This window comes from Phyllobates terribilis, unplaced genomic scaffold (assembly GCF_046119375.1).
Source record: "Phyllobates terribilis strain yellow unplaced genomic scaffold, ASM4611937v1 Scaffold_181__1_contigs__length_3860067, whole genome shotgun sequence".
Classification (NCBI taxonomy): Eukaryota; Metazoa; Chordata; class Amphibia; order Anura; family Dendrobatidae; genus Phyllobates; species Phyllobates terribilis.
This window is the reverse complement of record NW_027362941.1, coordinates 2,839,285-2,983,463: the sequence shown is the minus strand read 5'-3', so window position 1 is coordinate 2,983,463 and position 144,179 is coordinate 2,839,285. Positions and strand designations below refer to the sequence as shown.

At 45.4% G+C, this 144,179-nt stretch overlaps 1 protein-coding gene and 1 long non-coding RNA gene across 6 annotated transcripts; both read right to left on the bottom strand.

The window, feature by feature from the left end:
* Positions 1-9,603: 9,603 nt before the first annotated feature.
* Positions 9,604-18,447, bottom strand: LOC141212701 (uncharacterized). The gene is made up of 3 exons (XR_012282398.1): positions 18,326-18,447; positions 15,572-16,007; positions 9,604-10,119 (listed from the first exon to the last, which is right to left on the bottom strand). It is a non-coding gene; the product is annotated as an uncharacterized lncRNA (long non-coding RNA).
* A 20,757-nt stretch (positions 18,448-39,204) lies between these two features.
* Positions 39,205-138,016, bottom strand: XKR8 (XK related 8). 5 transcript variants are annotated; one of them, XM_073664977.1, is made up of 4 exons: positions 137,253-138,016; positions 130,352-130,545; positions 42,969-43,023; positions 40,125-40,219 (listed from the first exon to the last, which is right to left on the bottom strand). In XM_073664977.1, exons 1-3 carry the CDS (start codon positions 137,936-137,938, stop codon positions 42,980-42,982), a joined length of 924 nt encoding a protein of 307 aa, XP_073521078.1. In that variant the 5' UTR covers positions 137,939-138,016; the 3' UTR covers positions 40,125-40,219; positions 42,969-42,979. The 5 variants fall into 5 exon arrangements, with proteins under 5 accessions (XP_073521076.1, XP_073521078.1, XP_073521079.1 ...); XM_073664975.1 differs by lacking the exon at positions 42,969-43,023 and having other exon boundaries at positions 39,205-40,219; positions 137,253-138,012; XM_073664978.1 differs by lacking the exons at positions 40,125-40,219; positions 42,969-43,023 and adding an exon at positions 61,344-61,480 and having other exon boundaries at positions 137,253-138,015.
* Positions 138,017-144,179: the final 6,163 nt, after the last annotated feature.

Genomic DNA, 144,179 nt, shown 5'->3' with positions numbered 1-144,179 from the left:
CCCTCTAAAATAACAAAGCATGTATTCACCCTCCTGGGCCCAGCATCAGCTTCACGATGCTGCTGTGATCTGTGTTTTGACTATGGTGGGTACAACACGCATCTTAGCGGCAGCCAAGACTATAGCCACGGCTAAGTATCTGCTCTGTTTTTTATTTTGCAGCGTTTGGGGTTCACTTTCCTGAAAGGGGAAAACCATTTGATAATGTTGCCATTGCTGCCTAATATAATTGCTTTTATCAAGTGCTGGAATAAAATTTCTTGGTATTTGTCAGGAATTCACGCATTCCCGATTACTCACAGAGACCACCCACTGTTGCTGCCCCCTATCGTCCAGACAATTGCACGATTGGCCGACTATCAATATAGGAGGCTGCAGGCTGTTCTCACTAAGTAGTTATCGGCAAGCTAGCAGTGAGTGTACGGCATACACACTGTAAGAAAGTCATTAGTGAGAGCTGGAAGAGCCTGGAAAACAGTATAGATAATTCTTCAAAGCAGAGAATGAAGTTTATTCAGAGGTACGCGGCAGAACAGTTCAGAATGCAGGCAGGGAAAATACACTCGACACTTGCAGGTATCTAGATAACAAAACAGCACTGGGATATCTGGCGATGGTCTGGCCCTAGTCACCAGTATCAGTAGGTTTTTATACATGGTTAAACAAAGGAACTTCATTGCGGAAAAAGGCGTATACATAATAACCTCATACTGCGGGAAAATGTGCATTTTAACCCCTTTCTGACGTGTGACCTAATAGTACGTCATGGTGACCTGGGCCGATTGGACCAATGACGCACTATTAGGTCATATGGCAATCACGCCCGCACACAAGCAGTGCGGGGCGATCGCCGCCGGGTGTCACATCTGACACCCGGTGCTATGTGCAGGGAGCGGTCCTGCACCGCTCCTGGCACATTAACTCCCTCAATGCTGCGATCGAAGTCGATCGCAGCATTGCGGGGTCAAGGGGAGGTGATCGCAATACTTACCTCCTCTCCCGGCCTCCAGCGCTGTCTGCCGCGGCTTCCCGGATGTTGCCATGACGACCCGATATCGTCATGACAACATCCGGGTCACCAGACAGCAGGAAGATATTTTGGTCATGCGCAGTGCATCTGCAGCACTGACAGCCTGTATAGCACAGGGATGGTACTGCATTCCTGTGCTATACAGGCGATAAGAATAAAAAAAATGAAAGTCCCATAGTGGGACACAATAAAAGTCCAAAAAGTGTTAAAAAATGAAAAAAAAAAAAAAAAGTAATCCACCAAAAATAAAAATATAATGTACCCATTAATAAATATTATGAAAAAAAACAATAAAAGTACACATATTTGGTATCGCCGCATCCGAAATGACCTGACCTATAAAACTGTCGAACTAGTTTAGTGAATACGGTTAAAAAAAAAAAAAAACGAAGCAAAAAACAATTCTTTATCATCATACCGCCAAACAAAAAATGGAATAACACGCAATCAAAAAGATGAATATAAATAAAAATGGTACCGCTGAAAACGACATCTTGTCCCGCAAAAAACAAGCCACCATACTGCTCCATCAGCCGAAAAATAAAAAAGTTATAGCTCTCAGAATAAAGCGATGCAAAAAAATTTTGTTTTCTATAAAATCGCTTTTACTGTGTAAAAGCGCCAAAACATAGAAAACTATATAAATGTGGTACCGCTGCAAACATACTGACCCGAAGAATAACGCTGCCTTATCAATTTTACCACACGTGGAACGGCATAAAAGAAACCCATAAAAACAATTCTGGAATTGCTGGTTTTTGTTTATTCTGCCTCCCAAAAATCGGAATAGAAAGCGATCAAAATATGTCAAGTGCCTGAAAATGGTACCAATAAAAACGTCAAGTTATCCCGCAAATAACAAGCTGTCACATGACTCTGTCGGCCAAAATATGGAAAAATTATAGCTCTCAAAATATGGCACTGCAAAAACTAGATTTTACAAAAAAATGCATCTTTTAGTGTGTGACAGCTGTCAATCATAAAAACCCGATATGATTCTGGTATCACTGTAATCACACCGACCTGAAGAATAAAGTCATCTAATCATTTATACCACACGAGGAATGGCGTAAAAAATAAACTCTGGGGTTGGGGTTGGGTTGGGCTAGGGTTAGTTTTGGGCTAGGGATTTTTTTTAAAAGTAAAAAAAAAAAGATGACGATAAGGCGACTACTGTTGAGCGCAAGTACTCGCTACTTGAGTTTGCATCGGGTACTCTGATATGCACTGAGTATCGCGGGTGCTCAAGTGACATGCTCGAGTCTCCGCCTCATATGCTTCGTGGCCAAAAAAACCTTGCGGGGATTGCCTGCCATGCACGAGCGATCCCCGCATGGGTTTTTTTGGGTGTCTAATAACCATGAAACATGCGAGCGGGGACTCGAACATGTCACTCGAGCACCCGCGATACATGGTGCATACCCGTGTATCTGATGCAAACTCAAGTAGCGAGCACTTGCGCTCAAGACTAATGACAACTTGGTCAATATGATGACCTAATGTTATCAAATTCTGTGTCGTACCTCTGGGTTCAAAATGTTCGCTATACCCCTTGATAAAATCCTTGAGGGTGTAGTTTCCAAAATGGGGTCAATTGTGGGGGGTTTCCACTATTTAGGCACATCAGGGGCTCTCCAAACGCGACATGGCGTCTGCTCTCAATTCCAGCCAATTTTACGTTCAAAAAGTCAGTGTTTCTTCCCTTCTGAACTCTGCCGTGCGCCCAAACACTGTATTTTCCCCACATAGGGGGTATTGGCGTACTCAGGAGAAATTACACAACAGTTTTTGGGGTCCATTTTCTCCTCTTACCCTTGTGAAAATAAAAAATTGTGGAAAAAGTTTGATTTTTTTATTTTCCCGGCTCCATGTTCTAAACTTCTGTAAAGCACTTCAGTTCAGGGTGCTCACCACACATCTAGATAAGTTCCCTGAGGGGTCTAGTTTCCAAAATGGTGTCACTTGTGGAGTTTTTCCACTGTTTAGGCACATCCGCTAAGTATTCAAGCAAATTTTACATTCAAAAAGTCAAATGGCGCTCCTTCTCTTCCGAGCTCTGCCGTGCGCCCAAACAGTGGTTTTCCCCCACATATGGGGTATCTGCGTGCTCAGAAGGAATTGCACAACAAATTGCATGGTGCAATTTCTCCTGTTACCCTCATGAAAATGCAAAATTGGGGGCTGAACAACATTTTTGTTCCAAAAATGTGAAAATTTTATTTTTACAGCTCAATGTTCTCCACTCCACAAATTTACACATGCTCGCAGAAACCTCAAACACCTTGACCTACACTCACTCTCTGAATCCCTCCTCCCTCTTACAGACATTAATTCCTTACACAATGCAGATGTTGCTGCCGCTTTATATAACACAATAGCTGCAGCTCTCGACTCGATCGCCCCTCTCACACATACCAAAGCTCGCACAATCAACAGGCAACCATGGCACACCAAACTTACTAAAGAACTGCGACGGGCCTCCAGGGTTGCGGAGCGGAAATGGAATAGGTCTCACTCCATCGAGCACTTCATCGCATTCAAACAATCCCTCACTATTTTCAAGTCCACCCTCACTACAGCAAAATAAACCTACTTCTCATCTCTCATATCCTCCCTGTCTCACAACCCTAAACAGCTATTTAACACTTTCAATTCTCTCCTTCGTCCCCCAGCACCTCCTCCCTCTTCTCTCATCTCCGCTGAAGACTTTGCCTCATTCTTCAAGCAGAAGATTGACACCATCAGACAAAGCTTTTGCCTAAAGTCCGCACAACCCCTCCTCATATCTACTCAACCTTCCTCCTCCAAACCCCACTTCTCCACCATTACAGAAGGTCAAGTCTCCTTTCTACTCTCCAAATCACACCTCACCACCTGCGAACTTGACCCAATCCCATCCCACCTCATCCCTAACCTTACCACAGTCTTCATCCCAACCCTAACCCACCTCTTCAACCTGTCACTAACAACCGGTGTCTTCCCCTCATGTTTCAAACATGCCTCAATCACACCCATCCTCAAAAAGCCCTCCCTTGACCCATCCTCTCTGACTAGCTACCGCCCCATATCACTTCTCCCCTATGCCTCAAAACTACTAGAACAACATGTCCACCTTGAACTGTCCTCCCACCTCTCCTCCTGTTCCCTCTTCGACCGCCTACAATCTGGCTTCTGACCGCATCACTCGACTGAAACTGCCCTGACCAAAGTCACCAACGACCTACTAACCGCCAAATCCAAGCGACACTATTCCATCCTCCTCCTTCTGGACCTGTCATCTGCCTTCGACACAGTCAATCATTCCCTCTTACAACAGATTCTCTCATCTCTTGGCATCACGGACTTGGCCCTATCTTGGATCTCCTCATACTTAACAGAAAGGACATTCAGCGTCTCCCACTCACGCACCACCTCCTCATCTCGCCCCCTTATGTCAGTGTCCCCCAAGGTTCAGTTCTAGGACCTCTGCTCTTCTCCATCTACACCTTTGGCCTGGGACAGTTCATAGAGTCTCACGGCTTTCAGTATCACCTCTATGCTGATGACACACCGATCTACCTCCCTGGACCCGATATCTCCTCCCTAACTAACCAAAATCCCACAATGTCTGTCCGCCATCTCATCCTCCTTCTCTGCCAGATTTCTAAAACTCAACATGGATAAAGCAGAGTTCATCATCTTTCCACCCTCTCATTCATATCCCCCATCTGACCTATCCATCAACGTCAATGGTTGTTCACTCTCCCCAGTCCCACAAGCTCGCTGCTTTGGGGTAACCCTGGACTCTGATCTCTCCTTCAAACCACATATCCAAGCCCTTTCCACTTCCTGACGACTCCAGCTCAAAAATATCTCCCAGATCCGTGCATTCCTCAGCAAAAACTCTGCAAAAACAGTAGTGCATGCCCTCATAATCTCCAGCCTTGACTACTGCAACCTCCTGCTCTGTGGCCTCCCTTCCAACACTCTTGCGCCCCTCCAATCTATCCTAAACTCTGCTGCTCGACTAATCCACCTGTCCCCCCGCTATTCCCCAGCCTCTCCCCTCTGTCAATCCCTTCACTGGCTCCCCATTGCCCAGAGACTCAAGTTCAAAAGCCTAACCATGGCATACAAAGCCATCCACAACCTGTCTCCTCCATACATCTGTGATCTAGTCTCCCGGTACTTACCTGCACGCAACCACCGATCCTCACAAGATCTTCTCTACTCCCCTCTTATCTCCTCTTCCCACAATTGCATACAAGATTTCTCCCGCACATCCCCCCTACTCTGGAACTCTCTACCCCAACACATCAGACTCTCGCCTACCATGGAAGCCTTCAAAAGAAACCTGAAGACCTACCTCTTCCGACAAGCCTACAACCTGCAGTAACCACCGCCCCACCACATTACTGCATGACCTCCTCTACCCCCACCTACAGTATCCTCACCCATCCCTTGTAGACTGTGAGCCCTCGCGGGCAGGGTCCTCTCTCCTCCAGTACCAGTAGCTGACTCGTTTTGTTAAGATAATGTAAATGTTTTTGCTTTGTATATCCCAATCACATGTAAAGCGCCATGGATTAAATGGTGCTGTAATAATAAATAATAATAATGTTCTAAACTTCTGTGAAGCACCTGGGGGTTCAGGGTGCCCACCACACATCTAGATAAGTTCCCTGAGGGGTCTAGTTTCCAAAATGGTGTCACTTGTAGGGGGTTTCCACTGTTTAGACACATCAGGGGCTCTCCAAACACAACATGGCGTCTGCTAATTATTCAAGCAAATTTTACAATCAAAAAGTCAAATGGCGCTCCTTCCCTTCTAAACCCTGCCGTGCACCCAAACAGTGGTTTTCCCCCACATATGGGGTATCGGCTTACTCAGGAGAAATTGCACAACAAACTGCATGGTGCAATTTCTCCTGTTACCCTTATGAAAATGCAAAATTGTGGACTTAAAAATATTTTTGTGGGAAAAATGTGAACATTTTATTTTTACGGCTCAATGTTCTAAACTTCTGTGAAGCACCTTGGGGTTCAGGGTGCTCACCACACATCTAGATAAGTTCCCTGAGGGGTCTAGTTTCCAAAATGGTGTCACTTGTGCCTAAAAGTGGAAACCCCACACATCAGGGGCTCTCCAAACGCAACATGGCGTCCGCTAATTATTCAAGCAAATTTTACAATCAAAAAGTCAAATGGCGCTCCTTCCCTTCCGAGCCCTGTTGTGCGCCCAAACAGTGGTTTTTCCCCACGTATGGGGTATCTGCGTGCTCAGGGGAAATTGCACAACAAATTTTGAAGTCCATTTTTTCCTGTTAAATGTTAATTTTTTTCTTCCACATTCCAAAAATTCCTGTGAAGCACCTGAAGGGTTAATAATAAAGTTCTTGAATGTGGTTTTCAGCACCTTGAGGGGTGCAGTTTTTAGAATGGTGTCACTTTTGGGTATTTTCTGTCATAAAGACCCCTCAAAGTGACTTCAAATGTGATGTGGTCCCTAAAAAAATGGTTTTGTAAATCTTGTTGGAAAAATGAGAAATTGCTGGTCAACTTTTAACCCTTATAGCTCCCTAATAAAAAAATTATATATATATGGTTCCAAAATTGTGCTGATGTAAAGTAGACATGTGGGACATGTTATTTATTAACTATTTTGTGTGACATATCTCTCTGATTTAAGGGCATAAAAATTAAAATTTTGAAAATTGCAACATTTTCAAAATTTTCGCCAAATTTTCGTTTTTTTCACAAATAAACGCAAGTGATATCGAAGAAATTTTACCACAATTATGAAGTACAATATGTCACGAAAAAACAGTCTCAGAATCAGGGGGGTCCGTTGAAGCGTTCCAGAGTAATTGCCTCATAAAGTGACAGTGGTCAGAATTGTAAAAATTGGCCCGGTCATTAACGTGTAAACCACCTTGGGGGGGAAAGGGGTTAAAACAATCATGTAATAATGCAACATGACAATATTTATGATTTTTACCAAATTGCATTACAATCCATAAATCACTATGTCCTTCTGACCTGAATGACTGTTTTCTCATAATTCTAAACCCATTGACAACTATATTGTCCTAATTTCTATACCACAATTACAATAACATTATTTACTACCTTATAACACCACTTATTTACTTTCACAATGACCTGCAGCTGTTCCCATTAACCTTTGTGTATACTAACCATACTTGCTAATGGCACTGACATCATTTTATGGCTCCATTGTGACAAGGACATGCATCTCATTAGCTGCAAAACTCAGTTCTCAAACTTCTGAACAAGATGGCTGCTAGGTTTAACATGGCTGTTCAGAATATTAAGACTTTTTATTCTCTTACAAGTCCCCTTCTTGTACTCTATCCAGAGTACAACTTACACACTTGGGAGAGTTATGGTAGATAGGAATAATGGGAGGGTATATCGTATCATACTCCCGAGAACCAGTATTAGAAGAACTGTCTGAACTTGGTTCGGTGGTAGTGGGGGCAGATCTTGTAGAACTACGGACCCTGGGGGAAAAGGGTATACTATAACATTGCAAGAAAGGAGTATGATTATGAACTCGGGACTGAAGATGACACAACTCCTCGACACAGCCTAGATTCTTTTTAAAAAGTGTCTGCCTACAACACACACAAAGAAAACCAAATACAATTCCGCAAAGAATGAATGCCCAGAGTATGGGATGTGAGAAGAAGTGACTAGCTGCATTACAAAGTGGGGGGGTTTTACATGTGAAAAACTTGACAATCTCATCCCACCAAGAGATATTCTCTCCTCATACTGTTTGATCACCTTGTGAATTCTTTTCTTGTTGTGGGCTACAGTAACAAGGGCTCTCTGACCAGTTTGATTATACAATCGCTGGAAATGTTCCAAAACTTTCAAGTCTAGGACCATCTGATACAGACCCTTTCCCATAGATATGTGGGGAGAGTGCAATCTTGGGGTTTGGTACGTTGATTGTACTGTCTTTTTATCAAGATGACAGGCTGGTATATCCATTTTTGTTCATCAACTCTAATATCGATAATTGGTGTGACTGTACAGTACAGAGCAAGGTGGGCTAGACCTGTCGCCATACAGGTAGGAGTACGAAAGGTGACATACTCTTTAGTCGGGACATGGAAACGCAGCTCTCCATTGTTTAACTGCCAAAACAAGGGGCCTCTAAGTTCTTCGAGAATGAGAGGGCAGGTAGTTTCCTCATTCTCCCAGCAGGGGTGATACTGAATGTAGTTAGTAACTCCATAGGGACACACTAGATCAAGAGCGTTCTTGTCCACATAAGGCGGCAGAAATTTTGACGATGCCCTTTGGAGTCTGAATATATCTAACGGCATTGTCTGTCGGGGTCCTCTCCCACAGGTTCTGGTGGACTAACCCCATATCAATTTGGCTCAGGAGTGGGTGAACAGTACCTCAGATGGGTATTAGAGCCCCAAAGGTACAATCCTCCATATCAAGGTTAGTACATCCCATCCACCCAATTTTCCACCAATCCACATGTTTTTTTGCAAATTCAGTTATACCTGGCCATGTACGGTCCATTTCCCATGGCCAGTGACCATTAACAAAGGTTTGGAGGAGTATTTTGTCATTATTGTGCATGTCTCCTGGGAGAGCAATACAAGCAAGGGCATGTTGAGTTGCGTTACCAATTTCACGGGTGACCTGAAGCAAAGCTCTAATTTGATTTTTAAGGTAGTCCATTACACTGGCTTGATACTTTTGGTTAATAATCATTTTGGCACTTTGAACTAGGGCCACTTTTTCAGCATCAGCTCCAATAGCGGCTAGGAAAGACAATCTACTACTAAGAGTCTGAATATCTATGGTGTTAAGACCACCTGTCACTGTTCCTGCCCCCTCCCAAAAGGGTATCATACCATTCTCTTTTTTTTCTTTTCAAACCACTTTCAGGGCCAGAGATTATCTCTGTTTTGCAAATTATACTACTCCTTGAAGCCCTTGTATTTCAGGCTGACACAATCCTGGCTGTCAACCATCTTTGAAAATTCATGCTAAACCCGTCTAAGAAAGGGGCACATGCTGGGATATGGTCTGCTAAATCCAAGACTGACATATTGAGGTGCCATGTAAACAAACCATATTGGGTATTCAAAGAGATGAAATGACCAGTATTAATGATGCGGATAGGATTTGATATTCGATTGAAAATTCTCTGTTTCCTACAAACTGGACTAGTTCCCCAGGCTTTGGTCCAGTTGTGATACTGGCGTGTGAGTTCTAAAGGACATATCACACTGACCCACGCCGGATACAAGGGATCTGCGCGAGACCGTGTGTAATTGGTAGATAGTACAAAAAAAATCGAGGTAGTCTGTAGAACTATCTGGGGACAAGCTTTTGGGGTGTAAAGGATATACCGTAAAATCGGTGGCACAAGTCCACAACGTTTTTCTCCGTCCTAGCACTCCCATCCGGGGGTGTCTCTCCCCCAAAAGGGTCCCTCCACTCTTTACCAAGCATAATATGACAGTTACCCTGTACAGAATCATTTGTAAACTGAGTAAGCATCTGAACTTGCCATGGGGTTACAATGTCTACACTAGTAGAACACTTCTGTCTTCCTAGGCCTAGTTATGGTAGTGATATCTAAGGATGCTCCAATATTAATATTTAATGCCCTATTCACTACACAACACTCTTTGACACATAAAGATACTGTAGTAATAAAATCCCGTCTACATGAAAGAAAGTAAAGAAACACGGCCTCCTATTCCCTCTTGGAAATGCCCCGTCCTCAAAGAAGAGATCTCTTTCCATAACTTGCTTACTGAAGTAGAAGACTAAGTTGGGCTCTTGGGCATGTATAGGGAAGACAAACATCCCTAAAACAAAACACAAAAGTACAATAGAAGTCATCAAAGCATGAGCCCCAAAGTAATAAGGAGTCCCAAAACAGTCCTTGAATCATCTGATCCATGTTTCCTGCTGTTGTTCCTGTTCGCTAGTCTCTAGACTTTCCGAATCTTTTCCCTCTGTCACACTATCAGAGTCCCACTGTATCGTGTGAAGCTCTATCTCCAGATACTCCGGTGGATACATGGTCCAGAATACAAATCAGGGGTCTGCGAAAGAATAAAAAAAAGTAAAGTATCCATTCTTACCAGTGGCTTCAGTAGGGTGTTTAAGAAGCTTACATTGATCAATATGATCAATTTTAACACCTTTGTCCCTTGGTTTATTAACCCAGCACACTCCTAAAACCGTGGGGCCAATTACGCGAGTGACAACAAAGGGACCTTCCCAATTAGCTTCCCAGGGTCCTGTTTTTCTGAAATTCTTAATCATCACCTGAGCTTCTTCAACAAATTTAGACTCATAGGATTTTTCCGTAGGATCTACACAACTCTTTGCCATCTGAAAAGCAGCATACTGCTGAAGGTGCTTAATGTGCTGTTGTATCTGTTGTAACCACTGATCCCTCTGCACTACGGCTTGCTCAGGACTAGGAAGAACAATGTCACTTGGCAACTGAACAGGCATCTGTCTGCCAATCATTAATTCAAATGGGGAAATGCCGGTGGATTTGGATGCAGCACGGATGGCTAACAGAATGACCCAATCATTGCCTTTTTCCTGAATCATCTTGGACATTTTCAACTTTAGGGTTCTGTTCATGCACTCTACCATTCCTGCAGACTGTGGATGATAGGGGACATGAAACTGCTGCTGAATCCCCAGCAGAGCACAAAGGTGGGTCATAACCTGTCCCACAAAGTGAGGGCCATTATCACTTTCAATTATTTTAGGGAAACCCCAATGTGAAAAGACATTTTTCCACAAAAGTCTAGCTGTAGTCAGGGCAGTATTGTTTGTGGCTGGGAATGCCTCTACCCATTTAGAAAAGACTTTGACTAACACATATTTAAAACCTCCTTTTGCTGGAGGGAAGTGACCAATAAAATCAATCTGAATAGACTGCCAGGGACCCTCCGCTACTTGTATTCTCCAGAGATGGAGCTTGCCTTTTCCTTTGGGATTATTCTGTAAACAAATAAGACATTCATCATGTATCTCATAACACAAAGCTCTCAGGTGGGGATGCCACATTTTGTGTTGTACAAGCTCTAGTAAAGCCTCTGGTCCCAGGTGAGCAAAAACTGAATGATTAAATTTAATCAGGGGCTTGATCATTGTGGGGATGTAAGGTACGAGCTTGTTATTAACCCTTTTGTAGTAGAGACACTCCCTTTTTTCCATGGGCAGACTCGAGGGAATAAACAAGGATGAGTCTCCATCCTTCTCCTGCGCCTGTATAAGGTCTTGACAAAGAGAAAAAACAAGGGGGGGCTCTTGATGCTTCTTCGTGACCACAGCAATCACTTCATGAGGGTATTTTTCCTCACCTGTAAGGATGGCTTCCTTGGCTGCGTGATCTACATATGCATTGCCAAGGATATGGGGGTCGGGAGTTAGTTTTTGGTGACCTTTGATTTTACAAAAGGACCATAAATTTGGGAATTCTTTGCCCCGCTGCACAATTTGTCTGAGGATCTCCGCATGTTGCAAGGGCTTGTTCTGTGAATCAACCATCCCCCTCAGGGCCCCCACATTTATATACAAAGTGAGGGAGGAAACAACATAGGCACTGTCACTGAAAATATTCATAGGTTCGGTGAACGCTAGAATAACTTGTAGAGCTGCTTCTAATTCAGCTCTTTGGGCAGATAAGTGACCTGGAAGTCTATACTGCAGCAACAACTGTTTATCGGGAAACCATACAGCATAACCTGTGGCATAGCATCCATTATACCAGTATCGAGCTCCATCTATATAGGCACAAGGGACGCCCTCCTGAAAGTCTGCTCGGAAGGGGGAGGAAGTGACATTAGCCTGTTCAACTTGACAATCGTGACATTTTCCTGCGTACTGCATAATTTTTAACCCACTTCAACTTATAAACCTCTGGTCTCAAAATCAATGATCCATTGAGCCATTCTCTGTGAATTTACCCCCCAGGCTTTTCCTTTCAACAGAGTTTTTAGAGTAACATGTGGGGTTTGTAGAATTAACGGAGCAAATCCCACTATGTGTCTTAATTGATTCATTGTCCAGTGCACGCCCGTTAGGTTTTACTCCGTGCATGAAGCACTTTTCTCCACAGGGGTCCGCAACCTTGAGGTAGTAACCAAGGGCATATAATTGACTGGACACTTCAGGACTATTTTTGGGCCATTTTTGTAAAAGCACCGATGAGATAGATACATTTCCGTTGTGAGCTTGAATGTAAAAGGGCATGGGATGGGTCAGGACTGATTAATGCAGTGGCTGCTGTTAGGGCTTGCTTCAGATCTCCTGTAAGGCTTCTCCCTCCACAATGACAGGGGCATAATCATTGTCAACATCATTTAACGCATCATACCGTGGTTTAAGCCAAATGAGCAAAGTCCTCAATAAGTTCTCTGGAGAAGTTGACAAGTCCCAAAAATTTTCTGAGCTCCGTAATATTAGTTGGTATGGGAACAGCTAGAACAGCTTTAACCCTGTCAAGCACTGGTTTCTTTCCTTCTGCTGAAATTGACACACCTAGAAATTTAACCTCTGACTTCATCAATTGTACTTTGTCAAGCCTCATTTTAAATCCTGCTTCTTGCAGGGCCTGGCACACAATTTCAAGGGTTTCTTTGTGCTCACATTGATCAACAGTTTGAATTAACGGATCATCTACATATTGTAAGACTTTGTCTCCGTAACCAAGGGGTTCTAAAACCTGAGCCAATGCCTGATGGAAATACACAGGGGAACTATGGAATCCCATGGGCCACCGCGTGAACAAGTACTGTACATTCTCAAAGGTGAATGCAAAGCGGAGGGCAGATTCAGGTGTTAGGGGTACGGAGAACATAACATTTGCAATGTCCAAACAAGAAAACATACAATCACTCCTCAGCTGTGACATAACTTCAGGGACAGATGCAACAAGGTGAGATGCTGAAGGAGTGTACTTATTTACAAGTCTTAAGTCTACAACCATGCAAAAGCTACCATCTTCCTTTTTTACAGTTAAGATTGGACTATTACATGGGGAATTACCTTTTACAACAACACCTTGTTTTTCTATTTCACTGACCGCAGCCCTTATGTAGGGAATTGCGTCCTCAGGAATTCTATACGGACGCTGGAAAGGTGGTAGCTTTTCACCATTAATTTTAACTTGAGTTTGCATTAATCCACAATTGTTTTCTTTGAAATCCATAATTCAGGGAACCTTTGCTTCAACTCATTTTTCAGAACATCATTGTCATCATTTTCATCAGTACGTGAACCTAGACTGGCAATGGGTAATTTGTGACTCCTCTTCTACAGGTACAATTACGGAACAAATATTTGCTTCTTTGTTCTGCCACAGAACTTTGTTACACAAATCAACAACAATCCCCATTGCTCCCAAAACATTGGTTCCCAAAATAGTGGAATCTAACTGCGGATTCACCCAAAAAGTGCATTGAAGACCCCTTTTCTTCGATCCCCCTGTATCCTGAAATCTCAGATTCACTGGATGGCTTTTTACTGCTTGAATATAGGAGCCCTCAAATCCTACCTAAGTGGTAGTCTCAGGCAGTCCAGGTGGTGACTGCAATTTGTGTCCTGTTACTGAAACTGAGGCTCCTGTTTCGATGACGATGTCTTCCCATGGCAGCCCCTCTATTCTCTCTCTGACATAAGGTCTTCCGTCCTTGCCCAGGGAAAGAGGGGCAAGGGGAATAGGGGGAGCACCCCATCAATCGGAGTTACCTGCTGTGGGAAGCCCGAAAAATTCATCATCCACTTCTGGGTATGGCTTTCTTCCCACAGCCTCCCACCTCTGCCCCAAAGAGATCCTGAGTAACAGCCCGGTCCTGCAGCTACCTTATCAAAGGAGGAGGGGTTATTTTTCCCTGAATAGCATTTATTTCATGGCCTGAATGGATGGGAGCTAGGGGCGAGGGAGCAGGAGCAGAAGGCTCCTGAGAGACTGGGTTAACCATTTGAAGGCCGTTATACTGCTGATACTGCCTAGTGTCGTTCATAATTGGATATGAAGGTCTAACTCCTGGAGGGGGTCTAGAGAACTCCCGGGGCTGCTGGGGATTAAATGGCACCCGGGGTTCTTGGGGTTGTTGCTCGTTCCCTAGCACAATATGAGGACACATGCATCTAATGTGTAGAAGCTGTCCACGAAAGAAACACACAGGAGGACCCCTAATGGGATTCTGGGGGGCTCTGCCCACTGGGACCGGCCCATTCTCTGCAGTTGACCATACCCCCCAGGAATTCCTGGTCTCCTCGTATCAGCAGATGCAACCCAAGGTGAACGGTAAGCAAAAACATCACCCTTCGCCTCGGACTGCATCGTCCTAACATTGGTCAAAATGGCCTCCACTACATCTTCATCAGACATTTTGCAAAACTCCTGATTTGAAAACCCCTTCCAAGGGTACTTTTTTTTTTTACAAATTGTTATATCATAGCAAATGTATCACCCTGATCCATGGTATCCAAGGTCTTATCACACACAACACACCAAGCCGCAACCCACTTATCTGCTTCTATTCTGAGGTCATTCCTCTTCTTAATTTTAAAAGAATCCAACAATGCTGGAGAAGGCTTCTTACCCCCTAATTTCTGAGAGATCACAAACTTCATTCTCCCCGGGGCTTCTGTGAGATCATACTGAATCCCCTTTGCTTGTTGGGTTTTCAGATGGGAAATGAACTTGGGGCACAAAAGACAGAAAATAACAGGCAGCATCTTCCTTAGATTTAATCTGAAATTTATCTAACTATGATTCAAAACCAAGAACATTACGAAACACTCCTTTATCTTCCTCCCAATTAGGTAAATTTTTAACAAATTTAAGATGTACCAGGCACATTTGGCCGTGGGCTGTTCTAGGGGTAAAAGAGGCACAAATTTAAACTCTGCCTCAGATGAATCATCTGTCTTCACTATTTACAAACTCCCCTCTCGACTGTTCTTGCCTAAAGTGGAGCTGTTGTGACACTATCTTGTTTTTTTTGTATACTCCCTCATCCATTCTCCTATCTCTTTTTTCCATTCCTCCACTGCATCTTCATATATGTTATGTTTTGACACTACATTTTCCATCTGAGCCATAACTCCCTCCAGCTGCTGCATCTCACACCCCTCCCTCTGAGCTTCCTCCACTGCTTTCAGCATGTCAATCAACTTTTCCACTCTATCCCCATATGCTGTCCCTCCCCGGGTTACCACATTAACATATTTTACAGACGGTCTATCAATAGCCTGGCCAAAAGCAAAACTGTCTTTCACAGAGCCACGGTTCTACTTCTAGTTTTCCCTAACACCTTTTTTTTGTCTAGTTCCCTGCTTTCTTCTGTGAACCAACGTATACAATTTAACCACGTGGTTTCAACATTAACCCCCTCCAGCTGGGGTTCGAGAGTATGCTTATCTGCCTGCTTTCGTAACCACTCCATACTGGAGGACTACAAGAACGCGTTGTCTCTGTTCTGGTATTAACAAGTGCAATTTAAGCAAAAGTTAGATACTCACACCTCTCTGAAGACCCTTTGCCGGCAGAGTCGACCAAAGAAGTGTGGACGCGTTTCCAGCCTGTCTCATTACGCTTGCCAGGCGTCTCCCTCCATCTTTAAAAGCCTCTTGCTACCAGGCTCACAACGTCTTCTTCTCGTCCTTGTAGATAACTCACGTAAAGGTTTCTTCTTGGTTGCATATATATTTATATAGTCCTTAGCTTTTGTAGTTTTCTTATAAATTCTGGCAGACTTAAAGCGCTCAGGACAAGTGCTCTATCCGGCTGGTTTACTTTGAGCGATTTACACGTGGTTCAACACCTTTTCACCCTTCCAGTCTCTAGCTCCTCATCTACAATCTTCTCCTTTGGTTCTTCTGGAGGCCGCTCTCCTGAGCCGCTCCTCTTGGCTGGCTGCGCCAATTGTAAGAAGTCCTTACTGAGAGCTGGAAGAACCTGGAAAACAGTGTTGATAATTCTTCAAAGCAGAGAATGAAGTTTAGTCAGAGGTATGCGGCAGAACAGTTCAGAATGCAGGCAGTGAAAATACACTGATCCTCGACACTCGCAGGTGTCTAGATAAGCAAAACAGCATTGGGATATCTGGCGATGGTCTGGCTCCAGTCACCAGTATCAGTAGGTTTTTATACATGGTTAAACAAGGGAACTTCATTGCGGAAAAAGGCATATACAGTGGTGGCCAAAAGTATTGGCACCCCTGCAATTCTGTCAGATAATACTCAGTTTCTTCCTGAAAATGATTGCAATCACAAATTCTTTGGTATTATTATCTTCATTTAATTTGCTTGCAAGGAAAAAACACAAAAGAGAATGAAGCAAAAATCAAATCATTGATCATTTCACACAACTCCAAAAATGGGCCAGACAAAAGTATTGGCACCCTCAGCCTAATACTTGGTTGCACAACCTTTAGCCAAAATAACTGCGAACAACCGCTTCCGGTAACCATCAATGAGTTTCTTACAATGCTCTGCTGGAATTGTAGACCATTCTTCTTTGGCAAACTGCTCCAGGTCCCTGATATTTGAAGGGTGCCTTCTTCAAACTGCCATTTTGAGATCTCTCCACAGGTGTTCTATGGGATTCAGGTCTGGACTCATTGCTGGCCTCCTTAGAAGTCTCCAGTGCTTTCTCTCAAACCATTTTATAGTGCTTTTGGAAGTGTGTTTTGGGTCATTGTCCTGCTGGAAGATCCATGACCTCTGAGGGAGACCCAGCTTTCTCACACTGGGCCCTACATTATGCTGCAAAATTTGTTGGTAGTCTTCAGACTTCATAATGCCATGCACACTGTCAAGCAGTCCAGTGCCAGAGGCAGCAAAGCAACCCCAAAACATCAGGGAACCTCCGCCATGTTTGACTGTAGGGATTGTGTTCTTTTCTTTGAATGCCTCTTTTTTTTCCTGTACACTCTATGTTGATGCTTTTTCCCTAAAAGCTCTACTTTTGTCTCATCTGACCAGAGAACATTCTTCCAAAACATTTTAGGCTTTCTCAGGTAAGTTTTGGCAAACTCCAGCCTGGCTTTTTTATGTCTCGGGGTAAGAAGTGGGGTCTTCTTCGGTATCCTACCATACATTCCCTTTTCATTCAGACGCCGACAGATAGTACGGGTTGACACTGTTGTACCCTCGGACTGCAGGGCAGCTTGAACTTGTTTGGATGTTAGTCGAGGTTCTTTATCCACCATCCACACAATCTTGCGTTGAAATCTCTCGTCAATTTTTCTTTTCCGCCCACATCTAGGGAGGTTAGCCACAGTGCCATGGGCTTTAAACTTCTTGATGACACTGCGCAGGGAAGACACAAGAACATTCAGGTCTTTGGAGATGGACTTGTAGCCTTGAGATTGCTCATGCTTCCTCACAATTTGGTTTCTCAAGTCCTCAGACAGTTCTTTGGTCTTCTTTCTTTTATCCATGCTCAATATGGTACACACAAGGACACAGGACAGAGGTTGAGTCAACTTTAATCCATGTTAACTGGCTGCAAGTGTGATTTAGTTATTGCCAACACCTGTTAGGTGCCACAGGTAAGTTACAGGTGCTGTTAATTACACGAATTAGAGAAGCATCACATGATTTTTCAAACAGTGCCAATACTTTTGTCCACCCCCTTTTTTAGGTTTAGTGTGGAATAATATCCAATTTGGCTTTAGGACAATTCTTTTTGTGGTTTTTCATTGAAAACAATTAAATGAAGATAATAATACCAAAGAATTTGTGATTGCAATCATTTTCAGGAAGAAACTGAGTATTATCTGACAGAATTGCAGGGGTGCCAATACTTTTGGCCACTACTGAACATAAATAACCTCATACTGCAGGAATACATGCATTTTAGAACAATAATGTGATAATGCAACATGACAATATTTATGATTTTTACCAAATTGCATTACAATCCATAAATCCCTATGTCCTTCTGACCTAAATGACAGTTTTCTCATAATTCTAAACCTATTGACAACTATATTGTCCTAATTTCTGTGCCACAATTACAGTAACATTATTTACTACCTTATAACACCACTTATTTACTTTCACAATGACCTGCAGCTGTTCCCATTAACCTTTGTGTATACTAACCATACTTACTAATGGCACTGACGTCATTTTATGGCTTCGGGTGGAGGCACGATTACAGTGTGAGGCAGTGTTTATGAAAAATATACAAAAGATTTTACAAAGAGGGACAAAACAATACAGCATATACAGTTACAGAAAATAAAAAGGATTAACAGAAGAACTTACTATACCGATCGCAGAGACTATTCAGTTTAGCTGGAGGAGAGCACTCCAATTGACTGTTATGAAACGTGGTCCCTGCTTACACGAAAATATGTATCTCTCAGTACAAACTCAGATCAATATTCGGGTTGATCTTTCATGCCAGATTGGGCTCTGCCCACATACTCCCCCTGTGATGACCTCACGTGGGCTGGTCTCCGCCAGTCATTGTTCTAATAAATCTCTAATGTCTGCAATAACTCCTCGCTCGAACATCGCAGAAGTTAGCAAGTGATGCCATATTTTTTATTGGGATTTTACCTTTCCTTATAGATCAAACATGACATGATTGCTGTCAGTTATCTCTGCACTGTTGCGTTACAACTCATTGGGATTTTACCTTTCCTTATAGATGAAACATGACCTGATTACTGTCAGTTATCTCTGCACTGTTGCGTTACAACTCACCGGCAGGGTTCACAGATATGAAAAAATATGCGTATTGTTCCTTAATTAGCCCCGCCGCTAAAAATATATGTCCCATCAGAATTGGAATTATAGAAATTCCACTATTCCATATTTCCTTTCGGTGCGTCTGGGGATGAAAGGAATATGCAATTGGGAATGACCCAGCTATTCCAAGGAGTGTGATATATTCCCTTTGAGGCTTAACGAGATGTTTCCTAGCTTTTTTCAGGTGTCGTACTTTCGCATGGTAAATAACCTGGATAACCAAGTTTGTCACTTCTTGTGCACTGCCATTTTAAATAGAAGCAGCATTTTAGATTGCTATCTCTTCTTACTGCAAATGGGATAGGGGGGGCTGAAGAGTTTTGAGAGAGAGACTTCAGAGATTTTTAATATTTTCTATGACATCTCCCCTTTTTTGAGGTTGCATGGGATCCAATTTACAAATCGTTTCCCGAGCCTACCTCTTCGGCATCCCCTTGACGGGACAGCCCATCTTTGTTGCCATATTCACTACCCTTCTTGTGCTGAATGGTAAAATCGTACTGCTGTAGAGCCAGGCTCCACCGCAGTAGTTTACCATTGTCACCGGACACAAGGTGCAGCCAGCTGAGGAGGTTGTGATCAGTCACTATGGTGAAGTTGCACCCGTATAGATAGGGCTTCCGCAGGGCCCACACTATAGCGAGGCACTCCTCCACAATAGCGTATGCCACTTCCCGGGGTAAGAGCTTGCAGCTGAGGAACATTACAGGATGCTCCTCCCCCTGCCCGTTTACCTGGCTGAGCACAGCACCCAGGCCAAACGCACTGGCATCTGTTTTGACTACAAACCGCCGGGCAAAGTCCGGGGCCTGCGGAACAGGGGAACTGGCCAGGGCAGCTTTCAGCACCATGAAGGACCGCTCACAGTTTGCTGTCCAGTTGACTGTCAGCGGTAACTTCTCTTTTGTTAGAGGCTTAGCAAGAGCACTATAGTTAGGAACAAACTTCCTATAGTACTCTGCTGTACCCAAGAAGGATTTCACCTGCTTCTTGGCTTTGGGAGAAGGCCAGGAGATGATGGCATCAACCTTCCCAGGCTCTGGCTTCAGAGTCCCGCTACCCACTCAGTGACCGAGGTACTGCACCTCCGTCATGCCTACCTGACACTTTCCCGGATTTATAGTTAACCCAGCGCCCTGGACCCGCCTGAGCACCTGCTCCAGGTGTTCCTCCCAGGTGGGACTGGAGACGGAAATGTCGTCCAGGTAAGCAACAGCAAACCCCTTTACGCCCTCAAGCAGCTGGTTGACTAATCGCTGGAAAGTGGCAGGTGCGATTCATACAGCCCGAACGGTGTAATGAAGATGGACCTCTCCTGGGCCTCCTTGGACATAGGAATCTGCCAGTATATTTGACTCAAGTCCATGATTGTCAAGTACCGGGCCCCGACTAAGTGATCCATCGATGCGTGGCATTGGTTTCGCATCGGAAGCTGTGATGGCATTTAGCCTCCTGTAGTCCACGCAGAACGGGGTGGTCCAGTCCTTTTTCCGGACCAGGACTACAGGCGAGGCCCACGCATTTTTCGACCTTTGGATCACCCCCAGGCACACCATTTCATCTATCTCCGCCTTCATGTCTTTCTGCACTAGAGAGACACGGTAAGCGGATTGACGGACTGGGGGGTGATTCACTGTGTCCACCTGGTGGATAGCTAGCTGCATCCTCCCTGGTATACCCGTGAAGACTGTCAGGTAAGGCCAGAACACCTCCCGCCTCTTCCTGGCTTGGTCAATAGTGACCACATAATTCACATCATTGAGGCACTGGTATATGGGGTATGGGCCTGCCAAGGCCGCCTGAAGCTTCTTCTGGGTCATTGGGACTAAGGCCCACACCTTTCACTTCGTACACCCGCTCCCGGGCATTCCGGTCATATCACAGCTTCTGGCTGGCCTGGGCCTGCACCATATTCTCATGCACCAGCTGCACCATTGCCTGCATTTTGTCACGGAGCTGCATGACATACTCTGACGGACACTTCGGGTGAGTTCAGTTCCCCTTCCCAGGATTCTCTTAACAGACCAACCAAAGGGTCCCCGGACTCGTCTGCCATACAGGAGCTCGAAGTGGGAGAACCCAGTAGAGGCCTGTGGTACCTCTCTGTAAGCAAACAGCAGGGTGTGGTGTGTGGGTGGTACTGCTCCCAGTTGCGCCCATGGGACTCAACCACCATCTTAAGCATCTGCTTAAGGGTACCATTGAATCGTTAACAGAAACCGTTAGACTGTGGGTGATACGAACTTGATACCAGGTGCTGCACCTGCATTCTCTTAGAGAGGGTTTCCATTAACAGAGACATGAACTGAGTCCCTAAGCATCTCTCTGGGAAATCCTACTCTTGTAAAAATGCCCAGAAGGGCATCTGCCACCTTATCAGCCCGAATGGAGGACAGAGCTACTGCCTCCGGTTACGGGGTACCATAGTCTACCACATTAAGGATGAACTGTTTTCCAAAGCTGATGGGGATAGCCAGCAGCCCAATGAAGTCCACAGCATTCCTCTGGACTGGCTCCTCTATCACTGGCAAAGGGATCAGGGAAGACTTGGGTGCATGCCCCGACTTCTGCACTCTTTGACACGTGATACAGGAGCGGCAGTAGTTGGCAACATCTGTCCCCATTTGGGGCCAATAGAAGTGGTGCGGACCTTAGTTTTGTGGACCCCCAAGTGTCCAGCTAGTGGAATCTCATGGGCGACCCGCAACTCCTTCCCAAACTGGAAGGGCACGTCCAGCTGTCTTTCCCTCATCCACTCCTATTGGGAGTTACATTGGACCGTTTCCCGATACAACCTCCCCTGATCCCAGAATACCCTCTCCTTATTGGATTCAGAAATGGGCTTCTCTGCTTAACATCTCTAGACTGGCGTCTGTGCGCAGAGCTGCCTGGAACTCCTGGCTGGAGGTAGCCAGAAGCGATGTTAAGGCCCCAACCTCACTGGAACTGTCTGCGACCTGCTCTGGGTCCACAGCCAGTTCTGTTGTCCTACTAGGTGATGAGGGCCCAGAAGGCAGCGCATCACGTGCTTTCTGGGCACTCATGCTATGAGTGACAGCGGTTATGTAGACCGTCTCCCCGGAGGACAACAATCCTTTCCCATCAGCTGGACAGGCTGTGGGTACCACTTCCCCATCATCCCCCAATACCTCAGGAGCCATGCCAATCATGGGGCAGCTATAACCGGCCATGTCACAGTCTGACACTGGTCGGCGGCACGGGACCACGGCTTCAAAGTCTCTGTGCCTGCTCCCATCACCCTTGGCATTCACACTGGCTCCTTTTTGGGGATCCTCAGCAATATCACCCTGCAGTGTGACATGGCTCAGCACTCCTGTACCACAAGACATATTATCATGCATCATATTAATGTTCACATATATTCAGCATTTTCATCACAGGAATTACCAGATTTGGGAGAGTTGTCAGGAACGTTTTGGGCAATCAACCACCCCAGATCAGTCCCCAATAAAACATTTGTAGGGATTGTGATGAAATGGACCCCTTTTTATATACAACATAAGATGATTTCTTATTTATCCGGACAATTTGGTATTTTGTGGCGAACTCGTAATATACTCACCGTATAGTACGCAACCCAGGTGGGACATTTCGGTCACCTGGTTACAGACTTTGCCGTGCTGTCTCAGTTCCAAACTCCGGCATTATTTCTTTCTGGGTGGGTGCCTGCCAAAAGAAGGGGACCACTGGTTTGGAGTAAATAGTGTTGGAAGATCTGAGATATGAAGAATCTAAAGCCCTGGTGAGCCAGCGGAAGGGTGAGACTCTGTTGCCTGTTACAACTTGTGCTGTGCTGGTTATGTGTTATATGCTGTTAGTTGTTGGGGATCCAACAAAGCCTTAATATTGTGATTTCCTCACCCTGTGTTGTCTGAGTAGTGTTCCGCCCACGGTTGAGGAGTCTGGGCGTTCAGTTGGGGATGAGCCCTGGTCCACGTTGTCTTTCTAAAGGCGGCTGGGCCAGCGGACGAGAGCACCCACTGACCCCGTGTCTTTACAATTGGTGGCAGCGGTGGGACAATACTCAGCCTGGGTGTTCGTGGACACCATCCAGGGGCTCAACAACCAGGGAGGCATATAAGCATACCCAGCAAGCCATAGGTGAGGCATTCAGGTTTCGGACACTACCATGTCCAACCCCACCAGCTCAGCCATGGGACAAGGGTCGGAGAGGAGATACGACCTCAGCAGTAAATGGATGCTACAGGATATGTGCCAGAGACAAAATGTTGAATACCGGAGCGCTGACACTCGGGCAGCTTTGATCCTGAAATTGGTCCATTGGGAGATCCAGAATGAGATGGAGGACAATGAGGACGTTGTACCCGAGGATGTCCACCATGTGTCTCATCCTGGGTCCCGTGACAATCTGGAAACCACCCAATCCCCAACAGAACAAGCCAAGGAATGGTAGGCTGCCTTGGGGCCTGAAGCTTCAAGAGAAGAAAGGGCTGGTGTTTTACAAGCAGTGCTTGGAGCTCCAATTTCCTTACCACGAGTGCCCACCTCCACAATAGACCGCCACCAAGGAATTCATCTTCGCTACAGTGATGTACCAGTGATGAATGAATCCAGCACAGAGATTGATGAACACTTGCAAAACTTTGAGGTGATAATGAGTATGCACAGGGTGCCCACAGCTGAGTGTCCCAGATACCTGTGGACAAGTTTGCCTGGTCGGGCCCAAGAGGCTGTCCGATCACTTAGGTCTCAGGATTGCTTGGACTATGGAATTATTAAGGACAATCTGTTGACCCTTTTTGCCAAAACCCCTGAGAGATATCTCATTAAGTTCCGGACTATGCCTCGCCAGGGTGTCTCCTACGTCAAATTTGGCATTCAGCTCCAACGACACTGTAACCGCTGGCTCGATGGTCGGGCTACCCACTCTGCTGCTGCCCACCAATACATGATAGTACTCGAACAGCTTATGGAAAAGATGGACCCGGAAATACGAGAATGGGTGGCAGACCGGAAGCCCGACACCCCCTAGCAAGCAGCCTGATTGGCTGACGAATTTACAGCCAACCCACCCAGCTGGAGACCCAATAGACCCACCGATCCCAGGAGGTTCCTCAACCATGGATCCCAGCGACCTCCAGACTCCCGTGCTGGACTAACTCACTACACTGTGTTCCAAATTATTATGCAAATAATATTTTCTCAGATTTTCCCAAATTACCTATATGAATTTCAGTAATTGTAATTTTCCAGTCAAATAACTATTAGAGTACAATTGAAAGGTTTTTGTACAAACTGCCTATGATAACAGTATATTTTTAAAAAAATAAAAAACTCAAACTGCACTCAAAATGCATGTTCCAAATTATTATGCACAGCAGAGTTTTCAACCTTTTCATTTTAATAAAGAACAAAAAAATGGTCATTTTTGAAATTATAAGCATTAGCAGGTTATTACAAACTGAAATCAAACAGTTTTCAACTCAAAACTTTATTCTAGGTGATGTTACATTTGCACATAGGACCCCTTGTTCGAAAGGAGCTTCTGAACTCTCTCGTCCATTGAATTTGTCAGGTTTTGGATGGTTTCTGCTTCCAATTGTTTTGCATGAGGACAGAATACCCTCCCAGAGCTGTTGCTTAGATGTGAACTGCCTCCCGCCATCATAGACACTCCTTTTGATGATGCTCCAGAGGTTCTCAATGGGGTTGAGGTCAGGGGAGCATGGGTGCCACACCATAAGTTTGTCCCCTTTTATGCCCATAGCAGCCAGAGATGCAGATGTGTTATGTGCAGCATGAGACGGGGAATTATCATGAGACAGGGGTTCATGAGTGTACCTACCATGTTAACAGGCTAAAAGCTTATGAGGAAAGAGAGGTCACCAACTTAGCAGTTTGTTGTCCTGATTTAGATGACCCTGATATAGACCAGATCCCAGACCTATTAGTGGACTTCAAAAGGGACATGGGGGTAAAAGATGTATCACTGGGGGAACAGCTGTGTCCATAACAGAAGCAACAGTTATCAGACGTACTGAGCCCATATGAATCCCTGTTCACGAGCTTGCCTGGTCGAACACCTCTGGTCCAGCATCATGTCAACACAGGGGTATCCACTCCACTACGCCAACCCGCCTACAGAGTGACACCACCGGTGTTGGTAATGATGAGGGCCGAGGTGGATGACATGTTAAACATGGGAGTCATAGTCCTCTTCCAAAGCCCATGGGCTGCCAGTGTTGTGCTGGTGCCAAAGAAGGACAAGAGTACTCATTTCTGTGTGGACTATAGACGGCTCAATGAGATCACAGTTACGGATGCCTACCCCATGCCCCGGGTGGATGAACTACTAGATCGGTTGGGGAAATCTCGGTTTATATCCACCCTCGATCTGTGCAAGGGATACTGGCTGATCCCACTCACAAGAGAGGCTCAAGAGAAATCAGCTTTCATAACCCCTTTTGGCCTATATGAGTTCACCAGCATGCCTTTTGGGATGAAGAATGCCCCGGCTACCTTCCAAAGGATGGTGGACCATTTACTAGAGGGATGTCAGGGGTATGCCCAGGCCTATTTGGATGACAACGCTATCTTCAGCAACACCTGGGAAGAGCATCTTCATCACGTGTCCCAGGTGCTGCAAAGGGTAGCCAAAGCCCAGCTCACCATCCGACCTGACAAATGCCAAATGGGGATGGCCAAAGTGTTATACCTGGGACATTGGGTGGGAAGTGGATGCATTCGTCCAGAACCTGCAAAAGTAGAAGCAATTACCCAGTGGCCGCGCCCAGTCAACCAAAAACAGGTCCGGTGTTTTTGGGCACCGCAAACTATTATAGAAAATTTATCCCCAATTACAGCACCGTAGCAAAACCGCTCACCGACCTCACAACCAAAAAATATGCCCGCAACCTTATCTGGACCCCAGAATGTGAAGCTGCGTTCCTCCAGTTGAAAGACCGGCTATCCCAGAGCCCAGTACTGACTGCGCCTGACTTCCGACGTAAGTTCATTGTCCAAACCGATGCATCAGACACAGGACTAGGAGCGGTACTTAGCCAAGGGAGGGCTGACGATGAGGAATATCCAATAGCTTATCTCTCCCGGAAACTGGTGGACCGAGAGAAAAGGAATGACTGGCCATAGTCTGGGCCCTAAAAGAATTGCAGCCCTACCTCTATGGCAATGAATTTACAGTCCTCACTCACCACAATCCATTGAGTTGGCTAAACCGCACTGCTGAGGACAACAGGCGATTGCTTAGGTGGAGTCTGGCGTTACAATCCTAATATTTCTCCATCTCACATAAACAGGGCAAGAACCATGGAAATGCGGATGGACTGTCCCGACAGGTGGAGAAGGATGATCGGAAGCCTATCATGTCTGGCTAAATAAGAAGGGGGAGGAATGTGACGAAATGGACCCCTTTTATATACAACATAGGATGATTTCTTATTTATCCGGACAATTTGGTATTTTGTGGCGAACTCCTAATATGCCACTCATGGGTTAAGTTCTTACAATCTAGCTGGACACTATTTTGTATACCCATTGTTTCTAGAGTCTTGTAGATGTTGGTGATGTTAACCTAGGTAATGCAATTATCTCTTCTGTAAGGTCAGAGTAATTTAATCCTGTTAGAATGCCATTGTATTCCCATGTGGATTGTTGACTCTATGTAAATTGCCTCAGCCACCATTGTTCTAATGTCATAACTTGCAAACCGAATGTCTCCTACTAGCATTCCATTGTAAGTCTATATCAATCAGTATGTGGCTCTCCCTTGCCTGGACTGCAATACGACCAAAAATGGTTATATGGGACTTGAGATCCAGCCAATGAAAAGACAGTCTTATTCTACCAATTGTGAAGACCCCAATATCCTGCAATGAGGGCTGAGGGTATATCAGGAGGACAGTTCAGTTGACCTTGAGATTTTTGTCTACTACCCTCAGCCTAGGGATGTCGGTCCTGACTGCAGGTGCACTACAGTAGCTTGAAGACAGGCAGCTTATTTAGGATATTCGGATTCGAATGGGAGAACAACGACCGCATAGGATGCAACCCAGGTTGGGACATTTTGGTCACCTGGTTACAGACTTTGCCGTGCTGTCTCAGTTCCAAACTCCGGCATAATTTCTTTCTGGGTGGGTGCCTGCCAAAAGAAGGGGACCACTGGTTTGGAGTAAATAGTCCTGGAAGATCTGAGATACGAAGAATCTAAAGCCCTGGTGAGCCAGCAGAAGGGTGAGACTCTGTTGCCTGTTACAACTTGTGCTGTGCTGGTTATGTGTTATATGCTGTTAGTTGTTGGGGATCCAATAAAGCCTTAATATTGTGATTCCCTCACCCTGTGTTGTCTGAGTAGTGTTCCGCCCACGGTTGAGGAGTCCGGGCGTTCAGTTGGGGATGAGCCCTGGTCCACGTTGTCTTTCTAAAGGCGGCTGGGCCAGTGGTCGAGAGCACCCACTGACCCCGTGTCTTTACAGGGATGTTCTCAGACACCCCCACTTCCTGTAACCCCCTCCCCACTCCCTAGTCCAGGAAAACCCAGGCTATTGGCAAAGGGAGGTGAACACCCAAATCCCGGTGACAGTCAGGGTTTCCCCAGGAATAAGGTCTTCAGGGGGCACCAACTCAGGGCGGATGATGGTTCATTCGGCTTCGGTGTCCTTGAGTCCCATAGTGCCTTTACCGCCCACGGTGACTGATTGTAAGTTGTCACAGACCCCCCCAACTGCCCCACCCACAAAGAGAACCGCTGCAACAGGTCCCTGGGCGTTTTGTGGGGGTTTTTCTGCCTCTGTGGGCAGGTGAGACTGATGTGACCAGTACTGTCACAGATATAGCACCGGCGTGAGTCAGATGCAGGCCGGGTACTGTAAGATGGGGCAGGACCCCCTGAGGGCAGGCTGGCAGGGGCACTGAAGGTGGTTTTCTGCTTGCCCCCTTTCCAGCTGGCGACGGCTGACGTCCGCACCTCTAGTGTGCGGTTGGCCTCATAGGCATCTGCGATTTTGGTGGCCTCCTTTAGCTCCCGGTCCAGCACAGACTGTTGCACTTCCACAGGGCAAAGATGAAGAAACGGGTCCTTAACCATCAGATCCTTCAGGTCCTCGAAACTGGTGGTGACTGACAGTCCTTGGACCCACTGCTCAAAGTTGGTCCGGAGCCCATCTACCACATCACTCTAGCTGTCATGTGGTCCACATTGGAGGGCTTTGAACTTTTTCCGGTAAACCTCAGGAGTAAGCTGATACTTTTTTATTAGGGCCTGCTTGATTGCCTCATAGTCTCCATCTTGGAGAGAAGCAAATACTTCCAGGGCTTTTCCTCTAAGCCCTGGAGTTAAATATCTGGCCCACTGGTCCTCGGGAAGCTGGTACTGCCTACAGGCTTTTTCAAATCCTCACAGAAATATGTCCAAGTTCCCGTCCTTTTCCATTACAGGAAAATGGTCATGATGGGGTTTAAAACTGTTAGCATTATTGGACTCGCGGATCTGTGTGGTGGATGGCTCCTTCTGAATCCGGGCTAACTCCAGCTGTTACAAACGCTTGTCTTGCTGCTCTTGCTCAGAAGCCTCTCGGTCAGCTTGGGCCTGTCGCTCAGCTCGCTCCTGGAATCTCAGAATCAGCTGCAGTCGTCCCCCATGATAGTCTTCTCCAAGGCCATCTGCAGGTGGGGGTCCATACTACCCTGGCTGAGAATATGGCTGGCAATCACAAGAGGAACCCGTGCAGCAGCGCCATCCAGGCCTTGGCTGGCCTCCCCATCATCAGGGCTCTTCTGTCGGACGTGCTCTATGGCACCTTGCAACAGTTCAGCAATCATTTGGTGCCTGGTTTTGCCTGTGGGGTCAATCTATCTTAGCTCGTAGAGAGCAGTAAGAGCCTCCTTCTGAATTGTACTTTGCTGTATGTACATCAATAAAAAAGACATACATTAACTATTGATCTCAAGGCTATTGTTTTTGAGTGCCAGAACCTTATTCTGATCTATGTTTAATATTTTTTTGGATTCTTGGCACCGACCGTGTATGGTGAGCCCTGTCTTTCCATTTTGATTCCTTCTTCTGCTGGTCATACCAGAACCCTCCACACACAGCCATCATTGCCAAACAAAATATAGGATAGAAAAGCAAGAGAAAGTAGGGGTTCAACTGCTACATGTACAGTAATGTCCCAGATAAAAAAATATTAAAACACTGAGTCTGATTCCTTAAACTTTGCACAGAATTCTCGCAAGAACTATGCAAGTTTTCAGTGACTGGAATGATTGCTTAATCCAGCCACTGATGTTCTGTAATATCCCACCGCTGCCACCAATTTGTCAGGAATTCACAGGATCCCGATTACTCAGAGACCATCCACTATGATCTCTGGAACGAACAGCTCTCTGCTGCCCCCTATCGTCCAGACAATTGCATGATTGGCTGACGATCAATATAGGAGGCTGCAGGCTGTTCTCACTAAGTAGTTATCGGCAAGCTAGCAGTGAAGTTACGGCATACACACCACCTTTCAACACATGGAATATATGTATACACCCTCGTAAGATTGCTGCTACTTCACGATAACTCAAGATGATTATTCGCTGCCACCACCAATCAGTTTCGTTTTTAACTATTAAAATACAATACAGGCCTGATTGGACGCCTGCTTTCTAGTAGCGTATATGGCTTCGGTGGGAGACACGATTACACAGCAAAAAAAAACACTATTAAATTTTATATTTAATCCAAAGGGAGGCAGTGTTTATGAAAAAATATGCAAAATATTTTACAAAGGGTGACAAAACAATACAGCATATACAGTTACAGAAAATAAAAGGGATTAACAGAAGAATTTACTATACCGTTCGCAGAGACGATTTGGTTTAGCTGGAGGAGAGCACTCCAATTGACCGTTATGGAACGTGGTTCCTGCTTACACAAAAATATGTATCTCTCAACACAAACTCAGATCAATATTCTGCTTGATCTTTTATGCTGGATTGGGCCCTGCCCACACACTTCCCCTATGATGACCTCACGTGGGTTGGTCTCTGCCCTTCATGGTTTTATTGAATCTCTAATTTCTGCAATAACTCCTCGCTCAATGATCGCAGAAGTTAGCAAGTCATGCCATATTTTTTGGGGGGGGATTTTATCTTTCCTTAGAGATCAAACATGACATGATTGCTGTTAGTTATCTCTGCACTGTTGCATTACAGCTCACCGGCAGGGCTCACAGATATGAAAAAATATGCATACTGTTCCTTAATTAGCCCCGCCACTAAAAATATATGTCCCATCAGAATCGGAATTATAGAAATTCCGCTATTCCATATTTCCTTTCTGTGCGTCTGGGGATGAAAGGAATATGCAATTGGGAATGACCCAGCTATTCCAAGGAGTGTGATATATTCCCTTTGAGGCTTAACAAGATGTTTCCTAGCTTTTTTCATGTGTCGTACTTTTGCATGGTAAATAAACTGGATAAGGAAGTTTGTCACTTCTTGTGTACACTGCCATTTTACATAGAAGAAGCTTTTTAGATTGCTATCTCTTACTGCAAATAGGATGGGGGGTCTGAAGAGTTTGGAGAGAGAGACTTCAGAGATTTTTAATATTTTCTGTGACAGTATTAAACTATAAAAGGATCAATGTCTACATTGAATGCATTATTTCTGAAAATGTCATAAATATCCCAGATGTCAATAACACTATGATATATCTATCTATAAATAGATACATATCAATCTTCCATCCACAGGATAGGTGATAAATCTATAACTGCTGGGAGTCCAGCTAGTGGAGCCCCCATTAATCATCTGAGTTACAAAGTTTTTTTTTTACCAAAGAGATGAAAATTTCACAAAATATGTATAGATTTATTAATACTGTAATTTGTAAACTTGGATGAAAAACACACATTTATATAGCAGTTACATTATGCATACATAATATCCATAGCTATGTACATAATATTATTTTCCAGCATATGTGAAGCCACTTCGTTCACACATAAGCAGCAATGGTATAATATTGCTTACTCAAACCTTCCATACATATTGCCCTTTTAACAACATTCAAATTGCTACTCCATACCAGCTTCATTATAGCCATCTTGGTACAACTCGGTTCAAGTTTTTTGGCACTATTTTAAAATTACGTGGGTACCCCTGAATAGCTTAAGGCAGTGTTTGACAAAAAGTAATGTATGTTGGTTCCAGAATTCAGGAGTCCTCCAGCAGAAGTAAAAAGTAATGAAGATGGAATAGGCACACTTCAAAGGCATTTAGGGATACAATGTTCATAAGATAAAAAACAAATTAGTTGTTGTTGCTGGCCTGCCATTGTAATTGGTTCAACATCTATTTAAGGAGGCCACAAAACCAAAAGCATGTAATGCAGCTGAAGTTAAGAGATTCAAACATCACTGTCATAACAAGCCATGTTGGCAAGATGTTGTGTTAAAATGAGTATAAATGTCCTTTTCCCCAAACATAATTTGTGAACGTTAGGTTCCACTTGCTTGTGTTAACCACAGATCTTGCAGAGGAGAACAATTGCCAGAAAAGAGTACTGTAATTAAGTGCAACCAGAGTAACTTAAACCATCTTCCTTGAAAGGATGGGGTATTTTCTCTGATGCATACATTGCATAGATTTTTGCGTTTAATTTTTAATGAATGCGTGGGGTAGGTTACTTTATTCATCAGTTTCCAGGCTATGGGAAAACAACACACTTAGACCATGCGGTCTCCTCAAAACACACTGTAGTGTTTCATATTTTCTACTGAATTAAGCTAACATCTGACGTCAAAGTTTTAACGTTTGTTTTTTTGCTGCCTCAAAAAGGAAAAAACAGCCCACAACATTTGTACAGCACCATCAGCATACATGTAAAGACACGGGCATCCGAAACATGTCACACAAGTTCTTTCAGCTTGTTTAATCTGTAGAAGCAGTGTATCCAAGACACCCAGAAATGTCTGTGTGCCAAATCTGCATGCAGTTTTGATTGCGTGTTTAAAAATTAAGTGTTGTTTAATTTTTTATTTCATAAATCAATAGTACACATGAAATAAACAACTGTAATATTAATATATTGTAATATAAATGTGCTTCTTTTCTCTTCCTGGATTAAATCTTTCACTCTCAATTCAGTGAAGAGATATGAGATGACAGTTGGTGCTTCTAAAATTCTATGGAGAGTGAAGAGGAGAGGCAGACAAACATTGTAATGCAGGTTCAATAGAACCATAGGAGCACCAACCGTCATCTCCTATCTATGTCATGGCAAAATCTGTTTTCACTGAATTTACCTGAGAATTGAGAATTTTGAGACACTTGAGGAGAAGCACATTTTTCTAAGATATATTACAAAGTTTTTGTTTTTTTATTTTCATGTTTACTCCTGAAATCTATGGATATATTCCTAGCATAGATGCTGTGACTTTCATCTGCAGGCCTGGTCAATTTTTATGACTTTTTTCAGTAGCATGTAAATAAGATTTTAGGGTGTTTACCACAATGATGCTACTGCAATGTACAGATCTGGCAAAAATTAAGAGACCACTGCAAAATTTTCAGTTTCTCTGATTCTTCTCTTTATAGGTATATTTTTGAGTAAAATGTACATTGTTGCTTTAGTCTATAAACTACTAACAACATGTCTCCGAAATTCAAAGCTAAAAATTTTTGTATTTATTTGCAGCAAATGATAAAGCGTCAAAATACTAAAAAAGAGACAGAGCTTTCAGACCTCAAATTACTCATGTTTTATCTCAGGAACAGTTCAGAAATAGTGTTGAGCGAGTATGTTCTGTCCGAGTATGCTCGGGCCGAGCTTCGAGTATTTACAGCTGCTCAGTGATATGGTTGAATCGCTCCCGTGTGCATGATTTGTGACTGACAGTTTTATTACATGTGAGGAATGTCTATTTCTTACACATTCCCCACTTGTAATAAAACTGTCAAACAGTTGCAAATCATGCACACGGGAGCGATTCAACCATATCACCGAGCAGCTATAAATACTCGGAGCTCGGCCCGAGCATACTCGGACAGAACATACTCGCTCAACACTATTCAGAAATCAATATTTGGTGGACCAACCATGATTTTTAATCACAGCTTTCATGCGTGGTGGCATGCTTTCCAATAGAAAACTGTTCAGTGGTCTCTTAATTTTTGCCAGAACTGTATAGCGCATTTTCTACCCATAAATCCAATGGAAGAAAAACATGTGGAGCTACCCTAAAGGAGCCTCTAACATCTACATTTCTTATACTTTTCTAAGGCACTAAATAAATGATTGTACATTGGCTGTCCCATATACGAAAACCATTAACCCCTTAATGATGTAGACCATTTTTTCCACTTTTCTACCTTAATTTTTCTGCCATCGACATACCTGTATGAGGGATTGTTTTTTGATGGATAATTACAGTGATACCAAATATATACCGTATGCATGTGTGTATATATGTATGTATATACAGTACAGACCAAAAGTTTGGACACACCTTCTCATTTAAAGATTTTTCTGTATTTTCATGACTATGAAAATTGTACATTCACACTGAAGGCATCAAAACTATGAATTAACACATGTAGAATTATATACTTAACAAAAAAGTGTGAAACAACTGAAAATATGTCTTATATTCTAGGTTCTTCAAAGTAGCCACCTTTTGCTTTGATGACTGCTTTGCACACTCTTGGCATTCTCTTGATGAGCTTCAACAAGTAGTCACCGGAAATGGTTTTCACTTCACAGGTGTGCCCTGTCAGGTTTAGTAAGTGGGATTTATTGCCTTCTAAATGGAGTTGGGACCATCAGTTGTGTTGTGCAGAAGTCAGGTGGATACACAGCTGATAGTCCTACTGAATAGACTGTTAGCTGCTTTTTTCTTGCCATAATACAAATTCTAAGTAAAGAAAAACGAGTGGCCATCATTACTTTAAGAAATGAAGGTCAGTCAGTCCGAAAAATTGGGAAAACTTTGAATGTGTCCCCAAGTGCAGTTGCAAAAACCAGCAAGCGCTACAAAGAAACTGGCTCACATGAGGACCGCCCCAGGAAAGGAAGACCAAGAGTCACCTCTGCTTCTGAGGATAAGTTTATCCGAGTCACCAGCCTCAGAAATTGCAGGTTAACAGCAGCTCAGATTAGAGACCAGGTCAATGCTGTAACATACCTGGCGGCGTCCTTGCATAGTGGTCCATCTCCCACTGTGCAGGAGCGCGCACTTGATCTCCTGTCCAGAATGTCTCTCTGGCTTCCCTCCATGCTGTCTTGTTTGTGTCTGTGTCTGTTTCTGCTGCTTAAGGGCGGCGCCCGATCACTTCCTGCCTTTTGTACCTGCTGTGGGTCACACCCCTTGTGCGTCCTCAGCCTATCGCTGTCTGTCTCTTGGTATATAGCTCAGCAGCTCCCTTCTATCCCTGCCTGAGCATATGTGTTTCTTTCAGTGTGTGCTTGCACTCTGAAGGTGCCAGGTCCCGTCTTTGTTTCCCTGTCTGCCTTTCCTGGAGGCTTATTTCCAGGCCTGTCTGAACTTAGTCCTGTATGTTTCCTGCCTTGCGGTGTCAGCTCCCGTGTCTGAACTGTGTCCTGTATGTCTCCTGCCTTGCGGTGTCAGCTCCCGTGTCTGAACTGTGTCCTGTATGTCTCCTGCTTTACGGTATTAGTTCCCGTGTCTGAACTAGTCCTGTATGTCTCCTGCCTTGCGGTGTCAGCTCCCGTGTCTGAACTGTGTCCTGTATGTCTCCTGCTTTACGGTATTAGTTCCCGTGTCTGAACTAAGTCCTGTATGTCTCCTGCTTTGCGGTATTAGTTCCCGTGTCTGAACTGAGTCCTTTCTGTGTATCTTGTCTGTCCTGTCTGAACACGCTCCTTGCCTGTTCGTCCCGCCTCTCTGGGGGCAGTATTCCCAGACCCGCTCCTGTATCCCGCTGCAGTGTCGGTCTTCTCCGTACACTCAGTTCCAGTCTGAACTCTCTCCTATCCTTTACCTGTTTTGCCTCTATGCCCGTTCCCTTCCTTTTTCTGCAGAGTCTGAACTTGTACCTAACTCCTGCCTGTTGTCTCTGTACTCCCGTTTGTGAGTTTGTGGTCCACTCGCTACTTCACTGCAAGTACCCTGTGGGTGTCTGGCTCTGCCTTTCCCTTCCTGTCTGTTCAGTGTGAACAGAGCCCTGTCCTCCCTGCTCAGCCCTGTCTGCACTTTAGTTGTGCTTGCCTGTACCTCTCTGCCTGTATTGTTCCTGAGTCCCAGTGTGTACTGGGTCCTATCCCGCCTGTGTTCCTACCTGCTAGTGCCTCCCCGTTTGCACTCTATCTGTGCTTACCTTTACCCGCCTGCCTGCATACCCGCCTGCCTGCATATCCGCCTGCCTGCATCCCAGTCTGTGTGCCAGTCTACCAGTCTGTTCCTGTATTCCCCTGTGTGGGTCAACAGCCGTGTCCGGGGTCTGTCCTGGAGTAGCACCTGGTCCCTCTGCTCGGTTCCTCCTTGGTGCACTGGCGTCGTATGCCGTCGTGCGACCCTGGTCGGATCGGGTGAATACTTAGTCACGCCCCTCCAGGCATACACTCTCCGGCACGGTCCAGTGGAATCACTACCAATCACATGCACACGCCGCTCTAGCCCGGGCGTGTGCATAACAGCATGCTCAGGCCATGGTTCCCGTTGAGCCCCACGGCCTTCGCTCTCTGAGAAGTTTTTTCCAGCGAATACATGCAGTGAAATAAATAAATATATATTTTTTTTCCCTTTAGCTGAGTTCCAGGCGAATTGCGCACTCGTCCAGATGGATCTATCAGCTCTCGTTCCTGCGGATCCGCCACGTTACTATGGGGATCCAAAACAGTGTCGTGCATTTGTGGAGCAATGCATGCTACACTTTAAGGCCTACCCTCTTTATTTTCCTTCCGATTGGGCTAAAGTGGCCTTTATTATGTCTTACCTGGCGGGGGATGCCTTGGAATGGATCAACCCCCTATATGAGACACAGGATCCGATCCTCCGGGACCTAATGGCCTTCCTGGTGGCCTTTCTAATGGTCTTCGATGATCCTAACCCGGAGGCTCCTGCTGAAGCTTCACTTCCCAATATCCCGGAGCAGCCCCAATGGGTAATGTGTGTGGGTAGCGTAATAGTTCTCCAGCCCAATGAGACTACTGCCCACCCAGAATCCTCACAGGGTGACTACGCTTTCCGGAATACTTCTCCCAACCTCAAGAGGCAGTCCAGACGTGCTCGACTTAGAGGCAAGCAGTCACGCCTGGGTCTGTCCTCCCTGAGACCTCCTGAACCCTTCGGGGTGCTACCTGGTAACGAAAGGACAGAGACTCTCCTATACTCTGTACCTGATACCTCGCTCGCTTCGTCCAGTGAGTCCAACCTGGTGTACTCCGAAGCAGAGGTTACTCCCGAGTCTCTACACCCCTCCGACCAGGCGGAGGACCTCCAGTTGTGTTTAGAACCCTTCGGGGTGCCACCTGGTGGTGAATGGACAGAGACTTTCCTATTTCCTGTACCTGATACCTCGCCTGCTTCCTCCAGTGAGTCCGACCTAGTGTTCTCCGAAGCAGAAGTTACTCCCGAGTCTCTACACCCCTCCGACCAGGCGGAGGACCTCCAGTTGTGTTTAGAACCCTTCGGGGTGCCACCTGGTGGTGAATGGACAGAGACTTTCCTATTTCCTGTACCTGATACTTCGCCTGCTTCCTCCAGTGAGTCCGACCTAGTGTTCTCCGAAGCAGAAGTTACTCCCGAGTCTCTACACCCCTCCGACCAGGCGGAGGACCTCCAGTTGTGTTTAGAACCCTTCGGGGTGCCACCTGGTGGTGAATGGACAGAGACTTTCCTATTTCTTGTACCTGATAACCCGTCTTTTTCTTCCTGTGAGCTTGACAAGATGTACCTCGAAGCAGAGATTACCCTCAAGTCTCTGTCCCCCTCCAACCCAGTGAACGACTGGTCCTCGAATTCCCTGCGGAAGATTCTGGCAGGCCTGAAGAAGAGGGGGCGTAAGGGGGGAGGTACTGTAACATACCTGGCGGCGTCCTTGCATAGTGGTCCATCTCCCACTGTGCAGGAGCGCGCACTTGATCTCCTGTCCAGAATGTCTCTCTGGCTTCCCTCCATGCTGTCTTGTTTGTGTCTGTGTCTGTTTCTGCTGCTTAAGGGCGGCGCCCGATCACTTCCTGCCTTTTGTACCTGCTGTGGGTCACACCCCTTGTGCGTCCTCAGCCTATCGCTGTCTGTCTCTTGGTATATAGCTCAGCAGCTCCCTTCTATCCCTGCCTGAGCATATGTGTTTCTTTCAGTGTGTGCTTGCACTCTGAAGGTGCCAGGTCCCGTCTTTGTTTCCCTGTCTGCCTTTCCTGGAGGCTTATTTCCAGGCCTGTCTGAACTTAGTCCTGTATGTTTCCTGCCTTGCGGTGTCAGCTCCCGTGTCTGAACTGTGTCCTGTATGTCTCCTGCCTTGCGGTGTCAGCTCCCGTGTCTGAACTGTGTCCTGTATGTCTCCTGCTTTACGGTATTAGTTCCCGTGTCTGAACTAGTCCTGTATGTCTCCTGCCTTGCGGTGTCAGCTCCCGTGTCTGAACTGTGTCCTGTATGTCTCCTGCTTTACGGTATTAGTTCCCGTGTCTGAACTAAGTCCTGTATGTCTCCTGCTTTGCGGTATTAGTTCCCGTGTCTGAACTGAGTCCTTTCTGTGTATCTTGTCTGTCCTGTCTGAACACGCTCCTTGCCTGTTCGTCCCGCCTCTCTGGGGGCAGTATTCCCAGACCCGCTCCTGTATCCCGCTGCAGTGTCGGTCTTCTCCGTACACTCAGTTCCAGTCTGAACTCTCTCCTATCCTTTACCTGTTTTGCCTCTATGCCCGTTCCCTTCCTTTTTCTGCAGAGTCTGAACTTGTACCTAACTCCTGCCTGTTGTCTCTGTACTCCCGTTTGTGAGTTTGTGGTCCACTCGCTACTTCACTGCAAGTACCCTGTGGGTGTCTGGCTCTGCCTTTCCCTTCCTGTCTGTTCAGTGTGAACAGAGCCCTGTCCTCCCTGCTCAGCCCTGTCTGCACTTTAGTTGTGCTTGCCTGTACCTCTCTGCCTGTATTGTTCCTGAGTCCCAGTGTGTACTGGGTCCTATCCCGCCTGTGTTCCTACCTGCTAGTGCCTCCCCGTTTGCACTCTATCTGTGCTTACCTTTACCCGCCTGCCTGCATACCCGCCTGCCTGCATATCCGCCTGCCTGCATCCCAGTCTGTGTGCCAGTCTACCAGTCTGTTCCTGTATTCCCCTGTGTGGGTCAACAGCCGTGTCCGGGGTCTGTCCTGGAGTAGCACCTGGTCCCTCTGCTCGGTTCCTCCTTGGTGCACTGGCGTCGTATGCCGTCGTGCGACCCTGGTCGGATCGGGTGAATACTTAGTCACGCCCCTCCAGGCATACACTCTCCGGCACGGTCCAGTGGAATCACTACCAATCACATGCACACGCCGCTCTAGCCCGGGCGTGTGCATAACAAATGCCACACAGAGTTCTAGCAGCAGATACATCTCTACAACAACTGTTAAGAGGAGACTTTGTGCAGCAGGCCTTCATGGTAAAATAGCTGCTAGGAAACCACTGCTAAGGACAGGCAACAAGCAGAAGAGACTTGTTTGGGCTAAAGAACACAAGGAATGGACATTAGACCAGTGGAAATCTGTGCTTTGGTCTGATGAGTCCAAATTTGAGATCTTTGGTTCCAACCACCGTGTTTTTGTGCGACGCAGAAAAGGTGAACGGATGGACTCTACATGCCTGGTTCCCACCGTGAAGCATGGAGGAGGAGGTGTGATGGTGTGGGGGTGCTTTGCTGGTGACACTGTTGGGGATTTATTCAAAATTGAAGGCATACTGAACCAGCATGGCTACCACAGCATTTTGCAGCGGCATGCTATTCCATCCGGTTTGCGTTTCGTTGGACCATCATTTATTTTTCAACAGGACAATGACCCCAAACACACTTCCAGGCTGTGTAAGGGCTATTTGACCAAGCAGGAGAGTGATGGAGTGCTACGCCAGATGACCTGGCCTCCACAGTCACCAGACCTGAACCCAATCGAGATGGTTTGGGGTGAGTTGGACCGCAGAGTGAAGGCAAAAGGGCCAACAAGTGCTAAGCATCTCTGGGAACTCCTTCAAGATTGTTAGAAGACAATTTCTAGTGACTACCTCTTGAAGCTCATCAAGAGAATGCCAAGAGTGTGCAAAGCAGTCATCAAAGCAAAAGGTGGCTACTTTGAAGAACCTAGAATATAAGACATATTTTCAGCTGTTTCACACTTTTTTGTTAAGTATATAATTCCACATGTGTTAATTCATAGTTTTGATGCCTTCAGTGTGAATGTACAATTTTCATAGTCATGAAAATACAGAAAAATCTTTAAATGAGGTGTGTCCAAACTTTTGGTCTGTACTGTATATATTTTGGTCTTGGATGTCTCTCAAATTTTTAGATATACAACAAATATCTGTTTCTTTCTTTGACTAGTTTCTTGAGGGTAAAGTAGCTGTATCAGATGTGTTCCTGTTGAGGATTTTATGCCTTGTTTTTCCAGAAGGCCTGTAATCAAGAAATGAGAAGCTCTGAGGACCATTATACTGTGTCTTGTTTACATGAATCACTATTGATATCTAGTACCATATCAAGGGACTGGAGTGATTTAGAATTGTTAAATATGGAAAACATAGCCATTCCTAGTATATCTGCATTGCTAATTTGGTAATTCTATAATTTATTTGCCCAGTCTGGACTCCTGAAAGTAACTCTCTATTTGTTCCTGTCTCTTTTATGCCATCTGGTAGGTCATAGTACTGTTCTGATTCATTGATAACATTGGGATGTAGATACATATAATAAAGCAACCTGAAAACAAGACCTACAGCAATAAATACTATGTTTGTTACAATAATAATTGTTCCATAACTATCCAAAATGGATGAAGACTTGCATATTACCCAAGTCATGACAAGCATAACACTGTCTATGATGATGAACACATGGTATACAAAACATCTGTAGAGTGTTCTTCCATCTGCAATGTTAAACCATGAGAAGTAAAGAATTATGGCCACTGTAGCCCTGTAGCCAATTTCTAGGCATTTGTGCTTCATAAATGTTGTATTCTGCAGTGTAGCCCATAGAAAGAAAGCTGACCAGAGCAAAATAAAGTGCACAGCAATCATCCAATGGAAAGTGACTGTGAAGAGTGTGATGCATAGGATACGGGATGAGATTAGGCAAAAGTTCCATAAATAGTAGATGGCTGAAGAAAGGATGCTAAGCTTCTGCTTTCCCTTTAGGAACAGTCTCAGTGATTGATGGTAATCCAGAATTGCCCAGCTGATACAGATAAATGACACGGAAATGCTGACATCTAAAAAACAAACAAGGGAGTTAGTTTTGTAGCATCATCTTACAGTTTCTTTAAAGGTAAAAAATGTCCCCTGTCAGGGCGACACCGGCAGGATCATACAATATCCCACCACTGCCACCAATTTGTCAGGGATTCGCACATGCACGATCCCGATTACTTACTATGTAGTTACCGGCAAGCGAGCAGTGAGTGTTAGGCGTACACACCTCCGAATTCCAACGCATGGAATATGTGTATACGCCCCCGTACGATCACTGCCAGTTTCACAATAAACCAATTAAGATTATTCGCTGCAAACACTGATCAGTTTTAAAATATAATACAGACCTGATCAGACGCCTGCTTTCTGGGCTTCGGGAGAGGAACGATTACAGAGCACAAGAAATAGAACTATTACATTTTATATTTAATCCAAATGGTGGCAGTGTTTATGAAAAAATATACAAAAGGTTTTACAAAGGGATACAATACATAATATATAGTTAGACAAAATAAAAAGGGATTAACAGAAGAAGTTACAAGACAGATCGCAGAGACTATTCAGTTTAGCTGGAGGGGAGGCGCTCCAATAGACTGTTATGGAACGGGACCCGTGCTTACAAAATATGTATCTCCTGCCATGAGTACAGACCCATCTTCAGCTGGATATTTTTTTGCCGAAGGGGGGGCCCAGCCCACACACTCCCCCTGTGATGACCTCACATGGGCTGCTTCATGGTTTTATTACAATCTCTAATTTAACTTCTCGCTGGTTGATTGCCAAAGTTCGCAAGTAATACCATATTTTTTATTGCGAATTTACTTTTCTTAAGAAACCAGACATGACATCGCTGCTGTCCGTTATTTTGTATTTTTGCGTTATAGCTCACTGGCGGAGCGTACAGATAAAGAAAAATATGCGTACTGTTCCTTAGCTAACCCCTCCACTAAAAATGTGTCCCATCACAATCGGAATTATAGAACTTCCGATATTTCATATTTCATGTCTGTGTCTGCAAGACTGCAGATTGAACACATGTGCAAATGGGGATGTGTAGGGTAGGGTAGATTTCCTTTTGAGGCTTAATGAGCCGTTTCCTCTTTCTTTCAATCTCTGGCCCCTATGCTCAGGTGTCTATTTATCACAGGTCTCTGGTACTCCTTTGTCCATTTGTATGGTAATTAGCCTGGAGAATTGAGTTTGCCACCTCTTTTGTACATGATATTTGCATAGTAACAACTGGCTAGAGTGTGAGCTCTTGCTCCTTGTGAGTAATATAGGGGAGGGGTGATGAGAGGTTTGGAGGCAGAGAGAGTGATTTCACAGGGAGAAAGGGGTATTAATATTTGCATTTGGGGGTAAGTGTCTAAGCATGACACTTGGACACCTCAAATACAGCAGCCCCTGGAAATAGGAGCCTGCATTCGTATTGAGGCTGCTTCTCCTGCCTCTAGCTGTGACCCTGACTGAGACACCTCTCCATTACTTACACCAGGGCTTCATGCCAGCTGTGATATTTGACAATTCACAGCTGTCATCAACCCTAACCACCATTATTCCGATTTACCAACGCACCAGGGCAAATCGGAAAGAGCTGGACAAAGTGCCAGAATTGGCGCATCTAATTTGATGTGCCAGTTCTGGGGCGGCTGCGAGTTAGTATTTTTAGGCTGGGAAGGTCTCAATAACCAAAGACCAGCTCGATAATATCAGCTCACAGCTGTTTGCTTTACCTTGGCTGATTACCAAACAAAGAGGGGTCCCCACGTCGATTTTCATGCCCCCTAGTGTTTAAAAGTGGAAATACCACACCTTTTAAAATTATTTTTCATATTTTACTTCATTAAAAGCATGATATTTTAAAAAAAAAAACTTTACATTTTTCAATTGTTGAAAAAAATTTACTTTATTCCTCTGAGAGCTGACAATGTTCAGAGGTAGGCACGCAGCGGCTACAGGCACCGTTCACAGCATTGTGAGCAGTAGATGTGAGCACACCCTGGCACTTTGACAGCTCGCTCTACACCAGAGCATGCTTACAGCTGCTATTCACAATGCTGTAAACGGTGACTGTAACTACTCTGGACATGCCTCTGAATCAGCAGCTACTGGGAGGAATAAAGTAATTTTTTTTTTGCCGGTAGATGCATTTTCCGTAAAACTGCATTGTAACTTTTTACCTGCAGAAACTTTTGGGTTCATGTCAGATTTCCTTTAAAGCTAATGCTAAACTGGAGTCTGGTTGTGCAACTATTTATGATGGGATTTTAAAAAAAATTATATTGTGGCTGCAGAGCGAAATAAAAATTTTTTGGGCTTCTCCAATGCGGAGATGTCAAAAAAAATATTTGGCATTTAATGAGTTAGCTTTTGATAAATCCAAGTGGGTGTTCTCAAATAGTTTTCACTGGGGACGTGTACTACTTCTCCCTGTATGATGCTGACCAATCTTTAACAGGAAGTAACACTGCAGAATAAGAACAAGCCCTCACAATAGCTTAAGGTTTCTCTGTGTGTGAGATGTAATGATACGGCTTTGATCTCATTGTCTAACCTCCCATATGGTTAGAGAGTGCTGGTAGATGGGAGCACAGATGACTCACCCTTCAAATAAGGTCCCTGTGAGCAGGGCCAGGACAAGGTAGTGTGGTGCCCTAGGCAGATGATGACGATGGCACCCCCCCTTTCCCCATGAACCCTCAGCCCCCATGTAAAGGAATGGATCAGAGATTAGGGCAACAGGACCCCTAACGCACCCCCTCCACTCACCCGCCGATGGGTCAGGGTAAGGAGCTCTGACGACCATTTCCACTAGATTTGTTACCTATTTCACACAAAAAAAAACACAGCAAAAGTAAAAAAAAAAAAGTGTTATAATTTAGAGGTGAGTTTCAACATGAAGTGTTTTCATAGTTAAATATGGAATCATTCATTGATTGCAGACCATTTACTGGATACCAGGGAAAAATAGCGATATTGATTCCGGACATCCTATATTTTAAATGTCAAACCCAAAGACAGTCATAGAAACTAATATTACTTAACTATAATGGGGGCTGTTTGGTTTCAATTAAGGCATGCAGCATTTGGCGAATACCCCAATGGAAGCTAAACAGACCCCATATACGTTTGATGGTTTTCTTATCAGTCATGCAACACATATATTGCAACAAAACTGATTTTGGTTCTGTTGTCATATTCCTGTACTGATGGTGGTTCCGGTCTGGTATTCCTGTACTGATAGTGGTTGTGGTGACATCTTTGTGTACTGATGGTTGTTCAGATGCAGTATTCATGTACTATTGATGGCTCTGGTCATTTATTAACATAGTGATGATGGTTCTGGTGCTATATTCATCACCAAAAGCATCATTATTACATGAATACATCACAAGAGCCATCAACAGCACATAAAAAAGGCACCAGAACCATCATCAGTAGATGGGTCGCTAGAACCTACATGAATACATCACCAGGATCAGAAAGAAGGAAAAAAGATATACAGTCATATGAAAAAGTTTGGGCACCCCTATTAATCTTAAGCTTAAAGTTTTATAAAAATTGGTGTTTTTGCAACAGCTATTTCAGTTTGATATATGTAATAACTGTTGGACACAGTAATGTTTCTGCCGTGAAATGAGGTTTATTGTACTAACAGAAAATGTGCAATCTGCATTCAAACAAAATTTGACAGGTGCATAAGTATGGGCACCTCACCAGAAAAGTGACATTAATATTTAGTAGATCCTCCTTTTGCAAAAATAACAGCCTCTAGTCGCTTCCTGTAGCTTTTAATGAGTTCCTGGATCCTGGATGAAGGTATTTTTGACCACTCCTCTTTACAAAACAATTCCAGTTCAGTTAAGTTTGATGGTCGCTGAGCATGGACAGCCCTCTTCAAATGATCCCACAGATGTTCAATGATATTCAGGTCTGGGGACTGGGATGGCCATTCCAGAACATTGCAATTGTTCCTCTGCATAAATGCCTGAATAGATTTGGAGCGGTGTTTTGGATCATTGTCTTGCTGAAAGATCCATCCACTGCGTAACTTCAACTTTATCACTGATTCTTGAACACTATTGTCAAGAATCTGCTGATACTGAGTGGAATCCATGCGTCCCTCAACTTTAACAAGATTCCCAGTGCTAGCATTGACCACACAACCCCAAAGCATGATGGAACCTCCACCAAATTTTACTGTGGGTAGCAAGTGTTTTTCTTGGAGTGCTGTGTTTTTTTTGCCACCATGCATACCGCCTTTTTGTATGACCAAAAAACTCAGTCTTGGTTTCATCTGTCCACAGGACCTTCTTCCAAAAAGAAATTGGCTTCTCCAAATGTGCTTTTGCATACCTCAGCAGACTCTGTTTGTGGCATGCTTGCAGAAACGGCTTCTTTCGCATCACTCTCCCATACAGCTTCTCCTTATGCAAAGTGCGTTGTATAGTTGACCGATGCACAGTGACACCATCTGCAGCAAGTTGATGCTGCAGCTCTCTGGAGGTGGTCTGAGGATTGTCCTTGACTGATCTCACCATTCTTCTTCTCTGCCTTTCTGATGTTTTTCTTGGCCTGCCACTTCTGGCCTTAACAAGAACTGTCACTGTGTTCTTCCATTTCCTTACTATGTTTCTCACAGTGGAAACTGACAGGTTAAATCTCTGAGCCAGCTTTTTGTATCCTTCCCCTGAACAACTATGTTGAATAATCTTTGTTTTCAGATCATTTGACAGTTTTTTTGAGGAGCCCATGATGCCACTCTACAGAGGAAATTCAAACAGGAGAACAACTTGCAAAGTGGCCACTTTAAGTAGCTTTTCTCATGATTGCATACACCTGGCTATGAAGTTCAAAGCTTAATGAGGTTACAAAACCAAAAAAAGTGCTTTAGCAAGTCAGTAAAAAGTAGGTAGGAGTATTTAAAACAAGAAAATGATAAGGGTGCCCATACTTATGCACCTGTCAAATTTTGTTTGAATGCAGATTGCACATTTTCTGTTAGTACAATAAACCTCATTTCAAGGCAGAAACATTACTGTGTCCAACAGTTATTACATATATCAAACTGAAATAGCTGTTGCAAAAACACCAATTTTTATAAAACATTAAGCTTAAGATTAATAGGGGTGCCCAAACTTTTTCATATGACTGTATGTAGACCATAGTGATCATCTCAAATAATGTTTTATTTATTAATACCAAAATAACAAAAACAAGGCAGAAAAAGAATCTTAAACATTTAAAAAGCACAAAAAATGACTATATGCAGACAGACAACCAAATTGGTCTAGATATAAGCTAGGTGATCCTATCCCATGGTTCCAGATCCAAAAATATTAGTACATGGTTAGTCAATTTGGTATATTACTAAAAAGTGCACTAGATACACAAAATAAAGTGCATTGTGCAACCATAACCTCATGTATATTAAACTCAAAACATGGACATATTGTAAACAGAAATGTCATAACCTCAGATTTGATATGCATAAGACATGCAAAGCAAGGTTTGCATTGAGCCAATCTATAACAAGTCTGTTGGTGACAAACTTGTTTAACAATACTTGCTATATGAACACTTCATTTCAAGATGCAATAGGCAGATGTAAAACACTTGCAGTGTCATTATATAGTGAAGAGCCATGTACAATTCATTCAGACATATTCCCCCAAATATACAGTACCAGTATGACCAAGATGTTATGAGAGAGATATCGAAAATAGGGATCCTATATGAAATAACATGGGCATAAGCAGGGGCGGGCTGGGCTGGGTGGCAGAGGGGCAAATGCCCCCCAAGCCGGTCCTCCAGCAGAGGTTTTGGGCCGTCAGCCATCACCTCAATATACTGCCGTGGCCACTTTCCTCTGCACGGACCCTCCCATCAGAGCACGTGGCCTGACGGGAGGGCGCGCTGCCTGACAGAAGGGTGTGCGCAGAGGAGAGTGGCCGCCGCGCTAGTGAAAGGGGGATGGCCCGTGGGCCCATAGGTAAGTAGGGATCAGCGTTGGAATGGCAGAGGTGAGTATTTATTTTTTTTAATCTGGGGCCATTATACTGTGAGGGGCACTATGCGGAGCCATGTATACTGTGTGCAGCAGTGTGCGGTGTCATGTATACTGTGTGCAGCACTGTGCGGTGTCATGTATACTGTGTGGAGCACTATGCAGGGTCATGTATACAGTACGGAGGACTATGCGGGGTCATATATACCGTAGGGAGGACTATGTGGAGCCATGTATACAGTACGGAGGACTATGCGGGGTCATATATACCGTAGGGAGCACTATGCGGGGTCATGTATACAGTACGGAGGACTATGCGGGGTCATGTATACTGTGTGCAGCACTATGCGGTGTCATGTATACAGTACGGAGCACTATGCGGGGTCATGTATACAGTATGGAGCACTAAGCGCGGTCATGTATAGTGTGTGCAGCACTATGCGGGGCTATGTATACAGTACAGAGCACTATGCGGGGTCATGTATACTGTGTGCAGCACTATGCGGGGTCATGTATACAGTATGGAGCACTAAGCGCGGTCATGTATAGTGTGTGCAGCACTATGCGGGGCTATGTATACAGTACAGAGCACTATGCGGGGTCATGTATACTGTGTGCAGCTCTATGCGGGGCTATGTATACAGTACGGAGCACTATGCGGAGCCATGTATACAGTACGGAGCATTATGCGGGGCCATGTATACAGTACGGAGCACTATGTGGGCCATGTATACAGTAAGGAGGACTATGCGGGGTCATGTATACTGTGTGCAGCACTATGCGGAGTCATGTATACTGTGTGCGGCACTATGCGGTGTCATGTATACAGTACGGAGCACTATGCGGGGTCATGTATAGTTTGTGCAGCACTATGCGGGGCTATGTATACAGTACAGAGCACTATGCGGGGTCATGTATACTGTGTGCAGCTCTATGCGGGGCCATGGGTACAGTACGGAGCACTATGCGGGGCCATGTATACAGTACGGAGCACTATGCGGGGCCATGTATACAGTACGGAGCACTATGCGGGGCCATGTACACAGTACGGAGCACTATGTGGGCCATGTATACAGTAAGGAGGACTATGCGGGGCCATGTATATAGTACGGAGGACTATGCAGGGCAATGTATACAGTACGGAGCACTATGCGGGGCCCATTATTCTGTATGGAGCACTATGCGGGGCCCATTATTCTGTACGGAGCACTATGCGGGGCCCATTATTCTGTATGGAGGACTATGCGCGGCCCATTATTCTGGACGGAAGACTATGCGCGGCCCATTATATTGTACAGAGGATTATTCTGTACGGAGCAATATGTGGGGTCATTATACTGAACGGAGCACTATGTGGGGCCCATTATTCTGTACGGAGCACTATGCGAGGCCCATTATTCTGTATGGAGGACTATGCGCGGCCCATTATTCTGGACGGAAGACTATGCGCGGCCCATTATATTGTACAGAGGACTGCGGGGCCCGTTATTCTGTACGGAACACTATGTGGGGTCATTATACTGAATGGAGCACTATGTGGGGCCATTATTCTGTATGGAGCACTATGTGGGGCCATTATTCTGTATGGGGCACTATGTGTGGCCATTATTCTGTATGGAGCACTATGTGGGGCCATTATTCTGTATGGAGCACTATGTGGGGCCATTATTCTGTATGGGGCACTATGTGTGGCCATTGTACTGTATGGAGGACTACACTGTGTTACATATTATTATGCAAATAATATTTTCTCAGATTTTCCCAAATTACCTATATGAATTGCAGTCATTGTAATTTTCCAGTCAAATAACTATTAGAGTACAATTGAAAGGTTTTTGTACAAACTGCCTATGATAACAGTATATTTTTAAAAAAATAAAAAACTTAAACTGCAGTCAAAATGCATGTTCCAAATTATTATGCACAGCAGAGTTTTCAACATTTTCATTTTAATAAAGAACAAAAAAATGGTCATTTTTGAAATTATAAGCATTAGCAGGTTATTACAAACTGAAATCAAACAGTTTTCAACTCAAAACTTTATTCTAGGTGATGTTACACTTGCACATAGGACCCCCAGGGCTCGCGCGCGGGCGACGAAGTACCGGCGGCGCATGCGCCACCCACCACCCATAACGCTACTTTCAGGTCCTGTACCGCCGTTAATTAACTTGCGGTCATGTGGTGCACCACATGACCACACTGAGTGTGTACTTAAAGGTCCTTACACTCATGACTGATCATGCCTCTTGAAAAGGCTAATGATTCCCAGGCGAGACGTACGTTGGGGCACCACCTTGCCACGGATTACCATCTTCCCAGTGCTCTCTATTTATTTGTGGTAAGGCATTTGATGTTCATTGACTAGGGTTGCAAGTTACTATGACAGACTGCTGTCCTAAGCTGATATCGCTATTTTCCCTTAGTCGATATTGCTTTTCCAGTTGGTTTGCCTTGCCCTGCTCTTTCCCATTTCCTTTGCTTTCACCCAATGCAATGGTTGGGGATTTATGAGCTAATGAGCGCTGTGTGTTTTTCTTGATAGCATGCACCTTCCATTTATCCATGCCATGACTAGAGTATTTATGATGTGATGTGTATTTATTGAATATAATTATTAAAATTTCTATTGCTTTCTACCATTCTACTCCTGGTTTCTCTTTTTTTCAAAACATGGCACCTTGTAGCTAAGATTTTTAACATGATTCTGCCATAGGGACCTATGGTAAACAGATAATATAAACAATATGCAGACTCTAGGACACACTCAGGCAGACTTGGGTATAATATCGCACAGGAGGAGACGCAAAGGTTGAATACCATTACATAAACATAAGTAAGATGCCCCCAGGAAATCAAGTTAGCTGGATGCTGCTGATGTGAGCTCCAGACCCAAACATCAAAATCCAAGTTTAATCGAAGAAAATAAGGGCCATCTACCAATTAGACACCCTGCAATCACTTAAGAAGACCTTCTTGACCCTTTTGAGGCCACCCCAACATCAAGAAGAAAGAAGAACCATTGCGGCCTACATACAGGTCTGAAGCCACAGCCTTTCCTGCCTGCACCTACCAGATCTAGAGGTGCAGGAAATCTTACGGGGAGAGGTCTTGGGAGCTCAGTTGTGGATGTGTGCTGCTTCTTCGGGCACAGGAGGTCTGGATGCCCTAGTGAGATTGGGACCCACAGCAACCCTGCGCCTGGAGATCATTGTAGACTGAAGACAGAGGACCCCTGAACAGGAGAAACTTAAGTTACAGCCTGCAGCTGAGTAACTGTGAGTACTGAGTTGGGGATTTCCCCTCCTAGCAGCTGCTTCTGCAGGAAGCCTGTTGTTAACATAACTGCTGTGATCCTGAATTTGCTATCTGGTTCAGGATAACCCTCACTGGAAGACAGCCACAGGAAAATCACCTGGCTATAAAATATGTGCCTCCCTATACTTGTTAATTTAAGGCCTGTTTGTACATAAATACAATCCATTGTTTCCAACTTATATGCTGTTGGTTTACAATCTGCAGCCACCTACTGGCCATCTGATCAAACCATATTTCCAGCTACAAAGAAACCACAGGACTCCTAAATTGGCATAAATTCCTCAGATAAGCACACTGCCACACAGTGCCTCAATTGCTTGACTACATTAGCTATCACAAGCAAAAATTAGCCCACTAAGGGCACATATGCGGGCCTCAACTGGAGCTAAAATGAGGGGCTGAGTTCCATACCCTGGATGACTGTCCGCAGGCATCTAGCACATCCTGCAAAAACACTAGTGCATGCCCTCATCATCTCCCGCCTCGACTACTGCAACCTCCTGCTCTGTGGCCTCCCTTCTAACACTCTCGCACCCCTCCAATCTATCCTAAACTCTGCTGCCCGACTAATCCACCTGTTCCCCTGCTATTCCCCAGCCTCTCCTCTCTGTCAATCCCTTCACTGGCTCTCCATTACCCAGAGACTCCAGTTCAAAACCCTAACCATGGCATACAAAGCCATCCACAACCTGTCTTCCCCATACATCTGTGACCTAGTCTAGGTACTTACCTGCACGCAACCTCTGATTGTCACAAGATCTCCTTCTCTACTCCCCTCTTATCTCTTCTTCCCCCAAAATCGCATACAAAATTTCTCCTGCGCATTCCCCCTACTCTGGAACTCTCTACCCCAACACATCAGACTCTCGCCTACCGTGGAAACCTTCAAAAGGAACCTGAAGACCCACCTCTTCCGACAAGCCTACAACCTGCAGTAACCAACGGTCCACCATACCGCTGCATGACCAGCTCTACCCTCACCTACTGTATCCTCACCCATCCCTTGTAGATTGTGAGCCCTCGGAGGCAGGGTCCTCTCTCCTCCTGTACCAGTCACTGACTTGTTTTTGTTCAAATTATTGCACTTGTTGTTTGCTATGTATACCCCCTTTTGAACATGTTAAGCGCCATGGAATTAATGGTGCTATAATAGTAATAATCCTAGTACTCTGACGTCATAGCAGAAAACTTATCATACGTGGGTTCAATTTCTTAAATACACGTAATGCCGAAAAAGGGGCGTCGAAACAAAAGGCAAACCGCCCCATCACAGACCTCCTCATGGCGTCATCAGCGAGAAGAACCTCCATATCTGCTGCAGTCCCTCTCCCTTCGCCTGATATGCCACAAGTGGAAAAAGAAGCCACTGACACAGAACAGCGAGCCCAATCTGAGTTTATAATAACGACATCAATGTTGCTTAAAAGTATGCAAGAAACCTTTAGAACCGAGCTAGCCTCAGCCATGGAGACTTTCACAGCTCAACTTAATGAAATTTCACTGCGCAATCTGACCTGGAGAAAAAAATGGATACCACCGCTGATGCTTTAAAGGAAGATCAGTTCTCTCTACAACAACATGCAGAACGCCCAGCAAGAGAATGGAAGGAGGCAGGCAGATCAAGGAGCCGACCTACATGTTTTACCTGATCTGAACGAACAAAGACCTCTGCTTTGTCACAATTAAGATCATCGTATGACTTTCTACATCATGACTGATTTGATGACACATCGATCTTGATTCTTTACAGCTGGGATCTGTTTAGATGTTAGAAGCTACCCTTTCAAGGTTTTACCAGTATATAGTTTATACAAAGAGCTGCACATATGAACTGCATCCCCGCTGCTACTAGGTTTAATGTCAGGCTATTTCCCTTTCAAATATCTTATAAACTCTGTTTTTTCTGAGATATATTGTGATTGAAAATATTCCTCACAAGTTATGTTCTTGCAAATTGACTAATACTGTTAACTACCATGATAAGTTAAGCCTGCATATTATTTAATAATACTAGGACTAGAATTGATATGACCTATGACCTGTTAGGCTCAAGTTCAGGGATTTAACATGTTGCCCATACTTGGCGATTGTTTGGGATCCCCCTGTTAATATGGTATACCACATCACCAACCAAGTTGGGTGCTTCACCCATTTCTTTTTATAGTATGTGTTCCTTTTTCTAACATTGGGAACCATTCCACTGAACACTACGAATGCTTTTTTGGTGCAAAGATCTGGTCAAGTCTGACAGGTGATAAGAGACCTCAAATAAAAGAAAAGGTCACTATACTATGCAGAATCTTTATCATTATGTGTAGGGTCTTATCCCATAATGTCCGTGGGTTTAATTCACCCACGAAACATAAAAAAGCGCTGTTGGATTAACATAACCCTGACGTACTATGTCTACAAGAGACACATTTTTCTTCCTCTTCTTGCCATAAATACTTTAACTCACATTATTCCAGATTTCTCATCTCCTCTCATGAAAAAAAAAACAACAGTGGCGGCTGTCTTTCTCCAAAATAATTTCCCATTGCAAATCACAACTTCTTACTCAGACTCAGAAGAGTGCTTTATTATTTTATTCGGCTCACTTCAAGGACAAGAAATCTGCATAATCAATGGCTATTTACCTACATCAGCACAGCTAAATACGTTCAGGAAAATTGTAAACCATCAACCATTAAATATCACAATATAATATGGAGATTTTAACTTTACCCTGAACCCTGACTTGGATAGCACTGCACAGAATAGGTCAGATGTGACTAAATCAGATAAGAAAAAAATGAATTTACTCTTAAAACAATTTAGCCTGGGAAGCAAATGGGCAGAGGATAGGCTACACTTACTACTCCCCTATACACAAGACCTATTCAAGAATCGACTTCATACTAACAAAGACCAGTTCCGTATCATCAGTGTTATACTCACATATCATCCAGTCATCCTGGTCAGACCATCACTCAGTTCTAACAGTATTTCAGTTTAATATTAATAGTTTCAGACTATTTAAATGGAGACTAAATGAAGCCCTAATCATTGACCCAGCTATAGCCGCTCAAATCAAGAATGATCTTGATAACTTCTTTCTGATTAATAACACAGAAGAGGTAACTCCAGGCATGACTTGGAAGGCACATACAAAATATATCACAGGAACACTAATTAAAATGGTGTCCCAAAGTAAAAAAAGAAAGGTCAGAACTCCAATCTAGTCTAAGGCTGTGTGCCCACGTAGCGTTTTTCAAGCGTATATGCTGCGGAATTTCCGCAGCGTAAACGCTTGAAAAACGCATGTATATCCGCACCCCATGGTCCCCAATGGCATTCCGCAATGTCAATGCCCATGCTGCGGATTTTTCCGCAGCGTATATGCTGCGGTCAAAAATCCGCAGCATGTTCATTAATTTTGCGGAAGCGCAGCGGAATCAATGTGCGGATGGTACCCAAGTCTGGAGGAGAGGAGTCTCTCATCCAGACCTGAGTACCAAAGAACCTGTAAAAAAAAGAATAAAATAAAGTTTATACTTATCTTCTGATGTTTTCCCTCCGTCGCGCTGTTGTCTGAAGGACCTGCCACGTCATTGAGTCATGTGACCCACCACATGACTCAATGACGTCACCGCAGGTCCTGCACACAACAGCGTGAGCCGCTCAAGCCTCCGGACGGGGCAGAGAATGCATCAGAATGTGAGTATAAAGTTTATTTTTTTATTTTTTACCATTCTGAACAAGTTGTCAAGCACTTTTCCAAGTGATGCTTGGAGAAGTGCTTGATAACCCGCATGCGGAAATGCATGCAAAGACGCCTCACAAACGCTTCTACCTGGCGGGAAAACCGCATGTAATATCCGCATGCGATTTTCCCACCAGGGAGAAGCGTAAAAAATATGCTTCAGGTCCGCAACGTGGGCACATAGCCTAAAGGTGAAGCTATGAAAACTAGAAGTGGTGAACTAAACTTCCCCGTCCTTATACTTACATAAGCTGATACAGGAGGTAAAACTCCAATTAGATGCAGTCCTATCCACTAAAACTGAAAATACCTTAAAATGGGCTCAGGCTAGACCAAGAGATTCTTTAAACACAGTCTTCTCAATAAAGGATGCCAATGGCCATACCACATCCCATCCTAATAAAATCTATGATGCCTTCCACATATACTATCAGAAGCTTTATTCGGCGCCGCAGTGCCCTACCCCACAACTGATGCAAGATTTTTTTTCAACACATACATTTGCCTAAAATCTCAGATTCAGCAGCCCAACAACTTCTTTCAGAAATAACAGATGAAGAAATCATTTTAGAAATAAAACGCCTTAAAAATGGAAAATCTCCAGGGCCTGATGATCTTACAGCCATCTATTACAAAAAAATGTTATGAAGTCCTCCTCCCCCACATCAAGAAATGCTATAACTTGTTATTACAGGGCAACCAGATGCCCCCAGAATTTTATATGGCACATGCGAGTGTAATACCTAAACCCAAATGAGACCCATTTCTAACAAAAAAATCATAGGCCTATATCACTTCAGATCTTAAAATATTGACATCAATAGTAACTCAAAGAAGAAATACTTTACTTCCAGCACTAATTCACCACGATCAAGTGGGATTTATTCCAACAAGACAAGCTCTTGATAACATTAGGCGAAACTTAAATATTACATATAAAGCAAAGACGAACAAAACACTGCTTAATGATGTTGGCACTAGACATCGAAAAAGCATTTGAGTCCATCTCGTTGCCTTAACTCTTTAATACCCTAGCCTTATATGGATTCCCACCTGGTCTCATCGCTTCTTTAAAATGACTTTGACTCGCCCACAGCATACCTAAAACTCCCTTCTACCAAACCGGTACCTATTAAGATACAGAGAGGAACACCGTAAGGCTGCCAATTATCAATGGCATTATTTGCACTAGCTATGCAAACCCCCGGCAGAAGCCATAAGGGAACATCCTGATATTAAAGTATATCAAGGGCAAGGATCACGTCATGACTACAAAGTCAGCCTGTTCGCGGATGACCTTCTTTTAACCGTAACACAACCCTTAATAACTTTCCCAAACCTCTACTCCCTTCTACGTAGATTTGAAATTATCTCTGGCCTTAAAATTAATGTTAATAAATCTGAAGCAATGTTTATCAACACTCCTATCTTCATGCAAGACCATATAATATCCCAATTCGGATTCATTAAAAGGGAGCATTATCTGACCTATTTGGAAATAAATGTAACCACAAATAAATTAACACTTTTTAAATGGAACTATGCCCCTTTAAACCCTTTACCCCCGAGGGTGGTTTGCACGTTAATGACCAGGCCAATTTTTACAATTCTGAACATTTAACTTTTTTCACAAAAATGTTACTTTAGACCCCAATTCTTTTATTTTCGCAAGGATAGCAGGAAAAAATGGATCCGAAAATTTGTTTTGCAAATTCTCCTGAGCACAATATGTGGGGGCAAACGGGAGTGCTCGGAAGGGAGCATCCCTGTGCTATACAGCCTGTCAGTGCTGCACAGAGAGGTTACTTTGATCATGCATTGCGCATGATCAAAGTAACTTCTTGCTGTCTGGTGACATGACAACCATTGGAATCTGCAGAGACGGCGTGGGATGTCGGAGAGGAGGTAAGTATAAGTGCTTACCTCCCCTTGCTCCCAGAATGTTGCGATCGACTTCGATCGCAGCACTTCAGGGGTTAATGTGCTGGGCACTGTGCGGGACCGCTCATAGCACATAGCACCGGGTGTCAGCTGTATCAATCAGTTAGCACCGGGTGTCAGCTGTATCAATCAGTTAGCACCGGGTGTCAGCTGTATCAATCAGTTGACACCCGGCGGCGATCGCGCCCGCACAGCCTGTGTGCTAGCGCCATCACCAGGGCTTATTAATACGTATCTGGTCCAATAGGCCTAGGGCATAGATGCGTATTAATACGTATAGATGTCAGAAAGGGGTTAATCCAGCAACTCCAGACTGACCTCAACAAGTGGACATCCTCATGCCTTTCCTGGCTAGGCTGTATTAATCCAATAAAAATGGTAACACTACCACGTTTTTTTATACCTATTTAGATCTTTATCTATAGTAATACCTAGTAAGATCTTTTCAGACATACATTCACTAAAACACCCCAGGATATCCCAACGAATTATGTTCTATCATAGGCGACAAGAAGGAGTATCACTTCCCAATTTCTCCCTATATTATAAGGCTGCGCAAATGCATTTTCAACCCTTTCGGGCGAGGGATTTTCTCACTACTATACTCCATATTTAACCTTCCCGAGGCAGAAGAAAAACTACAGTGTATAGAGCAATGGGAAAACGATCTAGGAATCACTATGGCCATTGATCGATGGAATCCATGTTGTGATGTTTTCTTATCAAAAGGTAGTAATCAGACTTCACTTACTGAGACATTATTGAAAGTCCTACACACAGCCTACTATGTCCTGGTAAAACTACATAAAATGTATCCTAATGTCACAGATAAATGTTTCATAGGGTGCAATGCCCCAGGAGGCATGAAACATATTTGGTGGTCCTGTCCTCTGGTGATAACTTTCTGGCAGGAGGTTAAATCCTTTATTAGGGATATTATGGGGGAGTCTGTCCGGCCTGATCCAGCAGCATTATTGTTTGGAGACAAGTCAGTAGGTTTGACTAATAAAACCTTCAACCTACTTACCGTATTTGCCAGCGTATAAGATGACTTTTTTGCCCTGAAAAACATGCCTCCAAGTGGGGGGGTCGTCTTATACGCCGGGCAGATGCCGGGGCCCTGAGCAGGCGGGGTGTCCCACTTGTGGTCGGGCACCCCGCCGGGCTATGGGGGGAGGAGAGCGATGTCAGCGCCCGCCCTTGCTTGCTCAGAACCCCTGCAGCCGGATACTTACCTCTCCTCGTGCCTCCTCATATCCGCTGTCTTCTTGCTGTGCGCTCCTTGTGATGTCTCAGGTCAGAGGGTGCGGTGACATCTTTCCACCGTGCCCTCCCCTGAGCCATCACAGGCAGCGCAGAGCAGGATGAGGCTGGAGTCCGGAGCAGTGCCAGCAGGTGAGGAGGAGTGAGGTGAGTATAGGATTTTTTTTTTTTTTATGTATGGAGGCATGGAACATAATATGGGGGGGTGACATCCTGCATGGGGCATAATATGGGGGTTGACATCCTGCATGGGGCATTATATGGGGGGTGACATCCTGCATGGGGCATTATATGGGGGGTAACATATGTTGTCAAAAGAAACAAAAAAGTGGTCCCAAGCAGTTGGATAAACTCTACCAAGTGTAAACAAGGTCATGATAAGATAAACATGGCTGTGTCTGAACAGGGGCAAGTGTTGCAAAAAAAAACAAAAAAACTTGTAGGCAGAAAATAGAGGTTAATCTAAACTGCCCTATGTCATTTAGGCACAAATAATCTTTATATTCGCACATTCTGATGACATGTCACACATGTACCTCTGATCTTCTATATATACAGTTGGTTTCCATAAGGTTCATAAAATGTATATATCTTCTCAGCTCATGGGATGCAACATATTAAATAATATTGGTGAGATTGTGGTTGATTATACTGGTAAGTGTGTGCGTGTGTATAATTATTTATATATATATATATATATATATATATATACATACATATACATACATATATACATATACAGATATATATATACACATACATACTAGCTATTGAGCCTGTTCTACGCCCAAGTGGCGAGCATTTTTATTGGTATATGGTCCCCCATGCTAGTATGTGCTGCCCCCCATCCTGGTATTTGTGCTGCCCCCATCCTGTCCTGGTATGCATAGCACCCCTCATCCCCATCCTGGTATTTGTGCTGCCCCCATCCTGGTATTTGTGCTCCCCAATCCTTTTCCTCCATCTTGTTATGTGCTGCCCTCATCCCTATCCTGGTATGCATGGCACGCCTCATCCCTATCCTGGTAGGCATGGCACCCCTCACCCCCAATCCTGGTATGCATGGCACCCCTCATCCCGCAATCCTGAAATGCATGGCACCACTCATCCTGCAATCCTGGAATGCATGGCACCCCTCATCCCGCAATCCTGGAATGCATGGCACCCCTCATCCCTGGAATGCATGGCACCCCTCATCCCGCAATCCTGGAATGCATGGCACCCCTCATCCCCCAATCCTGGTATGCATGGGACTCCTCATTCCCAATCCTGGTATGCATGGCACCCCTCATCCCCAATCCTGGTATGCATGGCACCCCTCATCCCCAATCCTGGTATGCATGGCAACCCTCATCCCCAATCCTGGTATGCATGGCCCCCTCATCCCAAATTTGATATACATGGCATGCATGGTACCCCGCATCTCAATTCTGGTATGTATGGCCTCCTCAGCCCTCAATCCTGGTATGCATGGTACCCCGCATTCCTATCCTGGCATGCATGGTACCCCTTATCCCTATTCTGGTATGCATGGCTCCCTCATCCCCAATCTTGGTATGTATGGCCCCTTCATCCCTATCCTGGTATGCATTGCACCACATATTCCTATTCTGGTATGCATGGTACCCCTCATCCCTATTCTGGTATGCATTATACCCCTCATCCTGGTATGTATGGCACCCCATCTATCATCCTGGTATGCATAGTACCGCGCATTCCTATCCTGGTATGCATGGCACCCCTCACCCCCCAATGCTGGTATGCATGGCCCCCCTCACCTCCCAATCCTGGTATGCATGGCCCCCCTCACCCCCCAATCCTGGTATGCATGGTACACTTCACCCCCCAATCCTGGTATGTGTGGTACCCCTCATCCCCCAATCCTGGTATGTGTGGTACCCCTCATCTCCCAATCCTGGCATGTGTGGTACCCCTCATCCCCCAATCCTGGTATTTGGCCACCTCATCCCTTTCACACTGCACACATACAAAAAAGAACCACTTATACTCACCTTTCTTCCCTGTGCTCCATCGCTGCCGTGTCCTGTTCTGCCGGAGGCTGGGGGAGGAGTGTGGCGCCGGAGTACATGCGTGCCCATGCCACGCTGTGCAGCGCCATTTTGCTGAAGATACACTGCAAATGTGTCTTCAGTAAATGGCGCCAGGTAGCGCTATGTGCATGCGCTGATTCCGACGCCTTCACTCCTGCCCCGGACTCTGGCGAGAAGATAGTAGCCGCGGCAACGCTCCTCCCGGTCAGCTAAGTATGACGCCGGAGATCGCGGTATGCGTTGTGTCGTGCATGTGCAGTCTATAGAGGCTTCAGACAAAGGGATGGTTATATATGTATATACAGTACAGACCAAAAGTTTGGACACATCTTCTCATTTAAAGATTTTTCTGTATTTTCATGACTATGAAAATTGTACATTCAAACTGAAGGCATCAAAACTATGAATTAACACATGTGGAATTATATACTTAACAAAAAAGTGTGAAACAACTGAAAATATGTCTTATATTCTAGGTTCTTCAAAGTAGCCACCTTTTGCTTTGATGACTGCTTTGCACACTCTTGGCATTCTCTTGATGAGCTTCAAGAGGTAGTCACCGGAAATGGTTTTCACTTCACAGGTGTGCCCTGTCAGGTTTAATAAGTGGGATTTCTTGCCTTATAAATGGGGTTGGGACCATCAGTTGTGTTGTGCAGAAGTCTGGTGGATACACAGCTGATAGTCCTTCTGAATAGACTGTTAGCTGCTTTTTTATTGCCATAATACTGGAGCTGCTCGCTCCAGAGAGCACAGTGGGTGGTCTCTGTGAGTAATAGGGATCGTGTGGAATCCCTAAGATATGGCATCTCATTTAGTGAGAATAAACAACCTTAGTCATACTGGTAGGTACCTCAATCAAAGTCTCATTTTATGACCATCACCATATTTAATCATAATAGAAAGTACACAATTGAGCGTACTGGTATATATAATTTACAAATTTACAGGAGAGGAAAAATGATCCGGCTTATTAGCCTACCATAGGTGATACATATTGGCCAAAAACATGGCTATTGAAGACTCTTCTTTCTTCTACCTGCATGGATTATTCAGATAGATCTAACAGATGCCCTATCCTAGAGAATAAGCCTAATAAAAGAGAAAAAAAAGAAAAAATTAAATATAAAAGACCTACAATAATATGCATAGTAACATTGTGACTGTCTCCAAAACACCTATCTCTGTTTGTAGAAACCAGAAAAAGATGTTCTTTGTTAAGGCCCCAAGGTGCCATACCTTGTAACTTGAAGATCCATCTCGATTCCCTGCATAACAGGGCATTTGTAGAGTCCCCCCTCTGATTGATATCTTAAGTGCCTCAAGGCCCATAACTCTAATCCCCCTAGGGCTCTCCCCATGCTCCTGAAGAAAATGTGATGCTATTGAGGTAATGGATTTACCTTTGAATAGATCTTTATGTGCAGTCCTTATATTGGATAAATGCTGTTGGATGCTTTTTCGAAATTGCTGCGTGATTTGGCCATCATAGATTTTAAAACACGGGCAAATCAGAGCATAGATCATATTTCTCATGCAACCGTTAAAATAACTTTTACCCAAATTGAGTTAGATAACATTTTTCTATCCCCTTCGGATACTCCCTCAATTTCTGTTCTTTAGTTGGTAATGAAATCCAATCCTTAGGGTGTACACCCTGACACCTTTAAAGCCCAAGTCTCACATAGCGAGATCGCTAGCGAGATCGCTGCTGAGTCAAGGTTTTGGTGACGCAACAGCGACCTCACCAGCGATGTTGCTATGTGTGACACTTTGCAGCGATCAGGCCCCTGCTGTGAGGTCGCTGATCGCTGCAGAATGTCCTGGACCTTTTTTTGGCCGTTGCCCTCCCGCTGGTCAGCACACATCGCTGTGTGTGACCAGCGGGAGCAGCGATCAGGCTGGTAACCATGATAAACAGCGGGTTACTTGGGGCGCACGCGCACTTAGTAACCCGCTGTTTATCATGGTTACCACTCTGCTACGGTAACCTCCCGCTCACCACAGCAGAGTGGTAACCATGATGAACAACGGGTTACTAGGAGCGCGTGTGCCCCTAGTAACCCGATGTTTACCATAGTTACCAGCCTGCTCTTGCTTCAGCAGGCTCGTAACCAGGAGCAGGACATCGTGGAAAGATTCTTTCCACGATGTCGCTGCTCCCCTGATCGTTGGTGAGCCTGCCTGTTTGACAGCTCACCAGCGACCACATAGCGACGCAGCAACGATCCCTGACAGGTCGTATCGTTGTCGGGATCGCTGCAGTGTCGCTAAGTGTGACGAGGCCTTAAGTATTGGAGGCAACACATTGACATTCCAGATAAGATAAGGATGGGATGGATTCAATTCAGGAAACCCATTATAAACGAAACGTGGAGAGAAACTCAATATAAAATCATACATGGGGCAATATACGCCTTTAACATCCGTAAAAAAAACTCTCTATCAAATAGACTAACGGCTTGTCCTAAGTGCCAGCATCCCTACTCTGACCTCCTACACGGCCTCTGGTGCGGTCCTGAGACAGTTTCCTATTGGGGACAGGTATCTGATCTAGTTTATACCATGTGGGACCCTGGGTATACCCTTTCTCCATATCTAGCACTGTTGCACTTTGAGTAGCACCATAATCTCTGATAGGAAGGTGGGTGGTCCACCTGGTTTATTACATACCTTGCTTATACTAGCAAAAAAAGCAGCTCCTTAAATATTGGTTAGATCCCAATATCCCCCCCATTGAAAAATTAATAGCACAAATAAAACATTTTATGTAAGTAGAGCTGCAACATGCTCTCGGCAATAAAGAGTCACAAGCAGGCAAATTTCTTCTGAAGTGGAAACAGTTTATTATAAATTATTGTTCAATTAGTGAAAAACAGAGGGTGGTGGGGCCCTTCACATCCACTGCATGGTATGTGTTATAAGATCTTAAGGATAGCCTGGGTCTTCTGCATTTGACCTAAAAAGGGAAGGAGAGGAAAAAAATAGTTTTCTTGATGACATTAATTAAATAATTACAACATCAGCTATCTTTTATGTTTGACTATTAGTTAAAAACTGAAAGGTTGTCAATCTTGTATTGTGTATTTTGTTCTCAATTTTGTTTTTCCTCGACATTCCAGTTAAATCTGTTACACCCTTCACCTGGGTACAAACCCACAACCTTGTAGCTCTATTTAAATTCACGGCGGTTCGCTTTAAATTGCTCATTGTGAGTCGATCCTTCAGTTTTCTTACTCTCCTTGCTATTGTCGCGCCCAGGGGATGGGGAGGACTCGGCGCCCGGGCCTTGTTGTTAGTTTTGGGGGATGTCGCGGTAGACGGCTCCCGGGCCCGTACCCTGGGCCTCTCTTTAAAAAAAGGGTGGATAATTCTATAAAAGTTTGTGACGCCACCTGTGGTGTCTGATGAGGATCACCAGCGCTGCGGCAGCCCACTGAGGCCGGTGTTAAGGCAGCTTGCGTGGTATAGCTCCCCATAGGTGGAGCTAGGCCTCAGGGAAGTGGGGATGTACGGATGCAGGACAGATGGGACCCAGCCGGCTCAAAGCAAGAACAGGGACAGACACGATAGTCACTTCAGTACCTTTTACTGATGGAAGATCAGGCACATCCCAGAGCACTGTAGGGTGATGGGTGCATATCAGGATCCTCCCCAGTGAGCGGGTATAGGGCCTCCTGTTTCTTGCCTTTGTGTAGTCAGTTTCTGACCTGCCTGGAGCTAGGCCTAACTTTGTTTCTGTCCTGCACCGGCTGACTTTGTGGTAGGGCCTTCTCTTGAAATACACGCTCCCAGCTTGCGGGGCCTCCGTGACTCATGGCTCTGGTATGATCAGCTCTTGGGTGATCCTGGGACTTGAAGTCTTCCAGAGGGGTCTCCGGTTGTCTACAGGGGGATATACGGCCCTGTAGACGCGGACCCGGTGTCCGGTATATGTTTTCTGGGGTGAGCTTGTACATCTCCTCTGCCCCCAATGCTACTCACTCCTCTAGCCTTCGGCCTCGCTCGGGGCCCTCACTAGGCTACACACACTAGCGGCAGCTTGCCGCAGTTCACCGCTCTCATGGCGTCGGCACGCCTTGGGCTCTAACTGAGCTCTCTCTGGACTACAGTTCTGAATACACTGCAAGTGCAGTGTATTCAGAACTGCACTTGCTGAACTCTCCAGAGGAACTGACTGCCTAGCTCCACCTTCCCTATTTATATCCCTATCGGGCTCCCTCTGCTGGTCTGAGGTGGAAGGTGGAGGTGTGTGTGTGCTGTGGGGGCCTCTTGTGGAGGAATCCGTTCATGCACCCCTCTAGGATCTGTGGCACTCATGCGCAGCAGGGGCGCCACATTATCATCATTGGAGTATAAGATAGAAAGGGTTTCAACCTTGTTTCACTAAGTAGAATCTGGAACCAAGGGATAGTATCACCTGGCCTATATCTAGACCAGGTTGGTTGTCTGTGTACATATAGCCATTTTTTTGTGCTTTTTAAATGTTTTTAAAGATTCTCTTTGTGGCTTGTTTTTGTTATTTGGTATTAACAAATAAAAAACTGCCTAAGGTGATCACTATGGTCTACATACAGTTAGGTCCATATATATTTGGACAGAGACAACATTTTTCTAATTTTGGTTCTAGACATTACCACAATGAATTTTAAACAAAACAATTCAGATGCAGTTGAAGTTCAGACTTTCAGCTTTCATTTGAGGGTATCCACATTAAAATTGGATGAAGGGTTTAGGAGTTTCAGCTCTTTAACATGTGCCACCCTGTTTTTAAAGGGACCAAAAGTAATTGGACAGATTAAATAATTGTAAATAAAATGTTCATTTCTAGTACTTGGTTGAAAACCCTTTGTTGGCAATGACTGCCTGAAGTCTTGAACTCATGGACATCACCAGACGCTGGGTTTCCTCCTTTTTGATGCTCTGCCAGGCCTTCACTGCGGTGGTCTTCAGTTGCTGTTTGTTTGTGGGCCTTTCTGTCTGAAGTTTAATCTTTAACAAGTGAAATGCATGCTCAATTGGGTGGAGATCAGGTGACTGACTTGGCCATTCAAGAATATTCCACTTCTTTGCTTTAATAAACTCCTGGGTTGCTTTGGCTTTATGTTTTGGGTCATTGTCCATCTGTAGTATGAAACGACGACCAATCAGTTTGGCTGCATTTGGCTGGATCTGAGCACACAGTATGGCTCTGAATACATCAGAATTCATTTGGCTGCTTCTGTCCTGTCACATCATCAATAAACACTAGTGACCCAGTGCAACTGGCAGCCATGCATGCCCAAGCCATCACACTGCCTCCGCCATGTTTTACAGATAATGTGGTATGCTTTGGATCATGAGCTGTACCACGCCTTCGCCATACTTTTCTCTTTCCAACATTCTGGTAGAGGTTGATCTTGGTTTCATCTGTCCAAAGAATGTTCTTCCAGAACTGTGCTGGCTTTTTTAGATGTTTTTTAGCAAAGTCCAGTCTAGCCTTTTTATTCTTGATGCTTATGAGTGGCTTGCACCGTGCAGTGAACCCTCTGCATTTACTTTCATGCAGTCTTCTCTTTATGGTAGATTTGGATATTGATACGCCTACCTCCTGGAGAGTGTTGTTCACTTGGTTGGCTGTTGTGAAGGGGTTTCTCTTCATCATGGAGATTATTCTGCGATCATCCACCACTGTTGTCTTCCGTGGGCGCCAAGGTCTTTTTGCATTGATGAGTTCACCAGTGCTTTCTTTCTTTCTCAGAATGTACCAAACTGTAGATTTTGCCACTCCTAATATTGTAGCAATTTCTCGAATGGGTTTTTTCTGTTATTGCAGCTTAAGGATGGCTTGTTTCACCTGCATGGAGAGCTCCTTTGACCGCATGTTTACTTCACAGCAAAACCTTCCAAATGCAAGCACCACACCTCAAATCAACTTCAGGCCTTTTATCTGCTTAATTGAGAAAGACATAACGAAGGGATTGCCCACACCTGTCCATGAAATAGCCTTGGAGTCAATAGTTCAATTACTTTTGGTCCCTTTAAAAACAGGGTGGCACATGTTAAGGAGCTGAAACTCCTAAACCCTTCATCCAATTTTAATGTGGATACCCTCAAATGAAAGCTGAAAGTCTGAACTTCAACTGCATCTGAATTGTTTTGTTTAAAATTCATTGTGGTAATGTCTAGAACCAAAATTAGAAAAATGTTGTCTCTGTCCAAATATATATGGACCTAACTGTATATCTTTTTTTCCTTCTTTCTGATTCTTGAATTGATATGTAACAGTTGATCCCCTTTTGTCCACTAGGTGGTGCCCTCCTAAATAAGATATATAGAGTTTATTTATTTCAAGTTGCTTTGTTTTTGTTGTCTCTTATACAACAAGATTTCTTGGAGTTGTGCCACGCCTAAAACTATTAATAGTATCCAGACTATAATTGAATAATCCTGTCATGGGCCTGACCGCCAGAGAGGTAGCCTGGCGTAACCAGGCAGAGGATATTTTTGGTAGGTTTTTTTTGGATATAGCACAGTGTGCAGGTGGTAGTACTGGTAGCCTCTATAAGCTTTCAAATAATCTAATCAAATTGCACAAGGCACTAACAAAAACATGGTGGAATATAAAAAAGTCTACTAGAATATAAGAAAATGGGTTTAGCTCCAAGAGGATTAAGGGTTCAGATATTCCCAGCATGGGAAACAGATCAGGAATTTAGACAGACATGGGAATCGGGTATCTCTAAATGCATTGAGATCCTTTTGGATAGGCTTATTGATCATGACCAAAAACTTAAAAAAAACTTAAGGTTGAGATCAAGGATAAAAAAAAGAATCTCCTTTCCTATGATTCTGAGAGGGAGGTTGCACCATTTCGAGATCGGCTGAAAACTAGCATTGACCAATTTGAGAGGGATCTCAAACGGGCAAAAAAACAAAAAGTTTATACTTGATAAGACTGACTTTGATTCAAATACAGTATACAAGTGGATACAAAGGCAACTTGAGGACCACTCAACAAGCTAAAAACTTGAAAAAAATGAATCCTATGACTGTATGTGAACTCTCTAGTGATGAGTTTTTATCCTCAGAAATAAGTGAGTCAGAAAATGCAAACGAAGGGGCAGGCGCAAACACACCCAATTTAAGAAAAAGGAAATTCAGGAATTGGTCCCAGACTTACAAATGGGATCTGAGACATACCAAGAGGAAGTAATTGTGAATCCAGATGCAGATGAGGGTAACCTCATAACTATTAACCTTTCAAATCATGTTCTTAGTGAAATGGAAGAAAAAATACTTTCTCATTTTCCCCGATGACTAGACTCAACAAATTTACTCTCTTCAAAGACGTCTATGCTTTTTGTAGGCAATTAGAGTTTAAACTATTATATAACCAAACATCCCTTGTAGATACGCTTCCACAGGATGAAAGGCTGGGCTTCCAAAATCTACTACTTACTGGAGGAGAATGAGACAACTCCAGGTAATAAGAAAAAGTTACTGAAAGAATTCCCTCACAAGTGACACCCTCTTTTTCCCTGCAATTCAGAATTTTTTCCATTCCGTTCGCAGGGACATAGAGGGACTCAAGATCGATAGAGGGAGGCATAACAACCTATCCAAAGAAGAAAATGAGGCACTCAATGACCTCATTAAGAATAAGACCTACATTATAAAAGAAGAGGACAAGTGGGGCCATGTTGTGTTGTGGCCCATTGAATTAGACACAAAGGTGAAGCGTCAGTTGGCAAATGGTCTCCGTTACCAGGTTCTGCCCTCGGACCCCAACGAAACGTTAAAGGGGAAATTGAATTGATTACTTTTGAACACATTACATCACAATACAATTACCAAAAAGGAAAATTATTTTCTGTCAACTCAACACCCAACTACTCCCACACTGTACATGCTCCCCACGGTGCATAAATCAATGAAGGAACCACCAGGTAGGCCTATAGTGGCGGGAATAGGGGGTCTGTTTGAAGGACCATATGTTTATATTGATTTTTATCTACAACTCATGGTCCTTTCCCTTGGTTCGTGTATCAGAGATTCATCGGACCGGATTCAACGACTTGACACTCTCTCCATACCAGCAGATACTGTCTTGATTACACTTAACGTTGAGTCATTATATACCAACATTGGACACAAACTGGATATAGAAGCTATTACCTTCTTCTTGGACTCTAACAGCACAGGTAATGGGAGAGACGATAGAATAAAAAATAATAAAGAAAACTAAATAACTATTTAATTTGCTATCGTGTCTTCTACAGACATATCTCGTACTGCAATGGGTGCACGTTGTGACCCCGCTTGTGCAAATCTTTTTTTAAGGTGGTGGGAGAAAACTAAATTGCAAACCCTGGATACATTCCAAAAGGAATGTAATCCAGTGGTTCCGCTTCATAGAAGACATTTTTTTCTTTGGAGAGGTAGTATGGAGGATTATAATCATTTCATCGCTACCTTAAATGATAACCCATGGGACATTAGATTGACGAAGAATCTCTTTCTATCATCAATAGCATTCCTGGATTTGAAGATTTAAATAGAGGGCATCTCCATCAAAACTAACCTGTACCGAAAACCAACAGCGACTAACAGCCTTCTGCACTATACCAGCTTCCACCCGGGACACCTTTGTGATGGCACTCCGAAGGGTCAGTTCCTCCTGGCCCGGAGAAAATGTACTATGCTGGATGACTTTAAAACAGAGGCCAAGGACCTGACCAAAAGATTCAAAGCGTGGGGATACCCAAAAAAGTCATTTCTACAGCTTACCAACATTCGATTAGAATTGAACGTAAAGAGACCTTTCTACCTCAGACGCAAGAGACACCGAAGACAATTAATGTAGTAACTACATTCAACAACCAATGGTCTGTCAGGAAAATACTGAACAAAAACTGGAATATTCTGCTTAGCGAAACAAGGTTGAAACCCTTTCTATCTGATACGCCAATGATGATAGCAAGGTGAGCAAGAAACCTGAAGGATCGACACACAATGAGCCATTTTAAGTGACCCATCGTGAATTTAAATAGAGGTACAAGGTTGGTGGGTTCGTACCTATGTGGAGGGTGTAACATCTGTCCACTGACAACTCTGGAAGAAGGTGACAATCTTCCAACAGCTTTGAGACATTCGCATCAAAAGTTATTTTAATATATTATCTAACTTATTTTGGGTAAAAGTTATTTTAACTGTCGCACAAGAAATATGATCTATACTCTGATTTGCCCATGTTAAAATCTACATGGGCCAAACTACACAGGAATTTCGAAAAAGTATCCAACAGCATTCATCCAATATGAGGACTGCACATAAAGATCTATTAAAAAGGTAAATCCACCTCAATAGAGTCACACTTTCTTCAGGAGCATGGGGGGAGCCCTAGAGAGATTAGAGTCATTGGTCTTGAGGCACTGATATCAATCAGAGGGAGAGACATTACAAATGCCCTGCTACGCAGGGAATCGAGATGGATCTTCGAGTTACAAAGTATCGCACCTCTGGGCCTTAAAGAAGAACATCCTTTTTTCTGGTTTCCACAAACAGAGATATGTGTTTTAGAGAGGGTCACAATGTTACTCTGCATTGTAGATCTTATATTTAATTTTTCCTTTTTTTCTCTTTATTAGGCTTATTCTTTGGGATAGGGCATCTGAGAGATCTATCTGAATAATCTATGCTGGTAGAAGAAAGAACAGTGTTCAATAGCCATGTTTTTATTCAATACGTATTACCTATGGTAGGCTAATAAGCCGATCATTTTTCCTCTCCTGTAAATTATATATACCAGTATACTCATTTGTGTACTTTCTATTATGGTTAAATATGGTGATGGTCATAAAATGAGACTTTGATTGAGACACCTACCAGTATGACTAAGGTTGTTTGTTCTCACTAGATGAGATGCCATATGTAATGTATAAAACTCATAGGAATGAGACGGCATTCACATAAGCCTGATGGAGGAGGTCCTCCCATGGATTAATGCATTCACTTGAATGGCTTGTCACACACACATGATTTGTTTATTATGACGAATATTGGCCTCTTATTTGAATTATGGCCTTAGACCATGCACAATGCTCTAATGAAACATTTTGGGGAAAGTGCAACCTAGCATTTTATTTATTTCTCAAGCAGGTAGTGCAAAGAATGTGTGTAACGGCTTTATCCTGGCTAACTGGTGTTCGTGTTCCTTATTGTTGGGCTAGTGATCCAATGGATTGCCTCTGTGTCATTTTATATATACAGTCATGGCCAAAAGTATTGAGAATGAGACAAATAGTAATTTTTCTAAAGTTTACTGCTTCATTTTTTGTAATGGCAATTTGCATATATTCCTGAATGTCAAAGAGTGATCAGCTTAACAGCAATTACTGTACTTGCAAAGTCAATATTTGCCCAGAAAATGAACTTTAACCCCCAAAACACATTTCAACATCATTGCAGTCCTGACTTAAAAGGAGCAGCTAACATCGTTTTAGTGATTGATCGCCAGCCCTGTCCTCATCAACACCCACACCTGTGTTAATGGATCAATCAGTCATGATTAAATAAGAATGACATCATTGGACACTTTAAAAGGAGGCTGGTTCTTGGTATCATTGTTTCTCTTCAGTTAACCATGGTTATCTCTAAAGAAACACGTGCAGCCATCATTGCACTGCACAAAAATGGCCTAACAGGGAAGAGTATTGCAGCTACAAAGATTGCACCTCAGTCAACAATCTATCGCATCATCAAGAACTTCAAGGAGAGAGCTTCCATTGTTGTCAAAAAGGCTCCAGGGCGCCCAAGAAAGACCAGCAAGTGCCAGGACCGTATCTTAAAACTGTTTCAGCAGCGGGATCGGACTACCAGCAGTGCCGAGCTTGCTCAGGAATGGCAGCAGGCTGGTGTGAGTGCTTCTGTACGCACTGTGAGGCGGAGACTCTTTGAGCAAGGGCTGGTTTCAAGGAGGGCAGCAAAGAAGCCACTTCTCTCCAGAAAAAATATCAGGGACCGACTGATATTCTGCAAAAGGTACAAGAAGTGGACTGCCGAGGACTGGAGCAAAGTCATTTTCTCTGATGAATCCCCTTTTCGATTGTTTGGGACATCTGGAAAACAGCTTATTCGGAGAAGAAGAGGTGAGCGCTACCACCAGTCTTGTCTCATGCCAACTGTAAAGCATCCTGAAACCATTCATGTGTGGGGTTGCTTCTCAGCCAAGGGAATCGGCTCACTCACAGTCTTGCCTAAAAACACAGCCATGAATAAAGAATGGTACCAGAATGTCCTCCAAGAGCAACTTCTCCCAACCGTCCAAGAGCAGTTTGGCGCCCAACAATGCCTTTTCCAGCATGATGGAGCACCTTGCCATAAAGCAAAGGTGATAACTAAATGGCTCATGGAACAAAACCTAGAGATTTTGGGTCCATGGCCTGGAAACTCCCCAGATCTTAATCCCATTGAGAACTTGTGGTCAATCATCAAGAGACGGGTGGACAAACAAAAACCAACAAATTCTGGCAAAATGCAAGCATTGATTATGCAAGAATGGACTGCTATCAGTCAGGATTTGGTCCAAAAGTTGATTGAGAGCATGCCAGGGAGAATTACAGAGGTCTTGAAGAAGAAGGGGCAACACTGCAAATATTGACTTGCTGCATTAACTCATTCTAACTGTCAATATAACCTATTGGTACTCATAATATGATTGCAATTATATTTCTGTATGTGATATAAACATCAGACAAACACTAATAAAAACCAGAGGCCAGCAGATCATGTGAAAATATAATTTTGGTGTCATTCTCAAAACTTTTGGCCATGACTGTACAGCTCTGGCAAAAAAAAATAGACCACTGAACAGTTTTCTATTGGAAAGCATGGAAAGACTGGTGGAAAGCATGCCAAGATGCATGAAAGCTGTGATTAAAAATCATGGTTGGTCCACAAAATATTGATTTCTAAACTGTTCTTGAGTTAAAACATGAGTAATTTGAGGTCTGAAAGCTCTGTTTCTTTTTTAGTATTTTGACGCTTTATCATTTGCTGCAAATAAATCCAAAATTTTTAGCTTTGAATTTCGGAGACATGTTGTTAGTAGTTTATAGACTAAAGCAACAATGTACATTTTACTCAAAAATATACCTATAAAGAGAAGAATCAGAGAAACTGAAAATTTTGCAGTGGTCTCCTAATTTTTGCCAGAGCTGTATGTACTTACCAGTATGATCAACCACAATCTCACCAATATTATTTAATATGTTGCATCCCATGAACTGAGAAGATATATATATATTATGAACCTTATGGAAACCAACTTTTATATATATATATATATATATATATATATATATATATATATATATACACAGTGTGTACAGAAAGTATTCAGACCCCTTTAAATGTTTCACTCTGTTTCATTGCAGCCATTTGGTAAATTCTAAAAAGTTCATTTTTTTCTCATTAAAGTACACTCTGCACCCCATCTTGACTGTAAAAAACTGAAATGTAGAAATTTTTGCAAATTTATTAAAAAAGAAAAACTGAAATATCACATGGTCAGAAGTATTCAGACCTTTTGCTCAGACACTCATATTTAAGTCACATGCTGTCCATTTCCTTGTGATCCTCCTTGAGATGGTTCTACTCCTTCATTGGAGTCTAGCTGTGTTTAATTAAACTGATAGGACTTGATTTGGAAAGGCACACACCCGTCTATATATGACCTCACAGCTCACAGTGCATGTCAGACCAAATGAGAATCATGAGCTCAAAGGAATTGCCCAAGGAGCTCAGAGACAGAATTGTGGCAAGGCACAGCTCTGGCCAAGGTTACAAAAGAATTTCTGCATTACTCAAGGTTCCTAAGAGCACAGTGGCCTCCATAATCCTTAAATGGAAGAGGTTTGGGACCACCAGCAGTCTTCGTAGACCTGGCCGTCCAGCTGAACTGAGCAATCGTGGGAGAAGAGCCTTGGTGAGAGAGGTAAAGAAGAACCCCAAGATCACTGTGGCTGAGCTCCAGAGATGCAGTAGGGAGATGGGAGAAAGTTCCACAAAGTCAACTATCACTGCAGCCCTCTACCAGTCGGGCCTTTATGGCAGAGCTTCTCCTCAGTGCAAGACATATGAAAGCCTGCGAGAGTTTGCTCAAAAACACATGAAGGACTCCCAGACTATGAGAAATAAATTTCTCTGGTCTGATGAGACGAAGATAGAAGTGGTATATGTGGAGAAAACCAGGCACTGCTCATCACCTGCCCAATACAATCCCAACAGTGAAACATGGTGGTGGCAGCATCAAGCTATAGGGGTGTTTTTCAGCTGCAGGGAAAAGACGACTGGTTGCAGTGGAAGGAAACACGAATGCAGCAAAGTAGAGATATACTGGATGAAAACCTCTTCCAGAGTGCTCTAGACCTCAGACCTGGCCGAAGGTTCGCCTTCCAGCAAGACAATGACCCTAAGCACACAGCTAAAATAACAAGGAGTGGCTTCAGAACAACTCTGTGACCATTCTTGTCTGGCCCAGCCAGAGCCGTGACCTAAACCCAATAGAGCATCTCTGCAGAGACCTGAAAATGGCTGTCCACCAATGTTCACCATCCAACCTGACGGAACTGGAGAGGATCTGCAAGGAAGAATGCCAGAGGATCCCCAAATCCAGGTGTAAAAACTTGTTGTATCATTCCCAAGAAGACTCATGGCTGTACTAGCTCAAAAGGGTGCTTCTACTCAATACTGAGCAAAGGGTCTGAATACTTATGACCCTGTAATATTTCAGTTTTTCTTTAATAAATGTTCAAAAATTTCGAAAATTTTTGTTTTTTTTCAGTCAAAATGGGTGCAGAGTGTACGTTAATGAGAAAAAAAATGAACTTTTTAGAATTTACCAAATGGCTGCAATGAAACAGAGTGAATAACTTAAAGGGGTCTGAATACTTTCCGTACCCACTGTAGAAGATCAGAGGTTTCGAGTGTTCCCACAAAAGCCTTTTGCCATACATGTGATGTTACTTCTATATGCAAACTTTGTTCACTCGTTATTTCGTCACCGTCATCAGAATGTGTGTAAATAAATATTATTTGTGCTTAAATGACATTATGCTGTTTAAATTAACCTCTATTTTTTGCTTACACGGAGCTATTAAAAAACTGTTTTTTTGCAACACTTGTCTATCCTGACATGGCCTTGTTTGCACTTGAGAGGGTTTAACTGTTTGGGACCACTTTATGTCTTATGTTTATGTAATGATGCTCAATAGTGATGAGCGAGTATGTATCGTTAACCCCTTCGGCGAGCACTCGCCGAGTATTTGCAGCGTGCTCGGCCTTTCTGTTACTGTCGCTGCGGCTGCAAGTGTCAGAGCTGTTAGACAGCTGTGACACATGCAGAGATTGCCTGTCGAACACACAATCCCTGAATGTGTCACAGCTAACAGCGACAGTAACAGAGATGCCGAGAACGCCGCAAATAATCGGCGAGCACTCGAGCGTGCTTGCCGAAAGGGTTAACGATACATACTCGCTCATCACTAGTACACAACCTTTGCGCCTCCTCCTATGCGATATTATACTTAAGTCTGCCTGAGAGTGTCCTAGAGTCTGCATATTGTTTATATTTTCTGTTTACCATAGGCCCATTTGGCAGAATCATGTCTTAGCCACAAGATGCCATGTTTGCAATGTCTTTTTGAACTTAATGAATGCATGGCACATGCGCTAGATCTCTGGTGCCACCTTTCCATTGTCTACACGATACTTCCGGATTTTTTTATTATTATTTATTTATATAGCACCATCGATTCCATGGTGCTGTACATAAGACGGGTTACATGCAAAATACAGTAATCTCTTACAGTAAATGAACTAACAATGATGGGCTGGTACAGAAGGAAGAGGGCCCTGCCCTTGCAAGCTTACATTCTGCAGGATGATGGGGAAGGAGACAGTAGGTTGGGGGGTTGCAGAATCTCTGGTGGTGGTGGTGCGGCAGCGTGGTCATTACAAGTTGTAAGCTTTCTTGAAAAGAAGGGTTTTCAGGTTCCGTCTGAAGGATCCGAGTGTGGAGGATAATCGGACTTGTTGAGACACAGAATTCCAGAGGATGGGGGATATTTGGGAGAAGTTTTGGATGCGATTGGGTGAGGAATGAATAAGTGTGGAGGAGAGGAGGTGGTCCTGGGAGGACCGGAGATTACGCGAGGGAATATATCGGGAGTTTAGTTCAGAGATGTACAGAGGAGAAAGGTTATGGATGGCTTTTGGTCAGTGTTAGTAGTTTGAACTGGATACGCTGGGCAATTGGGAGCCAGTGAAGAGATTTGCAAATGGAGGTAGCAGGGGAGTAGCAAGGAGAGAGATGAACTAGGTGTGGAGTAGCAAGGAGAGAGATGAACTAGGTGGGCAGCAGAGTTAAGTACATACTAGAGAGGTGCAAGAGTGTCAGCAAGTAGGCCTCAGAGGAGGATGTTGCAGTAGTCAAGGCGGGAGATGATGATGAGGGCAAGCACAAGCACTTTAGTAAATTGAGGGTTGAGGAATTTGATGGATAGATTCTGGAAATATTTTTGAGCTACAGGCGGCAGGAGGTGGGGCGGGGGCTTGGATGTGTGGTTTGAAGGACAGAGCAAAGTCGAGGGTTGCGCCAAGGCAGCGGATTTCTGGTACAGGGGAAAGAGTAATGTCATTTATTTAGATAGATAGATAGATAGATAGATAGATCAGATGGAGAGGATATGTGAGATGGAGGAAAGATGATTAGTTCAGATTTTTCCACATTGAATTTGTGGAAACGGGAGGAGAAGAAGGAGGATATGTTTGCTGTCCAAAATCCCAGAGTGTCTATCAGAGAGGTGACATGTTGGCCAAAGAGGTAGATCTGAGTGTCGTCGGCATACAGGTGGTACTGGAAACCATGGGACTTTATGAGCTGTCCCAGGCCAAGGGTATAGATGGAGAAGAGTAGGGGTCCTAGGACAGAGCCTTGAGGGACTCCGACAGAGAGAGGGCGGGATGAGGAAGTAGTGTGGGAGTGGGAGACGCTAGATGTGCGGTTGGAAAGGTAAGCGGAGATCCAGGCTAGGGCAAGGTCTTTGACACCAAAGGAAGAGAGAATCTGTAGTAGGAGGCAGTTGTCAACTGTGTCAAAACAGAGGACATATCTGCCTCCCTCTGGCTAATTAACTCCCTGGTTTGGGTATATAAATACCTGGTGTGTGCTAGAGAGAGATGCCGGCGATATTCATTAGTACCTGTGAAGGCTTTAGCAAGAACACTACTTTGTCCTCTCTGGAGCTTGAGGACGCGTGCACATTTGTCTGGAGTCGTCTAAAGATAAGCTATTTCCCCGTTTGTGCTTTCTTGTTGTCTGTACTGTTTAGTGGAGATAGACTAGTGCTCATCTCCTCCCTACCCTAGCCTGAGCCAAACGCCAGTTAAAGATAGGGCGAGGTACGGGTGCGGCGATTGTTGAAGAACCAATACAGAAATGTCAGGAGAGACAGGGTAACGCTAGATCAACCTAGAAGTTCTCCACTCCCACCCCCCACCCCCTTTTCCTAGAGTCTGGGCTCCCTTTCCCTATTCCCTTTGTGTTGCTTTAAGTCTTTCCCACACCTTGCATGACATGAGGTTGGTGAGGAGGTGGAATGGGATGGGGTCAAGTGCACAAGTGGTGAGGTGTGATTTGGAGAGACCAGTAAGCTCTGCTTCAGTGATGTTGGAGAGGGATGTTATAGGGGAAGGGCAAAGGTCTGGAAAACAAAGGGGTTGTGGCGGACGCACAATGAAGGCTTGTCTTATTTGGTCAATCTTGTTTTTGAAGTGTGTGGCAAAGTCCTCAGCAGCGATGAGGGAGGTCGGAGGAGGGAGTTAAGTGTTGAATAGTTGTTTCGGGTTGTAGGATAAGGAAGATATGAGGGTTGTGAAGTAGGCCTGTTTAACGGAGGTGAGGGCTGATTTGAATGCGAGTGTTGCTTGTTTGAATGCAGTGAAGTCATCTTGCAAATGTGTTTTCTTCCAACACCGCTCTGCAACACTGGACTTTTGCCGAAGCTTTTTAGTGAGGTTATTGTGCCAGGGTTGTCTATTGATTCGTCGCACTTTGCCATGCACAAGAGGGGCGACAATAGCTGAAGATAAAGTGGCATTGTAGAAAGCTGTGGCGCTGTCTGTGTTGTAGAGTGAAGATATGGATGTCAGTGGTAGAATCAGAGAGTGTGTGAGTGTCTAGATGTGCAAGGTTTCTGCGGATGTGTGCTACTTGCTGGACATGGGTGACAGCTGAGGAGGACAGGGATGAGAAAGTGAGTAGATGGTGGTCAGATAGGGGGAGAGGGGAGATTGAGAGGTTATAGGGAGACCATACATTTGAGCAATGTAGATCCTGACCGGGCTGCCGCTCAATCAGCTGCTGGGTAACTAATCAATTATGTATATTATTTAAATAAGACCAGCTGCATTCAGTGTCTTCAGCATTTTCCCCTGATGAAGCATTGGTAGCGGTGATACGCATGGGGGAACTCTCCTATGCCCGTGTTATTTCATATAGGATCCCTATTTTCGATATCTCTCTCATAACATCTTGGTCATACTGGTACTGTATATTTGGGGGAATATGTCTGAATGAATTGTACATGGCTCTTCACTATATAATGACACTGCAAGTGTTTTACATCTGCCTATTGCATCTTGAAATGAAGTGTTCATATAGCAAGTATTGTTAAACAAGTTTGTCACCAACAGACTTGTTATAGATTGGCTCAATGCAAACCTTGCTTTGCATGTCTTATGCATATCAAATCTGAGGTTATGACATTTCTGTTTACAATATGTCCATGTTTTGAGTTTAATATACATGAGGTTATGGTTGCACAATGCACTTTATTTTGTGTATCTAGTGCACTTTTTAGTAATATACCAAATTGACTAACCATGTACTAATATTTTTGGATCTGGAACCATGGGATAGGATCACCTAGCTTATATCTAGACCAATTTGGTTGTCTGTCTGCATATAGTCATTTTTTGTGCTTTTTAAATGTTTAAGATTCTTTTTCTGCCTTGTTTTTGTTGTTATTTTGGTATTAATAAATAAATGTTTGAGGTGATTACTATGGTCTACATATATCTTTTTCTTTCTTTCTGAAACTTGATTCTGAATTGATATAACACCTACATTCGGAAGAAAATTCCAAAAAGCCACTAGCAAATAGAAGATAACACTCTTTATTAATAAACAATGATTAAAAATTCATTATGGAATAGTCGCAAAGTTAAAAATATTTTTTAAGAGGAAAAAGGATGAAACAAGAAAATGTTGGCACATATGGACAGAAATGTGATAAGTTGTTGATAATAAGTTTTAGTCCCTGTAGGTAAGTATTCCAAAAGCAGAATTAGGTAGGATAATAGTGGTAATATCCCACATATCTCCCATATCAATTAATAAGATTGACACTCCTCTTGAGAAAGCACTGGGTGTGCGAAACGTGCGTTGGGGCGTCACTGGTGGCAGGGGACTGAACCAAGTCACACTCCTGATGGGTAAGTCTAATGAGTTAGGTCGGTGCTTTCACTTAGTGTAAACAGCCTTCTTGTTACCCCTCTCATATTGTTTACAACTGCTTGTGAGCCATACTATTTGGACTCAAAAGGTTGAAAACTCTGCTGTGCATTATAATTTGGAACATTCATTTTGAGTGCAGTTTGAGTTTTTTATTTTTTTAAAAATATACTGTTATCATAGGCAGTTTGTACAAAAACCTTTCAATTGTACTCTAATAGTTATTTGACTGGAAAATTACAATGACTGCAATTCATATAGGTAATTTGGGAAAATCTGAGAAAATATTATTTGCATAATAATTTGGAACACAGTGTAGTTAACCCCTTTAGCGAACACAGTAAAAAAAAACAAAAACAAAAAAAAAACAACGAAACATAAAACGATGTTTTATCATCATACCGCCAAACAAAAAATGGAATAAAACGCGATCAAAAAGACGAATATAAATAAAAATGGTACTGCTGAAAATGTCATCTTCTCCCGCAAAAAACAAGCCGCAATACAGCTCCAACAGAAAAATAAAAAAGTTATAGCTCTCAGAATAAAGCGATGCAAAAACAATTCTTTTTTCTATAAAATATAGTTTTTATTGTGTAAAAGCGCCAAAATATAAAAAAAAATAAAAAATGCGGTACCAATGTAAACGTACCGACCCGAAGAATAAAGCTGCCTTATCAATTTTACCACAAGCAGAACAAAACAAAAAAACAATTCTTGAATTGTTGGCTTTTGTTTATTCTGCCTCCCAAAAATCGGAATAGAAAGCGATCAAAAAAATTAATTTGCCCGAAAATGATACCAATAAAAACGTCAACTTGTCCCGCAAAAAACAAGCTGTCACATGACTATCGGCCGAAATATGGAAAAATTATCGCTCTCAAAATATGGCGATGCAAAAACTAGTCTTTGCAAAAAAAATGTGTCTTTTAGTGTGTGACAGCTGTCAATCATAAAAACCTGATATGAATCTGGCATCGCTGTAATTGCACTGACCTGAAGAATAAAGTCGTCTAATCACTTATACCGCACAAGGAACGGCGTAAAAAATAAACTTTAGGGTTAGGGATGTGCTAGGGTTAGGGTTGTGCTAGGGTTTGGGTTAACGTTGGGCTAGGGTTAGGGTTGGGGTTAGGGTTGGGCTAGGGTTGGGGTTAGGCTACGGTTAGGCTATGGTTAGTGTAAGGAAAATATTAATATCAGGAAAATGTCCTTCCATCTGCATGACATACATGTTCACCCCCTCCCACACCCACTCCTTCTGCCAGCACAAAGCCCCACGACTGATAAATAGTTATTCACACACGGCCAGGGAAGAAGTGTTAAAACTTCGTTAGGGAACCAAGCCTCTTGTCTCTGAGAGAGCAGGGGGTAATTACAACCGCAGGCTTGCACTAATTTACGTGTACTTGTGAAGACTAGTTTCCAAGCCTCAAAGGAAGGTTTGTAGACGAACTGACTCCGATATTAGTTATGAAATAATATGAGTTCTATAGGTCCGACAGTAACGGGACCCATATGTGTAGTGACCAAATCAGCCCTGGATTATGTAGGTAGCTTTCCAGAGCCGTAACCAACACCGGGGGGCCGTAGTGCAAGAACCCCGGAATAGCAGACTGCAGCGATGTGATGCGTGATGTCAAAATAAAGATAAAATCATGAGGGAAAATATGGCGCAGTTTGCGAGCTTCTGCAATTAACAGGCGATGAGTTATCGCAAAAGTCAGCATTTCTAATAAAAATCTACAGGCTGAAGACCGGCCCACATGATGTCACCGCAAGGGGCATGTGGCCAGGTCTCTCCTTAGGTATAAAGTAATCTAGGGGGAAGACAGAAGCATTCATTGCTGGGGGGTATAAGAATTATACGCAACGGGTCCTGTTCAATAACAGCAATCTGGAGAACCACCCCTCCCACTATATTGAATCGTCTCCGCGATCGTGTAGTGTAAGTAATTTTCACTCTTTATCTTGTTTTATTTTATGTAACTGCCTATGTATTTTAATGTCCCCTTTGTAACATCCTTGTATATATTTTTCCTAACCACTGCCTCCCTTTTGGATTAAATATAAAATTTAATAGTTCTGTTTCTTTTGTTCTGTAATCGTTCTCCTCCCCGAAGCCATAAACGCTACCGGGTTGGTTCCTGACCCGATACCAGTCTTTTAACGGACTTGTATCAAACCAGAACTGGTGTCAGCATACCATCTGGGGGATTTGAGGAAGGCTGGCAGTGACGGTCGGAGGTGTGGATATATATTACTGGCGCGGCCAGGGAAATATATATATACCGCCCTCCAACGTGAACCACATGACACCTACAGCGATGTGGTAGACGGGCTCAGAACCAACTTTGAGCAGTGGATCCAAGGACTGTCAGTCACCACCTTCGAGGACCTGAAGGATCTGTTGGTGAAAGACCAGTTTCTTCATCTTTGCCCAGTGGAAGTGAGACAGTTTGTGCTTGACCGGGAGCCGAGGGAAGCCGCCAAAGCAGCCCAGATCGCGGATACCTATGAGGCCATCCACGGCCATCCACCTCTCGCAGCTATCCACGGACCAGAAGTCCCAGCTGCGAGAGGTGTTCCGGCCTTACTTGACCCTTTTCACGGGTGTCCCCGGGAGGACACAGCTAGCTGTCCACCAGGTGGACACAGGGAGTCACCCCCCAGTTCGTCAATCCGCTTACCGTGTCTCTCTAGAGGTGCAGAAAGACATGAAGGCGGAGATAGATGAGATGTTGGACCTAGGCGTGATCCAGCGGTCAAAAAGTGCCTGGGCCTCACCTGTAGTCCTGGTCCCGAAAAGGGACCGGACCACCCGGTTCTGCGTGGACTACAGGAGGCTAAATGCCATCACAGCTCCTGATGCGTACCCGATGCCACGCATCGATGAGCTGCTGGATCGCTTAGCCGGGGCAAGGTACTTGACAATTATGGACCTGAGTCGAGGATACTGGCAGATTCCTCTGTCTCAGGAGGCCCAGGAGAGGTCCGCCTTCATTACACCGTTCGGGTTGTATGAATCCCTTGTCATGCCCTTTGGCATGAGGAATGCACCTGCCACTTTCCAGCGATTAGTCAACCAGCTGCTCGAGGGACTGGAGGGGTTCACGGTTGCGTACCTGGATGACATTGCCGTCTTCAGTCCCACCTGAGAGGAACACCTGGTGCACCTGGAGCAGGTGCTCAGGCGAGTCCAGGGTGCTGGGTTGACTATAAAGCCTGCAAAGTGTCAGGTAGGCATGACGGAGGTACAGCACCTCGGACACAGAGTGGGTGGCGGAACTCTGAAGCCAGAGCCCGGGAAGGTTGATGCCATCACCTCCTGGCCCTTCCCCAAAACTAAGAAGCAGGTGATGTCCTTCTTGGGTACGGTAGGGTACTATAGGAAGTTTGTTCCCAACTATAGTGCCCTTGCTAAGCCTCTGACGGACCTCACGAAAAAGAAGCTGCCGCAGACAGTCGACTGGACAGCTGACTGTGAGAGGTCCTTCATGGCGCTGAAAGCTGCCTTGGCCAGTTCCCCAGTACTGCAGGCCCCGAACTTCACCCGGCGGTTTGTAGTCCAAACGGACGCCAATGAGTTTGGCCTGGGCGCTGTGCTCAGCCAGGTAAATGGGCAGGGGGAAGAGCATCCGGTGATGTTTCTCAGCCGCAAGCTCTTACCCCGGGAAGTGGCTTACGCCACTGTGGAGAAGGAGTGCCTCGCTATAGTGTGGGCCCTGCGGAAGCTGCAGCCCTATCTATACGGGCGCAACTTCACCATAGTGACTGACCACAACCCCCTCAGCTGGCTGCACCGGGTGTCCGGTGACCATGGTAAACTCCTGCGGTGGAGCCTGGCTCTACAGCAGTACGATTTTACCATTCAGCACAAGAAGGGTAGTGAACATGGCAACGCAGACGGGCTGTCCCGTCAAGGAGAGACCGAGGAGGTAGTCTTAAAGGGGCGATCTGCAAATCACCCCTTACGCCACCTCAAAGAGGGGGAGATGTAAGGAAAATATTAATATCAGGAAAATGTCCTTCCATCTGCATGACACACATGTTCACCCCCTCCCTCACCCACTCCTTCTGCCAGCACAAAGCCCCAATTAACTCACGACTGATAAATAGTTATTCACACACGGCCAGGGAAGAAGTGTTAAAACTTCGTTAGGGAACCAAGCCTCTTGTCTCTGAGAGAGCAGGGGGTAATTACAACCGCAGGCTTGCACTAATTTACGTGTACTTGTGAAGACTAGTTTCCGAGCCTCAAAGGAAGGTTTGTAGACGAACTGACTCCGGTATTAGTTATGAAATAATATGAGTTCTATAGGTCCGACAGTAACGGGACCCATATGTGTAGTGACCAAATCAGCCCCGGATTATGTAGGTCGCTTTCCAGAGCCGTAACCAACACTGGGGGGCCGTAGTGCAAGAACCCCGGAATAGCAGACTGCAGCGATGTAATGCGTGATGTCAAAATAAAGATAACATCATGAGGGAAAATATGGCGTAGTTTGCGAGCTTCTGCGATTAACGGGCGATGAGTTATCGCAAAAGTCAGCATTTCTAATAAAAATCTACAGGCTGAAGACCGGCCCACATAATGTCACCGCAAGGGGCGTGTGGCCAGGTCTCTCCTTAGGTATAAAGTAATCTAGGGGGAAGACAGAAGCACTCATTGCTTGGGGGGTATAAGAATTATAAGCAACGGGTCCTGTTCAATAACAGCAATCTGGAGAACCCCCCCTCCCACTATATTGAATCGTCTCCGCGATCGTGTAGTGTAAGTAATTTTCACTCTTTATCTTGTTTTATTTTATGTAACTGCTTATGTATTTTAATGCCCCCTTTGTAACATCCTTGTATATATTTTTCGTAAACACTGCCTCCCTTTTGGATTAAATATAAAATTTAATAGTTCTGTTTCTTTTGTTCTGTAATCGTTCTCCCCCCCGAAGCCATAAACGCTACCGGGTTGGTTCCTGACCCAATACCAGTCTTTTAACGGACTTGTATCAAACCAGAACTGGTGGCAGCATACCATCTGGGGGATTTGAGGAAGGCTGGCAGTGACTGTCGGAGGTGTGGATATATATTACTGGCGCGGCCAGGGAAATATATATATACCGCCCTCACTGCAGAGGGCCTCAAATACCCAGTGGGCTACAGGACGGCCTCTCCGGCGACCACGCGCTCTAGGTGCAGTACCTTGACTGACCTGAGAGGCAAGGGGGCGCCAGAGAGCTGCGCCTGTATCGTGGCGTCACGGATTAGTGACGGGTAAGGGACAACACACACCCCACAGTGTCTTCCCCCACTGGTGGCAGCTTCCTGGCACTACTTACTCTAGATGCAGTACCTTGACTGACCTGAGAGGTAAGGGGGCGCCAGAGAGCGGCACCCACTGGCTGACAAGTTTTCCTGACAGTTAGGGTTAGGCTAGGGTTAGGGTCAGGCTAAGGTTCGGGTTAGTGTTGGGATTTTTTCAGAAGTAAAGAAAAAAAAATGACGACGATATGGCGACTAGTGAGCGCAAGTACTCGCTACTTGAGTTTGCATCGGGTGCTTGGGTATACACAGAGTATGGCGGGTGCTCGAGTGACATGCTCGAGTCTCCTCCCCAAATGTTTTGCAGCTGTTATACAGCCAAAAAAAACTTGCGGGGATTGCCTGCCATGCACGAGCGATCCCCGCATGGTTTTTTTGGGGTGTCTAATAAAAAAAACATGCGGGGCAGGGACTTGAGCATGTCACTTGAGCACCCGCGATACTTGGTGCATACCCTAGTACCTGATGCAAACTCAAATAGCGAGCACTTGCACTCAAGACTAATGACAACTTATTCAATATGATGACCTAATGTTATCAAATTCTGTGTCGTACCTCTGGGTTCAAAATGTTCACTATACCCCTTGATAAAGTCCTGGAGGGATGTAGCTTCCAAAATGGAGTCACTGGGGGGAGGGGAGGGTGGTTTCCACTATTTAGGCACATCAGGGACTCCCTAATCGCAACCTGTTACCCTTGTGAAAATGCAAAATTGGGGGCTGAAAAACATTTGTTGAAAAAAATTTGAAAATGTTATTTTTACGGTTCAATGTTATAAACTTCTGTGAAGCACCTGGGGGTTCAGGGTGCTCACCACACATCTAGATAAGTTCCCTACGGGGTCTAGTTTCCTAAATGGGGTCACTTGTGGGGGGTTTCCACTTTTTAGGCACATCAGGGGCTCCCCAAACGCAACATGATGTTCTCTAATTATTCAAGCAAATTTTACATTCAAAAAGTCAAATGGCGCTCCTTCCCTTCCAAACCCTGCCGTGCGCCTAAACAGTGGTTTTTCCTCACATATGGGGTATCTGCGTGCTCAGGGGAAATTGCACAACAAATTTTGGGGTCCATTTTTCCTGTTACCCCTGCGAAAATAAAAAAAAATTGGGTCTAAATAATATTTTTGTGAAAAAAGTTAAATGTTCATTTTTTTCTTCCACATTCCAAAAATTCCTGTGAAGCACCTGAAGGGTTAATAAACTTATTGAATGTGGTTTTAAGCACCTTGAGGGGTGCAGTTTTTAGAATGGTGTCACTTTTGGGTATTTTCTGTCATAAAGACTCCTCAAAGTGACTTCAAATATGATGTGGTCCCTAAAAAAATGGTTTTGTGAATTTTGTTGTTAAAATGAGAAATCGCCGGTCAACTTTTAACCCTTATAGCTCCCTAACAAAAAAAAAATTTTGGTTCCAAAATTGTGCTGATGTATAGTAGACATGTGAGAATTGTTATTTATTAACTAATTTGTTTGACATATCTCTTTGATTGAAGGGCATAAAAATAAAAATTTTGAAAATTGCTAAATTTTCTAAATTTTCACCAAATTTCCGATTTTTTCACAAATAAACGCAAGTGATATCGAAGAAATTTTACCACAATAATGAAGTACAATATGTCACGAAAAAACAATCTCAGAATCAGGGGGATCCGTTGAAACGTTCCAGAGTAATTACCTCCTAATGTGACAGTGGTCAGAATTGTAAAAATTGGCCTGGTCATAAACGTGCAAACCACCCGCGGGGGTAAAGGGGTTAAAATGTCCTCTGCATAAAAATATCTGTCCTAATTATGATCTAAATAAGCCTACTATGGTATATTGCCTCTACACAGTCTGCCCTTATAGTTACACCGATCACACTGTCTGCCTTAAAGAGATATAACTGCCATACTTTCTGACATTATCAGATATAACCAACACCGGCTGCTCCTATGAACCACAGCCCATACCATGGCTGTCCCCTCTCCGCTGTTTTCCCTTACACTCTCTATAGCTACACACTATCTCTCTGCCATGCGAACCAGGGCTGTGGAGTCGTGGAGTCTGAGTCGGTGTCCATTTTGGTGGAGTCGGAGTTGGAGTCTGTATAAAATGGACCGACTCAGACTCCTAAAATATATAATAAATTGGATATTTTTTCATAAGAATTTGGGAAAGTTATGAAATGTCGTATAAATGTCTGTCTTATTCATGATCTAAGAGTCTAGACTTTTAGCTGAGAAAAATGTGTCCAACTGTAAATTTATCACTTAAACATGAGCCATGTATGAGGGAGTTGGTGTCATGGAAATTGAGGAGTCGGAGTTGAAGGTTTGGCTTACCGACTCCACAGCCCTGATGCTAACCTCTCTCCATACTGTGCAACCATTTCATGCTGCCTCCTCTCCATATTCATACTGTGCCCCTATTCTCACACTATGTCATCATTCCGCCCACCACATTGTCCTCTACAAACTGTACCTCTCCTCACACTGTTATCCTACACAATATGATGGTCACCACAGCCACCCATACAATATGATATTCACAACAGCTCCAATATACACTATGTCCATCACAGCCCCCCATGCAGTATGTCGTCCACCACAGCCCCCATTATATAGTATGATGGTCTCCACAGCACCCCATACAGTATTATGACCCCCCCCCAGTCACCGATACAGTATAATGGCTCATAGCCCTATATACAGTGTAATGTCCCACACAGCAACCCACACAGTAAAATATCCAGCACAGCCCCCAATCTACAGACTATCCACCACAGCCCCCCATTATAAAGTATGATGGCCCCCACGTCACAGTATAAAAGCCCCTTATATACAGTATAATGTCCCCCATACAGTATGATATACACAGCCCCCTATGTAAGGTTCCAAACAGCATCCAATACAATACGTTCACCCTGTTATGCCCCAACAACCCCTCTTGTGATGTCCCCACAGCCAGCCCCTCTTGTGATGTCCCCACATGCCCTAGGTATAATAACCTTCATTCATTAGGAAAATAATAGAATGAAAAAAAGCTTATATTCTACTAACCCCTTCCATCTGGTGCAGCATTGTGTGCTGGACGGTGCGATGACGTCACTGCATCGCGATGTCTGACTTCCTCTGCATGCACCAGAGTTCCTAGCAAAGTAGGCAGCAGATTACAGCTCCTCCGCTCCTGTTCTAAGGGGTGCCAACATCAACTGTATTCGTGTTTTACAGAAGCGAATACAATTGAGCGTAGGGAAGGAGTGACAGCTGGGGTTCATGCAGAGAGAGGGGTGAGTGGTGTCAGTGACCGACACTGCTCCCCTGTGTGCCAGTGCCCTGTCCATTACTGTGCTGAATCCCTGTGGCCAGAGGAAGGGGACAATGTCAGCTCTGCTGTACTGCCCCTTCCCCACACACACTGCAATGTTTGTTTTAGTAACCACACATCTCTGCTGTGCTCACTCAATAATCAGGAGAGCTGGGAGAAGGGTTTGTAATGTAGCACAGCTAAACTCAGCTGCACTACCCCTCCCCAAACACTGAGTTCCTGGTCTAACCTCCTGCAAGACTCAGAGATGTAATTTCACACATTCAGAATTCTACTCTAAGTAATTGTCGGGTGTGTTCTTCTTTCCTTTGCGTATTAGTTAGTAAATCACACTAGGATTAGGTATGTAACTTAAGATAGACAATCAATTTGTTTGGTTATGAAGCTACAAAGGTGATAATACACCAAACGACCACATCAGCTATGGAAACATACAATCCTTTATTACAAAAATATATAAAATGATAAGAAAACACAAAATAATGATAAAAACACCTCACACTGTGATGTGTGAGGGACAACATAATCTAATAACAAACCAAAATCCAGGGTATATGATGTCTCCTATATAGAGGGTACAGATATATTGGCCTTAAATTAAGAATGTATAAATGCCGCAAGCGTGTTACCATAGTGGCTGAAATACCCGAAGTTGGAGGAACGGGTGGAAGGCACATGCGCACTACCAGAGAGGCAGAGCCAGTGACAGGAGCGTGGCTGCCTACGGGGAAGATACGTTCGCCCTATTGAACCTGTTATATTTACTGAAATACCTTCTATGGTTTATCCATCCTTAATTTAAGGATATCTGAGACATCATATACACTGGATTTTGGTTTGTTATTAGATCATGATGTGAGGTGTTTTTATCATTATTGTGTGTTTCTTGTCATTTTATATTTTTTTGGTAATAAAGAATGCTATGTTTCCATAGCTGATGTGGTAGTTTGGTGTAGCATCACCTTTGCAGCTTCATAACCAAACCAATTGATCATCTACCTTTGCGTATTAGTGCCTGCTTATAATTGGTCAGCATTATATATTGAGAAATAAACAGCCCCATTGAAAACTGTCTAATACCCACTTCGATAACAAGGAGTTATCAGGGGCTGTTTTTTTTCCTCATGTGGCTAAGAACTGACAGGCAGGTAGTTGCTGACTGTCTGTCTGTTCTCCCCAGTGTGAGCTCAGAGAGTCCACAAACCACTCCTGCCGGCCATTCTGCTACTTCATACTAGCTCTTCCTGGCTGCTCTGTCGACAGGGCGTGACTGCTGATATCATGCTGATTGATAGCCTTCTCCCCACAGTTAGCCAGCTCCCCACTGCCCATCAATCAGAATGACATCAGCAGTGACGCCCAGTCAACAGAGCAGTACAGTACAGAAGAGAAGCAGCTGCTCTGTCAACATGACATTTTATTTTACTCACTTATCTAGCGCCATTAATTCCACAGAGCTTTACAGACAATATCTGCACTGTCACAATCTAAATTCCCTATCAGTATGTCTTTGGAGTGTGGGAGGAAACCGGAGAACCCAGAGGAAATGCACGAAAACACGGGGAGAACATACAAACTCCTGGCAGATGTTGTCCTTGGTGGGATTTGGTGGGATTTGAAACCAGGACCCCAGTGCTGCAAGGCTGCAGTGCTAACCACTGAGCCACCGTGCTGCCCTATATCATCGGAAGCTGCAGAATTGCCAGCAGGGAAGGTCTGTGACCAGTTTCAGACTGCAGAGATAGGCACTTTTGTCCATATAATGTATCTTTTGAAGAATCTGGACTGATTTTATAATATAGAGCATAACTTATGAGTTACAATAACACAATCAAACTGCCTTCAGTCACCACTAGAGGGAGTTTACTGTAAATTATCTATGCATTGAACACAATAGATAAAAATGTATGCAGTAGGCTCCGTCTAGTTCTGGCTGCAGTTGTCAAATATAATCAAGTAACTGTGCATTTCCAATCCTGACTGTTACAGCAGGTTGTCCGCATAATTGTGTATGGTGAGATTGGCTGACAGTGCTCTAGGGGCATCAACATTTTTAGTGTAGATTACACTCCAAAACAATAAAGAAAACAGTTCTTACCCTGTTGTGTATTTTTGGCATTGCATTTACACTAGCTGTTTATCATGAACAAACATTCCCTAGGAATTCTTACTTCCTGATCGGTCAATGTTAATAGGCTACCAAACGTTCAATGAATGAGCAAAACACTAGTTTGTCAGATAAAGTGATTTTAAGGCAGCCTATGTGCACAAAATGATGATATTACTGATTATATCGGTGGCTAACAACGTAACTCTGCTAGTCTAAACACAGTGTTAAGAATTCACAGTCTCAAAATCATACTTTTAGAAATGTACCGTAGTTAAAATTAAATTTTTAATAAATACACAATAAAAAACACAAGACACAACACCCAGGTGAAAGGATATATATACAGTACAGGCCAAAAGTTTGGACACACCTTCTCATTTAAAGATTTTTCTGTATTTTCATGACTATGAAAATTGTACATTCACATTGAAGGCATCAAAACTATGAATTAACACATGTGGAATTATATACTTAACAAAAAAGTGTGAAACAACTGAAAATATATCTTATATTCTAGGTTCTTCAAAGTAGCCACCTTTTGCTTTGATGACTGCTTTGCACACTCTTGGCATTCTCTTGATGAGCTTCAAGAGGTAGTCATCGGAAATGGTCTTCCAACAATCTTGAAGGGGTTCCCAGAGATGCTTAGCACTTGTTGGCCCTTTTGCCTTCACTCTGCGGTCCAGCTCAGCCCAAACCATCTCGATTGGGTTCAGGTCTGGTGACTATGGAGGCCAGGTCATCTGGCGTAGCACCCCATCACTCTCATTCTTGGTCAAATATCCCTTACACAGCCTGGATGTGTGTTTGGTGTCATTGTCCTGTTGAAAAATAAATGATGGTCCAACTAAACGCAAACCGGATGGAATAGCATGCTGCTGCAAGATGCTGTGGTAGCCATGCTGGTTCAGTATGCCTTCAATTTTGAATAAATCCCCAACAGTGTCACTGTAGTGCCGGCGTCCCTGCCCTCTGCTAGGCAGGGACGCTGTTCCCCTCACCGCTCTGCTCCGTGCCCGGCGTCCCTCTCCCGCTCTGCTGGCAGCGCGCGCTCCTTCCCGGCCACTGTGCTTAGAGCGCGCGCGCTCTCCCTCCCTCTTAAAGGGGCCGCGCGCACCGTCCTAAGGAGTCCCCGGCCAATGGCCGGAGGACTTTACCATATATAAGGCACCTCCTCCAAAATGGAGGTGCCCGAGCAATGTTGTTGCACCGTTCTACTCTGCTTCAGCCCTCAGGTCCCGTTGCCAGTTACCTGCCAGTTACCTGCCAGATTCCTGCCAGCTTGCTGTCCTAATCCTGCCTGATTTCCTGTTACCTGCCTGCCTGCCTGAGGTCCGACGGTCTGCCATACAACTCCGGTCAGTCTGTCTAAGGACCAACTTGCCCGCTCACCTGGGAGCGCTTCTCCGCTACCTGCCTGCTTGCCTGCCCGGAGGCTCCGCCGTCACGTGCTGTGACCACCAGCTATTCCAGAGACTCTTGCCCGCTCACCTGGGAGCGCTTCTCCGCTACCTGCCTGCTTGCCTGCCCGGAGGCTCCGCCGTCACGTGCTGTGACCACCAGCTATTCCAGAGACTCTTGCCCGCTCACCTGGGAGCGCTTCTCCGCTACCTGCCTGCTTGCCTGCCCGGAGGCTCCGCCGTCACGTGCTGTGACCACCAGCTATTCCAGAGACTCTTGCCCGCTCACCTGGGAGCACACAGCCTCCATGTGCCTTGCTAGCCTACCTGGAGGTTCAGCCATCACAGGTCGTACCTACCCTTTACCTAGAGACTGCCCCGGTCACTTGCCGTGACCTCCAGCCCGTTCTTCCAGAGACTGCCCCAGTCACTTGCCGTGACCTCCTGCCAGTACACCCAGAGACTGTCCCGGTCACCTGCTGTGACTGCCTGCCTGGTCGCCACCCGCTCCCTTACAAGGACCGCCCCCTTGTATAGTAGCTCAGAGGTTCCACCTCCCAGACCCGTTACAGTTTGCTCGGGCCATGGAACCCGGTGGCACCCAAGCTCCCTCGCTCTCGGACCTGTGTCATGAACTGTCCCGTCAAAGGTCCCAACAGGAGTCCATCCTGGGTCACCTGCGGAATGTCAATACTCGCCTGGACACTCTGACTGCTCCACCAACAACCTCCGCCAGTGCCATGTCTCGCAATCCGGCAGCTCCGCTGTCCACTAACACCATAATATCCTACCTCGGACCTCGGCTTTCTGCACCTCCTCGCTTCGGAGGCGACTCCGCCCAGGCTCGGGGCTTCATAAATCAGTGCACCCTGCACTTTGAACTATTGTCCCACCAGTTTAACTCCGACCGAGCCAAAATTGCATTCATCATGTCCCATCTCACCGGGGAGGCCCTGGCCTGGCTAAATCCTCTATGGGAGAGAGGAGACCCCCTGGTGTCCAACTTGCCTGCTTTTCTCACGGCTTTCCGGAAAGTCTTCGACGAACCCGGACGGAAGACCTCATCCGCATCATCATTGCTACGTCTCCGTCAGGAAAGTCTCACCGTGGGCCAATATGCCATACAGTTCCATACCCTTGCCTCGGAGCTGGCCTGGGATAACGACGCTCTGGTTTCCGTCTTCTGGGAGGGTCTGTCCGGCCGTATTAAAGATGAACTTGCCGGTCGGGACATTCCTACCACTCTCGATGACTTAATAACTCTTGCCACCCGGATTGACCTACGATTCCAGGAGCGTGCCAGAGAGGTCACCCGTGAGAGGAGGTTACCACGTCTAGCTCCTACTTTTCAGAAACCCGTCACTCCTTCTGTCTCTAACCAGGTACACCCTCCTAAGCCTATGCAGGTCGACCAGACCAAGATGGTCAAGACCCGTCAGGACTTACGCCGTGCCGAGGGGACCTGCTTCTACTGTGGCAGTAAGGAGCACCGGATCCGTGCCTGCCCGGAGAGGTCGGGAAACGCCTGTGTCTAGGTTCGCTCAGAGAGGTCCACCTAGACAAGAATAAATCCTCTCCATCCCTGCTGTTGTCAGTTTCAATCGTCTACGGGGAGAACCGTTATTTCGAACTAGCACAACTGGACTCTGGAGCAGCCGGGAATCTTATTTCACAGTCCCTGGTAGAGAAATACCGCATCCCCACCAAACCTCTGGCTGTACCCTTGTCTGTTGCTGCCGTGGATGGGGGGCTCTTACCACGCCCCATCCAACTCATCACCGAATCCATTACTCTGCAGGTGGGAATGCTGCATTCTGAGAGTATCTCCTTTCATGTTCTGCCTGAACTCTCTCACGCCCTCTTGCTAGGCCTACCTTGGCTCCAGAGACATGCACCCGTTCTTGACTGGCAGACCGGAGAAGTCCTTCGCTGGGGACAGGGCTGCCATAAGACCTGTCTGGTTCCCGTTCATCCCGTCCGTCCTTCTCCTACCCCAGCTAATCTACCTGGACTTCCGATTCCTTATTGGTCTTATGCTGATGTCTTTAATAAAAAGGAGGCAGAGACACTACCCCCTCATAAACCATACGACTGCCCTATTGATCTGTTACCTGGTACTTCTCCTCCCCGTGGGCGTATTTATCCATTATCCGCTGCTGAGACCCGGTCGATGTCCGAATATATTGAGGAGAATCTGGCCAGGGGATTCATCCGGAAATCTACCTCCCCGGCGGGAGCAGGCTTCTTTTTCGTCAAAAAGAAGGACGGCTCTCTCCGTCCCTGTATAGACTATAGAGGCCTTAACCAGATCACGGTGAAGAATAAGTACCCCCTTCCGCTCATTCCGGAGTTATTTGATCGTCTGAGGGGGGCTAGAATCTTCACCAAACTGGATCTCCGTGGGGCGTACAACCTGGTTCGTATCCGTCAGGGGGATGAATGGAAGACGGCATTCAACACCCGGGACGGCCACTATGAATATCTGGTAATGCCCTTTGGCCTCTGTAACGCTCCTGCCGTCTTTCAAGAGTTGGTCAATGACATCTTCCGGGACCTTCTCTACTCCTGCGTAGTGGTGTACCTGGACGACATCTTGGTCTTCTCTCCGGATCTCCAGACTCACCGGAGGGACGTTCGTCAGGTCCTGCTCAGGCTCAGGCAGAACCATCTCTACGCTAAATATGAGAAGTGCCTCTTTGAGCAGACCTCGCTTCCGTTTCAGGGCTACATTATCTCTCAGACCGGCCTACAAATGGATCCTGAGAAACTGTCTGCCATCGAGAAATGGCCCCGACCAGAGGGGTTGAAGGCTATTCAACGGTTCCTGGGCTTCGCCAACTATTACCGCCTCTTCATACCGCACTTCTCTTCCCGGACTGCCCCAATTTCCGCGCTCACCCGTAAGGGTACTAATCCTAAAGAGTGGCCGCCCGAAGCAGAGGAGGCCTTTCTTTCCCTAAAACAGGCCTTCTCTTCCGCCCCGGTGCTGCATCGCCCGGACGGCAACAAGCAGTTCTTCCTGGAAGTTGACGCCTCCTCCTCTGGAGCCGGAGCGGTACTTACTCAAAAATCATCTTCCGGGAGAATGGTAACTTGTGGCTTCTTCTCCAAACTCTTCTCCTCTTCTGAGCGCAACTATTCCATAGGAGACCGAGAGTTATTGGCCATCAAGCTGGCGTTGGAGGAGTGGCGTTACCTACTCGAGGGGGCTCTTCATCCGGTAATAATTTACACTGACCACAAGAATTTGGCTTACCTCCAGCATGCCCAGAGACTTAACCCGCGCCAAGCCCGGTGGTCCTTGTTTTTTGCTCGCTTTGATTTTGTTCTTCATTTTCGCCCGGCTGACAAAAACGTCAAAGCAGACGCCCTGTCCCGATCCTTTCTGGTGTCCGATCTCGAGGAAGAACCTAAACATATCATCGATCCCGCCAGAGTAATGCAGGTGGCTCCCGTGAGTCTAAATCGTCTCCCTCCCGGTAAGACGTTTGTTTCAGTACCTGATCGGGAGAAGATCCTACACTGGGGCCATTCGTCTAAACTAGCTGGCCACGCCGGTCAGAAAAAGACCCTCCAGCTTATTGCCCGGCACTATTGGTGGCCTACCCTGCACAAGGACATAATAGACTTTGTTTCTGCCTGTGTGTCCTGCGCCCGCAACAAAGTCCCGAGACATCTGCCAGCCGGACGCCTCCTTCCGCTTCCTGTGCCTGCTGCCCCCTGGCAGCATATAGCAATGGACTTTATAACTGATCTCCCCGTCTCTGCCGGTTGTACGGTCATTTGGGTGGTCGCTGACCGCTTTTCCAAGATGGCTCACTTTATTCCCCTGCCAGGCCTTCCGTCTGCACCCGAGCTGGCTAAAGACTTTATCCGCCACATCTTCCGTCTTCATGGCCTGCCCCTCCACATCGTGTCGGATCGTGGGGTACAGTTCACCTCACGTTTCTGGAGAGCCACTTGTAAACTACTAGACGTCACCCTGGACTTCTCTTCCGCTTACCACCCACAGTCCAATGGTCAAGTGGAGCGGATCAATCAGAACCTGACCAGTTAACTCCGGCACTTCGTTAATGCCCACCATTCTGACTGGGTGGATCTCCTACCTTGGGCCGAGTTCTCTTATAATAATCACGAGAGCGAATCCTCCTCCAAATCCCCGTTTTTTGTAGTCTTTGGTCAGCATCCTCGGATTCCTTTTCCTGTCTCCACCTCTGTGGACAACCCGGCTGCGGAATCTCTCGTTAGCAAATTTTCCTCCATATGGGAGAGTACCCGGTCCGCACTCCTTCTGTCATCCGAGCGTATGAAAAGACACGCTGACAAAAAACGCCTGGATCCTCCACAATTTCGTCCAGGAGATAAAGTCTGGCTCTCATCTAAATATGTTCGACTCAAGATACCTTCTTACAAGTTAGGGCCTCGGTTCATCGGTCCTCTGGAGGTCATCAGTCAGATCAACCCGGTGGCCTATAAATTGAAACTCCCGGCCAACTTACGGATCCCTAACTCCTTCCATGTATCTCTCCTCAAACCCGTGGTGCTTAACTCTTTTTCCAAGTCTACAGGTACGCCTCCTGCTCCGGTTTCTGCTGAGGACGAGTTTGAGGTAGAGAACATTCTTGCCACCAAAAGGGTAAGAGGAAAGACCTTTTTTCTGGTAGATTGGAAGGGGTTTGGTCCTGAGGAGAGAACGTGGGAGCCCCGGGAGAACATCCATGCCCCTCTTATCCTTGCTAAATTTCTGTCTGGCCTAAAAAAGGGGGGGCCTAAAGGGGGGGGTACTGTAGTGCCGGCGTCCCTGCCCTCTGCTAGGGATAATGTATCTTTTGAAGAATCTGGACTGATTTTATAATATAGAGCATAACTTATGAGTTACAATAACACAATCAAACTGCCTTCAGTCACCACTAGAGGGAGTTTACTGTAAATTATCTATGCATTGAACACAATAGATAAAAATGTATGCAGTAGGCTCCGTCTAGTTCTGGCTGCAGTTGTCAAATATAATCAAGTAACTGTGCATTTCCAATCCTGACTGTTACAGCAGGTTGTCCGCATGATTGTGTATGGTGAGATTGGCTGACAGTGCTCTAGGGGCATCAACATTTTTAGTGTAGATTACACTCCAAAACAATAAAGAAAACAGTTCTTACCCTGTTGTGTATTTTTGGCATTGCATTTACACTAGCTGTTTATCATGAACAAACATTCCCTAGGAATTCTTACTTCCTGATCGGTCAATGTTAATAGGCTACCAAACGTTCAATGAATGAGCAAAACACTAGTTTGTCAGATAAAGTGATTTTAAGGCAGCCTATGTGCACAAAATGATGATATTACTGATTATATCGGTGGCTAACAACGTAACTCTGCTAGTCTAAACACAATGTTAAGAATTCACAGTCTCAAAATCATACTTTTAGAAATGTACCGTAGTTAAAATTTAATTTTTAATAAATACACAATAAAAAACACAAGACACAACACCCAGGTGAAAGGATATATATACAGTACAGGCCAAAAGTTTGGACACACCTTCTCATTTAAAGATTTTTTCTGTATTTTCATGACTATGAAAATTGTACATTCACATTGAAGGCATCAAAATTATGAATTAACACATGTGGAATTATATACTTAACAAAAAAGTGTGAAACAACTGAAAATATGTCTTATATTCTAGGTTCTTCAAAGTAGCCACCTTTTGCTTTGATGACTGCTTTGCACACTCTTGGCATTCTGTTGATGAGCTTCAAGAGGTAGTCATCGGAAATGGTCTTCCAACAATCTTGAAGGGGTTCCCAGAGATGCTTAGCACTTGTTGGCCCTTTTGCCTTCACTCTGCGGTCCAGCTCAGCCCAAACCATCTCGATTGGGTTCAGGTCTGGTGACTATGGAGGCCAGGTCATCTGGCGTAGCACCCCATCACTCTCATTCTTGGTCAAATATCCCTTACACAGCCTGGATGTGTGTTTGGTGTCATTGTCCTGTTGAAAAATAAATGATGGTCCAACTAAACGCAAACCGGATGGAATAGCATGCTGCTGCAAGATGCTGTGGTAGCCATGCTGGTTCAGTATGCCTTCAATTTTGAATAAATCCCCAACAGTGTCACTGTAGTGCCGGCGTCCCTGCCCTCTGCTAGGCAGGGACGCTGTTCCCCTCACCGCTCTGCTCCGTGCCCGGCGTCCCTCTCCCGCTCTGCTGGCAGCGCGCGCTCCTTCCCGGCCACTGTGCTTAGAGCGCGCGCGCGCGCTCTCCCTCCCTCTTAAAGGGGCCGCGCGCACCGTCCTAAGGAGTCCATATATAAGGCACCTCCTCCAAAATGGAGGTGCCCGAGCAATGTTGTTGCACCGTTCTACTCTGCTTCAGCCCTCAGGTCCCGTTGCCAGTTACCTGCCAGATTCCTGCCAGCTTGCTGTCCTAATCCTGCCTGATTTCCTGTTACCTGCCTGCCTGCCTGAGGTCCGACGGTCTGCCTTACAACTCCGGTCAGTCTGTCTAAGGACCAACTTGCCCGCTCACCTGGGAGCGCACATCAGCTACCTGCCTGCCTGCCTGAGGTCCGACGGTCTGCCTTACAACTTCGGTCAGTCTGTCTAAGGACCAACTTGCCCGCTCACCTGGGAGCGCTTCTCCGCTACCTGCCTGCTTGCCTGCCCGGAGGCTCCGCCGTCACGTGCTGTAACCACCAGCTATTCCAGAGACTCTTGCCCGCTCACCTGGGAGCGCTTCTCCGCTACCTGCCTGCTTGCCTGCCCGGAGGCTCCGCCGTCACGTGCTGTGACCACCAGCTATTCCAGAGACTCTTGCCCGCTCACCTGGGAGCGCTTCTCCGCTACCTGCCTGCTTGCCTGCCCGGAGGCTCCGCCGTCACGTGCTGTGACCACCAGCTATTCCAGAGACTCTTGCCCGCTCACCTGGGAGCACACAGCCTCCATCTGCCTTGCTAGCCTACCTGGAGGTTCAGCCATCACAGGTCGTACCTACCCTTTACCTAGAGACTGCCCCGGTCACTTGCCATGACCTCCAGCCCGTTCTTCCAGAGACTGCCCCGGTCACTTGCCGTGACCTCCTGCCAGTACACCCAGAGACTGTCCCGGTCACCTGCTGTGACTGCCTGCCTGGTCGCCACCCGCTCCCTTACAAGGACCGCCCCCTTGTATAGTAGCTCAGAGGTTCCGCCTCCCAAACCCGTTACAGTCACCAGCAAAGCACCCCCACATCATCGCACCTCCTCCTCCATGTTTCACGGTGGGAACCAGGCATGTAGAGTCCATCCGTTCACCTTTTCTGCGTCGCACAAAGACACGGTGGTTGGAACCAAAGATCTCAAATTTGGACTCATCAGACCAAAGCACAGATTTCCACTGGTCTAATGTCCATTCCTTGTGTTCTTTAGCCCAAACAAGTCTCTTCTGCTTGTTGCCTGTCCTTAGCAGTGGTTTCCTAGCAGCTATTTTACCATGAAGGCCTGATGCACAAAGTCTCCTCTTAACAGTTGTTGTCGAGATGTGTCTGCTGCTAGAACTCTGTGTGGCATTGACCTGGTCTCTAATCTGAGCTGCTGTTAACCTGCGATTTCTGAGGCTGGTGACTCGGATAAACTTATCCTCAGAAGCAGAGGTGACTCTTGGTCTTCCTTTCCTGGGGCAGTCCTCATGTGAGACAGTTTCTTTGTAGCGCTTGATGGTTTTTGCAACTGCACTTGGGGACACTTTCAAAGTTTGCCCAATTTTTCGCACTGACTGACCTTCATTTCTTAAAGTAATGATGGCCACTCGTTTTTCTTTACTTAGCTGCTTTTTTCTTGCCATAATACAAATTCTAACAGTCTATTCAGTAGGACTATCAGCTGTGTATCCACCTGACTTCTGCACAACACAACTGATGGTCCCAACCCCATTTATAAGGCAAGAAATCCCACTTATTAAACCTGACAGGGCACACCTGTGAAGTGAAAACCATTTCCGGTGACTACCTCTTGAAGCTCCTCAAGAGAATGCCAAGAGTGTGCAAAGCAGTCATCAAAGCAAAAGGTGGCTACTTTGAAGAACCTAGAATATAAGACATCTTTTCAGTTGTTTCACACTTTTTTGTTAAGTATATAATTCCACATGTGTTAATTCATAGTTTTGATGCACTCAGTGTGAATATACAATTTTCAAAGTCATGAAAATACAGAAAAAACTTTAAATGAGAAGGTGTGTCCAAACTTTTGGTCTGTACTGTATAAAAAAGGAACTAAATGTCCCTATAAATCACTCAAAACTCACCCCTGCCTATCAGCGGAGGTTGGCACCCTCTTTCCTACGCCAGTGGCGCCCCCGCTCCTCGGCGGCTGTCCCTTCTAGCCCTATATGTCCCTAGAGCTAGGCAGAATGGAAACAGTACCAAAAACACAACAGATATTAGTGTGAGGCGTCGGATATCACTATATGTATGAAAACTATATACCTGACATGTGGGACATATCTAAAGTGCTAGTGCTGTAAACCATAAACATATAGAGCAACGTCTCTTAGCACAATAATAGTGCCATGAAAGGTATATAAATGACACATAAAGCACTTCTAGGTCAGTGGTGAGTAGGTAGCAGACCAGCTAGCCATGTGTCATTCTAACATAACAGGGCCTCTTAACAGATATCAATTAGATTTTAAACATTACACCTTGTAGGAGCAAAGGAAACCCAAAACAGAAGATGAAAGGGTAATACCCCTTAAACTGACCCTGCCTGGCAGTGGAGGTTGGCACCCCATTATCCTGCGCAATGGCGCCCCCACTCCTCGGCAGCTATCCCTCCTGACTGTGTATGGCCCTGTTTATAATGCAGACGGGTAGGATAGGGTTAGGGCAAACTATGATATGCTTAATTAAAAGGAGCCCAGTTGATAATGGACAAAGATACCAATATAAGGCATAGATAGTAAATAAAAAGAAAAAACAGACACCAGCTCACCGTGACTCAGGTTTCCTGAAGCCCGGAATAGACGAGGAACCATTCGCTGGCAAATTGCAAGAAAAAAAGAAGGAAGGATTCCAGCTTCTAAAGTGTAGCAGACAGATCTTTATTCCATAAAAACAGATTCCGCAGTCACAGGATTAGCTACGCATTTCAAACGCTCCAATCTGCTTTCCATTTTAAAGCATTGGAGATCATTTTAGCTGAACAGTCTATCATAGTTGGCACTTCTTTATACATTTTACCCTCTCCAATCAACTTTTTAATTAAAGTACGCTGTTCTTCTGAACAATGTCTTGAACGACCCATATTTCTCTAATCCCCTCCACAACAGCACAAACAGGAGGTTGTCTCCCCATCCTAATTAGGGACAGAAAACACAAGAGGTTAAATGGCCCTCCCCTTCCCTCCATCCTCAGTGTTGTTCCTGTCCCTAAGGGATGAAGAGGTTTCCTTCTGGTGGGGCTGTGGCCGGCAAACAGCTTCCCGCCTTTTAGATACCTTCAGCCGGGCAGCCTTGGATTGATAGCCCCGTGCCTTCCTTCCATGTGCTGCTCCTGCTCCTGTGCGGGACCGCACGATCCTCCTGTGCTTAGGCAATGCTGGATGGTGAGAAGAGCGGCTGGGGGCCTCCAGTAGCCCCTCCACCAGTTTACAATGTCTCCCAGCCACTCTAGGGGTCTCTCCGGCAGTGTGAAGCGCACTGAGCAATTTAGTGAGGCGCGATGTTACTTCTGGTTGTGTTCCACGGTGGAACACACTGCCATTTTGGCGGGAAATTTGAAATTTAAAAAGACGGCGTAAGCGTCAAAATGACAGGACCTGACGTCAGGAGAGGGGAGATCTCATTCTATTGAATGAGCAAGGCGCTGGATCTCGGTTTCCTGCATAAAAGGTTCTAAAGATGGATGTGTCTGCCCCTAAAGCTGCATCTGCAGAGCCCAGCGCAATCCCTGGCCCAGTGAGTATGTCTGGTAAGGGTAGGTCCCTCCTTGATGCAGGATCCATCCTTATGTCTTCTCTTTTTTATTTTAGGGTGACAAGGATCCTGCACCAAAGTCAAAAGAAAAACCTGCAAGTCACAAGTGTGCCATTTGCAATAAAAAACTCCCATCTGCCCACTAAAAGGCTCTGTCAGCCATGTACAAAGAACATTATCCGCGAGGAACAACAGTCCTTCATGGATTAAGTCAGAGTAATGGTGTACCAGGAGATCCAGTCGTCCTTAGTCATCTTCTCACAATCCTTTTCTGGGGGTCCCTCAGTAACAAAAAATAGGAAATAGGCCCCAGAAGATAGCTCAGACTCGGAGGCAGAAGATTCAGCCCCAGAGAAATGGTTGGAGGAAGGCAAAGTCACTCAAGTCTAAAACACTGAGCAGGATGATAGGAAATTTCCTCTGATAACATGGATGAACTTTTACTCACTGTCAGAAACGCAATGGGAGTAGAGGAAGAGAAAACTTCATGCACGGTCCAAGACGAGATGATTGGGGGATTAAGATCAAGAAAGAAAATGGTGTTCCCATCCATGACAATGTCCAGAATTTAATTCTGGATGAATGGGAGTTTCCAGAAAGGAAGCTGAACATTCCATCTTATCTAAAGGACAACCTCCCTTTGGATGAGGACATCTCAAAATGCTGGACAGAAATACCTAAAAGACGACATTCAGGTGGCCAGATTAGCAAAAAAGACTACCCTACACTTGGAAGACTCCTCTCAGCTTAAAGATTCACTTGACCGTAAGATGGATAGTCTACTCAGGAAGTCACTGTGTCACAAGAACCATTGGTTGCATCAGTTAGAGGATCATATCAAGGGCGTACCCCTAGAGAAGATCTTCTGGCCTCACTGCCCTTCTTACAAAAGGCAGCGCATTTCCTAGCGGACGCCTCCGCGGGATCAGTCCGGATTGCAGCAAGAACTTCAGTTCTCTCTAATACCGCAAGAAGAGCACTATGGTTAAAGATGTGGAGTGGAGACATCTTGTCTAAATCAAAATTATGCTCCATACCCTTCAAGGGGGAATATGTGTTTGGTCCAGCACTGGACAATTTACTGGAGAAAGTATCTGTCAGGAAAGCTTGCCAGCCGGTGGCGCCCCCTTACCTCTCAGGTCAGTCAAGGTACTACACCTAGAGTAAGTAGTGCCAGGAAGCCGCCACCAGCGGGGGAAGACACTGTGGGGTGTGTGTTGTCCCTTACACGTCACTAATCCGTGACGCCACGATACAGGCACAGCTCTCTGGTGCCCCATAGCCTCTCAGGTCAGTCAAGGTACTGCACTTAGAGCGAGTGGTCGCCGGAGAGGCCGTCCTGTAGCCCACTGGGTATTTGAGGCCCTCTGCAGTGAGGGCGGTATATATACAATTCCCTGGCCGCGCCAGTAATATATATCCACACCTCCAACCGTCACTGCCAGCCTTCCTCAAATCCCCCAGATGGTATGCTGCCACCAGTCCTCGTTTGATACAAGTCCGTTAAAAGACTGATATTGGGTCAGGAACCAACCCGGTAGCATTTATGGCTTCGGGGAGGAGGACGATTACAGAACAAAAGAAACAGAACTATAAAATTTTATATTTAATCCAAAAAGGGAGGCAGTGTTTAGGAAAAATATATACACGGATGTTACAAAGGGGAAATTAAAATACATAAACAGTTACATAAAATAAAAGATAAAGAATGAAACTTACACTATAACGTTCGCTGTGACGACTCAATATAGTGGGAGGAGGTGTTCTCCAGATTGTTGTTATTTGAACAGGACCCGTTGCATAGAATTCTTATACCCCCCCAGCAATGAGTGCTTCTGTCTTCTCCCTAGATTACTTTATACCTAAGGAGAGACCTGGCCACACGCCCCTTGCGGTGACATCATGTGGGCTGGTCTTCAGTCTGTAGATTTTTATTAGAAATGCTGACTTTTGCGATAACTCATCGCCCGTTAATCGCAGAAGCTCGCAAACTGCGCCATATTTTCCCTCATGATTTTATCTTTATTTTGACATCACGCATCACATCACTGCAGTCTGCTATTCCGGGGTTCTTTCAAAACGGCCTCCCGATATTGGTTACGGCCCTGGAAAGCGACCTACATAATCCGGGGCTAATTTGGTCACTACACATATGGGTCCCGTTACTGTCGGACCTATAGAACTCATATTATTTCATAACTAATATCGGAGTCAGTTCGTCTACAAACTTTCCTTTGAGGCTCGGGAACTAGTCTTCACAAGTACACGTAAATTAGTGCAAGCCTGCGGTTGTAATTACCCCCTGCTCTCTCAGAGACAAGAGGCTTGGTTCCCTAACGAAGTTTTAACACTTCTTCCCTGGCCGTGTGTGAATAACTATTTATCAGTCGTGCGTTAATTGGGGCTTTGTGCTGGCAGAAGGGGAATAAGGGAGGGGGGTGAACATCTGTGTCAGGCAGATATGGAAGAACATTTTCCTGATATTAATGTTCCTGACAGTATCCAATAAAAAGAAATCTCTCCCAAAACTGAAAATCCCCAAAAGAAGACCTTTTCGTCCTCCACAAACATAAAATCCCTCATACAGAGTAAAGGGTAAATCAGGACGTTCGAGCTTACCCCAAAGGGGGAAGAGGTAAAAGCATCTTGCAAACCCAATGTTTTGATAGGCAATGATGCCAAGCAAGTGGGAGGCAGAATTTCAGAATTCTTCGAACAATGGCGGAAGATAACATCAAATCGCAAAATCCTAGACTGACTAAAATTGAATTTTCCTCCTTTCCCCCACAGAGACTGGAAGTAACATCTCTCCCATCAGCAAAACTTCAGAATGTCCTAGTATCAGAACTTCAGCAAATGCTATCCTCAGCAGTAATTTCTCCCGTGCCAAAGCGGAACAAGGCAAGGGCCATTACTCCAGATTACTCTTGGTAAAAAAAAAAAAAAAAAAAAAAGTGGCCCACCGAGTTATCAATCTGAAGCGTCTGAATCAGTATATTCTTTACCAAAGATTCAAAATGGAGTCGGTAAAATCCATGGTCCCACTAATTGGCAAAAACGTTGTCATGGTTACTGTGGACCTCAAGGACGCATACCATTATGTGCCCATCCATCAAGATTACCATCGATATCTGAGGTTTCAAGTCTCACTAAATCAGACTGTAGCGCCGGCGTCCCTGCCCTCTGTTAGGCAGGGACGCTGTTCCCCTCACCTCCCTGCTCCGTGCCCGGCGTCCTCCTCCCGCTCTGCTGGCAGCGCGCGCTCCTTCCCGGCCACTGTGCTTAGGGCGCGCGCGCGCTCTCCCTTCCTCTTAAAGGGGCCGCGCGCGCCGTCCTAAGGAGTCCCCGGCCAATGGCCGGAGGACTTCACCATATATAAGGCACCTCCTCCAAAATGGAGGTGCCCGAGCAATGTTGTTGCACTGTTCACTACTCTGCTTCAGCCCTCAGGTCCCGTTGCCAGTTACCTGCCAGATTCCTGCCTGATTACCTGCTACCTGCCTGCTAGTCTGAGGTCCGACGGTCTGCCTTACTACTCCTGTCAGTCTGTCTAAGGACCAGCCTGCCCGCTCACCTGGGAGCGCACACCAGCCACCTGCCTGCTTGCCTGAGGTCCGACGGTCTGCCTTCCTACTCCCGTCAGTCTGTCTATGGACCAGCTTGCCCGCTCACCTGGGAGCACACACCTGCTACCTGCCTGCTAGTCTACCTGGAGGCTCCGCCGTCACATGCTGTGACCACCTGCCTGTCCAGTGACTCCTGCTCGCTCACCTGGGAGCGCTCATCTGCTGCCTGTCTGCTAGCCTACCTGGAGGCTCTGCCGTCACGTGCTGTGACCACCCGCCTGTCCAGAGACTTCTGCCCGCTCACCTGGGAGCGCTCATCTGCCGCCTGTCTGTTGGTCTTCCTGGAGGCTCCGCCGTCACATGCTGTGACCACCCGTTTATCCAGAGACTCTCGCCTGCTCACCTGGGAGCTCAAGTCTACCATCAGCCGCCACAGGTCGTACCAACCCTTTACCCAGAGACTGCCCCGGTCACTTGCCGTGACCATCTGCCCGTTCACCCAGAGACTGCCCCAGTCACTTGCCGTGACCATCTGCCCGTTCACCCAGAGACTGCCCCAGTCACTTGTCGTGATCTCCTGCTCGTTCTTCCAGAGACTGTCCCGGTCACCTGCTGTGACTGCCTGCCTGGTCGCCACCCGCTCCCTTACAAGGACCGCCCCCTTGTATAGTAGCTCAGAGGTTCCGCCTCCCAGACCCGTTACAGTTTGCTCGGGCCATGGAACCCGGTGGCACCCAAGCTCCCTCGCTCTCGGACCTCTGTCATGAACTGTCCCGTCAGAGGTCCCAACAGGAGTCCATCCTGGGTCACCTGCGGAATGTCAATTCTCGCCTGGACACTCTGACTGCTCCACCAGCAACCACCGCCAGTGCCATGACTCGCAACCCGGCAGCTCCGCTGCCCACCAATATCATGGTATCCTAACCCGGACCCCGGCTTTCTGCACCTCCTCGCTTCGGAGGCGACTCCGCCCAGGCTCGGGGCTTCATTAATCAGTGCACCCTGCACTTTGAACTATTGTCCCACCAGTTTAACTCCGACCGGGCCAAAATTGCCTTCATCGTGTCCCATCTCACCGGGGAGGCCCTGGCCTGGCTAAATCCTCTATGGGAGAGAGGAGATCCCCTGGTGTCCGACTTGCCTGCCTTCCTCACGGCTTTCCGGAAAGTCTTCGACGAACCCGGACGGAAGACCTCATCCGCATCGTCTCTGCTACGCCTCCGTCAGGGAAGTCTCACCGTGGGCCAATATGCCATACGGTTCCGTACCCTTGCCTCGGAGCTGGCCTGGGATAACGACCCTCTGGTATCCGTCTTCTGGGAGGGTCTGTCCGGCCGTATTAAAGATGAACTTGCCGGTCGGGACGTTCCTACCACTCTCGATGACCTAATAACTCTTGCCACCCGGATTGACCTACGGTTCCAGGAGCGTGCCAAAGAGGTCACCCGTGAGAGGAGGTTTCCACGTCTAGCTCCTACTTTTCAGAAACCCGTCACTCCCTCCGTCTCTCCCCAGGTACACTCTCCTGAGCCTATGCAGGTCGACCAGACCAAGATGGTCAAAACCCGTCAGGACTTACGCCGTGCCGAGGGGAGCTGCTTCTACTGTGGCAGTAAGGAGCACCGGATCCGTGCCTGCCCAGAGAGGTCGGGAAACGCCTGTGTCTAGGTTCGCTCAGAGAGGTCGACCTAGACAAGAATAAATCCTCTCCATCTCTGCTGCTGTCAGTTTCAATCGTCTGCGGGGAGAACCGTTATTTCGAACTAGCCCAACTGGACTCTGGAGCAGCCGGGAATCTTATTTCACAGTCCCTGGTAGAGAAGTACCGCATCCCCACCAAACCTCTGGCTGTACCCTTGTCTGTTGCTGCCGTGGATGGGGGTCTCTTACCACGCCCCATCCAACTCATCACCGAATCCATTACTCTGCAGGTGGGAATGCTGCATTCTGAGAGTATCTCCTTTCATGTTCTGCCTGGACTCTCTCACGCCCTCCTGCTAGGTCTACCTTGGCTCCAGAGACATGCACCCGTGCTTGACTGGAGACCGGAGAAGTCCTTCGCTGGGGACAGGACTGCCATAAGACCTGTCTGGTTCCCGTCCATCCCGTCCGTCCTTCTCCTACCCCAGCTAATCTACCTGGACTTCCGATTCCTTATTGGTCTTATGCTGATGTCTTTAATAAAAAGGAAGCAGAGACACTACCCCCTCATAGACCATACGACTGCCCTATCGACTTGTTACCCGGTACTACTCCTCCCCGTGGGCGTATTTATCCATTATCCGCTGCTGAGACCCGGTCGATGTCCGAATATATTGAGGAGAATCTGGCCAGGGGATTCATCCGGAAGTCTACCTCCCCGGCGGGAGCAGGCTTCTTTTTCGTAAAAAAGAAGGACGGCTCTCTCCGTCCCTGTATAGACTATAGAGGCCTTAACCAGATCACGGTGAAAAATAAGTACCCCCTTCCGCTCATTCCGGAGTTATTTGATCGTCTGAGAGGGGCTAGAATCTTCACCAAACTGGACCTCCGTGGGGCTTACAACCTGGTTCGTATCCGTCAGGGGGATGAATGGAAGACGGCATTCAACACCCGGGACGGCCACTATGAATATCTGGTAATGCCCTTTGGTCTCTGTAACGCTCCTGCCGTCTTTCAAGAGTTGGTCAATGACATCTTCCGGGACCTTCTCTACTCCTGCGTAGTGGTGTACCTGGACGACATCTTGGTCTTCTCTCCGGATCTCCAGACTCACCGGAGGGACGTTCGTCAGGTCCTGCTCAGGCTCAGGCAGAATCACCTCTTCGCTAAATACGAGAAGTGCCTCTTTGAGCAGACCTCGCTTCCGTTTTTGGGCTACATTATTTCTCAGACCGGCCTACGAATGGATCCAGAGAAACTGTCTGCCATCGAGAAATGGCCCCGACCAGAGGGGTTGAAGGCCATTCAGCGGTTCCTGGGCTTCGCCAACTACTACCGCCTCTTCATACCACACTTCTCTTCCCGGACTGCCCCAATTTCCGCGCTCACCCGTAAGGGTACTAATCCCAAAGAGTGGCCGCCCGAAGCAGAGGAGGCCTTTCTTTCCTTAAAACAGGCCTTCTCTTCCGCCCCGGTGCTGCATCGCCCGGACGGCAACAAGCAGTTCTTCCTGGAAGTTGACGCCTCCTCCTCTGGAGCCGGAGCGGTACTTACTCAAAAATCATCTTCCGGGAGGATGGTAACTTGCGGCTTCTTCTCTAAACTCTTCTCCTCCTCTGAGCGCAATTATTCCATAGGAGACCGAGAGTTATTGGCCATCAAGCTGGCATTGGAGGAGTGGCGTTACCTGCTCGAGGGGGCTCTTCACCCGGTAATAATTTACACTGACCACAAGAACTTGGCTTACCTCCAGCATGCCCAGAGACTTAACCCGCGCCAAGCCCGGTGGTCCTTGTTTTTTGCTCGCTTTGATTTTGTTCTTCATTTTCGCCCGGCTGACAAAAACGTCAAGGCGGACGCCTTGTCTCGATCCTTTCTGGTGTCTGATCTCGAGGAAGATCCGAAACACATCATCGATCCCGCCAGAGTAATGCAGGTGGCTCCCGTGAGTCTAAATCGTCTCCCTCCCGGAAAGAAGTTCGTATCAGTACCTGATCGGGAGAAGATCCTTCACTGGGGTCACTCGTCTAAACTAGCTGGCCATGCCGGTCAGAAAAAGACCCTCCAGCTTATTACCCAGCACTACTGGTGGCCTACCCTGCACAAGGACGTAATAGACTTTGTTTCTGCCTGTGTGTCCTGCGCCCGCAACAAGGTTCCGAGACATCTGCCAGCCGGTCGCCTCCTTCCGCTCCCAGTACCTGCTGCCCCCTGGCAGCATATAGCAATGGACTTTATAACAGACCTCCCAGTCTCTGCCGGTTGCACGGTCATTTGGGCGGTCGCTGACCGCTTCTCCAAGATGGCTCATTTCGTTCCCCTGCCAGGCCTCCCGTCTGCACCCGAGCTAGCTAAAGACTTTATTCATCACATCTTTCATCTTCATGGCCTGCCCCTCCACATCGTGTCGGATCGTGGGGTACAGTTCACCTCACGCTTCTGGAGAGCCACTTGTAAACTACTAGATGTCACCCTGGACTTCTCTTCCGCTTACCACCCACAGTCCAATGGTCAAGTGGAGCGGATCAATCAGAACCTGACCAGTTACCTCCGGCACTTCGTTAATGCCCATCATTCTGACTGGGTGGATCTCCTACCATGGGCCGAGTTCTCTTATAATAATCACGAGAGCGAATCCTCCTCCAAATCCCCGTTTTTTGTAGTCTTCGGTCAGCATCCTCGGATTCCTTTTCCTGTCTCCACCTCTGTGGACAACCCGGCTGCGGAATCTCTCGTTAGCAAATTTTCCTCCATTTGGGAGAGTACCCGATCCGCACTCCTTCAGTCGTCCGAACGGATGAAAAGACACGCTGACAAAAAACGCCTGGATCCTCCACAATTTCGTCCCGGAGATAAAGTCTGGCTCTCATCTAAATATGTCCGGCTCAAGATACCTTCTTACAAGTTAGGGCCTCGGTTCATCGGCCCCCTGGAGGTCATCAGTCAGATCAACCCGGTGGCCTATAAATTGAAACTCCCGGCCAACTTACGGATCCCTAACTCCTTCCATGTATCTCTCCTCAAACCTGTGGTACTTAACTCTTTTTCCAAGTCTACAGGTACGCCTCCTGCTCCGGTTTCTGCTGAGGACGAGTTTGAGGTAGAGAACATTCTTGCCACCAAAAGGGTAAGAGGAAAGACCTTTTTTCTAGTAGATTGGAAGGGGTTTGGTCCTGAGGAGAGAACGTGGGAGCCCCGGGAGAACATCCATGCCCCTCTTATCCTTGCTAAATTTCTTTCTGGCCTAAAAAAGGGGGGGCCTAAAGGGGGGGGTAGTGTAGCGCCGGCGTCCCTGCCCTCTGCTAGGCAGGGACGCTGTTCCCCTCACCTCCCTGCTCCGTGCCCGGCGTCCTCCTCCCGCTCTGCTGGCAGCGTGCGCTCCTTCCCGGCCACTGTGCTTAGGGCGCACGCGCGCGCTCTCCCTTCCTCTTAAAGGGGCCGCGCGCGCCGTCCTAAGGAGTCCCCGGCCAATGGCCGGAGGACTTCACCATATATAAGGCACCTCCTCCAAAATGGAGGTGCCCGAGCAATGTTGTTGCACTGTTCACTACTCTGCTTCAGCCCTCAGGTCCCGTTGTCAGTTACCTGCCAGATTCCTGCCTGATTACCTGCTACCTGCCTGCTAGTCTGAGGTCCGACGGTCTGCCTTACTACTCCTGTCAGTCTGTCTAAGGACCAGCCTGCCCGCTCACCTGGGAGCGCACACCAGCCACCTGCCTGCTTGCCTGAGGTCCGACGGTCTGCCTTCCTACTCCCGTCAGTCTATCTATGGACCAGCTTGCCCGCTCACCTGGGAGCACACACCTGCTACCTGCCTGCTAGTCTACCTGGAGGCTCCGCCGTCACATGCTGTGACCACCTGCCTGTCCAGTGACTCCTGCTCGCTCACCTGGGAGCGCTCATCTGCTGCCTGTCTGCTAGCCTACCTGGAGGCTCTGCCGTCACGTGCTGTGACCACCCGCCTGTCCAGAGACTTCTGCCCGCTCACCTGGGAGCGCTCATCTGCCGCCTGTCTGTTGGTCTTCCTGGAGGCTCCGCCGTCACATGCTGTGACCACCCGTTTATCCAGAGACTCTCGCCTGCTCACCTGGGAGCTCAAGTCTACCATCAGCCGCCACAGGTCGTACCAACCCTTTACCCAGAGACTGCCCCGGTCACTTGCCGTGACCATCTGCCCGTTCACCCAGAGACTGCCCCAGTCACTTGCCGTGACCATCTGCCCGTTCACCCAGAGACTGCCCCAGTCACTTGTCGTGATCTCCTGCTCGTTCTTCCAGAGACTGTCCCGGTCACCTGCTGTGACTGCCTGCCTGGTCGCCACCCGCTCCCTTACAAGGACCGCCCCCTTGTATAGTAGCTCAGAGGTTCCGCCTCCCAGACCCGTTACACAGACAGTGTGCCATTTTCAGTTCAAGGTCCTTCCCTTTGGCATCTTCTCAGCTCCGCGGACCTTTACAAAAATTATGGCAGAGGTGGTCGCATTTATCAGGAAAGAAAATGTCTGCATCACTCCTTATTTGAACGCTTTCCTCAGCACGGATCCTTCTGTTCCCGACCTCAAAAACCAACTCCAATAAGTCCTTAGACTGGATCATAAATCTGGAGAAATCAGATCTAACCCCATCAACCCAAAAGGTCTTCTTAGGAATCCACTTAGATTCTCAAAATCTGAGATCCTCACTACCAACAACCAAGCAGTTAAATGTGAGATCAAGGATTCGGGTACTAAAGAACCAAAAGACTGTGTCTATGTCGGTACTGGGATCAATGACCGCATGCATTCAGGCAGTTCCCGGGCCCAGGCTCATACGAGAGTTCTTCAGACCTTTCTCCTCTCTCGCTGGGACAAAACTCCAGACATGCTCAATTCAAGAATCTCCCTTCTCCACCATGTAAAGATATCTCTCAACTGGTGGCTCAACCCAGGAAATTTGACCAAGGGAATTTCTTGGATTCAACACCCAATAGCTTCTTTAACGACATATGCCAGCAAAAGGGGTTGGGGTGCAGTTACATACCAGGGGATCTTTCAAGGCATCTGGGCCAAGAAGATGGACGACCAATCTTCAAATTTCAGAGAATTAAGAGCGGTAGAGGAAGTCCTGAGGGCAGCAGATTCTATACTCCAGGGAACACATGTCATAATTTAGTCAGACAACATGACAACTGTGGCCTATCTTCGTCATGAGGGCAGCACAAGGTTCAGGAACCTACGAGAGGTCTCAGCAAGAATTTTCTTCTGGGCAGAACATCATCTCCTGTCTCTATCAGCCTGTCATCTAAGATGAGCCAACAATATTCAGGCAGTGTTCCTGAGCGGGACGCATATAAATCCGGGAGAATGAAGCCTTAGTTCAAAGGTGTTCCAGCTAATAACCAGGAAATGAGGTCACCCAGAAATAGACCTGTTCACGAGTCGGCAGAATACAAAGGTGGATCAATAGTTCTCCATAAATCCCTGCGAGACTCATTCAAGGGTAGATGTGTTTTCTCACCCACGGAACTTCAGGTTGGCCTACGCATTCCCTCCAATTCCATAACTACCAAGGACATTGCAAAAAATCACAATAGACAAGGTCAGGACGATTCTGATCGCCCCTCTATGGCCAAAGAGAAGTTGGTTAGGGGCTCTGAACTTTCTAAACTCAAGAGAGTCCTCTTATCCTGCCTCCAGACCACGATCTACTCCATCAGGGTCCAATATTTCATCCGGCTCCCTACAGCTTATGCTTGGTAGCCTGGCTTCTGAAGCCTTAATCCTGAAAGCCAAAGGTCTCTCGGATGTCGCCATATATACCCTACAAAAAATCAGGAAGCAGGTCACTATTGTCATTTATCTATGGAAGACCTTTTCTGCATGGTATGGACGCCCATCGATCCATTTCATCCTGATATTGCCAGGATATTGGACTTTTACAGTATGGTCTATCAAAAGGGTTAAAACCTAGTACCCTGAAAGTCCAGATTTCTGCCCTAAGTTCTTTCTTTGACCAAAACCTGGCAAACCACCGATGGATAAAGAGGTTCATGCCAACAGCCTCTAGAACAGGGGTCTCAAACACGCGGCCCGAGGGCCGCATGCGGCCCCTGAGACTGCTTAATGCGGCCCGCAGGCCTTGGAACCTCCCATAATGATTGTGGCCTGGTCCTGAGGGCCGCCGAAGTCAGTGATTCTTTTAAGTTGAATGTTCTACAAATTAGGGACTAGCATGGGCCATTACTCAATATGGGGACCAGGATGGGCACATTACTACAAGATGGGGACCGGGATGGACACATTACTACAAGATGGGGACCAGGATGAGCACCTTACTACAAGATGGGGTCCAAGATGTGCACATTACTACAAGATGGGGACCAAGATGGGCACATTACTACAAGATGGGGACCAGGATGGGCACATTGCTACAAGATGGGGACCAGGATGGGCACATTACTACAAGATGGGGACCAGGATGGTCACATTACTACAAGATGGGGACCAAGATGGTCACATTACTACAAGATGGGTACCAGGATGGGCACATTACTACAAGATGCGGACAAGGATGGGCACATTACTACAAGATGGGGACCAGGATGGTCACATTACTACAAGATGGGGACCAAGATGGTCACATTACTACAAGATGGGAACCAGGATGGGCACATTACTACAAGATGGGGACATTACTACAAGATGGGGGACATTACTACAAGATGAGGACCAAGATGGAGGACATTACTTCAAGATGGGGACCAGGATGGGCACATTACTACAAGATGGGGACCAGGATGGGCACATTACTACAAGATGAGGAACAAGATGGGCGACATTACTACAAGATGCAGACAAGGATGGGGACATTACTACAAGATGGGGAAACTACTACAAGATGGGGACATTACTATAAAAAGTTGGTCAGAATTACTATATGGTGCTAATTGTAAGGAAAAAAATCACTCTATGTGGCCAATTAGGGGACACAAAAAGGAGATAAAAATTCCAAAAGCTGTAAAACTGTAAACTTGTAAAAACTATAAAACTGTATCATAGCCCATAAAATGAATGCCATTTAAAAGAATAAAATAAAAAAGCCAAAAATGTTAAAAAAAACTATCCAAACGGTATGTAGAAAAAACAATATGGTATGATTAAAAATTTCATATCATCCTACAAAGAATGCGGCCCTTTAAATTCAAATTTTTTCTATGTGCAGCCCATATACTTAACCGAGTTTGAGACCCCTGCTCTAGAATGTCCAAGAAGGCCCATTGTGAGTTCAACCTGGGATCTGAATATAGTTCTGAAGGGTCTAACTATCATGCCCTTTGAACCTATGACCCAAACTCAAATGGACAAATTATCTTGGAAGGCGGCTCTATTAGTAGCCATAACAATAGCAAGAAGAGTCGGCGAGATCCAGGCCCTATCCATTAGGGAACCTTATCTGAAAATCCCGGATGACAGAATAATCCTCCGCCTAGAATATTCTTTTCTTCCAAAAGTATCCCCTCACTTTCACATGTCCCAGGAAATAATTCTCCCATCCTTTTGTCAAACTCCAAAGGACAGTAAGGAATTATAGTTCCATACTTTAGATGTCAGAATAACCATCCTCTACTATCTAGAATAAACAGAACCTTGGAGAAAAGATCAAAACCTTTTTGTCCAATACTGGGGACCAAATAAAAGGAAGAAAGCTTCCAAGAACTCTCTAGCAACCTGGATTAAAAAGGCAATCACAGAAGCATATAAAAATCAAGACCTGCCTACTCCTGTGTCACTAAAAGCTCATTCCACCAGAGCCATGTCTGCCTCTTGGGCAGAAAGGGCCAGCGCTTCCATCGAGCAGATCTGCAGAGCTGCTACCTGGTCCTCGGTCCATACCTTTACCAAGCATTACAGATTAGATTTGATGTCTGTAAAAGATTTAGCCTTCGGCAGGAAAGTCCTCCAGGCTACAGTCCCTCCCTAACGTTATTCTTTGGTATTTCTCCTGTTGGTGCTGTCGTGGAGGGGATTAGAGAAAATAGAATTAGACTTACCTGTAATTTGGTATCTAAGACCCTCCACAACAGCACAGGTAATTTCCCCTCCTATGAAACTTTATGTTCATTTAAATTCCTTGGTGTTAATAAATATTTCAATCATTCATATTGTGTGGTCCTTGGAAAAACAGAGGATGGCAGGAAGGGGAGGGCTATTTAACCTCTTGTGTTTCCTGTCCCTAATAAGGATGAGGAGGAAACCACCTGTTGGTGCTGCCGTGGAGGGTAGAATTACTGCTAATTCAGTTTCTATTTTCTCAGGCTTTCAAGAAGAAATGCGTGCACATGTGCTGGCTTCACCCTTAAATAAGGGCCACCTGATTCATACCTGTTTCTTCACAGAATGATTGACCTCACTAATTGAACTCCACACTGCTATTATTTTGAACACACCCCCTTTCAATTATTCAAATACACAGACTCAAAAACATGCAGATCATGAAAGCGGAGAATCATTGAAATATTGAAAATATTCCTTCTCCCCTGTTATAGATTTTAAGAAAATGTCACTCTCCCCAAGCCCCTCTTCATCCCCCCTCCCTTATAGTATTTGTCACAGGAGAAATGCTGATGATCTAAAGAGCTGTCTGTATGCAAATTAGCACACAGGAGAAGTGGCTAACAGGCAGCTGCTAGCCCAAAGAGGTGGCAAACCCAATTAGCATGTGAGTGTGTTTTCCAGTGGCACAGGCTTGCGATAAATCTACACCTGGATGAGAAGGACGCGGCCCGTTAAGTTCAAACACTGCTCACAATAACCAGGACAATTCCCAGCTGCAACTCAAGGATTTTCGGCAACGACATGAAATATGGAATTCCATACGTCCGATAATAATGGGACCCATATTTTTAGTGGCACAGTCTGCCAAGGAACAATATGGATAATTTTCCGTAGCTGTACGCCCCTCCGGGGAGCGGTAACGCAAAAGTGCAGAATGACAAACCGCAGCTGTATTATGTGTGGTCTGTGAAGAAAGGTAAATTCATAATGAAAAATATGATATCACTTTCGGGCTTCTGCAATCAACCAGAGAGAAATGATCGCAGAAATCAGATATGCTAATAAAAATATGAAGGCTGGAGTCCAGCCCACGTGAGATCATCACATGGGTGTGTGGCAAGGTCTCTCCCTTCGGCATAAGAGACACGGCCGAAGGGGGGAAGGGGGCAGTGTTCATTGCCAGGGGGTATAGATTCTATAAGCAAAGGATCACGTTCGATTACGTCAAATGAAATTTGGTCGCCCCCCCCCCCTACAGCAATACTGAGTCGTCTCTGCAAACTTTATAGTAAGTTTCTTCTTTAATCCTGTTTACTTTGGGTAACTGTATACTCTGTACTGTAAATGTCCATTTCTAAAATCTTTGTATATTTTTCCTAAACCCTGCCACCCTTATGGATTAAATATAAAATTGAATAGTTCCGTTTCTTTTGCTCTGTAATAGTTTCCTCCTCTGAAGCCATATACACTACCAGCAAGCAGGCGTACGACCAGGCCTGTATTATATTTCAAACTGGGTCGGTGGTGGCAGCGAATAATATTAATTGGGCTATCATGAAGCTGGCAGTAACCGTACGGGGGCATATACACATATTCCATGCATTGGAATCCAGACGTGTATACGCCATACGCTCATAGGCCGCTTGCCGATAGCTATGTAGTGAGTAATTAGGATCGTGTGCGCGCGAATCCCTGCTCAATCCTGACAGAGTGACGACAGCGGTGGGATATTGTGTGATCTCTCCGATGTCGTCACTGACGTCCCTGACACGGCGTCTGTTGGTTTTCTTAGAATCTACTGTGTGTATTATTATATATATATATATATATATATATATATATATACACTGCTCAAAAAATACACTCAATACACTTATTTTGAGAACACTCAAATAACACATCCTAGATCTGAATGAATGAAATATTCTCATTGAATACTCTGTTCTGTACAAAGTTAAATGTGCTGACAACAAAATCACACAAAAATCATCAATGGAAATCAAATTTATTAACCAATGGAGGCCTGGATTTGGAGTCACCCCCAAAATTAAAGTGGAAAACTACACTACAGGCTGATCCAACTTTGATGTAATGAGCTTAAAACAAGTCAAAATGAGGCTCAGTATTGTGTGTGGCCTCCACGTGCCTGTATGACATCCCTACAACAATCTGTGGTGCAATGTGACGTTGGTGGATGGAGCAAGACATGATGTCCCAGATGTGCTCAATCGGATTCAGGTCTGGGGAACGGATGGGCCAGTCCACAGCTTCAATGCCTTCATCTTGCAAGAACTGCTGACGCACTCCAGCCACATGAGGTCTGGCATTGTCCTGCATTAGTAGAAACCTAGGACCAATCATACCAGCATATGGTCTCACAAGGGGTCTGAGGATCTCATCTCGGTACCTAATGGCAGTCAGGCTACCTCTGGCGAGCACATGGGAGGGCTGTGCGGCCCTCCAAAGAAATGACACCCCACACCATTACCGACCCACTGCCAAACCGGTCATGCTGAAGGATGTTGCAGGCAGCAGATCGCTCTCCACGGTGTCTCCAGACTCTGTCACGTCTGTCACATGTGCTCAGTGTGAACCTGCTTTCATCTGTGAAGAGCACAGGGCACCAGTGGCGACTTTGCCAATCCTGGTGTTCTGTGGCAAATGCCAAGCGTCCTGAACGGTGTTGGGCTGTGAGCACAACCCCCATCTGTGGACGTCGGGCCCTCATACCACCCTGATGGAGTCGGATTCTAACCGTTTGTGCAGACACATGCACATTTGTGGCCTGCTGGAGGTCATTTTGCAGGGCTCTGGCAGTGCTTCTCCTGTTCCTCCTTGCACAAAGGCAGAGGTAGCGGTTCTGCTGCTGGGTTGTTGCCCTCCTACGGCCCCCTCCACGTCTCCTGGTATACTGGCCTGTCTCCTGGTAGCTCCTCCAGCCTCTGAACACTACGCTGACAGCCACAGCTCGCATTGATGCGCCAACCTGGATGAGCTGCACTACCTGAGCAACTTCTGTGGGTTGTAGAGTCCGTCTCATGCTACCACGAGTATGAAAGCACAAGCAACATTCAAAAGTGACCAAAACATCAGCCAGAAAGCATTGGTACTGAGATGTGGTCCCCACCTGCAGAACCACTCCTTTATTGAGTGTGTCTTGATAATTGCCAATAATTTCCATCTATTGTCTATTCCATTTGCACAACAGCATGTGAAATTGATTGTCAGTGTTGCTTCCTAAGTGGACAGTTTGATTTCACAGAAGTTTGACTTACTTGGAGTTATATTCTGTTGTTTAAGTGTTCCCTTTATTTTTTTTGAGCAGTGTATCTGTGGGTAATATATATATATATATATATATATATTGCCACATTTCTGGCTTCAAACATAAAGATATAAAATTCAAATTTTTTTGGGAAGCATCAACAACTAGTGGGACACAATCCTGAAGTGGAACGAAATTTATTGGATATTTTAAACTTTTTTAAAAGATTTAAAAACTGAAAAGTGGGGCGTACAATATTATTCGGCCCCTTTACTTTCAGTGCAGAAGTTCAGTGAGGACAATGTTGTCCTAAATGACTGGTAATGATAAATAGAATCCACCTGTGTGTAATCAAGTCTCCGCACCTGCTCTGTGATAGTCTCAGGGTTCTGTTTCAACTGCAGAGAGCATCACGAAGGAACACACCAGGCAGGTCCGAGATACTGTTGTGGCGAAGTTTAAAGCCGGATTTGGATACAAAAAGATTTCCCAAGTTTTAAACATCTCAAGGAGCACTGTGCAAGCAATCATATTGAAATGGAAGGAGTATCAGACCACTGCAAATCTACCAAGACCCGACCGTCCCTCTAAACTTTCATCTCAAACAAGGAGAAGACTGATCAGAGATGCAGCCAAAACGGCCATGATCACTCTGGATGAACTGCAGAGATCTACAGCTGAGGTGGGAAAGTCTGTCCATAGGACAACAATCAGTCATACACTGCACAAACAGTCTTGTTTGAAGTTTGCCACAAGCCAACTGGGAGACACACCAAACATGTTGAATATGGTGCTCTGGTCAGATGAAACCAAAATCTAACTTTTTGGCCACAATGCAAAACGATATGTTTGGTGTAAAAGCAACACAGCTCATCACCCTCAAAACACCATCCCCACTATCAAACATGGTGGTGGCAGCATCATGGTTTGGGCCTGCTTTTCTTCAGCAGGGACAGGGAAGATGGTTAAAATTGATGGGAAGATGGATGGAGCCAAATACAGGACCATTCTGGAAGAAAAGCTGTTGGAGTCTGCAAAAGACCTGAGACTGGGACGGAGATTTATCTTCCAACACGACAATGATCTTAAACAAAGCAAAATCTACAATGAAATGGTTCAAAAATAAACTCATCCAGGTGTTAGAATGGCCAAGTCAAAGTCCAGACCTGAATCCAATCGAGAATCTGTGGAAAGAGCTGAAAACTGCTGTTCACAAACTCTCTCCATCCAACCTCAATGAGCTCGAGCTGTTTTGCAAGAATGGGCAAGAATTTCAGCCTCTCGATGTGCAAAACTGATAGAGACATACCCCAAGCGACTTGCAGCTGTAATCGCAGCAAAAGGTTTAACTCAAGAGGGCCGAATAATATTGCACGCCCCACTTTTCAGTTTTAAATTTTTTTAAAAAGTTCAAAATACCCAATAAATTTCGTTCCACTTCACGATTGTGTCCCACTTGTTGTTGATTCTTCCCCCAAAAATTAGAATTTTATATCTTTATGTTTGAAGCCAGAAGGGGGTCAAATACTTTCACAAGGCACTGTGTATGGGTATAACTGTGTATATTATATATATACATATATATATATATATATATATATATATATATATATATATATATATATATACACACCCCTACACATACACAGTAGGGGAAATAAGTATTTGATCCCTTGCTGTTTTTTTTAAGTTTGCCCACTGACATGAACAGTCTATAATTTTAAGAATAGGTTAATTTTAACATTGAGAGATAGAATATTTAAAACAAAAAAAAAATCAAGAAAGTCACATTGTATAAATTAGGTAAATTTATTTGCATTTTGCAGTGAGAAATAAGTATTTGATCACCTACAAACCATTATGATTTCTGGCTCCTACAGACCAGTTAGACGCTCCTAATCAACTCGTTACCTGCATTAAAGACAGCTGTCTCACCTAGTCACCTGTATAAAAGACTCCTGTCCACAGACTCAGTCAGACTCTAACCTCTACAACATGGGCAAGACCAAAGAGCTTTCTAAGGGTGTCAGGGACAAGATCATAGACCTCCACAAAGTTGGAATGGGCTAACAAAACCATAAGTAAGATGCTGGGTGAGAAAGAGACAACTGTTGGTGCAACAGTAAGAAAATGGAAGAAATACAAAATGACTGTCAATCGACATCAATCTGGGGCACCATGCAAAATCTCACCTCATGGGGTATCCTTGATCATAAGGAAGGTGAGCGATCAGCCTAAAACTACACGGGGGAAAACTAGTTACTGTAATGATCTCAAGGCAGCTGGGACCACAGTCACCAAGAAAACCATTGGTAACACATTACGCCTTAAAGGTTTAAAATCCTGCAGTGCCCACAAGGTCCCCCTGTTCTAGAAAGCACATGTACAGGCCCGTCTGAAGTTTGCCAATGAACACCTGGATGATTCTTTGAGTTATTGGAAGAAGGTGCTGTGGTCAGATGAGACAAAAATTTAACTGTATGGCATTAACTCAACTCGCCATATTTGGAGGAAGAAGAAGAATGAGTACAACCCTAAGAACATCGTCCCTACCGTGAATCATGGTGGGGAAAACATTATACTTTGGGGGTGCTTTTCTGCAAAGGGGACATAACGACTGCACCGTACTGAAGGGAAGATGGATGGGGTCATGTACAGCGAGATTTTGGCCAACAACCTCCTTCCCTCAGTAAGAGCATTGAAGATGGGTCGTGGCTGGGTCTTCCAGCAAGACAATGGCCCAAAAGAGACAGCCAAGGCAACAAAGGAGTGGCTCAAAAATAAGCACAGTAAGGTCATGGAGTGGCCTAGCCAGCCTCCAGATCTTAATTTCCTAGAAAACTTATGGAGGGAGTTGAAGCTCCGAGTTACCAAGCGACAGCCTCAAAATCTTAATGATTTAGAGATGATCTGCAAAGAGGAGTGGACCAAAATTCCTCCTGACATGTGTATAAACCTCATCATCAACTACAAAAACATCTGACTGCTGTGCTTGCCACCAAGTATTAAGTGTTGCTTGCCAGAGGGATCAAATACTTATTTCTCACTGCAAAATGCAAATAAATGTATCTAATTTATACAATGTGATTTTCTTTTGGATATTCTATCTCTCAATGTTAAAAGTAACCTACTCTTAAAATTATAGTCTGTTCATGTCTTTGTCAGTGGGCAAACTTACAAAAACAGCAAGGGATCAAATACTTATTTCTCCCAGTGTGTGTGTGTAAAAAATTATATATATCTATATATATACATATATATATATATATATATATATACATATACACACATACATATATATATACATACATATATACACACACCCGTTTTATTTATCAAATGAGTTGCAAAATGATTAGAAGATATAGTCCAGACAAGGTTAGAAATAATGATTTTTATTTGAAAGATTAATTTTCTCCTTCAAACTTTGCTTTTGTCAAATAATGCTCCCTTTGCAGCAATTACAGAAATTGCAGACCTTTGGCATTCTAGATGTTAATTTGCTGAGGTAATCTTGAGAAATTTCACCCCATGCTTCCTGAAGCCCCTCCACAAGTTTGATTGGCTTGATGGGCATTTTTTGCGTACCATACGGTCAAGCTGCTCCCACAACAGCTCAATGGGGTTGAGATCTGGTGACTGCGCTGGCCACTCCATTACAGATAGAATACCAGCTGCCTGCTTCTTCCCTAAATAGTTCATGCATAATTTGGAGGTGTGCTTGGGTCATTGTCCTGTTGTAGGATGAAATTGGCTCTAATCAAGCGCTGTCCACAGGTTATGGCATGGCGTTGCAAAATGGAGTGATAGACTTCCTTATTCAAAATCCCATTTACCTTGTACAAATCTCCCACTTTACCAGCACCAAAGCAACCGCAGACCATCACATTACCTCCACCATGCTTGACAGATGGCGTCAGGCACTTCCAGCATCTTTTCAGTTGTTCTGAGTCTCACAAATGTTCTGTGTGATCCAAACACCTCAAACTTTGATTCGTCTGTCCATAAAACTTTTTTCCAATCTTCCTCTGTCCAATATCTGTGTTCTTTGGCCCATATTAATCTTTTCCTTTTATTAACCAGTCTCAGATATGGCTTTTCTTTGCCACTTTGCCCTGAAGGCCAGCATCCCGGAGTTGCCTCTTCACTGTAGACGTTGATACTGGCATTTCGCTTGTACTATTTAATGAAGCTGGCAGCTGAGGAGCTGTGAGGCGTCGATTTCTCAAACTAGAGACTCTAATGTACTTGTCCTGTTGCTCAGTTGTGCAGCGTGGCCTCCCACTTCTTTTTCTACTCTGGTTAGAGCCTGTTTGTGCTCTCCTCTGAAGGGAGTAGTACACACCATTGTAGGAAATCTTCCGTTTCTTGGCAATTTCTCGCATGGAATAGCCTTCATTACTAAGAACAAGAATAGACTATCGAGTTTCACATGAAAGTTCTTTTTCTGGCCATTTTGAGAGTTTCATAGAACAAACGTAATGCTCCAGATTATCAACTAGCTCAAAGGAAGGTCAATTTTATAGCTTCTGAAATCAGCCAAACCGTTTTCAGCTGGGCTAACACACTTGTGCAAGGGTTTTCTAAACATCCATTAGCCTTCTTACACAGTTAGCAAACACAATGTACCATTAAAACACTGGAGTGGTGTTTGTTGGAAATGGGCCTCTATACACCTATGTAGATAATGCAATAAAAACAAGACGTTTGCAGCTAGAATAGTCATTTACCACATTAACAATATATAGAGTGTATTTCTGATTCATTTAAGGTTAGCTTCATTGAAAAAAAAAAGTGCTTTTCTTTCAAAAATAATGAAATTTCTAAATGACCCCAAACTTTTGAACGGGTGTGTGTGTGTGTGTGTGTGTATGTACTACTTTGCAGCAAATCAATTCACAGTAAAGTGCTCAATTGCATGGTAAAGATGTGTCAGTTCTCACAGGACTGTATTGACCCACTTTCAAGTTCTTTAAAGGGATTCTGTCAGTACAGAATGGCTGTTCAAACCAAGTACAGAAACTCGGTGCATCATGGTGTGCAACCTCCCATCTATCTCTAACCCTCCCCCCTCTTCTTTGATTGATAGTGCTGGCTTTATAGAGCCAGAGAAAAGCAGAGATAGATGAAAAACAAGCAGGTGGGAAGTTGTACTTTGGCCACGCCATGATGCACTGAACGCCTGTGCTTGGTTTGAAAAGAGATTCTGTGCTGAATTATATTTTTTAATTTAAATGTACCCCACTGTCAAAAGAAATACTACATAGGTAAATGTCCAAAAAGTCAGTGCATTAAACTGGGTGCTGTATTGGTGTGACATGTACAGATGTAAAATTTGTCAAGTACAAAATTGGATGCACACTCTGAAGTCGTAAAAAGTCAAAACTGTAAAGTATAAAACTGCCACGTTATTTACCCCATATGGTGGACAACATAAAAAAATCTGTAACAAAAAAAACCTACAGCTGCAGCTCTCAGAATATGGCAATACAAAAACAAATTATTTTAGCTATAATACAGTTTTTAGTGTGAACAATAGAAAACAAAGAATCTATATAAATGTGGTATCAACATTATCATAAAGAACCAAAGGACATTGTATGCCAGAAAAACAATAGTAAAGGAATTGCTTTATTTATTTTTTATTTGTTCCTTCTTCCTCCCAAGAATCAGGATAGGGCTGGGTTCCCACAATGAATATTTAGTGAGTATTTTAGCATGCTGCTTTTCTGCGGCATTTCTGAACCTATTAAATTTTTTTGTATTTTTTTTCCATTGCATTTTTTGTCTCGTGTTGGTATTTTATGGTGTAAAAAAAACTACTTTGTTTGTGATACTTTCTGGAATATGAATTTGACAAAACTATTGATACAGTCATACATGTGCGGATTACATGGATTTTTAGCATACAGGAGCATCTCACTTAATTAGAATATCATCAAAAAGTTAATTTATTTCAGTTCTTCAATACAATAAGTGAAACTCATATTATATAGAGTCATTACACACAGAGTGATCTATTTCACGTGTTTATTTCTGTTAATGTTGATGATTATGGCTTACAGCCAATGAAAACACAAGTCATTATCTCAGTAAATAAAATAATTAATAAAAAAACACCTGCAAAGGCTTCCTAAGCATTTAAAAAGGTCCCTAGTCTGATTGTTCCACAATCATGGGGAAAACTGCTGACTTGACAGACGTCCAGAAGGCAGTCATTGACACACTCCATAAGGTCCCAGAGTTCCAATTTTCATTTGGAAATCAAGGTCCCAGAGTCTGGAGGAAGAGTGGAGAGGCACACAATCCAAGCTGCTTGAAGTCTAGTGTGAAGTTTCCACAATCAGTGATGGCATATATGGTCGACACAGTTGTGTGCCTGTCTAAAAAGACAGAACAGTGCCAGAATAGAGGCCACATGGAGTCCAAAGTAACTCCATCTGCCTCATTATAGTAAATGGTTCCGTCAAGTGTTTCATTTTTGGAGACTTTCATGGAAACACAGACGTAAGTGCTTAGCATAGAGCACAGGATAAAACTTAACTTAGCCTTCAACATGATCAAAAAAATGTTATGTTTACCAAAAATGCTATAAATAAAAACTTCAACTCATCCCACAAAAAAACAAGACATCTCTCAGCTCCTTTCATCTTTCAATTGAAAAATAAGATGTTTCCTTGTCACAGGTATCTCAAAGGTTCTAGAAAAAGCACCATGGCTAGCCCCCCAACTTCTTCAAATAAAATCCAGTGAAATCTGAGCTCCCAAATCCATCCCTTCTGAGCCTTTGTGTGTGTCTGTGCATAAACTACAGTCAGTGTCCACGTTTGGCATTGCTGTAGTGGCTAGAGTCCACTTAAATTTACAGGGTGCATGTATCCAAAAGCACAAGCTGGGCACAATGTATGGGCACCAAGTTGGCATATTTACAATTTTCACTCCGCAAAATCCACTCCAAGCTATTCTCTTGAAAAAAAAAACATCTGTGGGGCTGAAGTAGTCACTGCACCCATTAATGAATTCATTGAGGGGTGTGATATTCATTATGAGGGGCTATGTAAATGGCACCTATAAACTTTGAGCAAAATCTGCATTCCACAAGATAAATAGAGGTCCTTCCTCCTTGTGGCCAAATAGTACTACACTTCACATATCACCGTGTTCGAGAGAAATTGTGTAGCAAACTGTTTGGTCTATTTTCTCTTATTACCACACGAAAAATGAAAAATTTGCATGCAACTTTACATTTTAATGGTAAAAATGTAATTTTTTTTTTATTCCCTTGGCTGGATGTTAGTATTTTGAACCCACAAGTACCTCACAAAATATCACTACACTGCTAGATGAATTCCTAGAGCATTGTAGTTTCCAAAATGGGGTGACCTGTGGGGTGGGGTCTGTTATTATGGCATCGAAGAGGCCCGGCAAATGGCGCTCACAATCTATTCAAGAATCTGCATTCTAAATAGCGCTCCTTCCCTTCCGAGCCCAGCCGTGAGACCAAGCAGTAGTGTACAACCAGATATGAGGTATAGAAACTGTATAACAAATTGTGAGGTACATTGTCTCCTATTGCCCTTTATGAGAATAAAAAAATTGTGGCTAACGTAACATTCACTTCATTTTTTGCTTACATGGCCCAATCTTAAAATTTCTGTGAAGCACCTGTGGTTAAAAATGCTAACTACACCCCTAAATAAATTACTTGAGGGGTTCACTTTTCAAAATGAGGACCACTTGTGGGGATCTCTGCAAAGCAACATGCCACAATCTGTTCCAGACAAATATGCAGACCAAAAATCAAATAGCGCTCTTTCCTTTCCAAGACATGTCATGAGCCAAAAAGAGTAGTTTTTGACTACCTATGGGAAATGACTGCGCTTGGGAGAAATTGTCTAACAAATATTGGGGTCCAAGTTCTCTTAGCAATATTTTTTATATAAACAATATTTTTGTGGAAAGAAAATGTAAATATTTTTTCATAAAAGTAATATTTGTAAATTTACCGTATTTTTCAGACTATAAGAAACCAAATTTACCATATTTTTCGGACCATAAGACGCCCCTAAGTTTTAGAGGAGGAAAAAAGAAAAAAATGTAAGCAAAAAATGTGGTCATGATGCACTGTTAAGGGGTTGGGAATCTGCTGCTGACACTGTTATAGGGGTAATGTCCCCCAATTCTTTTAATATCCCCCATCCTGGTATATATGGCCCCCTCCTTCCTGTTATATGTGGCCCTCGTCCCCATTCTGATATGCATGGCACCTCATCCCCATCCTGGTATGCATAGCACCCCCTGAGCCCCATCCTGGTATGCATGGCACCCCCTGATCCCCATCCTGGTATGCATGGCACTCCCTGATCCTCATCCTGGTATGCAAGGCGCTCCTCATCCTGGTATGCATGACACCCCTCATCCTGGTATGCATGGCACCCCCTGATCCTCATCCTGGTATGCAAGGCACCCCTCATCCTGGTATGCATGGCACCCCTCATCCCTCTTCCTGGTATGTATGGCACCCTACATCCCTCTTCCTGGTATGTATGGCACCCCTCATCCTGGTATGTACGGCACCCCTTATTCCTCATCCTGGTATGTATGGCACTCCTAATCCCTCATCCTGGTATGTATGGCACCCCTCATCCTGGCATGTATGGCACCCCTCATCCTGGTATGTATGACCCCCCTCATCCCTCTTCCTGGTATGCTTGCCACCCCTCCATCCTTGTATGCTTAGCACCCCCTGATTCCCATCACGCTGCACACAAAAATAAACAATTACACTACCCTCCTCTCTCCTCCATCTCTGCATCCTGCTCTGCTGCTGACACGGATCTCAATGTGTGAGCCGTGCATGGCGTAACTGCCATGCGGCCTCACACTGAGATGCTATGCCGGAATAGTCACTGCTCCCCACGCCGGGACTATGGACGTGGGGAGCAGTGACTATTCACTCTTAATAGCGCGCACACTGTACCCATAGCGTGGCTCTTGCAACGGCTGGCGGTCTGTGTGCCCGCTATTAAAGACCATGAATATTCACTGCAACCCACTCCCATGGGCTTGGGTTGTAGTGAATATTCATCTCTTTAATAGCAGACACACAGACCGCCGAGTGGCAGCAGGAGCCGCGCTACGGGTACAGTGTGCGCGCTATTAAGAGTGAATGGTCACTACTCCCACATCCATAGTCCTGGCGTGGGGAGCAGTGACTATTCTGGCAAACCATCTCACAGAGTGATGACATGACCTAGAGCTGGACAATATATTTAAAAAGCTTTCCTAGGCTGGTGTTTGCAATTTGGGACCTGGGCCTCAGTCTGCCCTTATTCACAGAGGTCAACTTTGACACATAGTAAGGTTTTTAATATTAGACAGTGTCGGTTCTATCCCAAATGGGTTCACCTTGTCGCTGGTGGGATAGCTTTCATATTATTTTTGATCAAAAACAGTGTTAGGCTGCGTGCCCACGTTGCGGATTACAAGCGTTTTTGATGCGGAATTTCCGCAGCGGAAACGCTTGTAAAACGCTTGGTAACCCGCACCCCATGGTCCCCAATGGGATTCCGCAAGTTCTATGCACATGCTGCGGATTTTTCCGCAGCGTTTATGCTGCGTACAAAAATCCGCAGCATGTCATTTAATTTTGCGGAAGCGCAGCGGAACTCCCGCCATTGACTTGCATTGAGACGCATAGAAACCGCGACTGTACATTTTTACAAGTGGCTTCTATGCGTCTCTATGTGCGGATGGTACCCAGTTCTGGAGGAGAGGAGACTCTCATCCAGACCTGGGTACCATTGTACCTGTAAAAAAAGAATAAAATAACAAATAAAGTTTATACTCACCTGTCCGAAGGTTTCTCTCTGAATGCCGGCATCGCTTGAGGACCTGCGGTGACGTCACAGTCATGTGACCGCAGGCCCTTCACTGCTCTGTCTCGCGAGATGCCGGCATCCAGGAACCAGACAGGAAGCAGCGCTGCAGCACACGCCAGGGGCCTCGGGGGTGAGTATAGCTTTATTTGTTTTAATTTTTACGGTTCACACTGTATAAATCCATGCTGTTGCTGACTCGCCCCCTGGGCCGTGGGGCACACGGATCCGGGCGATAGGGGAACGATGGGGGTAGTAGTGGCGGCCCGATCCCGCGGCTCAGGGTGGTCAGACCAATGGTAGTCTGCTACGTGCTTTAGATAATGTCCGACTACGCCACCCGTGGATTGCGGCTATTAGGAACCGCCGCTGCATGCAGACCGCTGGGGCTGATGATGGGTGCAGCTGAGGTGGTGTGACTCCCCACGGGAAGAGTGCAGCCCCAGGGCAGTGTAGTGGATGGTGGGAGTGATGGTAGTGAGAGTCCCAGTACCGGTAGTGCTGGAGGAGCGAAAGAGCACACAGACAACGTACTGCAGTCCAATGTCTTTTACTCACAGTTCAGGTACTCCAGGTCACTTCTGTACAGGTAGTGACCGCCCGAGCCGTGCTGCGTCCACCAGGTGAGAGGCTCGGTCAACTCCCAGGTAGTTCAGGAGTATGGCACAGGACCCCCTTTTGTCCTTTCTCTGGCCTGCCTCACCAGTGACCCACTTTTGTCCAGCTGCTGCGGACCTGTGAGGTTAAACGTGGGCCCTGTCCTCCGCTGTCCTATATGGTGCCTTCCTAGCAGGTTTGATGAGGTGTCGCACCAATAAATGATCACGACGACCGGTCTTTGGCTGAGGGTAGTTTCTCCTCCACCAACTTGGGATCCGGTACCCTTAATCTGCCTGACCCTTCACCCTGGATTCTCGTGGGTTCTTAGGGTCCCTTCCACCTTCTTGTTCCTGAGCCCTTCTGTTTCTCTCTCTCTTCTCCTTCTTTCCTGTTCTGTCTTCTCCTCCTTCCCTTGGCCTCTTCTCCTTCTCCTCTCAGGCTCCGGCCTCTTCTCTAGGCCTGCCTCTGGAGCAGCACTCAGCCTGAGCTGCTGCTCCCTGTCAGCTCTCCTCTCCTCACAGACTGAACCCAGATCTAAGATGGTGCCCACCTTTTATACCTCCCTCTGACCATGAGCCCAGGTGACCAGCAACCAATGAGCTCCTTCCTACGCTTAGGAACCAACCCCTATCTGCCCCTACAGCACTGGGTGTTCCACCCCCCTCCCCACTCCAGGCAGGGACATGGTCGGTCGTGCCTGCACTTCTGTCTAGTGGGAGCACCGTTGACCTGTCCCTCGGAAATGGGGTGTGTGTGGTGCATGCAGCCTACCGAGTCCTGGTCCACACTCCATCCTTACCTGGGAGTGGAATATCACACCTCTGGTCTGAGGTGCAATACCCCTGTAGCGGCCGAACCCTCGGGGCGCTACATTTGCATGGATTTATACAGTGTGACCTAGTTGTCAAGCACTTTCCAAGTGATGCTATGAGCACACGATGCAGAAATGAAGCAGAAAATTTCTGCAGCATTTCTGCATCTCCCTGGCAGAAAAAACGCATGCGGATTGTACATGCGTTTTTCCTGTGGAATACATGCGGATTCACATGCGTTTCCGCATGCGGATTGACAAGCGCTTTCCAGGCGATTTTAGCATCACCTGGAAAGTGCTTGACAACTAGGTTACACTATATAAATCCATGCAACCGGCATTGATTTATATAGTGTGACCGTATAACAATGTTTAAAAATAAAAAAATAAAGCTATACTTACCCTCTGATGGCCCGGCGTGTGCTGCCGCATTCGTTCCTGGCTTGTTCCTGGCTGCCGGGATATCGCGAGACACTGCGCTGAAGGGCCTGCGGTCACATGACTGTGACGTCACCGAAGGTCCTTCAGTCTTGCACGCGAGCAGAGGGAAGGAGACCGGGGGCCGTCAGAAGGTGAATATATCTTATTTTTTATTTTATTCTTGTTTTTACAGCTTTTTAATGGTACCTGGGTGTGGAGGAGAGTCTCATCTTCTCCACACTCGGGTACCATCCGCACATTAGAACGCGCCAATAACGCAAGTACAAATGCAGTCTTGCAGAATTGGCGCGTTCTAATGCAAGTCAATGGCGGCGAAAACGCCGCGTTTCCGCAAAATTAATGGACATGCTGCGGATTTTTGAGCGCAGCATAAACGCTGCGGAAAAATCCGCTGCATGGGCAGAGCTCATGCGGATTATCATTGGGGAACATTGTTGCCCTTCTACCATGCGTTTTCAATGCGTTTCCGCAGCTGCAGAAACAATGCAGAAACGCATAAAAAACGCATTGTGTGCACACAGCCTTACTAAGAACCCTATTTTATTTAAATGCACTTGCTTTTTATTTATTTACAGTAGGGTTTATTTTCATTTTGCTTCTTGTAGGTTTTTCCGATTCATCGCCATTGTGAAACATGCTTTTACGTGCTGCATGTATATTATCCTAAACCAAACTCAAATTTTGTGTTTTTTTCTGCGCTATAAAGAGTGAATTGTCACTGCTCCCACGTCCATAGTCCTGGCATGGGGAGCAGTGACTATTCCGGCAGACCATCTCACAGTGTGAGGGCGCATGGAAGTTACGCCATGCGTGGCTCATACAGTGAGATCAGTGTCAGTGGCAGAGCAGGACGCAGCACTGGAGGAGAGAGGAGGCGAGTATAATTGTTTATTTTTTTGTGTGCAGCGTGATGGGGATCAGGGCGTGCCAAGCATACAAGGATGGAGGGGTGTCAAGCATACCAGGAAGAGGGATGAAGGGGGCCATACATACCAGGAAGAGGGATGAAGGGTGCCATACATACCAGAAAGAGGGATGAAGGGTGCCATACATACCACGAGCCGCGCTGCAGGCACAGTGTGCGTGCTATTAAGGAAAATGAATATTCGCTGCTCCCCACACCCATGGGCGTGGGGAGCAGTGAATATTAATTTTCTTTAGCAGTGGACACAGGGTAGGATGCAGCAGCGGGCTGCTGCCTCCTGTTCCTCGCTCCTCCGCCACTGCTGCTCCCCCCACCCACATATACATACCTACACATCGGACTATAAGACGCACCTCTCACTTTCCTCCAAAATTTTTAAGGAAAAAGGTGCATCTTATTGTCTGAAAAATACGGTACTTAAAAAGAAGTAGAAAATTGCTCCTAAATTTTAACCCTTCTAACTTCCTAATTATGTAAAAGGATATTTGAAATAATGGTGCTAATAAAATGAAGACATATGGGAAATGTTGTTTATTGACTAGTTTGTGAAGTATGACTAGTTTAAGAGTATAAACATTTTTTAAATTGCTGATGTTTCTAAGTTTTAATCAAATTCCAACTATTTAAAGAAAAATGCAAGACATTGACCTTAATTTCTCACTAAGAAAGTACAAAGAATCAAAAAAAATCATAATCATTGAGTAACTATCACATAAAGTGACATGCCAGATTAAAAAAAAAAAATCATTAAAGCCAAAATTGGAGAAAAAAGTCAAAGGTGAAAGTTAGGCTATGTGCCCAAGATGCAGAAATGCTCCGGATTTTTCCTGAGCGTTTCTGCATCTCCCCTGGCAGAAAAAACGCATGCGGATTGTGCATGTGGATTGTACATGCGGCTTGTGCATGCGGATTGTACATGCGATTTTCCTGCCAGGGACATGCGGATGTGAAGCGTTCTTCACTTGCATTTCCGCATGTGGGTTGACAAGCGCTTTCCAAGCGATTTTAGCATCAATTGGAAAAGTGCTTGACAACTTGGTCACACTATATAAATCCATGCAACCAGCCATCCTCCACTCCATCCATCTGGACCATCGAGATCATTTCATGCATGATAATGCCCCATCTCATGCTGCACATAACACATCTGCATCTCTGGCTGCTGTGGGCATAAAAGGGGACAAATTTATGGTTATTTGACTGGAAAATTACAATGACTGCAATTCATATAGGTAATTTGGGAAAATCTGAGACAATATTATTTGCATAATAATTTGGAACACAGTGTATATAAATCCATGCAACCGGCATGGATTTATATAGTGTGACCCGAGAGAATGTAAAAAAATAAATCTATACTTACCTTCCGATGGCCCCCCGCTCGGTGCTGACTGCCGGCAGATCGCGGTACACTGCACTGAAGGACCTGCCGACGTCAGCGTCACGTGACCTGTCACATGACTATGACGTCAGCGCAGGTCCTTCAGTCCATCACGATCTGCCGGCATCAGAGGAGGAGCGCACCGGGGGTCGTCAGAAGTTAAGTATCATATTTATTTTTTATTTTATTCTTTTTTTCACAGTTTCTATGGTACCCGGGTCCGGAGGAGAGTCTCCTGTCCTCTAGATCTGGGTACCATCCGCACATTGGAACGCGTGGAATGAGCATCTACATATGTAGTGATGCAGAATCCATGCGTTCTAATGCAAGTCAATGGCGGCGAAAACGCAGCACTTCCGCAAAATAATTGGTAGTGCCTGTTTTTTTTCCGCAATGATAATCCGCAGCTGAAATTTCCGCAGCATGTGCACAGTACATGCGGATTATCATTGGGGGACATGGCAGGCCTTCTACCATGCGTTTTTTAAGCGTTTCTGCAGCGTTTTTGACGCTGCAGAAGCGCTTAAAAAACGCATCGTGGGCACACAGCCTAAGGCTACTTTACATATAGACCTGCACCTCTAAATACACTCATCTGAATATAAGATGCTGGTACCTTATTTTCTGCATGTTTTTCAGTGTCTACTCACATTGAAAAGGCTGTATTACTTCTCTTTGTATGATTATATAGAGCACAAGGATGAGCTGAGGCGTGTTTTCTAGGAAAGTCTCCACCAGCCGCATCATACTGATGTCATGAGTGAGGAAGTATGCATAATCCTTAAACTTTTTATCCTTTGGGTTTCTGTATGCAGCGATGCCCACTTCTAGTGAATGTATACATCTGTAAGAACATAGAAAACTGTTAATAAAACAAAGTTCTTTCCTGCACCTTGATGGATTTCAAATGCATAAATCTCTTAGACCTGATGAACTGGTGAATTTACCTTGATAATCCATACAGAATGGCTGTAAATGCCTTAATATTAAAATGAGCATTTAAGTCCAGCTATAAGATAATATAGCTCATGAGTCCAGGTGTATTTAGTCTACACCCAGCCTCAATGACAGCAGCAGCTTGTGTGGAGCAGTGTGAGATCTCAGCTAAAGGAGGGTCACTGAAGAGGTGTCAATCTGACTAGATAGGCATTTAAACATTCAGTAATGATAATACAGCCATTCTGACATGGATTTCCACAGTGAGTACATTTAGCCTCATCTAGTAAGAGAGATAATATAATAATTTGTATCTATTTCGGATTTTTTTTTAAATCTGTTGACAGATCCACTTTAAGGCTATGTGCCCACGATGCAGAAATGCTCCAGATTTTTCCTGGGCGTTTCTGCATCTCCCTGGCAGGAAAAACGCATGCGGATTGTACATGCGGATTGTGCATGCATTTTCCTGCCAGGGACATGCGGATGTGAAGCGGTCTTCACTTGCATTTCCGCATGCGGGTTGTGATTTTAGCATCACTTGGAAAGTGCTTGACAACTTGGTCACACTATATAAATCCATGCAACCGGCATAGATTTATATAGTGTGACCAAGTTATTTAAAAATCAAGAATAAAAATGGTAAAAAAAAAAACATATACTTACCTTCCAATGGCCCCCGGTCTTCTTATCCGATGCGTCCGGTCTTCCCGGTGTCTCGCGGTTGTGTAAAAGTACCTGCCATGACGTCATTTAGTCATGTGACAGGTCACGCTACCGCCGACGTCAGCGGCCATGTGACCAATCACATGACTATATGACGTCATGGCAGGTCCTTTTAGACCATTGAGAGCTGCTGGGAAGTCAGGACAGATCGCTAAGGAGACCGGGGGCCATCAGAAGGTAAGTATAATGTATATTTTTTATTTTAATTCTTTTTTTTTCAGGTTCTATGGTACCCGGGTCTGGAGGAGAGTCTCCTCTTCTCCAAACCCGGGTACCATCCGCACATTGAATCGCTTAATATCCGCATGTGCACATGTAGTCATGCAGATATTAAGCGATTCAATGAAAGTCAATGGCGGCGACTTTGCACAAGAAATGGTAGTGCTGCGGATTTTTCCGCAATGATAATCCGCAGCGGAAATTTCCGCAGCATGTGCACAGCACATGCGGATTATCATTGGAGAACATGGCAGACCTTCTACCAAGAGTTTTCTAATCGTTTCTACAACGGAATTGCGGCTGCGGAAACGCTTAAAAAATGCATAGTGGGCACACAGCCTTAATCTTAATGAGTATAAACATGAGCCTGAAATTAAATGACACATATTAAGCACACAACCCTGTGCGCCACTGACATATCACCCAACTGCCATTTGCTGCCTGCACACTGCTGACAAAAAACACTTCTGATCGCATGACTGTGGAGTGAAACAGAAGGATGAGAGAAAAGAAAGTGAAAGAGATGTTGACATGACGTCACCTCTATAGTCAAAGTACCAGGACCAGAGCAGCAGCAAGTATCCAGATTGGGGTAACTGTTGAGTTTTTTGTTTTTTTCTGGGGGGGGGGGGTATTTTACACTTACCTGAAAGTGGAGAACCTCTTTGCCACAGGTCATAAAATATGTAAATTGTAGTCAGTAAAAGTGTAACTAGTCGGTAAAAAGGAATGCATTTACCTTCAGCACTGTATAAATGTTTTTGTCAGGTTTGTGAAAAAATGCGGCAAAGTAAGAATACTTTGAAAAATAGAAGTCAATAATTTACTTTTATCAATTAACAAAATGGAAAGTGAGTGAACAAAATAGAATTCTATTCTATATTTTCTGTTACACAGGAGAGGGTTAGGTACACGGCTCAGCAGTCGGCGTCACACAGGAGAGGGTTAGGTACACGGCTCAGCAGTCGGCGTCACACAGGAGAGGGTTAGGTACACGGCTCAGCAGTCGGCGTCACACAGGAGAGGGTTAGGTACACGGCTCAGCAGTCGGCGTCACACAGGAGAGGGTTAGGTACACGGCTCAGCAGTCGGCGTCACACAGGAGAGGGTTAGGTACACGGCTCAGCAGTCGGCGTCACACAGGAGAGGGTTAGGTACACGGCTCAGCAGTCGGCGTCACACAGGAGAGGGTTAGGTACACGGCTCAGCAGTCGGCGTCACACAGGAGAGGGTTAGGTACACGGCTCAGCAGTCGGCGTCACACAGGAGAGGGTTAGGTACACGGCTCAGCAGTCGGCGTCACACAGGAGAGGGTTAGGTACACGGCTCAGCAGTCGGCGTCACACAGGAGAGGGTTAGGTACACGGCTCAGCAGTCGGCGTCACACAGGAGAGGGTTAGGTACACGGCTCAGCAGTCGGCGTCACACAGGAGAGGGTTAGGTACACGGCTCAGCAGTCGGCGTCACACAGGAGAGGGTTAGGTACACGGCTCAGCAGTCGGCGTCACACAGGAGAGGGTTAGGTACACGGCTCAGCAGTCGGCGTCACACAGGAGAGGGTTAGGTACACGGCTCAGCAGTCGGCGTCACACAGGAGAGGGTTAGGTACACGGCTCAGCAGTCGGCGTCACACAGGAGAGGGTTAGGTACACGGCTCAGCAGTCGGCGTCACACAGGAGAGGGTTAGGTACACGGCTCAGCAGTCGGCGTCACACAGGAGAGGGTTAGGTACACGGCTCAGCAGTCGGCGTCACACAGGAGAGGGTTAGGTACACGGCTCAGCAGTCGGCGTCACACAGGAGAGGGTTAGGTACACGGCTCAGCAGTCGGCGTCACACAGGAGAGGGTTAGGTACACGGCTCAGCAGTCGGCGTCACACAGGAGAGGGTTAGGTACACGGCTCAGCAGTCGGCGTCACACAGGAGAGGGTTAGGTACACGGCTCAGCAGTCGGCGTCACACAGGAGAGGGTTAGGTACACGGCTCAGCAGTCGGCGTCACACAGGAGAGGGTTAGGTACACGGCTCAGCAGTCGGCGTCACACAGGAGAGGGTTAGGTACACGGCTCAGCAGTCGGCGTCACACAGGAGAGGGTTAGGTACACGGCTCAGCAGTCGGCGTCACACAGGAGAGGGTTAGGTACACGGCTCAGCAGTCGGCGTCACACAGGAGAGGGTTAGGTACACGGCTCAGCAGTCGGCGTCACACAGGAGAGGGTTAGGTACACGGCTCAGCAGTCGGCGTCACACAGGAGAGGGTTAGGTACACGGCTCAGCAGTCGGCGTCACACAGGAGAGGGTTAGGTACACGGCTCAGCAGTCGGCGTCACACAGGAGAGGGTTAGGTACACGGCTCAGCAGTCGGCGTCACACAGGAGAGGGTTAGGTACACGGCTCAGCAGTCGGCGTCACACAGGAGAGGGTTAGGTACACGGCTCAGCAGTCGGCGTCACACAGGAGAGGGTTAGGTACACGGCTCAGCAGTCGGCGTCACACAGGAGAGGGTTAGGTACACGGCTCAGCAGTCGGCGTCACACAGGAGAGGGTTAGGTACACGGCTCAGCAGTCGGCGTCACACAGGAGAGGGTTAGGTACACGGCTCAGCAGTCGGCGTCACACAGGAGAGGGTTAGGTACACGGCTCAGCAGACGGTATCACACAAGAGGGGATTAGGAACAAGCACCAATGTGCCTTCTCATCAGGATCCCCCCCGGCAGTGGCTCAGCCTCCTGTGTGCTCCTAGTGGCTGCTATCTTCAGTGCCATTATGGCTGCTGCAAGCACACAGACACAGGGATTCACAACGCACACGCTGCTGGAGGTGATTGCCATTATGGTTACCTCAATCCAGGATACCACTGTGAGTGACCTCTCTCCCTCTCTGAACCACCCAACTGGAAGAAGAGACGGAAGGGGCGAGGCCTAATACAAGGGGATGCGTCGACTAATTCTCACTGCGGTGTTGGAGAAGCGGGGCATGGCCTCAAAATCGGGACGGTCCCGCAGTATGAGGGACGATTGGGAGCTATGCAATGCCACCAAACAGGTGATGATGATTATTTTCATAAGTAGGCTGAAATATAGTTAACAGAAACTGCTGTGAAGGAGGCTTAAAATTCCGCTGCAGAAACGCTTAAAAAACGCTTGGTAGAAGGTCTGCCATGTTCCCCAATGATAATCCGCATGTGCTGTGCACATGCTGCGGAAATTTCCGCTGCAAATTATCATTGCGGAAAAAAACGCAGCACTACCAATTATTTTGCGGCAGCGCGCGATTTTTTGCCGCTATTGACTTGCACTGGAACGCATGGAATCCGCATCACTGGATCTGTACATGCGGATAACATGCGTCTCAATGTGCGAATGGTACCCGGGTGTGGAGGACAGGAGACTCTCCTCCAGACTCGGGTACCATGGTACCTGTAAAAAAAGAATAAAATAAAAAATAAATATTATACTTACCTTCTGATGGCCCCCGGTGTGCTTGTCTCGGCTTGCCGGGGAATCAAGGAACTGCGGTGACGTCATTTAGTCATGTGACGGGTCATGCGACCGCTGATGTTGGCACGTCCTTTTAGTCTACTGTGAGCTGCCGGCAAGTCGAGACAAGGACACCGGGGGCCATCAGAAGGTAAGTATATATATATATATATATATATTTTTTACGGTCACACTATATAAATCTATGCCGTTTGCATGGATTTATACAGTGTGACCTAGTTGTTAAGCACTTTCCAAGTGATGCTAAAATCGCTTGGAAAGCACTAGTCAACCGGCATGCAGAAATGCAAGTGAAGAACGCTTTTTTCTGCCAGGGAGATGCAGAAAAGCTCAGGAAAAATCCGGAGCATTTCTGTATCATGGGCACATGGCCTAACCCTAAGTGCCCACGATGCAGAAATGCCGCATATTTTTTCCGCTTCTCCCTGGCAGGAAAAACGCATGCGGATTGTACATGCGGATTGTATATGCGGATTGTACATGCGGATTGTACATGCGTTTTTCCTGTCAGGTAGAAGCGTTTGTCAAGCGTTCTTCACTTGCATTTCTGCATGCGGGTTATCAAGTGCTTTTCCAAGCGATTTTAGCATCACTTGGAAAGTGCTTGACAAGTTGGTCACACTATATAAATCCATGCAACCGGCATAGATTTATATAGTGTGACCAAGTTAGTTAAAAAAAAAAGAATAAGAATGGTAAAAAATAAAGATTATACTTACCTTCCGATGTCCTCCCGGTGTTTTCTATGCTGCGTCCGGTGTCTTGGGCGGCTCGTGGTGGTGTGAAGGACCTGCCATGACATCATTGAGTCATGTGACGGGTCAAATGACTTAATGACATCATGGCACAACACCGTGCGACCCATAGAACAGACCAGACGGAGAGGAGAAAACACCGGGAGGACATCAGAAGGCAAGCATAATCTTTATTTTTAATTTTATTCTTTTTTTAACAGGTTCTATGGTACCCAGGTCTGGAAGAGAGTCTCCTGTCCTCTACACCCGGATACCATCCGCACATTGAACCGTGTGATATCCGCATGTACAGATGCAGTGATGCGGATGTCACGCGGTCCAATGCAAGTCAATGGCGGCGATTACGCTGCATGTCCGCAAAATTAATGGACATGCTGCAGATTTTTCCGCACAGCACATGCTGATTATGATTGGGGACCATGGGTCACGTATTACCAAGCGTTTTTAAAGCATTTTCGCTGCGGAAATTCCGCATCAAAATCTCTTGAAAAACGCATAGTGGGCACGTAGCCTAAGTCTGAGTAATCAGTAGGGGCCTAGAGCAGCAGGAATGCGCCACAACGTGACTTAGGCTATGTGCCCACCATGCAGAAATGAAGCAGAAAATTTCTGCGTCTCCCTGGCAGAAAAAACGCATGCAGATTGTGCATGCATTTTTCCTGCAGAATACATGCGGATCCACATGCGTTTCCGCATGCAGATTGAGAAGCGCTTTCCAGGCGATAGCATCACTTGGAAAGTGCTTGACAACTAGGTCACACTGTATAAATCCATGCAACCGGCATGGATATAGTGTGACCGTAAAACAATGCTTCAAATAAAGCTATACTCACCCCCGAGGCCCCTGGCGTGGCTGCAGCGCTGCTTCCTGGCTAGTTCCCGGCTGCCGGCATATCGCGAGACAGAGCGGTGAAGGGCCTGCGGTCACATGACTGTGACGTCACCGCAGGTCCTCAAGCGATGCCGGCATTCAGAGAGAGCCTTCGGACAGGTGAGTATAAACTTTATTTGTTATTTTATTCTTTTTTTACAGGTAGAATGGTACCCAGGTCTGGATGAGAGTCTCCTCTCCTCCTGAACTGGGTACCATCCGCACATAGAGACGCATAGAAGCCGCTTGTAAAAATGTACAGTCGCGGTTTCTATGCGTCTCAATGCAAGTCAATGGCGGGAGTTCCGCTGCACTACCGCAAAATTAAATGACATGCTGCGGATTTTTGTACGCAGCATAAACGCTGCCGAAAAATCCGCAGCATGTGCATAGAACATGCGGAATCCCCTTGGGGACCATGGGGTGCGGATTACCTAGCGTTTAACAAGCATTTCCACTGCGGAAATTCCAAAGCATATACGCTTGAAAAACGCTACGTGGGCACACAGCCTTAGGGAAGTAGTACAGCGCCCACACCCAGCTTACCGGAGCGGGTACCCCAGCTGCAGGAGGTGCAGGACGGTGAGGCATGAAGGCCTCAGGATGAACCTGGAAGTACACAAGCGCCCGTCCACCAGCTCGGCCTCGCTGCTCGCAGCCCTGGGGTCGGCACAGCAGGGGCACACAAGGGTCGCAGATGGCGGGATGTCCAATGCTGGAATGTCGCTGGGCTCCGGGGAGTGAAGTGTCGCAGAGCGTTCTATGCCAGGGTCGCCCACTCCTGTATTAGCCCTGTCTGTAGGCACCGCATGCACAATGGTGACGTGGCTGCCACCCCCCGGGTGTTCTGTGCCAGGGTTACTGCAGCGCTTCATGTCCCCACTGGCGGCCATACTGGAACACTCCACATAGTCTGTATCGCCAGGGTTCTGTGCAGGGGTCGCCGTTACGTCCCCGCCGCCAGCATTACTAGGCTCCGGTGCCTCGCCCGGCTCTAGCTCCGAGTCCTGCCGGTCCACCCAGTACCAGCCCCAGCTCAGTAGCTGTAGCACGAAGGAAGACAGGATGTACAGGCCGATATACACGACTGCCCAGGCCGTGTCCCCGGCCTTGTAGTAGCGCACTGTGCTCCACACATCCGAGCCCAGGTCCACGAGGAAGGCGAGAGCTCCGCACACCGCGAAAGCCAAGTCCTGCAGCCGGTAGCGGGACGGCACGCAGCCCAGCGGCATCCCGGAGGGAAGAGTGCGGGGGAAGGGCGGCGGCCAGTGCAGGCGGGAAGCGAGGCCGCGACTGCGAGGGGCTCCTGTCACTGTCCCAACAGTGTATACCTAGAATAGCAGAGTGTCCCAACAGTGTATACCTAGAATAGCAGAGTGTCCCAACAGTGTATACCCAGAATAGCAGAGTGTCCCAACAGTGTATACCTAGAATAGCAGTGTGTCCCAACAGTGTATACCTAGAATAGCAGAGTGTCCCAACAGTGTATACCTAGAATAGCAGAGTGTCCCAACAGTGTATACCTAGAATAGCAGAGTGTCCCAACAGTGTATACCTAGAATAGCAGAGTGTCCCAACAGTGTATACCCAGAATAGCAGTGTGTCCCAACAGTGTATACCTAGAATAGCAGAGTGTCACAACAGTGTATACCTAGAATAGCAGAGTGTCACAACAGTCTATACCTAGAATAGCAGAGTGTCACAACAGTCTATACCTAGAATAGCAGAGTGTCACAACAGTGTATACCTAGAATAGCAGAGTGTCACAACAGTGTATACCTAGAATAGCAGCGTGTCACAACAGTGTATACCCAGAATAGCAGTGTGTCCCAACAGTGTATACCTAGAATAGCAGAGTGTCACAACAGTGTATACCCAGAATAGCAGAGTGTCCCAACAGTGTATACCTAGAATAGCAGAGTGTCACAACAGTCTATACCTAGAATAGCAGAGTGTCACAACAGTCTATACCTAGAATAGCAGAGTGTCACAACAGTCTATACCTAGAATAGCAGTGTGTCCCAACAGTGTATACCTAGAATAGCAGAGTGTCACAACAGTGTATACCCAGAATAGCAGAGTGTCCCAACAGTGTATACCTAGAATAGCAGTGTGTCTCAACAGTGTATACCCAGAATAGCAGAGTGTCACAACAGTGTATACCCAGAATAGCAGTGTCCCAACAGTGTATACCTAGAATAGCAGAGTGTCACAACAGTGTATACCTAGAATAGCAGAGTGTCCCCACAGTGTATACCTAGAATAGCAGTGTGTCCCAACAGTGTATACCTAGAATAGCAGAGTGTCCCAACAGTGTATACCTAGAATAGCAGAGTGTCCCAACAGTGTATACCTAGAATAGCAGAGTGTCCCAACAGTGTATACCTAGAATAGCAGAGTGTCACAACAGTGTATACCTAGAATAGCAGAGTGTCACAACAGTGTATACCTAGAATAGCAGAGTGTCACAACAGTGTATACCTAGAATAGCAGAGTTTCACAACAGTGTATACCTAGAATAGCAGTGTGTCCCAACAGTGTATACCTAGAATAGCAGTGTGTCCCAACAGTGTATACCTAGAATAGCAGTGTGTCCCAACAGTGTATACCCAGAATAGCAGTGTGTCCCAACAGTGTATACCTAGAATAGCAGAGTGTCCCAACAGTTTACACCTAGAATAGCAGTGTGTCCCAACAGTGTATACCTAGAATAGCAGTGTCACAACAGTGTATACCTAGAATAGCAGAGTGTCACAACAGTGTATACCTAGAATAGCAGAGTGTCCCAACAGTGTATACCTAGAATAGCAGAGTGTCCCAACAGTGTATACCTAGAATAGCAGAGTGTCACAACAGTCTATACCTAGAATAGCAGAGTGTCCCAACAGTGTATACCTAGAATAGCAGAGTGTCACAACAGTGTATACCTAGAATAGCAGAGTGTCCCAACAGTGTATACCTAGAATAGCAGAGTGTCACAACAGTGTATACCTAGAATAGCAGAGTGTCCCAACAGTGTATACCTAGAATAGCAGTGTGTCCCAACAGTGTATACCTAGAATAGCAGAGTGTCACAACAGTGTATACCTAGAATAGCAGAGTGTCCCAACAGTGTATACCTAGAATAGCAGAGTGTCACAACAGTCTATACCTAGAATAGCAGAGTGTCACAACAGTCTATACCTAGAATAGCAGTGTGTCCCAACAGTGTATACCTAGAATAGCAGAGTGTCACAACAGTGTATACCTAGAATAGCAGAGTGTCACAACAGTCTATACCTAGAATAGCAGTGTGTCCCAACAGTGTATACCTAGAATAGCAGAGTGTCACAACAGTGTATACCTAGAATAGCAGAGTGTCACAACAGTCTATACCTAGAATAGCAGAGTGTCACAACAGTCTATACCTAGAATAGCAGTGTGTCCCAACAGTGTATACCTAGAATAGCAGAGTGTCACAACAGTGTATACCCAGAATAGCAGAGTGTCCCAACAGTGTATACCTAGAATAGCAGAGTGTCACAACAGTCTATACCTAGAATAGCAGAGTGTCACAACAGTCTATACCTAGAATAGCAGTGTGTCCCAACAGTGTATACCTAGAATAGCAGAGTGTCACAACAGTGTATACCCAGAATAGCAGAGTGTCCCAACAGTGTATACCTAGAATAGCAGAGTGTCACAACAGTGTATACCTAGAATAGCAGAGTGTCCCCACAGTGTATACCTAGAATAGCAGTGTGTCCCAACAGTGTATACCTAGAATAGCAGAGTGTCCCAACAGTGTATACCTAGAATAGCAGAGTGTCCCAACAGTGTATACCTAGAATAGCAGAGTGTCCCAACAGTGTATACCTAGAATAGCAGTGTGTCCCAACAGTGTATACCTAGAATAGCAGTGTGTCCCAACAGTGTATACCTAGAATAGCAGAGTGTCCCAACAGTGTATACCTAGAATAGCAGTGTGTCCCAACAGTGTATACCTAGAATAGCAGAGTGTCACAACAGTGTATACCCAGAATAGCAGAGTGTCACAACAGTGTATACCCAGAATAGCAGAGTGTCCCAACAGTGTATACCCAGAATAGCATAGTGTCCCAACAGTGTATACCCAGAATAGCAGAGTGTCCCAACAGTGTATACCTAGAATAGCAGAGTGTCCCAACAGTGTATACCCAGAATAGCAGAGTGTCCCAACAGTGTATACCCAGAATAGCAGAGTGTCCCAACAGTGTATACCCAGAATAGCAGAGTGTCCCAACAGTGTATACCCAGAATAGCAGAGTGTCCCAACAGTGTATACCTAGAATAGCAGAGTGTCCCAACAGTGTATACCTAGAATAGCAGAGTGTCCCAACAGTGTATACCTAGAATAGCAGTGTGTCCCAACAGTGTATACCTAGAATAGCAGAGTGTCACAACAGTGTATACCTAGAATAGCAGCGTGTCACAACAGTGTATACCCAGAATAGCAGCGTGTCACAACAGTGTATACCTAGAATAGCAGAGTGTCACAACAGTGTATACCTAGAATAGCAGCGTGTCACAACAGTGTATACCTAGAATAGCAGAGTGTCACAACAGTCTATACCTAGAATAGCAGAGTGTCACAACAGTCTATACCTAGAATAGCAGTGTGTCCCAACAGTGTATACCTAGAATAGCAGAGTGTCACAACAGTGTATACCCAGAATAGCAGAGTGTCCCAACAGTGTATACCTAGAATAGCAGAGTGTCACAACAGTCTATACCTAGAATAGCAGAGTGTCACAACAGTCTATACCTAGAATAGCAGTGTGTCCCAACAGTGTATACCCAGAATAGCAGAGTGTCACAACAGTGTATACCCAGAATAGCAGTGTCCCAACAGTATATACCTAGAATAGCAGAGTGTCACAACAGTGTATACCTAGAATAGCAGAGTGTCCCCACAGTGTATACCTAGAATAGCAGTGTGTCCCAACAGTGTATACCTAGAATAGCAGAGTGTCCCAACAGTGTATACCTAGAATAGCAGAGTGTCCCAACAGTGTATACCTAGAATAGCAGAGTGTCCCAACAGTGTATACCTAGAATAGCAGAGTGTCACAACAGTGTATACCTAGAATAGCAGAGTGTCACAACAGTGTATACCTAGAATAGCAGAGTGTCACAACAGTGTATACCTAGAATAGCAGAGTTTCACAACAGTGTATACCTAGAATAGCAGTGTGTCCCAACAGTGTATACCTAGAATAGCAGTGTGTCCCAACAGTGTATACCTAGAATAGCAGTGTGTCCCAACAGTGTATACCCAGAATAGCAGTGTGTCCCAACAGTGTATACCTAGAATAGCAGAGTGTCCCAACAGTTTACACCTAGAATAGCAGTGTGTCCCAACAGTGTATACCTAGAATAGCAGTGTCACAACAGTGTATACCTAGAATAGCAGAGTGTCACAACAGTGTATACCTAGAATAGCAGAGTGTCCCAACAGTGTATACCTAGAATAGCAGAGTGTCCCAACAGTGTATACCTAGAATAGCAGAGTGTCACAACAGTCTATACCTAGAATAGCAGAGTGTCCCAACAGTGTATACCTAGAATAGCAGAGTGTCACAACAGTGTATACCTAGAATAGCAGAGTGTCCCAACAGTGTATACCTAGAATAGCAGAGTGTCACAACAGTGTATACCTAGAATAGCAGAGTGTCCCAACAGTGTATACCTAGAATAGCAGTGTGTCCCAACAGTGTATACCTAGAATAGCAGAGTGTCACAACAGTGTATACCTAGAATAGCAGAGTGTCCCAACAGTGTATACCTAGAATAGCAGAGTGTCACAACAGTCTATACCTAGAATAGCAGAGTGTCACAACAGTCTATACCTAGAATAGCAGTGTGTCCCAACAGTGTATACCTAGAATAGCAGAGTGTCACAACAGTGTATACCTAGAATAGCAGAGTGTCCCAACAGTGTATACCTAGAATAGCAGTGTGTCCCAACAGTGTATACCTAGAATAGCAGAGTGTCACAACAGTGTATACCTAGAATAGCAGAGTGTCCCAACAGTGTATACCTAGAATAGCAGAGTGTCACAACAGTCTATACCTAGAATAGCAGAGTGTCACAACAGTCTATACCTAGAATAGCAGTGTGTCCCAACAGTGTATACCTAGAATAGCAGAGTGTCACAACAGTGTATACCTAGAATAGCAGAGTGTCACAACAGTCTATACCTAGAATAGCAGTGTGTCCCAACAGTGTATACCTAGAATAGCAGAGTGTCACAACAGTGTATACCTAGAATAGCAGAGTGTCACAACAGTCTATACCTAGAATAGCAGAGTGTCACAACAGTCTATACCTAGAATAGCAGTGTGTCCCAACAGTGTATACCTAGAATAGCAGAGTGTCACAACAGTGTATACCCAGAATAGCAGAGTGTCCCAACAGTGTATACCTAGAATAGCAGAGTGTCACAACAGTCTATACCTAGAATAGCAGAGTGTCACAACAGTCTATACCTAGAATAGCAGTGTGTCCCAACAGTGTATACCTAGAATAGCAGAGTGTCACAACAGTGTATACCCAGAATAGCAGAGTGTCCCAACAGTGTATACCTAGAATAGCAGAGTGTCACAACAGTGTATACCTAGAATAGCAGAGTGTCCCCACAGTGTATACCTAGAATAGCAGTGTGTCCCAACAGTGTATACCTAGAATAGCAGAGTGTCCCAACAGTGTATACCTAGAATAGCAGAGTGTCCCAACAGTGTATACCTAGAATAGCAGAGTGTCCCAACAGTGTATACCTAGAATAGCAGTGTGTCCCAACAGTGTATACCTAGAATAGCAGTGTGTCCCAACAGTGTATACCTAGAATAGCAGAGTGTCCCAACAGTGTATACCTAGAATAGCAGTGTGTCCCAACAGTGTATACCTAGAATAGCAGAGTGTCACAACAGTGTATACCCAGAATAGCAGAGTGTCACAACAGTGTATACCCAGAATAGCAGAGTGTCCCAACAGTGTATACCCAGAATAGCATAGTGTCCCAACAGTGTATACCCAGAATAGCAGAGTGTCCCAACAGTGTATACCTAGAATAGCAGAGTGTCCCAACAGTGTATACCCAGAATAGCAGAGTGTCCCAACAGTGTATACCCAGAATAGCAGAGTGTCCCAACAGTGTATACCCAGAATAGCAGAGTGTCCCAACAGTGTATACCCAGAATAGCAGAGTGTCCCAACAGTGTATACCTAGAATAGCAGAGTGTCCCAACAGTGTATACCTAGAATAGCAGAGTGTCCCAACAGTGTATACCTAGAATAGCAGTGTGTCCCAACAGTGTATACCTAGAATAGCAGAGTGTCACAACAGTGTATACCTAGAATAGCAGCGTGTCACAACAGTGTATACCCAGAATAGCAGCGTGTCACAACAGTGTATACCTAGAATAGCAGAGTGTCACAACAGTGTATACCTAGAA

Excerpts from the sequence above, each read along its gene's own strand:
- XKR8 (XM_073664975.1), bottom strand. The coding sequence starts at position 137,938 with ATGCCGCTGGGCTGCGTGCCGTCCCGCTACCGGCTGCAGGACTTGGCT. Across the intron at positions 130,546-137,252 it reads CAGCTGGGGTACCCGCTCCG|ATGTATACATTCACTAGAAG; the intron begins GTAAGCTGGGTG and ends ATGTTCTTACAG. Across the intron at positions 40,220-130,351 it reads AGTAATACAGCCTTTTCAAT|ATGTCAGCATTTCCGTGTCA; the intron begins GTGAGTAGACAC and ends TTTGTTTTTTAG.